This window comes from Peromyscus californicus, unplaced genomic scaffold, assembly GCF_007827085.1.
Source record: "Peromyscus californicus insignis strain IS unplaced genomic scaffold, ASM782708v3 Scaffold_8__1_contigs__length_139910024, whole genome shotgun sequence".
NCBI classification, from domain to species: domain Eukaryota; kingdom Metazoa; phylum Chordata; class Mammalia; order Rodentia; family Cricetidae; genus Peromyscus; species Peromyscus californicus.
The window spans coordinates 121,223,793-121,367,971 of NW_026294606.1; the positions used below are offsets into that span (position 1 = coordinate 121,223,793).

Here is a 144,179-nt window from a genome sequence, read left to right on the forward strand (position 1 = left end):
GCCCAACCTCTACTGGTTTGAGAATTTTGAGAAGTATCTTTAAAACTTAGTGTCATTGCTGTGGGACCTGCATGGGACCAGACTAGGCTCTGTGCATACAGGAGACAGTCGTGTAGCTTGGTCTGTTTGAGGGGCCCCTGGCAGTGGGATCAGGATCTATTCCTGGTGCACGAACTGGCTTTCTGGAGCCCATTCCCTATGGTGGGATGCCTTGCTCAGCCTTAATGCAGCAGGGAGGGGCTTGGACTTGCCTCAACTGAATATACCTGGCTTTGCTGACTCCCCATGGGAGACCTTACCCTTTTGGAGCAGGGAATGGGAGGGTGTCAGGGGGGAAGGCATGGGGGGGCGGAGCAGGAGGAGGGATGAGAAGAGGATCTGTGGTTGGTATGTAAAATGAATAAAAAAATGTCTTTAAAAAAAAAACAACTCATGTCATTGGCTGGATTATTGTATTGGGGGTCCCCTGAATAGGTCAGTCCTTCTGAAAAAGTTACACTTTCTACTTCACTGACATCAGATGTGGCTGTCGAACCTGCTTTCACCAACAAAAGGTGAGGACAGTGATATGTGCAGACACTTTGAGCACCACGGCATCCTTCTGTGACACCAATTTTTCTTTTACTCTAAGACCAACAGGACCCATTTAAACACCTCTGTTGTGTAGCAGTCCCTCCTAGTACCCTCTCCACAAGATTAAAATACTCCATCCTTTAGACAGAAAGTAAACAACTCAAAATGGCTTCCGGAAGTCCCTGAAACTGATCAGATTCACTAGGCCTCTTCCTCCCAAAAGTAACCAATAAAGACTACTAAAGTCACTTTCAGAAAACCCAAGCTACCAAGAAAACACTGAGACCACCCAAGCTGCCTGGAAAAAGTAGAAACCAGCAGAGGTGCCTAGGAGGAGGTCTGGATCAACTGAGCTAGCTGAAAAGGACACTTTCCAACCTATTAAGCTGTCGGTTGACTGTGCCGTGTGCTCTAGGTTCCCACCTTTGGTGAACTGGCACTACACAGGTATGGACTTTGGTGATGCAGCTGCCTTTAAGTCACTTCTGCTCCTGTAGGTAACTCCTCACCCATATTCCCGTAAGTGACCCCAATAAAACTCATTGTTTCACTGAGTTGGACTTTGGTGGCATCCATACTTTAATCTATTACTTTAACCTCTCTGAGCTGGGTAGTCACGTGCGTATCCTTAGGAAACATCTGTCCCACAACACCATCTCTTCTGTTTGGGTTCTGAAATGAAAGCATATAAAAGTAAGAGCTGAGGGTGGTAGATCAGTAGATAGGAATGTATATGAGACGCTGTCCTTTCTAGTTGTCACCCCTAGACTAAAGCATCATCTATCCAAGAGATGGCTAATGGAACCTCAGGTCCCCACCACACAAATGACTTCTTTGTAACTATTTAAAAACTTCCTAATTTAGGACTTCTTTCTTCTCTGTTGCCTCCTGGAAATGCTATCTTGTAATGTGTTCCTGACAGTCTTCCCTTTTTTGGTTCCAGGATCCTAGATGACCTCTCTTTTCTCTAATCAACCGCGACATGTTATCTGTAACTGTTTCTGCAAACATGTTTGTTGACTTCTTGGTGAAAGCATGTTTCTCCAGTGATGGTGATTGTATCATTTCACCATTATAATACTTCCTTGTGTCTTGTCATCTTTAGTATAGACAAGGGTTGTGTGTTTTCCTCTTATGGAGCCTTAGAACCACATACTTGGAAGAGCACAGTAAAGGTGTGTTCAAAAACTCATTGGCATGGGTTCCGGTTCTGGCAAGATGAAATGCTCACCTCTCTGTCCTGTTACTTACACTGAAACACAGCTATGGAAAGAACTTGGTACTTAGAGAACACAGTGAGACCCCATAGATGTTTTCAGGTTAAGAGAGGCTTAGCTGGGAGGTGAGGGAAGAAATATCGTCCTGGAGGAGTGTTAGTAGAACACAGGTGATATGAAGGAGGAAGGCGGGGTGGGGGTAAAGGGAAAGATGACTGAGCTACGTGAAAAGTCACATGGAAATCTACTGTTTTGTAAGTTTATTTGTACGCTCTCTCTGCTTCATTCACATACCTATGTGACTATATATATAGAGGGAGAGTAGAGATGGAATCACTCTACATGGAGGATAATATTCCTTCCAGAAAACATTGGTTGCCAAACAAAAATGCCCCAGTGTCTGGGGCAAGATACCTCCTTTTAGGTTGTTGATGATCAGGGGTGCCAGAGATTTGCCCCAAACAATACAAGCTATTGTCATTGCTCAATTTCCCACCAGTACTTGACATAAGACCCCATTGCTGCAGATATCATATACATTGGTCTTAACACTTGAAGAGTTCAAGCTAATACTGACCTGGAAGCATCCTCCCTGCTGACTAGTATTATAATCCTAGAAGGTATTACACAAGTTGCCGGGGGGGGGGGGGTTAAATGAGAATGCCCCTCCTTCACACACACACACACACACACACACACACACACACACACACACACACACACAGAGTCTCGGGCATTTGAACACTTGGTCCTCAGTTGATGGTGCTGTTTGGGCGAGGTTTAGGAGATATGGCCCTGCTGGGGGAAGGATGTCACTAGGGGTGGGCCTTGAGAGTTTAAATCCTCAAATCATTTCCAGTGTGTTCACTCTGTTTCATGCTTGTGGTTCAAGATGTGAGTTCTTAGTTTCCTGTTTCTGCCACCATCCCTGTAACCTGCTGCCCAGCTGTCTCCGCCATTATGACCTCCAGCCCTCTGGAACCATAAGTCCAAAGAAACATTCTTCTGTAAGTTGCCTTGATTATATTGTTTTACTAATATAGCTAATACAGGCAGAAAAGTCATCACCAGTCATAACCAACTGTGGACCTATGACCTACAATAACAACTGGTCTGGCTATGATAGTGACATGAATATTGTGGTGTTAACCACTGGCTTTCTGATTGGACTTGGGCTCGGTCCACAAGAGAGAACACATGCTATAAATATGACCAAGAACCGTTGGCTGGGGAGCTCACAGGACTTACAGGAGAACCTAAGACTATTATTTCACTAAAAGGACATAGTATCAAACTGCTTCTTAAGTGATTACGCCCATAGATTAGTGCAGCTCTCAGTACTCATCAGAGAAGCTTCATTTTTCAGTAGACAGTGATTAATACATGACTGGTCACAGTGCAGAGAACAAGTGTCTGGAATACTCAGCCGTAACTGGGACATTAGTGTTACACTACCTTCCCCCGTTGCTCAAAGAATGTGAACAAGGGACAGAAAGATTGTAAGAGCCAGAGTTCAGGGAAGGCAGGAATGAAACAGTGTCTTTTGGCCATGAAATGGCCATTGCACTCATTTGTATGGTGCATCATTGTATTTATATGTGTGCATTGTATGGCTGCCCATATATGACTTCAAACACACACATAGAATTCCAATATGGACTGGGGAGGAGCTCACTAGACCCCATTCCTAGCTGAGGAACTATTGGAAGTCGATGGCTTCTGGGGGACAGAGAGTTAATCTTCTTCAAGAGTATTGTCCCTGGTTGGTTGCCCAAGTGCCAGTGGTTGGTTCTACATCATTGTTCATATGGAGCAGCAGTAATCAGATTCAGTTGTTGAAAAGAAAAAAAGAAAAGAAAAAAGAAGAGGACATGAAGTTGGGAAGGGGTGTGTGTGTAGGGTGGACTAGATAGAATCCTGCAGTAGTTGGAATGGGAAAGAGGAGAAATGCAGTCCAATTACACAGTGTGTGTGTGTGTGTGTGTGTGTGTGTGTGTGTGTGTGTGTGTGTGTGTGCAAATGAAGTTATGAAAGAGTAAATAAAAATAAATCAGACTTTCTGACAAACTATAATTGATATGTCGTCTTAGTCTGCCCAATGGGTTTCTTTAGGTTGGTTAAATTCAAAAGCTTCCAGTACTTCTTTTCTTGGCACTTGAGAATTGGCTAGTCCCAAAGAGGTTCACCAGGAGGTTGAATCTTTCACCATATAATTTATCTTTTTTTTTCCTTGCTCTAGATGCTGATGTACAACCACAGCATCTGTGAAGGGCCATGCACCATGGCAACTTTTCCATGTTGTAACTCTTTTATACCCAAGACTTTTTTATTTGACCTGTGTATAGAGGTCTAGTAAATGGACATACAAATCAAATGTTTGTTGATAATAAATTATAAAAGAAAGGTATTTGCTGGTCACATAATTTTCTCATTTACTACAGATGAAAGCAAAACACAATAGTTGGGCTCATGTCATTATTTTTATGTAGAAAATTCAGTCTTGGCTGGATACTTGATACTGCAGTGCCAACACTTTTCGGTGTTAACCGGGGAAGGGCCCAAAAAGGAGGCAAAGAAGGCAGCAGGTAGGGACACAGGCAAGTCTGAGATTCCTCCCCTGAGGTGCAGCGTTGTCTCTTTTTCGGAACCACCACATATTGAGATCAGACGTCGGCACTGAAAGTCCTTTAGGTCCTTCCTTGTGTATGCCATTTTCTTCCTGTTGAGAGCTTGTAGGGTGTGTGGTTGGAATCGCCGTGGAGAAAACATGGCAGTGCTATTTCATCACACAACTCCAGGGGCAGCATCCACACTGTGTTTATCTAAAAGAAGGAAGCTGTGTCTTCCTTGCCCAGCAGTAGCCTCAACAGGAAGGAAACAGAGTGTTTTCCCGGGACCACAATGATCATTCTTCTGTTTGGTTTCTATTATATACTTAACTCTCTTCAATTCCCAGGGTCCTCATTTGAAATTTTTTAATATTTCCCTTTTCTTCAACATGTTGACACAGGACAGAGTAAGTAGATAAAGCTAAATGATTTTACTTGCTGTCTTTAAAGGGAAAAGCTCTTGGGCTAACTGGCCTCACTTCTTTAAACATGCTTTTTAAAATGAGTGCAAATCCTCTAATCTAACTTGTAAAACATTTAATATTTTGGATATACGGTTTTAATGACCATCCAAAAGTCACAGTGGCTGGACAATGGGAGCTGCCAGGCTATTGTGTGCTGGCCACAAAGCCATGAGGTGGCCCTTTCTCTCAGGTCATAAGGTCAAGCTCTGCAGCATTAATTTTGCTGAGTTTCTTTGTTATAAATAACAAACAAGGTCATTTATTTTCATTCTCTTGTTTCTAATTGCATGCATGGACTCCACAGTATGAACTCCACAAACAGGTGGCTGGAATGCTGGGGAAAAAAACTTGAAACTGTTCCAGGAAAGAGGGCATGTCCCACTCTGGTGAAACAGTTTGATGAGGTAGAGATTTAGACCCTGCAGGAGACGCACCTGCACTATTACTGGAAAAGCAAACACTAGTCTGTTTGGCATGCACAGATCTATGTAAATTAAGGGAGATGATTTTGTAGTTAGGCCTCGGCTGTTCTCTGATCAAATGCAATTGTTTCTCCTTTCTCAAGAAACACACTCGTTATTAGATTCAAGTCCTTCTCGGTTATTTGTTTATTATTATTTTACAAGTTTATTGTTCTCTGGTTCTTAAAGAGAATGTTCCATATAAATGGAGACTAGGAATGTGGGTGCTTTTCCAAGAAAGGATGTCATGGAGATGCATTTACACGCAGTGCTATTCAGATCTGCCATGAGAAGGTTTAATGTACATCTGTCTAAGGATTTTCTTTCCTTCATGCCCCTATAGCTATCCCTTAGTGAAAAACAAAATCTGGACTGACCCCCACCCATTTGCAGAGAAAGTCCTGGGTCTTCGGCCCTCATTGTTCAGCTGGGCTTTGTGGGCAGCCCTGTCGGGGCCTCCTGCTGTAAACTGGCTGGGCTTCCTCATTTCCACCCCTGTGGAAGCCTCCTCGCCAGCCTGCACTACCTTTGTCTCTTTGAGGGGGAAAAAAAAAAACACCAGCCTTTTTCACTTGAGCAAAATAAAAACTACCTAGGATTTGTTTCTGGAGTGTAATTATAAACTTCATTGTGCATTCTTCCTGCCTTTGATGCTTATCTCGAAGAGTTCAGTGAAAATAAATTGTTTTTATGAAAACAGAGAAACCATTTGATAAACATGCTGTCTCTGGAAATTGTTCCCGCAAAAGAGGTCACTCTTTCACTTTAGAAGAAATAGAATATGTTTCAGAAAACAGGCAGGACGGCGTGATTTTTTTTTTTTTTTAAGGTAGAGACACTGGAATGCTGATTGCACAGAGTCTATTGGCTTGTAAAATAACTTCATTCATTGAAGACGTACTTAGGCTACAACCAAATACTTGATGCAGTTCCTGTTTCTAGGAATTAATTCTCTGCTTAGTGCTTTTCCCTGCTAGGTTTTTGGGGTTACTACACTCTGTCAGAACCTACCAGTGATGCTATTTTTAGGAAAAGTGATGGTCAGTGGGAAAAGGGGTTAATTTCGGTGGGCTCTTCCTGTATCTCCTGGTACAGAGACCAATATGAACAAAATTTGTCTTAGTAATGCAAGTAGTAACCTCGTGTACACAACTGAATATATATATTCATTATGAAGGAAAGATTTACTTTTTTTCCATCTCCCATGTTTCTGTATTTTTAAATGAAGTAAAGATACAAAAATAATTTATATTTCCAGACTAGAAGTTTGGAATTATTAAAAACTGAAACAAAAATGCCCTGGGCCTGGAGGTTTCTTTCAGGTTGTAATTCCTGGTGAAACCCTTGAGGGTCAACTACTTTCTCTTGGGTGTTGTGCAAATGTTGTGCAAACTCGGATCTTCCCGAACCCCTGTACATGTCAGCCATTGTGAGAATGTTGGCCAGTTGATTTTATTTGAATGTGATTCCAACTATGAATGTGAAATACCTATTCTCTGACAGGAAACCTAAATTTTGTGGCAATGGGTTTTACATACAGATTAAGAATCCAGTTTGGCTAGAGACCTTGTGCTTTATGACGCGAAGCCAAGTTCAGATACAAAACCAACCACCAGGCATTTACACTCATAATACATTAGCTGTTACTATGGGAATAGAGGAGGGACCAGAGAAACTCTGGCCTTGTTAATTTCCATTTGGAGCTGCTGTTAATTTGGCTACATTACATACTGCAAACGAGGATCATAATATTTGGATGGGACTTTTCACCACCCAAATGCAGGAGAACTAAGCCATATATAATGTCTAGTAGTATCTGTTTCATCTGGCTTACATGACTGTCAGAAATTCCTAAAAGTCAGATTTCTGGTTGCAAAATCCAGCAGGTCTGGGTTAATACAGTTCTCTCTGGTCCTTGCTTAATTTGAGGCCTCAGAAAGTAGGGGAAATTTTCAGAGTTCTGTTACGATTTAAGGTTGCTTTTACCCTTCGTAACATCTGCTTATTTTTTTTTTTTCATTAAAAAAATATATTCTTGCCGGGCGGTGGTGGTGCACGCCTTTAATCCCAGCACTCGGGAGGCAGGGCCAGGCGGATCTCTGTGAGTTCGAGGCCAGCCTGGGCTACCAAGTGAGTTCCAGGAAAGGCGCAAAGCTACACAGAGAAACCCTGTCTTGAAAAACCAAAATATATATATATATATATATATATATATATATATATATATATATATTCTTGGGTGAATAGAGACAGCAAGCTAATCAAACTAACAGTAATGACCCAAATCATAGACAACCCCTGAAGGAATTTCTTTATGTTCAGAAGTTATATTTTGGCTTCACAAGGACTCTTTTACTGTTGCTATTTTTTTCAAGGTGTGTGTATTTGCTCACATACGTGTATTTTCATGTGTGTTGGTGTGTTTGTGGGGGAGTACAAGAGCATCTTTGTGAAAATGAGACCTTGGGTGTCTCAGAACGGCCATCTACCTTTTTTTTCTGACAGTGTTTCACTGAACTGAGGCTCCCCAGTTAGGTTAGATTGGCTGCTTACCTCTACCTTTCCACCCCGGGATTACATGCTTTGCTACCACGCCCAACTTGCTCATGTGGGCTCTGGAGACTGAACTCAGGTCCTGCTTGCAAGGCAAGTATTTTGTCAACTGAACCATCTCCCACTGCAGCCCTCTGCTGCCCTTCTTAATAAATGTTAGCTCTATTCAACAGAAATTCAAATCACATTTAAGAGGCATTTTTTTTTTGTTTGTTTTGTTTTTCGAGACAGGGTTTATCTGTGTAGCTTTGAGCCTTTCCTGGATCTCGCTCTGTAGACCAGGCTGGCCTTGAACTCACAAAGATCTGCCTGCCTCTGCCTCTCGAGTGCTGGGATTAAAGGCGTGCACCACCACCGCCCGGTGTAAGAGGCATTTTTGAAGAAGCTTCTTCAGGTTCAAGGCTAACCTGGTAGTAGGAAGCCTTTGATATGGGATTCAGAAAAGGAAATTGCAGACAGACTGGTAAAAGGGACATCCTATAAAATAGATCACATCACAATTGCTGTTAATACTTTAGAGTCCATTCTAAAGTTTCCAGTGGACAGGCCTTATCCCCTGGAACTTCTAAAATGAGGTGTGCCTATCAATGCAATGAAGAGTTTAATCAAATCAGTTCTAAATGAAACAGTACAACTTTAGTGCTTATGTACACAAGAGCTCTAAGGAATCAGGGTGCCTTAGAGCCCCCTCAATGGAGATTACTCAAGTCAGGGGTCCTGTGCAGTCTTACATTCCACCCTAGCCAGACTGCCTGCAGAGACTGTTCCACCATTAAAGTGTTTATTCTGCTTTCCCTTCTCCCCTCCTTCTCCCTTCCCACTTTCCTCATAAACTTACTCTTATTCACAGCAAATTATGTACCAGGCATGGTCTGCTGCGCTCGAGATGCCGAGTGAGCATCTTGCAATGTGCACCACCTCATCCCTCGAGTCTCCTTTTAAAATACCCTAGAGACCTAGACCCTGGCACCCTCCTAGCTATTCGTGAATTTGTCAGATCACTTCACTCAATAGCCGCAGTAGCGGACATATGACAGGATCTCCAGGTGGTTGGATGATCCAAGACGTGTGTGTGTGTGTGTGTGTGTGTGTGTGTGTGTGTGTGCGCCTATCTGTGATACAACACATAGTCCCTTCTAAAAGCTTTCTCTTATGAGTCTTGTCTGAATTTGTTCTTATTCACAAGTGTGTCAACAGTGACTGGCATGTACTAGGTGCCCAAAGACAGTTGCTGAATGAGTGGAGACAGACTGGAAAGATCAAATACACAGACTTCCCAAATGACCAGTGACTCCTATTCTGATGTTTCAAGCACATCCCAGGCCTCATCGTCCCATTTGCCGCCCCCCCCCCCCCATTTTTGTTTACTTCTCACCCTAAACTATCAAAAAATATGCAGACTTGTGAGTCTTGCCTCCTCTCAAGGGCTTCTACATGACAGGGAGAGGCTTCATAGGAAAAATTTCTAAAATAGTGGCCAAGAGTGGTATGGGCTGTAAGCAGGCATTCCTAATTCCTAGAGCCTCGGGGGCAAGGTTCTCACAGTTTCTAGGAGATCAACACACTAGCACGTGTAATTCCAGCTCCTGCAGCTAGTGGGATTTCTACTGCAGAGTATTTGTGTGCCTGATCCTGGAGGGCTGATTACAACTTCAGGTTTCCTGTCTCTCTGCAACTTTGATTATACTTTCCTTCATCCTCCATAATCAAGCTCAGATTGCTCCCAACGCATGGCAGTAAGGTGAGGGATGTGAGTGTGCAGAGGAAAGCTCATCTTCCCGCCCTTCCAGGCTTGCTCCCTTTAAGGCTTATGTGGTGGGAAAATTCTTTTCTGGTTCTCTGGATCAGCAGTCTGCTTTTCTCCCTTGGTCAGATCCTGCACTAGCCGCCATTGTTAAATGCTCATCGTGAAACTTAAAAGATGTTCTCTTTCGGGACAACAGGTGGCCACTGCAACCTCCAGCTCTGATTGGTGGAAAGGCCACAGGCGCCCAGTGGCCCAGAGAAAGGGCCTCTACTTCTGAGTTTCAAGAACTTACTCAATGGGGTGTTGTCCTGATAATATCTCAGCACACTGCCAATTTGTGCAACCCGCTGGGCCATTAGGGAGCGCCGCTGGGTTGTCGACGTTAAATGGAGACTCAGGAGAGGAGACCAAAGCTTTTTCAGGAGGGGGGAAATCAGAGTCAACCCAGTGACAATGTGAGGAGTTGTTCCTTTCCTGAATACACATGGCTTTCTCAGTCCCGACAGGTTTCTGCTAAGAGCACGAGCGCGCGCGCGCGCGCGCGCGCGCACACACACACACACACACACACACACACACACACACACTTTCACCTAATTGAAGTTTATTTTTCCCTGCTTGATTCCTGAAGTATTGAGTGAAGGTACACACACAGGTGTCACAAGCTGGAGTGTCTACTTTGGAGAACATACAGAAACCCATGTATGTTTGGAAAAGTTCAGGCCCGGGCCAGCGAAGCGATCAGGGACTACACCGTTAGAGACTGTCAGTCGAAATATTTCAACATCTTTCCCTTCGAGTTCAATGTAGTTCGCTGATAACTGAGCCGGGAAAGGGAGAAGATCTCACAGCTCCGCCAGCGTTTTCTACCGCCAAGGCTGAAGGCCAAACTTTCAAATTAACTCAGAGCAATAAAGCCGAGGGTGGTGGTGGTGGTGGTGGGGTGGGGTGGGGGTTGGGGGTGGGAGTGAGGGGAGGAAGAAAGAGAAAGAAATAAAGAGGGGTAGGTGGGTGGGTGCAGCGTGGGGAAGTTAATCACCCAGAACCTTTTAGGAAAAGAGGGACATTTTCTCTTGGAGAGCAGCGAGTGATCCGCCTAGATCCAGTTACTCAAATGCCTTTCAAAAACAAACAAGAGTAAAGAAAATACAAAGAGACCCGACACGAGGCTTTACCGGGGGAAGCTTCAAGTCTGCCTACCTGTGAAAGGTCAGGCCCTAACATCCCTTTTGGAAAATACCACAGGTGTACATGGGGTTCCCGGTCCTGGCTACCAGGAGCTACTTGAGCAGGTTAGTTTCTGGGCTGAGTCTACACCGGGAACACCCGGGCATAAGGGCAGGGTAGAGGGGCTGGGAGACAGGTCCCCACCAGCAAGGATTGGGACAGGAAGGTAGAGACGGAAGAGAGGGCCGGGTCGGGAGTGGAGGTTTGGGGATACTAGGGCAGGGGAAAGCGAGGGTCGCACAGGAGGAGAGCGGGACCCGAGGAGGGACAGTGCTGGAAGCGGCGGGGCGGCCGAGGGAGGCCGGGGAGCGAGGAGAGCGGTGAGGCCGTGGGGACAAAGAGGACCGGGGAGGGAAGGGGTGGGACGGAGAGAGGCCGGGAGAGGGGCGCGCGGTGGCCGGGGCTGCACGGGGCGCGGGGCGGGGCGCGAGCCCGGAGGCGGTCGGCGGCCGAGCGCACCGGCGGGGCGGGCGGCGCGCCAGCTGCCCGGGGTGGGAGGGGCGGAGCGGCGGCGGCGCGGGGAGGGGACCGGCGGCGGCAGGAGGGGGAGCGGCAGGGGAGGGGCCGGGCCCCTTGTCTCCGCGGCTCCTCGGCTCAGTCCGCCCGGGGAGGAGGAGCGGGGCCAGCCGCCGCCGCCGCCGCCGCCGCCGCCGTCCCAGCCTCGCCGCGCACCTGAGCTCGCCGGCCGCCCCGGGTCTCCGCGCTGCGCCCCGCGCCCCGGGCGCCCGGCCCGTGCGCAGCCAGCCTCGGTGTCCCGGTGGGGCGCGTCCCCCGGGCCGCCTCCCGCTCTCCCGCGGCTCGCGTGGCCGCGCCTTTGTGTACCGCGGCCGCAGCTCCCGGGCTCGTCGGCGGCCCCCGCGCGACGCCCCTCTAGCCCCACGGCCCGTGCGCTGTCCCCGGGCGCCCTCGGCCGGGCGTCCCCGACGGTGGATCGCGCGGCCGCAAGGAGGCGGGTAGCGGCCCCGGCGAGCTCCAGCCCCGGCCCCCGGCCCCCGGCCCCCGGCCCCGGCCCGGCATGGATGTGAGGTTCTACCCCGCGGCGGCCGGGGACCCCGCCGGCCTGGACTTCGCGCAGTGCCTGGGGTACTACGGCTACAGCAAGGTGACCGGGCCGGGGGCGGGGGCCACCTCTCCATCCTGGGCGCGTCCCGCGTCCCGCCTTGCCCGCTGCACTTTCTTTTCTATCTTTCTTCTCTACACGCTGGTTTCTCGGTGCGCCTTCGTCTCTGACCAACTCTCCTCGTCTTCTCTTTCTGTCCCCTTCCCACCCACCTTTTTGTCCCTCTGCTGGCGCTCCCTCTGCCCTCCTGGTCCCCTCCCCCGCTCCCCCAAAGCTGTGAGAAGCGCGCCCGGGACTGAGCTGAGACTCGCGCGTGATTCTTTGTAGATGTTATTAGTAAACACGATTGCAGCACCCCTACTATGTGTGTGTGTGTGTGTATAGGGGGCACGTAGGGATCCCGGATCTCGTGGTTCAGAGATCTCCTCCTTCTCCCCGCAGCTCATCTCAATTCACCCATTCGGTCAGGAGCTTGTCCCGGGCTCTCAGGAAGTGAGGAACAAACTTCAGAAGAGTGCCCGGGTCCGGGTCTGGGAAGCCTGAAGTTGTAGGACCCTAGCAGGTGCCCTTTACTTCCTTCTCTCTAGGGTGCTCTGGACTACCAAACGAAGGTGCTCACCTCTCCCGAGTTAGCTCAAGGGGCTTCTCGTATATTATTTTTTTGCGAGGGCGGGTTAAGTTTTTTCTTTGGGGGACATCAGAGTTGCAGCTTCACACCACGCCCCGGGGGGGGGGGGTCACCCTATCTTTCGCACCTCTCCTCGCGTTAACTTCAGGAGCAAGCGACTCAGATGGCCATAGGTGGACCTTGGACCTGGTCAGGGGGCTTCGAGGACCGGGCTTGTCCACCTTCCCTAAAAAGCTCCCACCACAGAGCTTTGAGACATAACCCCGAGGGCGAGATTCAGAGAAAGAGCCCTGCGCCTTTTGAATGTGTTTTTCTTTTCCCTTCCCCCCTGCTCCTCCCTCCCCTCCGACTTTTCTTTCAGATCCTAGTTTGTTTATGATTGCTTGGATAACGGAGGAGGAAATACGGAGGCAGCTGAAAGAAAGGTGCAATACAAAACTAATGAATAGATAGCAGGAAGAGGAGGGATTGTATCTAGACTCCGGACAGTTGGCTGAGCCCCTGGCTGATGAAAATCCTGTTCCTTATTGTTTATATTCCCTTCCCAGCTCCAGGGCTAAACTTTGCAAAAGACCATCGGAGTCTCACTGGCTTGCTTCCGTGGCCTGGTGGGTACCCCTGAGCCAGGCACTCAGGGCCCTTCCAGTAACTATAGGGTAGAGGGACTTTATTCAGTGTTTTTAGTCCAGTGATGGTGGTGCCCATTCATACGCTTCCAAAATCTGAGAAGAATGCCTTAAGCATCGAAAGCAAGGCAAGAAAAGGCCGAAGGCTGTAGCCAGAGTAAAGGATCGGTTTCTGTCGTCTGATTTTGGATTTACTCAGGTTATTAAATGCTTTAAAAAGTCCCCCATGTATGCTCAGTCAGGGACTTAGGCAGCCTAATTAAGTATGTAGTGTTTCTGAGAATCCGCCTAATTGTTCCAGTGGGGTATTACTTATCTCCTCAGAGCTCAGCCTGTGTATGCAATCCTCCTGTGAACTGGGCATGCTCTTATTTTTGGAAGCCATTACCTTGTCTAATGTAACTACTTTCTCTGATTTAAGATCAGCAACACTCGAATGACATCCAAATAGAAACCTATTGTATTAAGCCTGTCACTGCCATGCATGGCAAATCTCTGTTCACTGGGATCCCAAGGGTTTCAGGGGACTGAGGAAATTGTGGGTGTTTTGTGTGTATCTCCTTTTATTTTCTGAGAAGGGTTATTTTGAGTCAATTTAAGCCGAGAAGCTTATTTCAGGGCGGGTATATAAAGCTTGAAATCAGACAGTATTTGTCTAGCTGCCGGGTCAACTTTAGCAGTGGGGAAGCAAGCTCATTGGTGCCCTTTTCTGAATCTCTTAGTAATTCAGCAATCTGATGGTAGGAAGGACTGTGGGGACCCAACTTATAAAAGTTGGAATCAGCTTTGGGAGGGGTCCAATTGAACTTATTTCTAAACGGTGTTTGTCTTTACACCGTTACTTGTTTACAGGTAAAAATGTCAGTACCTTTAGGCTGAGCCACAGGTCAAATAGAGTATTCCTCTAGTCTTAATTTCTGGAGGGGAGAAAGAACAATTTTATTCCTCATAATTTATCTTTGTACAGAGAACGTAACAGAAGAGGAAGTATTAACTTTATGAGTACAGAACAGCAAGAGCTAATTAAAGGTTTACAGCATTTGCTTCACAGCTAACTTGCATCTCAAGTGGTGTTTGCCGTTCAGAGTAGATTTATTGAAGAGGTGAAACAGCATACAAAGACATGCGTTTATTCCATCTGAAAGTACCTGGAATTATTAATCTTTCTTAAGGCTTGACTTTCGAAGACTTGTATTATCTTCTGAATGAGAAATGATGGATTACAAAAAAGTATGTTTCTGCCTTTTCTTGTTTTAATGACCATCTGGGAAACTTCAGAAGGAACCGACTGTCGGTGCCAGGGCTTCCCAAGTGAAATGCGAGCGCTTATCTTTACATTTATTTACAAACCGTGAATAATAGGGTTCCATTCATTTCTGCTTTTAACAAATGACCAGAGTCCTTTGTATAAATTATATGTGAGTGTATTATCTTTTCACCCTGTCAGTATATGGGTCCCTTTTAAATGTCAGCACTCAGGAAAGTATACTGCCTATGGAAAATGGATGGAAGGGTTTGGAGGGTTCAAAAGTCATTGCAAACAGGAGAATAACTTCAAATAAAATATAGCCAGGATCATTAAAATCAGTTAATAATTCATGAATCAGCCACTAATGTATAAACTTAAAGCCATGTCTGTTTTCTAAGGACTAATTGCCATTTTAATTTCAATCCACTGTTTGAACATTTACTTACTTTTTTATGATACGACTAGCAAATTGAACTAAAATCTATATTTTAAGAAGGAAGAAAGTCAGTATGTTATTCAAGTGAGTTGGTGACCCACTGACTAATCTGGAGTTTTCCCTTGGGTTCAGTTAATTTTATTTTACCAGCAAGACAATAATACATAAAATACCAATTAAAATGAAGCTGTTGTAAGCCTGCCATCCCTAAATAAGACCGTGTACCTAACGTGGGTGTGAGGTGAAATAGTACAGCAGGTTAAGGGTGAACTCCCACTGACCTTTCCTTGATTTGCTTAATACTTCTGCTTCTTGTTTTCTTTTCAAAATATGACTTCTTGCACTTATGCAGATGAAGGCCTCAGCCCTAAGTCTTACTCTCTCCTTTTTATGTGGGTTTTTATTGATCACCCTTACTTAAGACACACTCTCGCTTCTCCTTTGATTCCATCTCATTGGGTCTCTACTCTGGCTCGCTTGAAGGGTAAGAGAGACTGAAGGCTAATTTGTTCCTTGCCCCTCTTCTTGGGGACCATGTTTTCGGAACTGAAAATGTGTTGAGGAGGGATTTTGATGGATATTTCCTAGATCAATATCTTACCCTGTCATGAGGTTAGTTACTTCATTTCTAGGATCTGGAGTATGAGGCTGTTGAATTTTGAAAACGCATTGAGATATCCTTATCCATATCCTTCCATGACAGGTCTTAAAATGAGATATTGAAGCCACATTATAGAAGAGAAATAGCTTTTTTAAAGAGTTCCTAGCAGGGGTCATACACTCGGATATCCATAGAGACAGACAGTGAACCTGCGTGAGGACAGGGTTTGTGGCCAAGCTGAAAACACCACCCATTTAAAGTCATAGACTTGCTCAGTATTAGCTAGACTATCACCATGACAACATTTGGGACCTGTGCATCCATATTTTACAGTTCTCTTTTGAAGAGAATGATATTCTGGATTTTTATGTAAAATAACCATAGTTATTAAACTATATCCACAGTTTTGAAAGCTGACAGGAAATTGAGTAATTAAAATAATGGTGCCAGACCATCACAATCTACTTTTGTGTTGCTTTACAACTTTGGTCTTAGACTGGTTTGTAAGTGGAATAGAACTTAGAGATTTTTTTTTTTTGGTAAGTCATTTGTAGTTTATGTTTAATTATATGGGACATTTTATTCCCTTGTCCAACAGTGTGGTCAGTGTGGTGCTGGAGTGGACATGGGCAAAGACCTGGGTATTGTGGTAGTTGTAAAGTTGACTAGACTTTGGGCAGAATGCAAGTTAGTACATGCACAAATGGTCTGGGCAGCCCTCTACGTCATATCAGACATTAACATGAACCATGCCCCAATTCCATGTTATATGATATGATAGTGCAGCTGGGTTGATGTTGATCAGTTGTAGTACGTATGCATTTTGTAGACATTTAATTATGTACTTTTAAAGTTTTATTGCTTGCTTAATTCCACCCCCTCTCCTCAGCTTTAACTATTTTCACAGGCCATTGGAAAACTTAAAGTCCAAGCTGGTTTAGAGTGACTAAGGGGTAAAGTAGCCCAGTGGTCACAAAGTAGATGCCTACACGCTCTCCATTTGGTCAGCCCAAACAGTGGAGTGCTAAACTGAACCCTGTGCTCAGTAGGGACAAGCATAGAGTTAAGCAAAGAAAATTAATCTTAGGGATTTTAGATTAAGCCGATGCATGCATGTGGTCACAGTGTTCAAAGAGTGTCGCTATTTCTGTGCCATCCTCCTCCAGGGCACAAACTCAGCTGGAAGCCGAAGCCACTTGAGGAGTTACTTTATTTAATCACCACGGTATTTAAAAGAAATAAAACACCCTCAATTAGTTGTCTGTTTCTAAATAATCGTTGCATATAAATGTAGCTTTCAGTTGTGTGTGTGTGTGTGTGTGTGTGTGTGTGTGTGTGTGTGTGTGTGAGAAATAGTCACAAATTTGGTAGCACTCAGTCTGTGACCAGGCATCTTCTGGAAGCACTTCTGAGGGGCACAAAACACAGTTTGGTTGGCCCTCCATATTCCTCTCAGGTGCTGCGAGGCTTGGCGTTTGAAGGCTTTCATTATGAGGAGATTCCCATTAAATGAGAGAGACAAGATGCAGAAACCGAGTGAAGGAAGGTTACTTGCTATCACTGGAGAAATCATAGAGCAAGTGTGTCTCTTGGTTAGTCATGTGGTGGAGGAGATTGTAGAAGGGGTTGTGTGACCATTCTGTGGAGCCGTAGTCCTCTCTCTTCCCCCACACAAGTCATCCGGGGAACTTGTTAGGATGCAGGCCTTTGGACTTCACTCCTGGAGACTGACCACAGGCTAGCTGACATGGGATATTACGGTGCAATACTCCCACCAACATAGAGTTCAGAGTGAGGAAACAAAGCGGGAGTCTTCCTCTTTATGCAAAAAGTGAAGGAAATGGATTCGATTTATTTGAAATCGAGGAGGTAGGAGATGGGATGTACTTTAAACTTGAGGGCTGGTAAGCTGCTTTAACACAGCCCTTCACTTAGCAAGGCTGTCCTTGAGGAAGTACTGTGTGAAGTATGCTCATTTGAAAGCCCTGCCAAACTCATGATTTAAAAAAAGGTACTGTTTTTTGTGTATGTGTGTGTGTCCATGCTGGACACGTGGACGTTCTGAGGACAACTTGTGGGAGTTGATTCTCGCCCTCAACCATGTGAGTCCTGAGTAATGAACTTAGGTCTTCAAGCTTGTGTGACAGGTACCTTTGCCCAATGAGGGGGAAACCAGAGTACTTAGAGCTTTGTGTCAGCTTGATGACACATCCTTATACTTTTGATAGTTATTTGGTAGGAAACACCTTTAAATAGTTATTATTAATTAGAGGTGATGTAAAGTTTGCAATAATTTAAAATACTATCAGCCATATATGAAGGAAAACATTTCATTTTCTTATGAGTGTACTTTTACAGTGGATTTCTGTGAGATACAAATGGTGTTTTTAGTTGTCTTAGAGAATCCCTTTCAAATGGTTGCTAAAGAGATCGTATTTTTTTTTTTTTTGCTAAGTGTGCTTATAAATTCAAATATATTTGGAGGTATATTATGGTCACTTAGAAAAGGAACAAAAATTATGTTTAAAAATAAGTCATGGAGGCTTTTATTCAAGGTGTCCCTGAGCTTCTGGTATTTTTTTTTTTATCTTCTCCTGGGGTGGTAGATCATTTCGTAGCCTGTGTTTCTTCGGTTTGTGTCTTTAATATCTTCCTCAGGGAGGCCATAGTCTCCTAAAGTATATTCCATGATTATGCAAGACATACAAGCTTCTGGAAAATGCTCCTTAATCTTAATTTAATTTTACTTTCCTTATTAAAGAATAATTTGAATGTTCTGATAATCCAGAAATTAAACCAATAGGCCAATACCAAGACACATTGGGGTTCCACATACTTAAGTAATGTGAGACTTCTGCTTCTAGAGGTGCCAGATCTTAAACCCGGCCATTGTAGTCCAAATATGGTCATTTTAATGTGGCCTCATCTTCATGAACTCAGTTGTTTGTGGAGAATCATTGGACTAAAGATGATGATGGGGTGATTTTTCAAACTGATTCAAAACTGACGTAAGATAAATAACTGCATTAGAATGTGAGATTTCCCTCCTGATTCCTGCAGCTAATTTGTAAATGGGAAAAGGATTTACTCTAGAGTGATGAAGCTCCTATAGTTTCTCTAAAACTGTTGTAGGAAATAATAACGGAAGTCCAAAATGCTGAGCTGACTTGCAGACCTTTACAATACTTGCCTGCTTTGTTAGAAGTTGGTTTCCTTGTAGAAAGGGTTGGGAGTAAATCTGGAAATATTGACCCATTAAAAAAATCTGCCCAGCAGATCTCTCTGCTACTGCCCCTTCACGCCTGATTTCTTAATGAAGCACTTGCAGTTTTTGCTTGGCTTATTAAAAAAACTTCTAGTAAGAGTGTTTAATAGAGACATGGTTAAAAGGATTATATTATTTAAAAATGCTTTGGGTTGCAAGTGAGAAAGTCACCCAGCTGAGTAAAGGCAGCTGGGATTGTCAGTTATGTTTCAGGTATAGCTAGATCCGGAGTCTCAAAGGACACCAGAGGATTTTCTTATCATTTCTGCTTTCATGTGTTTGCCTTTTCAAATCAGCTATTCTGATTGCAGGGAATGTGATGATGTCCATCAGTGGGTCCTGGATCAAGTCTCATTGAATAGACTCTGGCCCCAGGCCCAGAGTCAGGTGGCATCTCAGGAGGGGATTCACGTATCATTTCCCTTGAGAGCATGTGGTAACCTACATGGTTGAAGAGTGGGGAGCCTTCTTGATTTCTGTGCGAAAAAGCAAAGTGCTGCTATCACAAGACTGGAATCGGATATAGGGTGGAAATAAATGTTTGTTGTAGATGCCAACTCAGGTGGCGCTTGATGAAGTTGAAGATTTGCATTCCCCTGTTGATGATTATTCTTTCTGGAAATCAGAGTGAGCCTGTGCTTAATAATGCACTGTGTGTGTGTGTGTGTGTGTGTGTGTGTGTGTGTGTGTGTGTGTGTGTGTGTGTGTGTATGCACACATATACACATATATGTCTTGGCTATTTGTATATATATATTATATATATTTGTGTATATACGTCTATACTATTTGTATTAGGTATAAACTTCTTGTTATGGACTGAGAATAGATGTGGCTTGCCTTCAAGAGGTCTCTAGCTTGGCTGGGGGCAGATGTTTGTGAAGTGTGTGTGTGTGAGTGTGTGTGTGTGTGTGTGTGTGTGTGTGTGTGTGTGTGTGTGTGAATATGTATTTGTAAGACAGAGGTTCTCTAGGCTGATGGTGTGAGTAAAAGTGCCCCGTGAGCACATTAAGGAAGAAGGTTCTAGAGGCATGGTGCAGCCAGGTGGAAGGGCTCATGGGGGCTCTCAGGCTCACAGTGGACAAGTGAGTAAAATGTGATTTGAGGAAGAAGAGGGAATGAGAGAATTCCAGGTAGAATTTGCTGCATGAACGTAAACACAGGCAAAGGTCCATTTAGAGGCTTGCATAGGTTGGCCCCACAATATAAGTATGGAGATGAATTCTCATCTTCCTGATGAGGGAGGTGTGTTTCATTAAGACCAGGTTATGTCTGGTGAAATGTCCATGCTTTCATTTAGTAGGTACTAACTGAAGTATGTATGCAAGCATGCATGTATTTATGTATGCATGTGTTTGAGAACATTCACATGTGTATATGCATAAATGTTTATAGACATGCATGTAGGCAGAGAATGAGTCTTGAAGGGGGCCCTACTGAGAAGATATTTTCAAGGCAGCATCTGAGAATGTCTGAGGAAAGGTGAAGGAGAATGTGAGCCTGAAAGAGTGCTGTTGAGTGAAGGGCAGTGGGTTAGTGTGGAGGGTCAAAGGTGAGCTTTGCTAACCATTTGGAAGAAAAGGAAGACAGCAGGATGTAAGCAGCATATTTGCACATATAGTTGAGAAGAAAAGATGACAGGGAAGGAGGAAGAGATACCCAAAGACAGACAGAATGGATATTGATGTTTTTGAGCGCTGATTGACAAACCCAGGATCTGTCTTTGCCTAATTCTGTTTTTTTTCTTCCTCTAACTCTCCACCTTGCTTTGTGTGTCCTGGACCACACCAGCCTTCATCTCATCTTGCTGTGTCTAGAACCATCTCTCCACAGACCTTCACCTCCTCGACCCCTTGGTGTCTGAGTGTTATCTTTCAGTATGGTCTAACCATCTGCAATGCCCTAGTATCTAAATACACTATCCCCTCCCCTCCAGTTAGGACCTTAGTGATTCTATATCATTTATTCCTAATGTATAACATAATTGCTTGCATTATTGTTTATTCTGGTTTTTTTATTCACATTGGAATTTGAACTTCTTAAGGTTTGGGGGGAGGTGGTGTCTGTGACCAGTACTTGGCATGCTAAGGAAAATGTGATAAGGCATGAAAAAGATATAAAAATACTGTTGAACAGAACTGGTTGTAGTTTAGTCTGTGAATTTACATGTATTGGACCTACCACATGCTAGAAACATCTAGGCAATGGAACTGTAGATGAGAACACCCACTTGTCCCGTTTTAAGGAGATGGCCTGCGATTGTCATGATTCACTTCAAAGCTTTTAAATTCAAGTCTTATTTATAATTTTCTACATCAGTACGTTATGTGTTCGTGGCAAGAATAGAGCAATGGACATGAAGATGGCTTTGATGGTGGATTTTGCTGAAGTGGCAACAATAGAAGAACAGGAATGGAAGGAACTGACCTTAAACGAAGTTGACTGAGAAATGACCAAGCAAAAAAGTAGCCTCAGTGCATGCCCAGGGGAGTGTAGTCAGGTTTCAGCTTACATGTTACAGAAAAACCAATGAACAGAGGTGAAATTTGTATAGCAGTGGATTAAAAGAGCTGAACATTTACTTCCCTTCACCTTAGTAGTCTAGAAGTAAGTAGTTCACGGATGCTATAAGGGCTTCATAGATGCCTAGGAACAAGGGTGCTCTAGCTCACATGAGTCTTGTCTTCCTAGTTTAGGGTTGAGTTACCAGTAAGTAGTTAGGCCAGCAGGAAGGAGGAGGCCAAAGTTAAAGGAAGATTCCAGAAGCTGCTGTACAAATATTTTGCTTATAGTTCACTGGCCAGATTGAGTCAGTTGTCCATCTGTGATGACTAGATTCCCGGGAAATGCAGTCTGTACTGCTGCTGGCCATGTGATCAAGCTAAAGTTTACCCCATTGCTGTGGAAGAAGTAAGTAGATGAGAAAACATGGAGATTAGCAGGTATGTGGGAATGAGTTCCAGCTGAGATCCTAGGCCCACTCTTTGGGTGTTTCCAAATTGAGATTGTGTGCAGTGGTCCAGTCTTCTACACGTTTTTGTTGCCATTTGCTTCTTGGACAGCCCTTGGTGAGAGGTGCATTGTGCCACGATGGATGGCTCTTCAGTCCTTTCTTCAGTTTGGGCATTTTATTTTGGGCCTGCTTAAAATACCCAGTAATTTATGTTTTTCTTTGCAGAAACTGCAAATCATCATGTCCTAATTTTAATTGATTACCTATATTTCAGGCCCACATTTCTCTTCTTTTCAAAATATATCTTCAAGTTTTATAGTGCTATTTCTCAAGTCCCAGTATAGGCGACCAAGCTTTGAGCGGTAATCCTTCTCCACTCAACGTTTTTGAAGCCTGAGTTTCTGGAACATTTTGATCAAACCCAGTTTGCTGCTGACTCCTGTACCCACATATCTACCAAAATCCCCTGTCTGGAGAAACCCACAGACCTGAATGTCCCTTCACCTCACTGAACCCACTGGTCTTTTCCTTCCATCTTGACCCTGTGACCTTGACTGCCAGACTTGTTGGCTCTCCTGGCTTCTGGCCAGCCACCTCTGTGACTCCCTCCTGAATATCTTTTCTCTGAATAATTGCTCAAACAAGTAATCTTTACCTAGGGTCCCACCCAGACCCCCTTATCCCATCCCCTTCCCCCCACCCCCGACCGCTTCTCTCTTGAGCTTCCTGGGACTAGCACTCTCTCCTTCAGTGAGCTCTCATTGCCAAGTCAAACTTCCTTATCCTTTGTAAGAGCATGGACTGTCACCTTCAGGGAACATACTATTCTAAGCCCCAGAGTTCTACGTTATAACTTAGACCCTCCTGTGTCCACTCTAGTCCGTCTGTGTCCCCTTTTCCCTATGTTCCTAGATCCTGATGTTGGACATCTGGATGTATCCAATGGCTGCTTCTCTGTCACTTGTCTACTGTGTTTCCTGGTCTTCCCAGAGACTGGGACTTTTCTCAAGCTTGGCTTTGTTTTCATTTGCCTCTGTAGTACAAAACGAAACAAACAAACAACAGCAACAAGCCTTTGTAGGGATCTCTGTGCCTTTCTTTGGCTCCTTTGTAGTATTTGTGTCGGTTATCTGTGGCTGTGTAACAAACCATTTCTAAGCATACCCTGGCTTATGATTCTGTAGGTCAACCATCTAGGCTGAGCTCAGCAGGATAGGCGTTCTTTTCCTCTGAGCTTTCTCGTGTAGTCACTGTAGGATTGCCAGGATACTTCGTTTTTTGGAGGGCAGCTGGCTATCAACTGGGGACCATGTTTTTCTGGAATGCCATCCCCTGCCACAGTGTGAGGCTTGTTCTCATGGTGGCTTCCTGAGAGAGCATGGAGTGCATAAGAGGGCTGGGCCCTGGCTGAGAACTATCATACACCACCACCTCTCATATTCCGTGGGCCAGAGTGAGTCACTGGGCTAGCCCAGATTCCAGGGAGAGGAAATAGAGTCCATTTATGATTGACAAAGAAACAAAGTACCTTACGCAAGAACCTGTCTACAAAAGTGTACAGAACTATGACCCTTCTATAATCTACCTCAGGCCTCAAGCCTGTATCTCCAATTTAGCCTCAGATTTCTTTCTGCTTCTTTCCACTGAATTCCTCCCTCCCTCCCTCCCTCCCTCCCTCCCTCCCTCCCTCCCTCCCTCCCTCCCTCCCTTCCTCCCTCCCTCCCTTCCTCCCACCCTTACCTTTCTTTCCCTCCAACTAAACCTGTGTCCTACTTGTCATCTAGCCTCTCAAGGATAGTCTAGGCTGTCATTGTTCTAGAAACACTTGAAGTGCCACATTTGTTCATAGCAATGCTTCCTCTAATTCGCAACCTCTAGTGTCTCCTGTCAGTGGTATTTATTCAGCATTGTTCCACATTGATTTCCGTTATACCATGTTGCATATGGCAACTGGACATTGCTGTGATGTGTAACAGTTTTGTAGTACATTTATAACTACCACATTTTAAAGCATTTATTTATGTATTGCTTTTGTTAATCCAGTGTGCACAGTACCTACAGGGAGCATTGGTTAACACAGTAACCTGTTGTGTCTTCCACTCGTCATTGGAGGGGTTTCATGTTTAATATCAAACATATCACAGTAAGCCAGTCTCAACTTCCTTAGCAGGTAGCTGGTGAATTTTCTTACCTGTCTGATCCCTTCTAGTCACCACAAGCCGGGATTACCTGCTTTTATAATTTTCCACCTTGCTCAGATGACATGCTAATTGTTTTTGAAAACATTAATTTGAAATAGCTTTTGTCTTTCTGCCTACGAGCCCAACTGTTTACAGAAAGTAATTTTCTTGGTGGCAAAATATACTTGCTCCGTCTGTGTCAGTGATTTTCAAATATCTTCTCCATTCTTGGCTTTGTCTTAAGTTTCTGATTGTGAGTGGGGACAAATCATGTACCAGAAGCTGCTGACTTCTATGACTTATCAATCACAGATTTGTAGACAACACTGTGGTCATGACAGCCCTGCTTTGGACACCTGGCTTCTCTTCTTCAGGGACTGTGACAATGCTAGAGCTTCTAGGACATGTGAAGCGGCAGGTGACAGTCAGCCTTCCCTGTGCTACATGTGATCAAGCCTGCATGCCTGTGAGGGTGGAGCTTGAGGAAGTTCAGGGTTCCTCAAGTCAAGAAGAAGAACATCTGTTGGGTTAATGAGAAGGCTGAAAGAAAGTGATGGATGATAAAGATCTAGGAAAGGACAAAGAGTGACATCTAGTTGTTGAGAGGAAATTTGGAAGGCTTTGTCTGTTAAAATGAGTTTAGTTCAACAGTGTTAAATACATTAGATGACAAGTGAGATTTCATTGGTGGATTACAGCCGCCAACCAGAATTTCCAATCCACTAGAATTCATTGTTCTGAGAACTTTTTTCTGATGATGAATTTTGCCATCATGTAATTATTGCAACAGAATTTTTATTCTTCAGTTTCTTATCAGAAATGATTATCTTGACATCTCTACTGCCCAGACCATATTTTTAAAAAGTCTGCTTTAAGAAATAGCAGTGGTGTGAAGAAGGTACATTGTATCCACTTATCCAGATAACAAAATTCAACGAGGGGCCTCCCCAGGCTCCAGAACTGACCCTGCCAATGGTGGACCGTGCACTGGGCTCCTTTATTATAGTGCGCTGGTTAGGGTTCACTTCGCTTTAAGGGAACACATGGGTAGCAGGCTCTTGAACATCCTTCATTGTTTGGTTTAGACTATGTCTCATTGTATCTCATTGAGTCTCGAGAATGACTCAACAGACTCAGAGAACTTGAATGGGAGGATCTGAAGAAAAGTCACTTCCTTTTGTCTTAGGGATGTATTGACCTTGTCATTTTCACTTCTGTCTTTACATTGGCTGCCAAACAGTTGGAGTCAAACAGAAGACCCACGTAGTAGCTGTTCAGGATGCTGGGAGACACTTTCCTATGGGCTGGCAGTCTAGATTTTATTAGTTTCTTTTTTAAAAATTTAACTTACATTTTATGTATATAAGTGTTCTGCCTGAATGTCATATATGTGTACTATGTGTGTATCTGGTGCCCACAGAGGTCAGAAGATGGATTCAGACCCCCTGGAACTGGAGCTAGGGATGGTTGTAAGCCACTATGTGTGTGCTGGGAACCAAACTCAGATCCTCTGCAAGAACAAGAGCTCTTACCAGTGAGCCATCTCTCCATCACGTTTTATTAGAGTCCTACTTTACTTTACTTTACCTTGATTCTTAAAAGTACCACCCCTCTTTCAAAAATCAAACATGCAGGTAAATAGTTGAGGCACCTACAAGTACAGCAGGTACATGTTTGTTTAATGTCAAGGATACTTACATCTTTCTAAAATCAAATTTCCCCATCAGAGAAGGAACTAAAGCCTCCCATTCTGATGTTGTAAAACAAAGAAGCACAATCTATTCATTCCTCTTTTGGTGTCTTTATTACTATAATATAATGCTCTGTGTGACATTTGTCAGAAGTTTGTTATTGGCCATTTCCTTCAGAATTCTAGCCTCCACTGGCACCATCAAATGTACAAATTGGTGTCTCTTCACTGAGTTTTCAATGTTTGAACCTTCACATCACCCAGGAGGTATTAATCCCTGAGAGTAGACCTCACTGCATAATTGCTACCTGTCTGAATTCAACCTAGACAGTGCTGAGATGGGCCTGGCATTGAGGTTCTATTATCAAGTGTGGACAGATCCACACATGCATCCCATGATCTAAGAATTGGCTCCTGAGGGTCCAGAGTCTCCCTTGGAGAAAGGGCTGCCCTGGCCTTCAGGTCCGTTGCCTGGTGCCAGGTGTTAGTGGAAGAGAAAGAGTTGACCTGTCCTGCAGCCGGCCACCCTCTTAGATAGCTTTCAAGTGACTCATGGTAATGCAAATGTACTTGACCATTACTGGGAGGCAGGGGGTCACTGTTTTGTTTAATCAGCTTTCTGAAAATTGGGAAACTTAACTTCAGTAACATTGGAGAGCAGCCTTGGGTTATTCTTGGTTCTCCTTATCAGAGGTGAGACCTGAGTTCTCTAATGGGTTTCAGTGGCTTCAGATAGATAGCATGGGATGATGTCAGGGTGTGAGCCTGGCTGGAGAACTAGATAGGCTGCCAGCTGGATCCAGAATTCAACTATCTACTGGTGATTCTAGCATGTTCCCGAGCCTTTCAGAGATTTTACTTTGTGGGTCTGGACAAACAGTGGTGAGCAAAATAGATTGTATCCTGACCCACAACACTGAACTTCCTAGGAACAACTGCTTTGTGGAGTACCCTGTGATCAGCCCCCTCACATCTGGAGGCAACCACTAGTATTTACAACATAGGATCATTGGAATATTGATTGTAACTCTTATGAAGCACTCCATTGATGATAATACTACAATTATTACTCCAAGACATCCAAGATGATGTTAACTACTGTCATCATTATTTCATGTCGTGCTGACATCAGCTTAGTGTCTTCACATGTAGATCAAAGCTAACACAGACTATTGGAGATAGATTGCCTCACGATATCCCAAGGTTTGGGGGAACTATTTGGAGGATTTTCACCTTGAGTACTGACGGATGAACCCTGTGGTCTTGTTTAATGTTTCATTTGGGCAAGGTTTCTCAACCTGAACAGTTTTGATATTTAGAGCAGACAGTTCTTTGAGGATATAGTAGGGTGTTTGATCACATTCCTGGCCTCTACCCACTGGAGGCCAATCCTCTCTTCCTCCATTGTGACAACCAAGAACGTCTCTAGACTCTGCCAAACGTCTGCTGGTTGGGAAACACTGTTTTGTTTTTAAGATTTTTTTTTTTTGGGGGGGGGGAAACTTTCCAGTAGTGTCATTTAGGAAACACTAGCTGGGATGTATTATTGTTACAAAGGGAATTTATCAAAATATGGGGCAGATACCTTTTTAGGGTCTAAAGGAGAAAAAAGAGGCTCCATCACTGTGTGTTCCCCAGAATAGCCAAGAAAGCCACTGCTCATTCTGATGAGATGGTCACCAGGGAAGGAGGCTACTGGATCGGCTTAAATAATCTACATTTGTCTTGACATTTGCCAAATGTTACCCTTTTTCTTCTTCTTTCTCTCTGGGTTAATAAAAATATCTCTTGGGTTTACAAAGCTGTGCAAATAGAGTGGACCAAGATAGAGAAAGTCTGTGTTCACCTAAAGGAAATGTAATATGCCTATCCACAGGGAGTTGGCTCAGTTAGGGTCCACCTATTTTGGGGTGCTTAAACTAAGTCACAAAGCTATTTTGGATGAATAATCTATGCACAGATTATAGTTGACTACTAAGTCGGAGTGCCGTAGCACAGATTGTAATTTCTTGTCCATTTCTTTTAACATCAGCACACAAGTTGATTATTTGCATGCTTGGTTTCCAATATGTCTATTAATTATTGTTACTAACTTTCTTATTTTAAGAACCACACACACCTGGAAGATCAGGAATCTTGGTTTACTTGATTCATTCTTCTTTTATTCTTCAGAAATTCATGGAATGGCCACTGTGTTTGGCATGGAAAGCACTGAAATTTGGGAGGCAATGTATAGCCCCTTTCATCTGTGAATTTCCAGGACCATTGACCACATGGACTTTGTTTTCCACCTGGTGCACTGTGTCCAGCATGCAGGAGAATCTTAGCATATAGCTAGGTGTAAAATTTTACACTAACATTTAGGGTTCTTTACTTACTGAGTTTACTTGGACATTTTTGGCAACAGTTGACATGGTGTCATAAGCCCGAAGCAATGCATCTAAAAGAACAAATTCCAAGAAGCAGTGGTCCAGAGTCTCCCAAGAAGAGAGTTGCCTAAGCGTCGTACCTGCTAGATCCTTCTCCAGCCCTTGTCACTGTGACACTGTGACCCTCCCCTCTCTACTATGCCTGGAATTCGCAGAGGAAAGGGGAGTGTTGGAGACAACAATGTCCCCTCTCTGGCTCTGATCAGGGTTTTATTGTCAGGAAATCCCCTCTTTCAGGGACTTCTTTGTCAGCATCCTCTAACCAGCCCTCAGCCCCACACCCCGGCCCCCCGCCAGAGGACGATTTCAAGGCTTTATGGAAATGAAAAGTTGCTCTTCTTCACAAAAAAAAGATTGGGGGAGATAAAGTGATTAACACTTATTTTGTTCAGGAATCCATCTGAGCTAGCATCCTTGAGCACTCATTTGCCTTGTTGGGAGGGTAATCTCTTTCAGAAACATTGGGCAGAATTGACCAATTCATTATGTATGTAAGTCTGCTTAAGAATGTTTAATTCAGTGTGCCCTCATCTCCTGGCTTCCTAATCTGCCTTGGCTATTCCATTCTCTTTGAGTTTCTGCAGCTCATTTTCCCCCTGATTATTGAAGCTTTCCCTAGACATTCCAGGCTTGGTGGAATCTTGATGAATAGATTTATGGGGAGGGGGTACCCTCCTCTTTTACTTGGTTGTTGAGACCAGATTGTTCTGGGGTAATTAAACTTGGGAAACTACAGGCTTAGGTATAAAAATATGAGACCACTTAAGCCAGTGAGAATGTTGGAGAATGACTTACAAGCAGTGGGAAATTTCTATAAACAGTAACTACTTTAGGACAACATGAATAGTCCCACAGAATTATGAGATATGTAGATTAAAGCAAGAACATAAAAATATTGGAAACTACTGAAAGAACATGAACATTTACATATGATCCATAGGGCATGTGTGGATTTCCAAGTGCTACAGAGCAGCAGATCCATGGGAAAAGCTTTCCCCTTAGTTATTACCTTCATATCACATGTCCCTAACATCTCTGATAGCAAAGATTTGCTGAGATCAACTCATAAATGCTTGATAGCAGTCATTGCTAGAAATTAGTATTTCCCTTTGTGTGTCGTCAGTGAAGTTCCTGATGTCTAAATACACTCTTTCAGCAAGTGTTCTGGGGCCTAGAGTGGAATTTGATTATATCGTTTTGTTGGTGCTCTTTGACCTCAATAATTTTGGTAGGTATTCTGGACTCCAGATAAGTTCTCTATTTCCTTGACAGATTTCAGAGAAAAGGATAAAAGAGAAAGAAGAAAATTCGTCCCCTCCATCCCCCTCCCCCCAAATTAAGCATGTCTTTACTTCAAGAGTGTATGTGGACAGTTGCCCCAAAACAGTCACCAGTTTTTACACCCGTGAAAACGTAGTGTGGTAGGGTACCACAGTGTGGGACCGTCAGGATTCGTGCGTTTATCTTGCCTTGTTTTTTAAGATTTTGAAATAAGAATAAAACAAGTAGGATTTTTTTCTTTTGTGATTATTAATCCAGCTCTGGAGACTTCCTAGGAGGTTTTTACCATAGCATGAGAATAAAATTGGGGTGAATATGCTAAAACAATATCATGCTAAGGTCAAAAGGTTGATAGTGGGGCTCAGAGAGTAGAACTAAAGAAGGGGGCTGAGGTTTTGGAAGGTCATGCCTTAGGATAAAGATCAGCCCCACCCCTTCTCTTCCTTCTTTCTTTCAGGTTCCTTTTGTGTTTGTTTGTTTGTTTGACAGTCATGCTGTGTAGCCCAGGCTGATCTGGAAAACCAACTTTCCTGCCTCAGCCTCTCAAGTACTTAAGATTATATGTGCATGTGGCCAGGGTAAGGCTTTACCTTCTAAAACAAGAGAAAACACCCTGTGACTCAAGTGTTCCGCTCAGATGTCTGTTTGGAAAGGTAGCTGAGAGAGGGGCTGTTTAAGGAAGAGAAGGAGTGACCATGCTTTTATAAGAACTGTCCTGTTTTACTTTCTGTGGGGAAGAGAGGGCATGCAAGTGTGCGTTTCCCTTAGTCCTGTTCAGGGAGTGCCAGGATCTGCTCAGGCCTCATTAAGAGACTCTGTCACCATGCACACGTACAGTGGTGATTGGAAGTCATTTGCATTTACTGCTTCACCCATGTAAATCATAGTAATTTTAGGAAGAAAGAATTGCAAACATCTAAAAAATTCATTTGAATGCATTCCTCAAATTCCATTTTAATATATCCATTTCTTTCAGGCAGTCGAATGTCTTATCAGAATTATTTTTTAAAACTGAAATAGACCATTTTTAGGCCCTATTGGATTCTGCGAGTTATTAAATTTCATATCTTGCAGGGCTTATTTTTTTCTGATGCCCATAGTTCAAGATAATGTTTTTTTAATACTACATGCAGAATTCCAGAGATTCATAATCGCTTATGACATCTTAATGTCCACAGTGACATTCCACTGGTCATATCCAACTGTGATAAACAGCTCTCTACTCTATAAAAGACGACAGTCACTAAGTAAATGCAGGAAAATGCAAACAGTCCCTCAGTCTTATGAATAATGTCACAGATCCTGAATGTTAATTTTAAAGAAAACACATGCTTAAATTTAAAGTTTATGCCTTCAGCGCATAGTCCTTTTATTCTTCCAGGGGAAAAAAAAATTCAAACAGCTATACTTTAAATGAATTTAATGAACTGCAAAGACTGACATTTTCACTATAAAAGTCACACTTCATTTAATGAGTAGTTAAATATTGATGCTATATTAAAATACAGGCAGAATAAAAATGGCACAATGGATTTCAAAATAGGAATGCAGAGTTCTTTTATGTTGAAAATTTCATGAACTAAAAAAGGAAGTATCATTCATTACAATGTCTTCATAAATACAAATATTCTAGTGAAATAGAATATTAGCCTGCAGTCCATAAATTCCTTTAGATAAACTGAGGTAAGTCAGTCTTTTTGCTGTTTGATTTAGTGTCTGTCTCAGCTGGCCAAGGCCTCTAGCGACAGGGTTGACATTATGGAGGGAGAAGTCTCTAGTTGCCTTGTGTTCACGGACTTGAAAACAACTAAGGGTGGGTATCTAGTCTCCAGAACACAAGAGTCTGGCACACTCCCTCCTGCTCGGGCTCCTCTGTGGCCCCCTCAAAGCCCAGGACATGCCCTTAATTTGATGTCTGCCACCTGGGCCTTTTCTGGCTTCGGACACGTACTCACTTTGTCACCATCACTTGGCAATGTTCCACTCACCTCCAGGCTTTGGCTTATTGCCCTCTCTCCCTAACCCTATTTTTCAAGATGTTCTTCAGATCTTTGCTTCAGTGGTGTCCTTTTCTCAGGGACCAGCCGGTCAAAGATAGAATCCTTCCCCATTGCTTGGTACATTTCAGCCATCTCCCTGCTTCACTCTGCTCTGTGGTAACGTAGTGTTTTATTTATTTGTTTGTTGGACTCCTCAAGGCTTCGGGTAATATCAACCAGAGAGTCTTGCCTCCTTTGGTCCTTAGTTAATTCCCAGAACCAAGGACTGTCTTCTCTAATGGAGGCATTCCAGATGTACCTTCGGTGCATAAATGAATGACAGAAACTTATGCTTTGAAGCACACTTGGGATTTGTAAGACGGTATTCTCTGTGGTAGTTAGAAACAGAGGCCAGACTTCGTTACTGTTCTTGGGGAGACATGGACAAATGTCTACTCACTCCAGATAGGCAAGCAACAACAGACCCAGGGACAGATACCACCAAAGTCAAACTTTGTGAACCGATGAGTTTTATATGGTTTCTTATAGGAATATGGGCAAGGGGTTATTTACAGGAGAATAGTGACTCAAAGACAGTTGCATCACCAGAAGCCTACCTCAGCATGTGTGAGAGCTCATGAATGTTGGAAACCTTAAGTGAACTGTACAACTTGCAGGCAGCTCAACAGGCTGGAGATGATCCTTTCTCTACCTCTCTACATTTCTCTACCTCAGCCTCTTCCAGGTAGCTCAGATCTTTGTTTCTTGAAGATGATATTGCCTGGTCTGAGCCTCTTCTAGGCGGCTCAGCTTGCCCGAGAGTGTCTTTCAGCAGTTCTTACGGCTTATGTATACTTGGAGAGGGAGAGGGAGAGCCTAGTGAATCTGGTCAGTTTCAGGGACTTCCTGAAGCCTTTGTAGTTGTTCACTTCCTGAGGTATTGAGCTTCTCTGCGGGATGGGAACCAGACATTTTGATTTCTATTGTATTTTTCATATTTAATTTCTGTTTCTATTTTTGAGACAGGATCTCCTGTAGCCCAGTCTGGCTTTGAACTCAATGTGTAGTGGATTCTGGGTCTAACTCCTGATCCTCTTGCCTCCATATCACTATATGCTTGGATTACAGGTATACACTACCATGCCCAGATAATTTTTTAAAAATCATTGCCTCTAACTGGAAACTGTAAGGATTGCATATAACTTGTGGCCCATTTGCGCTTACACTGACTGAAGTCAATCCAAGATTCTAACTCATTAGGAGATAAAGCCTATGGGGCTCATGTTAAGCACTAAATAAGGAAGGTAAAGGCTTTAGTTACGTTACATGAAATGCTATTAATATTTGTAGGATGTCTCTAGGAACTCCTGTAAGTACTTTGTGTGTAGTAATAAATTTAATCCTCAACAACTATGAATGTCCCAATTAAAAAATGACAGAATAGAGGCATGACTGTGTTTATCTGAGGACCTCCAAATCATTGAGTAGGTCGGGACTTTAAAGCCAGCAGGCTGGTTCCACAGGGTGTGCCCCTGGTGTGCCTCTTACCCAGGCTTTTCTTTAGAGCCTTCCGGAGGCTCAGAGTGGTTGCTAAACCTAGTTGCCAGAAGCTGGGGCACATAGAGTTTCTGATTCTGTAGGTCTGGGTGGAGGTCAACAGTTGACATTTCTAAGTTCCCAGGTGATGCTGGTGCTGCCATCCTGTATCACAGTTTGAGTCTTAGTGTCCTGAACCATCCCAAGACATCTGAAGGGACCAGGGTTCCTTGGAGCCTGTTGTATCCACTGGAACTTCTGTAGGCAGCAGACCTCTACATTCTCGCACTCCAGCAATAATGGTGATGTCAGCACGCAAAGCCGTAGACGAGACAATGAGTTCGTGGGCCTTGCCTTAGCTGATTTTCTGTTCTTACTATAGACCATCCAAGACTAATGTAGAAGCATGCTTTGTCTTGGATCATGGTCTCAGTAGCTAGACTGAGCAAAGATACAGCAGTTGCTCCCAGGGAAGACTGTGTGCTGCTTCAGCTCCTATCAGAGAATGGAAGGGAAGTGAGTGTGTGAAAAAAATGAGCATTTGTGGCAAGGAGGACTTGCTGAGAATGAATGCTGTCTTGCAGGAACTAATGACTTCTGTAGGAAGGAATCCAATCTGTAGAGAACTAACCTAGTTTCACAAGAAAGATATTAACCTACTCAAGGGCTTAGAGCCCCTATGACCTAATCACCTTTCAATGGCCTTTCCTACCAACACTTTACTCTGACAGTCATACTTTAACTTATGTTAAAGGACTAACTACATCCATGCCATAAATAGACTACATATACAATGAAGCATGTCCTGGAGCCTCGTGGTCTTACACCATTGTTACTTCTTCCTCCAGCTGAACATGAATGGTGTCTGTGTGCTTCCAAATATTTAGCAGAGAAGCTGGGGCTCTGATATGCAGTGTAGAACTGGAAGACGCTAGGTTTCTACTGTCAGGAGGGCCTGGCTTGGATTTTTAATGCAGTGTGTTTTTCAATCACACTGAGCCACACAGAAAACTTTTCATTTCCCTTTTCAGCCTCTTATTGCACCAGTGAGAAGATCTGTTTGGTGCTAACATGTCTTTAACACCTACCAACTCGCTAATCTCCCTTTTTAACAGAGTGGTTTTGCTACAGGGTGAGGGGGTGGGGAGCACACGCAGGTCTCAGCTACAGTCACCCCTGCCGCTGGTGCTTTGCTAGAATTAAATATACGACTTTGCCTTGACCATGTTGGTTTTCCACTTCACATTATGAACTCTCCTTTTCTGAATAAAAATACACATTTATTTTTATTCATGTGGCTGAGTTAAAGAGAAGTGAACGTCCTCACAAAAATTATCTATAATCTTAACATTATAAATGCTTTGAAGAAAAAAGTTCATAACATCATGTTTGCGGCAAAAAAATAATTTAAAAAATACCAATCATTTGTCTATTAGTATTGTATATATACATATATATATATATATATATATATATGTATATGTACAATGCACGTGTGGGTGGAGTGCACATGCCATGTTGTGCATGTAGAGGTCAGAAGACAACTTTGTGCAGACTTTTTTCTCCATCTGCCTCTGTGTGCACCCACGGAATCGAACTCAAGTCATCGGGCTTGTGTGGCAGATTTTTTTACTCACTGAGCCATCTCCGCCAGCCTGTGAGACTATTTTTGTTTTTGCGTGTGAGTGTTTAGACATTTTGCTGCAAAAGCATCAACTAGAGAGATTATATAAGGTTGTCTCATACTCCATTATCACTTCTTTGAATCGTAAAGTCTCTCGAGGGCCAAACATATCGGCTCCAAGTTTTTGTAGAAAGAGGAGTGTGGACCTGCTTTCAGTGACCAGATCCATGCAGTGGTCTATCAATCACTGAAACTGACAAGCACTGATGTTGAAGGAAGAGCTACATATAACAGGAACAGAGCAAACATGACTCGGAACAGTGCTTCTCCCCTCTTGCGCACAGTGAACAGCCTGTAGTGGTTACAACGCTGTTTGAGAGGCAACATTCTTTGTCCTGCATAAGATAAGGAGCAACCCTGCTGCCGAGCATCTCTTTAAAATAGTTTCTCAGAACAATGACAACACAATAAAGCCCACGATTTCATTGTAAAATCAAAGCAATTCAATCAAGAGCTAGTTGGCTAAAAGTATGTTTAGAAATTACATCAGGAACTTTCATTGAACTAATTGCTCTCGTGGGTCTGCAGTCAAATGTTCGTGTTTTGTTTACCAGGGTTTTGCTTTTCAGTCCTTCATAGAATTGGGCACCCTGAACATACTATGTCTTCATCTGTGTTGCAGATACAGATTCCTTTCATTATTGGTACACTGCTTCTGTCCACCACTGTACCACTTCTTCCCTGTAAGAACCATTGTCTGTTTATTCTTAAGCCTGTCTTCTCGGCGTGAGAGATGGATGATTTCCCCACCATCTCATCTCCCTCATCTTTTGTGCCGCTAGAATTTACTTTCACTTGTCCCCATCCAGCAGAGGGAGGGAAGACAGGAAAGACTCAGACATACATAGAAGATCCAGTGAGTTGTGGTTGGGCCTGCCTAAGCTCAGGGAGCCAAGCACACTGGTGAGAGTCCTCATTACCAGATAGCCACCTATCTGATAGTAGGGCCTAATCCTTTGGTAAGCTGGTTAATGCATCCCGGTGGGCCACCTGACAGTGTCTTTTATCAGTTTGTTTGATGAATGGACTAGCCATTATGCCTCTAGTTTAAAGAAGATGAAAGTGGTTGGGAAAAACTAGTTGTAGATTTGAATGTGACATCACAGACTAATGTAGGTCTGACAGGCTTTAAATAACTTGTGGTCTCCAAATATTTGCAGATAAGAGAGGACAGTTTAGTCCCATCTGTCTGCCCAGTATAGCTAGGGCTTGAGGAGGTTGTTTTTATATGCTTTGGCTGAGACAAGCCTCTTTGATCTTCTTGGTGTAATAGCTGCCCCATAATTCATCCTCTCTATGAGGAAGGATTTCCTGGTGACTGACATCATGCCCTTCTGTACCTTCCCTCAGCTTCTAAATCCAGGCTAATTAGTCACTGTCCTTTGTGTTCACACTCAAGTGTAAATTTTGGGAGAGAAAAATAGAAAGAATTTGCCTAACCATAGGCCGTGAATTTAGATCATTGACGTTATATTCAAATCAGAAATGTCTTCTTGCCAGAGAAGAGAATGTTTGGAGGAAGCAGTTCATTGTTGTGGGAGAAATAAATCAAGAAAAGTATTTATTTAGTCTTAATATTTGTCTTGTTCAAGTGGACATTAACCCCCCACTCCAGACTAGCTCTGAGGTGATCTTCCTCCTCCACCTTCCATGTGGTACTGCATTTTGCCAAAGTTAATGTAGACATTTAAGATATGTTGCCGACAATTCTAGTAAATATTGGAATTCTGTATGAGAATAATACTGATATTGTGGCTTTGTTAGGACAGATGCCATTAGCAGCAATATAGAGAAAATGTTTTATTAAATACTAATTTCATATGTTATTTAACAAGTAGCTGGCTTTGAACACATTAATCTCTCTTTTTAATTCAAGGTTGATGGTCTGGGTCTTACATATTGTAACCCTGAATAGGCCATTCAATAACTATGCAAAATATCTATTTCTCCCATGGGTATTTGCGCTTTGATATATTCTGATCCTTATTAAATTTAAACAGGATCAAATTTATACAGCTCTGGCAGAGATTTATTAAAATACACTGAATGGACAGCTTGTGGGAGCGCAGCGTACTGTAATAACATATGCCTTTTACCAGAGAGCAGTAATTATTGAGAATCAAATAAATCTGTAGGAGGTTAAGTATATATGGAAAAGATATCAATTGCAGTTCTTCAAAACTAGCCTGGAATGTTTGAAGATGTGTTACTGTGCAAAATAATGAATGTCATCTTTTTAGACTCCAAATATTTAGCAGTGTTTGAAAATGCAGGTTTTAGGGAATGTTTGAAATTCCGAAAAAGGGGGTGGTTCAACATTATCAGAAGTGTTACATGTGTTTAGCACACTCCATCTGCGCAGGCACCTGCGTTTTTCTGCTTTGCCCTACTTTTTATTAAACCAAATTGAAAGCACGTGTATTAGTCTGTGTGCAAGGGTTTTTTTTTTTTCAAGCAGAAATCCATGTGTATTTTGGTTAGGGGTTTGGGAGAAAGGTTCTTGATGGCCTAAGTAAGATTGTTTTTGATACTCCTAAACACGTTTCTATTTTATTTTTTTATTTTTTTTTTTTTTGGTTTTTCAAGACAGGGTTTCTCTGTGTAGCTTTGCGCCTTTCCTGGATCTCGCTCTGTAGACCAGGCTGGCCTCGAACTCACAGAGATCCACCTGCCTCTGCCTCCCGAGTGCTGGGATTAAAGGCGTGCGCCACCACCGCCCGGCTTGTTTCTATTTTTAAACTATCATTTTGTTCTTACTCTTGTGTTTTGCTTAATCCTTTCACAGTGGCCTTGGTGTGTTGAGCGTGATCAGGTCACAGTGGTTTTAATTTATTATATGTCTTATAGGATGGTGCATCCGAGGACAGTTAGGATTTCATACTGAGCTTAAAGGTAAGAGACATCTAATTCCCAACACATGTGGTACACATAAACTCAGGGAGCCTCACGTATATACACAAATAAAAAGAATAAAAATATGAAAAAGGCACACAGTCTGTTTTTTGAAGTGTATAGCATTGATAGTTTCTTCTTCATAATTTAAACATTCTGTTAACAGTAGCCAATATGAGTCATTTTCCTTGCTGTCTTTAAAGGTTGGGGTAAGCTGGCCACCACCGAGGAGGGTGAAAGAGGAAAAATGTCCTGACATAACACATCCTGCACTTCCTCTGGACCTGGCCTCTTTGCCTGTTTCTGCTGTAGAGACAGAGGCATGGGTGGGGAAAGCCACCTTTCCTTTTTGGTTAAAGTAATATGAGGGCCAAGCTGGAAGGTGTCTGGGAACCAAGGGCATGTTTGGGTGGTGGTGTCTAGAGGTGATGAACTAAGTCCTGGAAGTCCACCCCCAGTGCCAGTCTGAGTCAGATGGAGAATTGGTAACTGATAAGTGCAGCGGGGTGGCAGATCTGTTTTCTGTTCTATATGATGGTGTCAGACTGAATTCTTTTTTAAATTATTATTATTATTATTTTTTGGTTTTTCGAGACAGGGTTTCTCTGTGTAGTTTTGCGCCTTTCCTGGGACTCACTTGGTAGCCCAGGCTGGCCTCGAACTCACAGAGATCCGCCTGGCTCTGCCTCCCGAGTGCTGGGATTAAAGGCGTGCGCCACCACCGCCCGGCCTAAATTATTATTTTATGTGTATGGATGTTGTGCCTGAATGTATGTATGTGAACCACATGATTCCTGGTGCCTGAGAAGGCCGGAAGAAGGCACTGGATTTCATGTAACTGGAGTTACATGTGGTTTTGAGCTGTCACGTGGGTGCTGGGAATAGAATCCAGGTCCCCTGAAAGAGCAATCAGTGCTCTTAACTGCTAAGCCATCTCTCCAGCCCCAGACTACAATTGTGTACTTACTTTCCCTAACACTTTTTGTATGTGTATTATTATTATTTTTTTTTGTTTGGTTTTTCAAGACAGGGTTTCTCTTTGTAGCTTTGCGCCTTTTCCTGGAACTCACTTGGTAGCCCAGGCTGGCCTTCAACTCACAGAGATCCCCCTGCCTCTGCCTCCCGGGTGCTGGGATTAAAGGCGTGCGCCACCACCACCCGGCTTATGTGTATTTTTTTAAGAGTTAGTATTTATTTTTATTTTCTGTGCATGAGTGTTTGGGTGCTTGTATGTATATATTTGTACCATGTATGTGCCCTTTGTCAGCTGAGAGCATCAGATCCCCTGGAACTGGAGTTACAGACAGTTGTGAGCTGCCATGTGGGTTCTGGGAACAGAGCCAGGTCCTCTGAAAGAGTAGCCAGTGTTCTTAACAACTGAGCCATCTCTCCACCCCCATGGTGTGTGGCTTTTAGGGGCATTGCTTTGGGAACACTTCATGGTATGCTGGATTTTGATGCTCTCTGAGAGGTCATGACCTCAGTAGGTGCTCCGTAGCAATTACTCTGAGGAGTCAGTGCATTAGAAGTCTGTGGTGGGAGGAGGAGCCTGATACATTGGTCATAATTGTCCTACATTGCAATTGGCTCAGTTTGGAGTGCACAGTTTGGGTAAGTCATTTCCATCATCATCATTTCCTTGTGTCCTTTTGCTGTTCGTTCCTGATAAGCTTTTCTCACAAGTCAACCAAACGAAATCCATTACTATGGAAGTGTGGTGTAGGCCATTAAGCCTTTAGTGGGTAGCATATGTGCTTTGCTTTCAAATACTTTATTATGTTTGGTACAGTTATTGGTAAGATGAGGAGGTGTTAGGGATTTGGGGTTGAATAAGACTTTGTATCATTTGTAGTGGAAAAGATTTGTTTGATTGTCCTTCATTGTTCTCATTGCATGAACTAGATCTTTCTAAGTACATCGGAGTCATCAATCCACTTCCTTTCACTTGTAGTTAATTAAAGGTTTACATTTGTGTCTGTTTGTGGTTGAAGGAAACACTGTGATTTCTCTTCCACAGCTAGCTGGAGTTGTACAGTGATGAGGGCCTGCTTCCATGTCCAGCTAGTTAAGCTACAGTAGTTAGTAGACAGACACAGCTCTTCAAACTGACAGTCGGTTAAAAATATTAAATAAGATGGTTTGAAATCTAAGTGTCTTAATGTTAATTTTTGTCTGGCTGACATTCATCCTTATGAAATTCGAATAATATGACCTTTGTATCAAGACTTCAGACCAGATGAACTCACCCTTTCAGATCCAAAATTTGTAATCAATTATTTGAGAGTTCTTTTATTCTAAATGTATGTGTTTGAATTATAAGTAAAGCAGGTGTGTGTGTTTAATCAATCATACAAGTTTTTAAATGCAAATTTTTAATGCAGATTTTAAATGGTAAAGAAAAGGGGAAATCCTGCTATTAGTGACCCTCTACTAGAAGTTAACTATTGGTTGAGAAGTTTGACTGTGGCTATAAGAAAGATATTCATAATTTATAAGACATATTACTGTCGCTCCATGCCAATGGAAACAGAGTAAAAGCTAGTATGCGCCGGGCGGTGGTGGCGCACGCCTTTAATCTCAGCACTCGGGAGGCAGAGGCAGGCGGATCTCTGTGAGTTCGAGGCCAGCCTGGACTACCAAGTGAGTTCCAGGAAAGGCGCAAAGCTACACAGAGAAACCCTGTCTCGAAAAACCAAAAAAAAAAAAAAAAAAAAGCTAGTGTGCGTTGCTATAGGTCCCCTCAGTACGAACAGAAAGGAAGTCAGAAGGGTGATGGAAACACCTTCAAGCTCTTCTCCTGGCTTGCCTTTTTCAGACAGAGGAGCAGGGTCACTTAGCTTCATAGATTCCTTAGGGTTGTCAGAAAATCCTCTCGAATCTGGTGCTGTATTTGACTGCTGATTAAATCAGTAGTAATGACTGTTACCTTCCAACTGAAATATATCATCAGGGAGGACAAGGAACACCAAAAGCCTTAATTCCTGGAGAGAGAGAAAGGGGAAAATATTTGTGTGAAGCATGATTTTAAAAAAAATCATTGAAACGTCCATGCAGTTAGCTATCTACACTCAGAAAATAACCTCACAGACTGCTCCTCCATTCCATGCTACCAAAAACACACCAGACACTCAAAGCAGTGCATGATGCTGGAAAATTCAAATCAAGAAAATCTCAGAGAATGTGGGCCTCACAAGCTATCTATCCAAATTCAATCTTCAGGACCAAGGACAAGGCACAGGCAGGCCTCTTCTCATTAAAACTTGACTTGCTGGCACCATCAGCCTGAGGTCCATGGTGAGCTTAATAGACGAAGAACACGTGAAAACACGTGTAAATTCTTGCTTTCTTTTTTCTGTAGAGGTGAATTATGTTTACTGAGGCAGATTTATTTTTTCCCCTTCAGATGTTTAGGTTGTCAGTTTCACATCTTCGTCAGTGGATTACTATTGAGAAACGTGTGGGCAAAGGCTCGAAAGTGGGCTTCCTGACGCGTTTTAAACTTCTTGCTGAGGAATGGCATTATGAATTATGAATCATGAATGTGTAGCTTTAAGAGTATCCACAATTGCTTACATTTTGTAAGGAGTCAAAGAAGCTGAGGAAGGAGCCTCCTCGTATTTTAAATTCTATATTTTAGATGCTCACACTGCAGATTGGACATTCCATCCTCTAACTGCAGCCAGTGGGCTGGAGTGAAATTGTAGTTTCAGAGCAGTCCCCGAATGTCATTCCACGTTTCCGGTTGGAACTAACCTTGATGCGGGGGCAGGCAGGTTCTGGGTTGTGAAACCTTCTCTGCATTATCCCACTGTGACTGTAGGAAGCTTTGGTTTCCCATGCACTTTCCAGCTTCCATTTCATCTGTATTTTTGTATCTTTTAACACCTGGCATTACTCTTGTAAAAACTGCAGTTATTTGAATGTTTGGGAAGTATGGGGAAGGCCGTAGGAATGTCTGTATATTGAATATACAAAAATAGTCACTCCACCACTGCAGCTGAACCGTGCAGCACCCGCTGTCCTAACAAAATATCCCCAGAACGTAGGGAATTATTGATCATTAGTTTATCATCCTTTGTTTCCTGGAGGACAGTGCTGCTCTTAGCTGTCCTGGCCAATGACAGGAACGAAAGGGGCTCACCTAGTTCACACCATGTTCTTCAGCCCCTTCCATCCTTCCCCAATCTTCTTAAACATTCTCTGGCATTCACCTTGGAGAAGCCATCTTAGCTTCTTGCATCTTTCTTCCATCCCCTCCCTCCACCTACCTCTCCATCCCCATACCTTCTTTTTCTTTTGTTTTTTTAAAGAAGACAGCATAGTCCTGCCTTAAACTTTACCACTTGTTCTTTCTTTCTTCTGGCAGTAATGTTCTTTGTGGTCTCTCCTTTGTAAGGCTAGCATTCTATTTTCTATGTCTCAGTTCAAAGGTACAACCTCCTCTGGGAAGTCTTGTCAAGAGTGACTGACCCACCAAGTCACCCTTATAGCCACACAATCTTAATTCCTTCCCCCGAACTCTCCTCTTCTACCTTCAACTGTCCTGACTCATCAAGGCATGGATTGGAGGTTTTTGGGTGCGTACCGGCACATACAGTAGTACCCGGGATGCGGTTATATAGTTGGTATTTGTGCTGTGAATGGATGTGTTGAGCAGTAATGATGTGTGTATAAGTTAGAGACAGAGGCTCGGGTTGGTGGGACAGCTTTGAAGTTCTGCATTTGGGTTGCAGTCCTTGTAAGCCTGGTGAATATTCAATCCAGCAGCTTCCTGCTTTTCTCTATAGAAACCTCCTGGCACTTTAGTAACTGTTTCTGGGGCAATTTTTTTTAATCATTTTTATTTGACTCAAACAAAATCACCTTGAGTCATTTATGTGTCTAGAATGTGCTCTGATCTCTGGAGTGTGGTTGTAGGAAGCATCTTGCTCTTTTTGTGGACAGATACACGTTTTGTGGTTAAAGATGAATTACGAAACACAGTCAAACAAATGCAAGCCACAGACCATTCATCACACTACCCCGGGAGGGAGAGAGAACCAGAGCTATCATTGTTTAAGATTAGGGACTAGGCAGAGTGATGCTGCAACCTGGAACATCTAATTGGGAGTTCACTTTTTCACTGTGGACCCACCTCTCAGGAGGTCCAAGTTCATCCTGTCACCTGTCAATCACCTGTCAGCTCTTTTGATGTGAATTCAGAATTCCCTGAAATTATTAGGACAGAAATGCTTTAACGCGAAAGTAGTTTGTTTTCAAACACACCAAACTTAAAATGATTAGAGTCGTCAAACTTCCTGGGGCCAGAGGGCCATGCTTCACATCTTCTTACTTCACTGGACCTGTTTGGGTTAGAATTCCCTGTGTTTATTCTTTCTACACACACAGTAACGACAGTGCAAACCTGTTCTTTGTAAGGAAGCGCAGGAGATCCAGAACGCCCAAATCTGAACACCTTCACTCTGCTAACGTGTGCCTTTGAGTGTCCTCTTTACACTCGCTCTTCTTTTGTGTCATGGAAACATACCGTACAGTTGCTCTCTTTGCATTGGGCCTCCAGCCTCTCATAGGTTGTGCTTGTTCATGTAGATTATAATTGGTGCTCTTCTGGGCACACTTAGTCCCAGTGCAGCCCATGTGTGAGGGTCTTGAGTCATTTTCGTTGCTGTTCTTAGGGTCACTCTCCAGCCATTCCTTACAGCATGTTTGTTTTCTGAGAATCACATACATTCCTTCAGATCTTGCTTTTTTTCTTCCCACCTCTACACACAGAGTCAGCAGTTGTCCCAGGAGTTCCAATTCCTTTTACTAGAATTAAATTTAAACAGAACAAAACAGTTGACTGCTAGGAGTCCTATTCAGAGACTCAGAGGTGAAAGAAATGACTTCCTGTCAAGCTATTTCTGGTAAGAATTAGAAAAGGGATATATGTATCATTAGACATATTTAGATACTAGGTCATGAATTCAAATAGCTATTTTACATTAAGTCTAGCAACCCCAAATCTGTGCTTATTTTGTTATAATACACATGTGTATTTCTTCATGAGCTCTGGCTCCCTAAGGCCATAAACATTACGTTGATTCCTCTTCATTGATCTTTACATGTTGTCCATTCCTTTACTGTAATCACTTCATTGATGTAAATATTTTGAGGTTGCCCATGCTTGTCATAGGAGGGAGAGGAAAAAACAACAAAACACTTAGACTTTTTATTATCTAAGTAGTATCATTTATGCAAAAGCTTTCATCTTTCCTTGGTAATGCAACCAGATTTTTTGAAGAACAAGGGGTAGTCATGTCCCCAGAAATTGAAAGAATATGGCGATCTTGTATTTAGAAAAACCACTCTTGCCATTACAAGTAGAAATATCTCTGTTTGTGGGAGGGTAGTCCCAAGGGCTTTTAGACTCTTCACTTGAATACCATGGTGCTGACCATTAATGTACTGGCTTGGGGACATTGCTGTGGATCTTAGACTCATAGTTAAAAGCATTAGTAGGTGTGTGAATATTGGTCATTAGGTTTAATATATTTAAGTTGGTGTACTGAAAGTTTGTTTCAACCAATGCCTTGCAGCTAATGTGATTATATGCATTTAAGCATTGTGTGTGCACACTCAACACACACACATGAATCCACATTAGGACACATCATCTGGAGGAACTGTGTGTGGGCGTGTGTGATTGGCAAGTGTGAAATTGAATTTAGTATGAGATTCTCTGTCTTAGGTAAAATATTTGAAAGAACGTTGATAGCAAAAAGCTGTCTAGCCTTGGAGAAACTGGAACAAGAGGTCTGAATGTTAAAATTTCATTTAAATGGCAAAACACTTAGAACTACGCTGGAAAATTTAGTTTTAGTGGGAAAACTTTAATTTGCCTATAACATGAGGTACAAGTTATTAATTGCACCAAAGATAACATGCTAATTAGAAGGTTCGTGTATAGTTGTCAGAGGTTAACAGTGCACACTGACAGACTTGGAATAGAAACTAATTATATTATGTTCTCTAGAAGGAGTATTTTTACCCACGAATGGAAGATACCTTATTATAGCCCTGTTTTTTCTTAGCTTGAAGAAAGTCTTTTAGCCGTCCTTTGTAATAAAGCTGCAGCAATGAGTCTTCACACCAGCAATGAAGGCATAGAAATAGCTTGGCTTGCAGCCTTCGCTTCGAGCATGCTCACAGAGGCCGTTCACAGAAACGCTATGCATATTTGACACTTAGATGAAAGACACACAGAGAGGAACCTTCAGAAGGTTTATCCTGGGTTAAGAGAACATCACAATGATCAAGATTTCTGGAAATGCTCCAGTACTCCATTTTGAAATACCTGATTGATAACAGTCTTCTTTTGCTGATGAGTTGGGCTTATGCATCCTCTTATAGTGTTTCATACCCCGCTCTGTGTGTATGTCTGTGTGTGTGTGTGAGTGTGTTGTGTGTGTGAGAGTGTGTGTGTATGTGTGTGTGTGTTGTGTGTGTGTGAGTGTGTGTGTGTTGTGTGTGTGTGTGTGTGTGTATGTGTGTGTGTGAGTGAGTGTGTGTGTGTGTTGTGTGTGTGTGTTGGCTCATGGTTTCAGACAGTTCAGTACACAGTTGATTTGCCCTGTTGCTTTGTTGAAGCACGTGAGAGAGGAAACCTGCCCTCTTCGTGGGAGCTGAGAGGAAGATAAGGGACTAAACTCTCAATATCCCCTCAAAGGCCTGATGCCTGTGACCTTACTTCTTCCCACTTGGCTCTACCTCCCCTTAAAGATTCCATCATTGCCCAGTAGTACCACAGATTGGGGACCACACCTTTAGCACATGAACTTTTTATTTCTATTTATTTTATTTTTCTTTATTAAGAAATTTTCTACTCATGCTATCCACAGACCCCCTCCTCCCTCCTCCCACCCCCCAGTCCTCTTTCCCAAGCCACCCCACATCCCCACATCCCCCAAATCGAGGTCTCTCATGGGGAGTCAGCAGAGCCCAGCACACTGAGCCTAGGCAGGTCCAAGCCGCTTCCCACTGCACCAAGGCTGTATGTAGCACATGAACTTTTGGGTGACATTGGGTATCCAAACTATGGTAGCGTGAATTTAAATTATACAGCTTTTAGGTACAGCAGTTTACCTAGTGAGGCTGTTTAAACAACAGTACAGTGACCACCCATTTCCCCACACTCAGCTTCAGTGAAAACTGTCAGTAATTGTGAGTCCCTGTCTGTGCCCTTTGACTTGTGACTTGAATCTTTCCACACCTTAGAAAGGGTCACTTTCTTGACTTTCAGATTTATTATTCTCTTATTTTCTTTATCATTTGACCTCATGTATTTGTTCCTCAACAATGTTCTTTGATTCTTTATGGATCAGATCTCTGTTGGGGTGGAGCCATCCTGTGTGTATGTTTTGGTTTTTTTCCTCCTTCACCATTATTTTTGCCTTATTCTTGTCTAAGCCTACCCTCACGCCTAAACCTCTTGTTTTTGTTACTTGGTAGTGTATTATCCCCTCTGCCTGCTTCCCTTGCTGGTTTTTTTTTTTTTGTGACAGTGTAGTCCTGGTTGGCCTGGAACTCACAGAGATCCTCCTGCCTCGGCCTCCTATTGGTGAAATTATTAAGGCCACTCCTCGTAGTTAAAAGGGGAGTTTATTTAGTGGCGTAACTTACAAATGAAAAGATAGGTCGGTTGCAGGGTCTGGGAAAGACATAGTGCAGTCCGGCGGTGTTCTCTGGAGAACTCTGCTCGGTCTACCTCCAGCGTCCAGGGTCCAGGAACCAAGAGAGCTGGCGCATCTGGATCTCGGGTCTTCAGGGTCCTCTCTTGGCCCCGCCTTGTAGGCGTGACAGTTACTGAAGCCTCAATGGGGGTTGGAACTTCCAGAACAAAGCTGGAATAGCTACCCACTACAGCCTCCCAAGTGCTGGGATTAAAGCCGTGCACCTCTATGCTCAGCTGGGTGGTGTTCTCTTGATCACTCTTGTCGGTGGACTTTTGCTTATCCTTGTTAGCATTCGTTCAGAAATTTCTATTTTCTCTTTATTTAGGAGTGAGCATGTGAGTGTTAGAGGAAGTACTTCACTCAGGAATACTGAATTGTTTTCTGGAGTGGTTATACTAATCTGGATTTCTGAATTGAATCTTTCTGTGTTACATATTTTCTTCAAGTTGGATTTCATGATATCTCCAAGTATTTGTATGATTAATCAACTAGAATTATATGCAATGGAAACTTACAGGAATTCTGTGATTACGTAGTCTTTGCTTCATCAAAATGCCCAGTCTCAGTAGTTTGAGCAAGTACTAAGCACAGTCATTAATAAACTTCAAGCTCATTCGCAATGTTACAGTTAGTGTCACAGCTTAATTGGAAGGTTGCTCAGCCAACAGATTCACTTTCCTCTCTTCCTGGACCTCCTTTTGCCATTGACCAAGATTTTAAGGCATTATTCACTTTCAAATAATCTAATCTGGAAGTAACAAAAATAAAAATAAAAAAGTATTAGCCTCAGTAAAATGTAGTTAAGATCATGGACATACGTAAAAATTTCTCAACACTTTATCTTCAGTGTATGGCTCTTGGACTGACTAGAAATTTCAGTAGTGATATTCCTTTGTTTCACTCATCTGCAAATAATAAGTATATTTAATTTTATTCAAATCAAAGTTTTGAAGTCATATCTCTTGACTGAATTATTTTGCTTACTAAAATGTGCAGTTAAGAGAATTATTGAATTGGAGATGTCTATGACTCTGTGTCTGCTGTGAAAGTTCTGGCACTTCTCTTGTTTTCTATGAGTAAAATTCATGAGCTAGAAAGCTATCAACTTCACGCCATAATTTTGGAAAGTTTTTTTTTTTTTCATATAGGACATGTATATGTGTAACCCCATTTCAAATAAGGAGGTGTCATGCATTTTAACATTAAATAATGTGAACTGGATTCTTTAGTCGGGGAGTCTGTTGGATTAGAACTCACATCTCTGAAAGACTCTAACCAAGGTTTCCAACTACGTAAACCCATTAGCCCGTGACTTCTGGAAAGTCAACACCAACAGAACTACCTTCTAAAAACTAGGACTTCTAGTTTTGGTGGCATGGGAGGCAGAGGCAGGCAGATTTCTGTAAGTTCAGGACAGCTAAGGCTACACAGAGAAACCCTGTTTCAAAAAACCAAACCAACCAACCAAACAAACAAACAAACAAAACCAAACCAAAACCAACCCAACAAACAAACAAAAAACTTTAGAACATCTTAGCTGAAGTGCATTTAGAAAAACATTCTAAGGAGAGTGAGATTTCCAAAGATCACTCGTGTGTTTAGTCGTTTTTCCTAATGTCTGGGATGCTGATAGGTAACTGGTTGTTATGGGAGTCCTCTTTGATAATCTCAATGTTGCCCCAGCCCAGAGTGAGAATCTTCTCACCTTTGCCTAACTTACAGCCTATGAGGAGTTTGGATTATGTACATGACCAATGTGCTTGTGATGATGAATCCTTTATGGTAAGGGCTAGCTCCTCTGGTTGTATGAATATGTCACTGTTCAGGAACTCTCTTTTATTAAAGGGATAGTTCTGCATCCTGAGGCCTTTGCTAGTTCTTTAAAATGCTTCCAGGCCGGCCATAGTCCGTCACAGCCTACCATGTGCAGGGTGTGGGTGGAGATGAAGACTCTGGTAGACTATATATCATCACACGTGTGTTTGCACTTGTGTTTTTACTTCTCATCTGTGAGTCTTCTGTTGACTTTTGTTTTTGAGACAGTGTCTCACATTGCATCCCACATTGGCGTCTGACTCGAGATAGTCCTTTGGCCTCAGCCTGTAGAGAGTGAGATTGTAGGTGCGAGCCACTACACCTTACCTTTTTGTTGTTTTCTCTTTACCACCTTGGACTTGATCCTACTAGTTGGGACAGTTCTTTTTATCTCCTTTATTTATTTTTGTCTTTTAGCCATCTATTAGTTAACTTTTCCCATTCCCATGATTGGCTAGCCAGTGTGTCAATTTAGGGGATAGAGACTTGATTCTCATTTACTATAAAACCTGAGAGTTCAGCCCTTGGCTCCTTGAGCAGGGCATCATGGTATAAGAATGTGTGGTGGAGGGAAAATTTTTGCCTGATGTTAGACAGGAGGTAGAGAGAAAGGCCATACATGAAAGAGAAAAAATGAGATCTAGCCCCAAGAATATGTCCCCACTCACCTGCTTCCCCTAGGCCCCGCCCTCCCGCCTTTCACCACCTCCCAATAACGTCATCATGTTATGAACCCATCAAGGGATTAATCTACTGACTACATTACAGCTTTCATGATCTAATTGTTCTGGAAACATCACAGATACACCCAGAGGTGTGCTCTACTAATCCCCTGCGTGTTTTTTAATCTAATCAAGTTGACAGTCAGAATTAACACTCACAGGTAGCTGGACCTTTATATGCCCAGGCAATGATGGATCAGAAACTTTGCTGGGTTTCAGACATCATACTGTGGAGAACTTGATACCAAGAGGAGCTTTGTGATTGAAAACAAATTTTAATTGCTGCTTCCAAAATTTTTGGTTGTATGTAAAGGAGCTTCAGAGTTTAACATGTAGGCTCTTCTCTGGTAGCGACTGGAATTCTGAAGCATCAATTAAAGGCTAAGTTAGAACTCATCACCCAGGATACAGATCGGCTGAAAGAAAGGTTGAGATTGTCCTAGGGGTTTTGAGTTTTTAACTGTATATCAAATTATTAGCTGGTTTGATACAGTTTTGATTGTTCCATACTCTCCAGAAAGAAGAGTTTATTGGATGGAAACTAAAGCAGTTAGTAGTGGTTTTTTGTTTGTTTGTTTGTTTTGTTTTTTGGTTTTGGTGGCAAAATCTAGCCATCAGCTCTATGAAATCCAATCTGGTCATGTGGTCTATCATAATCTGAATTACCCGTGGGCTTCGAGATTGCCAGTGACTGTATTTAACGCTTAGCTTGGAGCCTGGCATCCAGAAGTTGTAGCTCCAGAAAGAAGCACAGCAGTCAACCGGTCACCCCTCCCAGGACAGGGTCAGCCAGGGGATTCTCACTGCGTGTGCGGCTGGAACAAATCACCCAGGGCCTGGTCCCGTTTGATTGCTTTGCTTCCTAGCTGTATTGCCGCTGACAGGAGGACAGGGAAATGGGGAGTGCAGGGGTCCCCCTGTCACACCTGCCCTACCCAACCTGGTTCTCTTTTAATTAGCCTTCCTTCATTAAAAGCTGTTTGCCTTTGGATGCATTTTAGGCATGATTATGTAGGAATTACTTCGGGCCACTTCCCTGGGTCAATCCCTTTGCCTTACCCTTCCGTCCCTCACTAATCCTTGACCTGTCCGTCCCATCCGTCTCTGAGAACCTCCTGTATCCACAGTCTTCAGCGATGTGAAACAAAGCATTCTTTCAGCCTATAGACCTCATCTTGGCTTTGACCTGTCACATGAGCAGAAAAAGTGTAGAGATGACTTTGCTCCCAGCTGGCGGTGTGAAGATCCGTTTGTGTATGGCCATTTCCCATTTCTCCTTATTTTCAAGTGTGAGCTTCGAAGAGGAACAAACGGAGCATCCTCATCTTCTCCAAGCAACAGACACTTGCACAACCAGGCAGAGCTGGCAAATGCTGCCCTCATGTTCAGTTTTTCTAAAAGAAGCGTCTTAATCTTGGATGATCATGACCTATTATTTATTAACTACCTCATGCTCATGCGGTAATGAATGTGGAGGTGATGGTTCTGTGGGAGGACAGATGCCAGAATAGGACTCCTTGATTGGAAAAACAACACAAAAGCAGACCTCAGAGCGATGTCTGTGTTATGTGATGTGTTTATTAAATGTATTTATTTAAATTACCTGCCGTGATGAACTTATTTGAATTCTATGACACACTTGTTTTTTGAGTGTTGAATTACAGTATCAGAACTGACTAATTTATTTATAGTGTGTGTGCTGTTGCTGTAGTCTTTTTTGTTGGTTCAAATAATGTTAATACCTCTTTTAAAATTTTTTAAGTTTTTAAATTAAAATGCAATTACATCATTTTCCCTTCCCCTTCTGCCTTTCAATTCCTTCCATAACTCCCCTCCCTCACTTCCTCTCAAATTCATGGCCTCTTTTTCTTTAATTAGTATTGTTATATACACATACTAACACACACACACACACACACACACACACACACACACACACACACACACCACACACAGCACCTACTGGGTCCATTTAGTGTTGCATGTATGGCCATGATTTCAGGGATCATAACTTGGTATTGGATAACTATTAAAGGGCTCATCAGTGTGGGTGACAAATTTCCCCCCTCAGTTGTCTTTAGTTTCCTGTAGTTGTTTGTCTAGAGGTGGGGCCTCATGAGTTCCCCCTTCCACAATAGCATGTGTATTGGTGGTGTCTTTGTTCAGGTCTTCTTTAGGCAGCCATGTTGTTGAGGTATCATGTATAGCCTAGAAGACCCAATTTTATAGCAGACTTCTTGGTCCTCTAGCTCTTACAGTCTTTCTGCCCCCTTTACGGTGTTTCCTGAGCTATGATGTACGTGTATCCACTGGGATGGACACCCCATGATCGGTTGGTCTCTGCATTTTGACCAGTCATGGTTTCTGTAATGGTCTCTGCATTCTAAATAGTTATACTTAGACCCACAGAGAAGAGTCACTCTCAGCCCTCATCAAATAGCTCTTTTTATACACTTGTCATTTGTTATTCCTTGGGAGTTGTGGGGTGGAGATTATATAGACTTTTCTCTAGAGAACCCATGAATACAGTTCAAACACTGATTATTCCTCCCTGCTGTCCTTTAATTTTGTAAAGCATTATACTTGAATCTGGAAAGTAAGGCCACATTTTTGCCATCTCCCTCACTCCTTCACTAAGGTGAACACCTGCTCAGGCTGGCGTTGTGTTGGGTATTTGGTAAGATCCCTGGTTATCATGCTTGCCAGTTTTCTTTAATGAGCAAACAGAATTGTCATGATAGACCACAATTAATACCATCTTTAGAAATATAGATATTTTAAACCAACACCAGCCAACTTGCTCAGGGATGGTTGCCTGTTTTTATGAATACAGTTTTATTAGAACATAGCTGTACTCAGTTATATATTGTCTGTCTTCTTCGTTACTTTCTTAAAGGCTTGATGGTCCACAGAACATGGAGAAGTCATTGTCTCATCTTTAAGGCAAAGTTTATTAGCCTCTGGTTTAAAGTAGTACTTGAGAGCCAGGTGTGATGGGGCCCGACTGTGATCCCAACACTTGTGAATCTGATGCAGGAAGTTCAAGAGTTTGAGACCAGCTTGGGTTACCTGAAACCTTGTTATCAGTAAGCCAGAATTATATTTATTGCAAAAAGTGATATTATTTGACAGTGTGTTTAAAAGTTTCTCAGACACTGAGGATTTTTTCATTGTTATTTTGAGACAGGGCTTTACTCTGTAGCCCTGGTTAATCTGGTATTTACTGTATAGCCTAAAGTGTCCTCAAAGTCATGGTAATTCCCCTGCCTCAACTTCACGAGTGCTGAGATTACAGGCGTGAACCACCACATCTGGCTTCCAGATGTTGAGTTCTGAGGTTCAGTCCTTATCAGCATAATATCAAATTCATGTTTGTTGTAAAAGGAATTTATAACATTTATAAATACTCTGTCTTGTTTTGTTAGAAGTTGTATTTGAAACAAATTTCTAGAATTCTTCATTCTGACCAATTAATTCAGTTCAATTTCAATTTAAAGATTTTCTGAAAAAAACTTTTCTGCTTTGTATTAGATGTTGTAGCCAGGTCAACCAATGGTAATTTTCTGTAGCTCTTGAGGTATTTCTCAGTCTGTGCTTTTGGTGGAAATAGGCTTTGCTGTTTTGACAGGAATTTGTTTTCTCCTTGAGGACCCACTTTGGGAGGTGTGACCTGCATCATTCATGTTGCTGGTTGTCTTGCTGCAGCTGGATTTCCCGCCACATGAAAGGAAAAGACACTTAGAGACGGAGGTGAAACTTGACAATGGAAAGACAAGGGCTTTCCCACACAGCTTACGTTTTTCCTGCTTGTTCTAGTTAGGGTTCTGTTGCTGTGGTAACACCATGAACAAATACCATGAACAGGTTTATTTCAGCTTACAGTGTATAGTCCATCAATGAGGGGACTCATTGCAGGAACTTAGAGACAGGAGATGAAGCAGAATCCATGGAGGAGTGCTGCATACTGGCTTGCTCCCAATAGCTTGCTCTGCCTGCTTTGGTGTACAGTCTAGGACCACCTCCCCAGAGGCAGTACCATCCAATCTAATGGAGGCATTTTCTTAATTGATATTCTTTCTTCTCAGATGACCCGTTTCTGTCAAGTTGACCATCAACTAACCAGGACAGGGTTTTACATTGAAATGTAAATGTTCCTGGATGGCTGCAGTTGAGTGTGTGTGTGTGTGTGTGTGTGTGTGTGTGTGTGTGTGTGTGTGTGTGTGTGTGTGTGTGTGTGTGTGTTCCTGGTCAAAATTAGGTTCTCAGGACATGCTTATTTGTCTGGTGGGCTTAGTAAGGAACAGACATGCAGGATGTGAGAAGTTGTGTGTTGCCAAGCCGCTCGGCAACATGCAGGTTTTCTCCCATATTGATGTCAGTCCAGTTTGCTGGCTGTTTGGATGACAGGAAGCTTTCATGCCCTCCTATCCTCTTCTCTTGCCCCTTTACCTCAGGGAGTGGCCAGCAGCAAGTGTCACAAAGGCTTCCTTATGAAGGTGTTACAGAGAATCTTAGTTGCTTACCTAGTTGTCCTGCAGAGATCATCTTAGGTAGGAAGGTTTTTAAAAGGAGCCTGTTCAACTCAGTGGCTTGAGGCAATACTTTCCCCAGTTTGGTCCACACAGCTCTAGAAGTTTTCATTAGACAGGAGCAGAATATGTTAATGATTGGATGTTTCTATAATCCTTTTTCTGTTACCATCTTTTGGTATGTTTTGACCTATGCATAACAAATTGGAATGGTGTAGATTGTGTCTACCTTTTTATCAGTAGGCAAGCCCATGTGTGCTGGAGGTGGAGACTCCCAATTCTAGAAAGACAGTGTAGTAGCTCAGTGTGGTCCGAAGAGCCTGTTGTCTGCATCACCATATGGCCTTAGCCAAAGTCCCCTCTTCACTCCTCTATACAATGGGTATAGTGGGTGCCCTGGCTCTCTGGCTGTTGTGAGGCATTAGTGAATATGGAAAGTATGTTGACCTCTGCTGGCACATGTAAATATGCAGGCATTAATCACTTAGTTTAGATAATTTGGTTGTCTTAGTTAGGGTTTCTATTGCTGTGAAGAGACACCAGTACCACAGCAAGTCTTATAAAGGAAAACATTTAATTGGGACTGGCTTACAGTTCAGAGGTTTAGTCCATTATCATCAAGATGAGAAGAAAGGCAACGTGCAGGCTGATGTGGTGCTGGAGAAGGGGCTGAGAGTTCTACCAAGCATTCAAAATCATGAGTCTGCAGAGGTGATACTTTGTCAAACCACCACAGTAGTGAAAATTACTAAAGACTGCTTAGTTAAGTTTAAGAGTTCAGAATCGTTCTTAATTTGGGTGCAGACTCTCTCATTCATAACTGGACCAGTTAGTTACTTAAGCTGTCTGGCCTTTTATTCCATAGGTGCAGATGGGGCTGGTAAAAATAATACTGTATTTTATTTACTTGGGCATATAGTTTTTCGTAGTTTAACATATCTGAAGTTGAATTCTGTCTTATGATCTATGGGGTCATAGATTTTATGAAATATCATAGTTTCTACTTCATAAGGGTCTTCTCAAGGATAAAAAGGGGTGATTAATGGGAAATGATTAGTATAATACCTATCACCTAGAAGCTACTTAATAAATATTATGTTGTCATCATCATCATCATCATATTATGGGCTTTTGCATTATTCTGAAAGGACAGGGAGAAAGCAAAACATAGCAGTGGTTGGAGGGTTTTGTAGAAGAGCCCTGGCATAACTAGCATTACAGATGTTCAAGGCCTTTAGAAGAACCCCTGTGGTACCCAACTTGAGAAAGAGGGCAGAATTTTGAAACACTTCAGACATCTCTGGGAGGCATCACAGTGTGGTGCTATTGGTTTATATGAAGGAGTGTTGATGAAGTGGCACCAGTAATTGTCAATCAGAAGAGTAGTGGTTATTGTAAGTCTGTGCCAGGAGTCAACATCTGTGCTGAGGTGATATGGACAGGACCAAACTGCCTCATTCATATACTCTGCCATTTCTCTTTGGCATATAGTACCACCTCCTCCACTAATGAGAATGCATGCATACAAAAAAGAAATGTATATATGAAAGGTAAAGTGTGATGTTGTCTCACTTCTCTTGCCCAGGAAACACTAATAGGTTTGTTTTTGAACTCTGCAAAATTTGACATAACCTCTTTTGTTTGGAAAAGACAGCCTGATCAGCCATCCGTTTACCAGTACTAGAGGCTCTGTCTTTGCAGAGGTGGACAGCTTCGAGTCCACATGAGTGTCCTGCTTGCCTCATTGTGCAGGAAGCAGACCTTTACAGTTGTCACTTGGTGCCAGTGGCTCTTGTGTTCAGGGCTGGCGATGGTTGCTTGTCATGGTTTCTTCCTTATTTCAGATCGGTCACTCTCAGGACTTGATGGAGGACAGCCTTGGAAAGAGCCTTTGGAAAAGCCAGTGCATCTTTGCCAGTATCTGAGGTGGCAGTGCACTTACCAGCTTCTGCACTCACCCTCTACTTGTTGGGACAGGGATGTGTTGAAACCCCAGGGAAAGCATGCGTTCTTGTGGATATAAGCACAGAGTCCAGGTGTGCACTGTTCTGGCAGCTGAGAACACCCTGAGGTGGGTCATGGATCCTGCAGACACCTGGGGAGGAGATTAATCACATGGAGACTTAGCATCCTTGTTATTTGAGATGAGGGATGTGAGACTCTTTCCTCCCAAATCCTTAGGCATTTTATTTCTCATTTTGTTTGTTGATCTGTAGAATCCGTCTGGTCCCTAACAATTGGATTCTTCATACCCTCCCCACCATCAGCTCATTTATGGTTTTGTTTTGAAATCAGTAAATCTTACGCTAATGCTACACTTCAACAATGCTTTACTTAACATTGTAGGTACCTGGAAACATATCTTGAAGGGATGTCTCTCTAGTAATTCACAAGGTCTGGGTTTTGCAGGTCATTTTAAAGTAAATGCTGCCTGGCTTCGTGTGAGCAGCTGTCTGAATTGTCGGGACTCTGGTGTGGAACACCTAATTCCCTTCTGTTGTTTACTGGCTTTCCAATTTTACCCCTGTGATCATAGTTGTAAAACCTAATTTCCAAGGGGTCTTGTGAATCCTATTAGTAGCTTTGTGTTATAATAGCAATTTTATATTGCATGGGTATTCATTTTCACTATTATGGAATAATCAAATCAGCACCTCTCTTATTATGCCGTCGAAATAGAAAATAATGGGACTGTAATGTAAAACTGCTAATGTGATGAAACTCGCTCATTGTGTTGGGGGAAGAATGTCCTCCTTTCTTGTTCCAGCTCACTTGAAACTGTGATTGAGGAAGGAAATGGAAGGCATTTCTACATCTGTGATAAGGCCCCGCGAACATCCTTCGTTTGAATACGTAATTATCTTTTGATGGCTCTGGGTACTTGTGTGCACACCTGGAGGCTTTCTCCTGCCACAGTGGCCAATGCGCTGGCAACAGGGTTGCTCTGTGGACCCGTTTTGTGCTGTGGTTTCTCTTTTAATCATGAGGAACACGGATGTCTCTTTGCTTGCAGAGGAACTGTGCCTTCTCTGTTGCTCATCAAGGCCTTCATCTAATTTGTTTTGTTGGGTTGTTGGGTTTTTTTTTTTTAATCATGAAGAGCATATTTAGGCTACATCATTAGAGGCTACCACAACCCCCCGAAGGTTCTGATTTGACAGGGATGTTGGGAGGCAGGTCAAGTGACTGCCTAATGAAGATGAATGAAGAAAATTGCCGGGACCAGGATCATGCAGGGGCTCCCAGCCCAGGTTGTTGGAAGTGTGATGGAATCTTATCGCTTCATTTATCAGTGTCATATTTGGGCTAAAAGTGAGCAGTATTGTTCTCATTTTCCCAGATGGATAGGTCAACTTTAATATTTACTGCTTGTGTAGAACATTTGTTTGATGTATTTCCATTAGCTAGGCAATAATAGAAAAGCAGTGGAGAGAGACACGAAACAGCTCCCTTCCTACTTGGTTGAAATACAGCACACACCAGTGTGTAACTACTGCCCGAAGTGCCATTGCTTCCCCCCCTTTTGGCTGATGACGCGATTGTATATATTAAAGAGTCCCATGGAAATAATGGAAGCAGCATGAATATAATACATATTGAGAGCAGCTGACAGGGTATAAATTGTGTTGTCTTTTGAATTTCATGATTTGGTCATATAATTGGTGAGTTTCTCTTGGCTGTATATTCAATTCTTACTCTAATATCATATTTTAGAATGGGAGTAATGTACAGTGGATTGCTCCATCCTCTGGGATCTACGGTGAATCTCAAGAAAGCTAAAATTTGAGGAGAGCACAAATTGTTTTCAGTAGCTGAATAATGTTGATTATTTTCTATGTATCTTTGTGGGAATGAATACCTTGTTACAAAAAGTATTTTCCCATATGTTTAGAATATATGAAAGATAAGACCCTCAATATTGAAAAAGATAGCCTCAGTGAGAACAGCTAGCTCCCCATTTATCAGCCAATGTTCACATTTTGCAGTAATCTGGATGTTAGGGTATTATTTTATACACTGGAACAAACCTAGCTCTTTGTAAAGTAGGTGTTGTCTTAAGTGCAAAGCAAACATCTTAGCCATATGTTTCTATAATTTAAATTAATTTGGTACAGTCATACTGTTAATCTTCAGTGACTTGTTGATTGGCATTTTGCAGACATATTTCTGGAAGGCTCCCAATGCCGTTTTCTGCAGCCTTTCTGGCAGTAGCAAAGAGCAACATTTCCACAAATTGGAATCTTGTACAGCACTGGGAAGCGAGCCAAGATTTAAATTAGACAATAACCCCTGCTCTCTATATAGCTCCCATTCTTCAGCTGTAGGCAGAGTGATTTGTTTAATACAGTCAGTCCTGTACCATATAATAGACTGATGTATGAGTCACTCCTTGGCAATGTGTGTTTCTTAAATTTATATAGATTGAACAACTGGTTGGTAATGTACTTAGTTACAGTGCTACAAACAATAACTATTAGCAGGGCTGAAACAGCATGCAAGGGTCATGCTGGGGAGGTGTCTGTGAGGATCCTGAAGGATTGTGATTTTTAGAATGATTCTCCTTTTGAGGCTAAGAGACTCTATTTCATAAACACGAGTGTGCTTCCTTTATTATTTTTTTAAGTGAAGTAGCCATAAAAGTTTTATGTTATAGTTTTCTGTTTCTCATTTTCCATTTGTTTAAAATTGAATTGGGAAACCTAATTTGCTTCAAAAATTAAAGTAAACATCAGTCTGCATTTGGGGCAAGACCATTTGGTTGTGGTTTTGCATGTGTGCACGTACGTGTCTAAACATTAGCTGTTTCTTTAAAGGGACATCAGTGTAGATGTGTATTTCGCCGTGTTTTCCAGGTTGGACTGTGTCCCTGGCCCTAGCTGTTCACATGATGAAAGAGACCTTTCTGAACAAAGATCTTTTCTTGAGAGAAGAGCTTGTGGTCCAAGTTCAGTTCATGTTTATTTAAAAGATTAAAATCATTAGACCAGATCTCACTTTTTTTTTGTCCAAAAGAAAATTGATTTTGCGTTCCATGAAAGTGGGGACTGAAAGAGGGTATTCAGGGACACACAAACAGAGGCGATGCAGAAGTCTGTGTGTGCGGCTGAACAAAGCAATTCTGTTCTTACCACTGAGCATTCACTGAGTCTGGGTGTGAAATTTTCTGAACAGAATTGTCACCTGTCTTATGAAAGCACTTCTTTTTAAGGCAAAGGGATCATTTTAATCTGAAATACTTTAATGCTTTTTTTGTTTTGTTTTTGGTTTGGGGGGGCTTTTTTCTTTTTTTTACCTCTGCCAACTGGAGCATTTATAAAATAACATATTCTGTAAATATTGAACAATACAAAGACATCTTTCATAACAGTTTATAGTATGCTGCCTGTGCTCAGTGAGAGCCAAGCAGTAGTTAGTGGCAAATGATATGCCAATCAAAACTTATTATTGAGAGTGTAACCTGGTGTAATGCAGCATCTTATCTGGAAGTGTCAACTTGATAGAAGCCAACTCTTTGTCTTTTAGAGTTAAGCTCTTGTTTGCCCTCAGTTCATTCTGTCTCCCAAAGGCTCATTTGAATTGCATGAAGGATAATCTGCTTGACAGTTTTATACATTTAAACAATCTTGATTATATGGTATTTTACATGTTTTTTAAGCTCCCAGTTACTATTTTACGTAGGCTTTTAAAGAAGTCTTTAGTCAGAAAAGAATGAGCGAAATCGATAGGTAGAATCCGATACCCCATGAGCAGCATTCAGTGGAACTGGATAGGGGCTCTTCTCCAGGATGATCATGTTTGATCATTGATGGGGGGTGGCAATATGCTCAGAATTGCTTCTACTAAAACTCTAATGAATAAATGAAAGAAAACACAGTATCAGAGTTTCAGTGCACCGGATGGAGATTGGAGGCAATCTTCTGCCCCTCATGACTTAAATTGGAAAATTTCTAGATGAGTTTTGGTTCAGGATCAAGTACCCTGCTGCAAGAATTTGGAGAGTATCTGTCTGTTAGCTGTCCTCTGGAAGGGCATGGGTGTGCACTCATGCTGTGGGTCGTTAAGAGCTAACCATCTGGTACCAGGCACACTGGCTTCAAATCCTGGACCTACCACAGGTTCATGTGCTAGGTGAGTTTTGAACAAGATACTCCCCAGCCTCTCTGAGAATCTGCACCTGTACACAGGAGGGAAGGTAATACTTTTCCTCTAGGGTCACCATCAAGGTGAGATAAACTGCAAGGTTCGTATGTGCTGCTGTTGCTGGGGTGTGTCTTTCCAGCTCTTGTCTGAGCCTAGTGAGACCCAGAAAAGGGGCCCAGAGACACAACTTTGCTGCCTTCTTGTCTTTCATGGGCAAATTGCTAGGTGATCATTATTGGGAAATCACATGGCTGTTCTTAACCCTTGAAGGAAAGGAGTTTGAAGCAACGGCATCAAGGAATTGCACCTTGAGGGATTAAGGAGCTGGTAGGTGGGATCTGAACCCGTGTCCTTGAACTTGCAACCCAGAGGGCAGTAGGAACTTAGTAGGAGTCTATTTCTTGTTCACTTTCAAGAATGACATCTTCACAGAAGACCTGTTTGCTTCCACTCCAGTAGGGTGCTGAGGACAGTGTAATAAGTGAGTTAATTAATAGACAAAGCTGTTTGACTTCTCCCCACTAGTACAGGACTGAGGTGGATGGCTTGTCTCAAGATAATATGCAAAGTGAAAACCACTGTCCTCCAGGATCCCCCATTCAGGCTGCTGAAGTAACTGCCTGGTGCTAGAGTGCTGAATAAATATTGATTGGTGGAGACGGAGCAAGTGATGTAACCAAATGCAAGTGAGTGCAGCTTACCGTGGGCAGCATGTAAGTGCTGAGAGGAGACTTGGAGAGGGGGTTTTAATTAGAGAAATGGACTTGATGGGAAATGTGAAGGGCAAGGAAAACAAAGGATGACCTAAGATGTATAAAACTCTTGAGAGGACTACAGAAATAGAGGTAGGGAAGAGTAAAGAGAGGACAGTGGTTCAGATCCACCACTGGTAATGGATAGACAAACAGTGTATGGCCAGTGAATGTAACGGAAGTGTGCTTTTTGTCTGCTTACTCTGGGATCTTAATTTTTTTTTTTTAGATTATAATATAATCACGTTGTTTCTTCCCTTTCCTCCCTCAACCCCCCCTCCTTCTGTGTGCCTTCCATTTGTGCTCTTTCCAATTCATTGCTTTTTTTTTTCTTTAATTGGTGTGTGGGTGTGTGTACAACCTGCTCAGTCCATATAATGTTATTTGTATGTGTATGTTTTCATGGCTGACCACTGGATGGTAAATAACCCTCTATCCTGGGGAAGACTTTTTCTGAGGCCTCATGAGATTTCCGCCTTCCCTCCTAGCATGTCTGCTGGCCTCATTCTTGTCCAGGTCATATTTAAGCAGTCATGCTGATGAGACTTCGTGGGTATTACTTTTGAAATTTCTAGGAGACACAGTCGCACAGTAAACTCCCTGTTCTTCGTGCTCTTAAATCTTCCCTCCCCCTTTTCTGCAGTGATTCCTGAGCCTTATGTGCAGGAGCTCTCCTGCAGGTGTATGGGTTGAGTGGGGCCCTACAATTCTGCATTTTGATGGATTGTGGTTTTCTGTAATGGTCTTCATCTGTTGCAAAGAGAAGTTCCTTGATGAAAAGTGATGATTACAGCTAGAGACAGGTTCTCACTATGTAGCCCTGGAACTCACTATATATATGGGGCTGACCTCAAATTCATAGAGATCTGCCTGCCCCTGCCTCCCAAGTGCTGGCATTAAATCTGTGACCATTTGTTAAGTGTCCACACCCAGCTTGAGTGGAAGAAGGAATGGAAGTCAGAGAGGTCACACCTGCTTCTCAGCTTCTTAGGACCCAAAGTAAGATTCATCTTTCTCTCACTTTGCGTTCGGCAAGAACTAGTTTTGTGGCCTGGTCCAGATGCAAAGGGCCTGGAGACAGGACAGACCCTGCACCATAGAAAGAGGAGTGACCTTCCAGAAAAGAACAAGCCATACCTGCCACAAATAACAAGCGTGTTTGTCAGAATTAAAGAGTTCTTCAGGGAACAGGAAGAATCGAAGTCAAAATTGTTCTTAGAGTGTGGGTGAATGGATCTTAGTGGGGGTAGGATTATTAGTTAGAAAACTTCTGTTTTTCTAATATATGAAACTCAGGGCATTCAGTGTTGGTGAAGATGAATGTTTAACCAGCAGGTGTTCACAGGGAGAATTACAGTGAGGAAGTGTCTGCTGTATTAACATTGAACATCAAGGGTGGGGTGGGGACTGAGGAGCTGCCTGGCTAATTGTGTGCTGGCCAGGGTTTGAGAAGTAATTACCGTTTTTCTTCCAGAGAGATCGGCAAAGTTTGCAGGAAGAAAGGTTTGGTTTCCAGAGGTGGAGACAAAGGCTGCCTGGATAAGAAGGCTTTTTCTGTAAATATGGCAGATTTGGGGAAGATGAGACCTCCAGGACATTTTCTTAGGAGAAGGGGTTTTAGGGAGGACAGACGTGAGTGTTTAGGTTTGTCAAGTATTTATAGCCAGTTGTCTCTCTCTATTCTTGCCAGTAGGTAATGCTTCTCGACTGATACTTGGTATAAAATGGGCTCTGTTGCTTTTCATCAGCAGTGTGTTTACCCATTTATATTTTAAACTCTCCTGGGAATTCACCATGACTACTTTCATTTTATAGTTCAGTGTATGGATATGCTGAATTCGAGTAAAAATTGTAGCTCTTCCCCCAAAGAGCTAGATTTTGAAAAGGAAGTAGGTGTGTGTGTGTGTGTGTGTGTGTGTGTGTGTGTGTGTGTGTGTGTGTAAGGATGCCTGTGTCTCTGTGTGAGTATGGGGTGTGGTCCTGCATGCATATGCATGAGGGTCCAAAGTTACATTTCTAGACAGTCTCATATCTCTGACTTTATTCTGTTGCTTTGTTGCTCTGAGACAGGACCCCATTATGTGGCTCAGGCTGGCCTGGAACTCAGCAGTCCTCTAGCCACCATGATTGTGTACAAGTTGTTCCGCAATGTCTGCTCCCAGGTATCTTTGTCTTAGTTTGAAGTCATTGGTTTCAGATGCCTACTGGAGTGGGTCACATACCTGAGTGCTGAGTGGGCAAAGAGAAGCTGAGTTCAGTCTACTCGGTGTCCTGCTTGCTGTACTTGTGAATATAAAGGTGGGACCCCACCTGTGACTGCCAAGGAGAAGCCCCACCTGTTTTGCCTTCCGGAAAAGTTGTTTTGATCTGACTGTACACAGAAAATGAGCTGGGTGATCTTTTTTTGTTCTCCCCTCCCCCAAGTCTATCTCATGACTCATGAAAAGAAATTGGAAGTTGAGAGAGTCTTGTGTTGAGGGGCAAAAATAAGGATGCTTTCATCATCCTACAAATCAGAAATAGAGACAGGGCCTTGTGTTGTCTGCTAACGTGGAGCCCAGTCTGGCTGAATGGAAAGGGAAGAGAATGCCTTTTGATTGGCTGTTGGCCGTAGGCTCCAGAATTGGTAGGAAAATTTAGTTTCTACACGAAAAGTTAAGGGGTACATTTATTTTTATTTCCAAGGATCACAGTAACAGTACCATCGAGAATTTCCCCAAATGTTGCACAGTAATTTGATACTGAGATTCATTGTGCATATTTGTTTTGAGAGATTTGATTTAGTAGGCCAGGAACAACTTCAGAGTCAGGTTGCAAGGATCAGCCCTTCAGATTGGAGTCCTCATGGACCAGCTGCTTGCTTCTGCTCCTGGCTGCATGGTGCATCGCTCTGAACACTGCTTGGCGCGTGGTCATGGGTTCCTTCTTTCATGACAAGCTAGAAACCTTCAGAAAAATTATAGCGAGATATTGAAACCTATCATGTCCTGGTCTTTGATGTGAAACGCCAACCAAAGTATCTCTGTTCTGCTTGGCGTCCCCAGGGATGGGCATGCACTGTTACTGACTCACAGGGTCAGCTTTTCCTTGTGCAGGAAATACTTCTTTAGCACTTCTACACTTTTTACACAGTATGTCTAATACTGAAAATAAAAGACTAAACAAAAAGAGACACACTCCTTTGTGACGTTTATCATTTATAATCGACGGGTGAGGCAAACAGATCAGGCAACAATGCCCCAAATACATATACATCACACCCCTGGAAGAGAAAACAAGGCTGTGTCCGCTGACAATCAGCTTTTCATAATTGTGAGCTCTTGTTAGAAATAGCACACAGTAAGTCCTTTTCTGACTACATAGCTAAATTAAAAAAAAAATCGCATTCCTTGAGCACAAATTTGAGAGCATGTCACAAGTCTTTCGTTGTGCAGGGAGACACTCAGGCCACCTAGGGGGCATTTTTAAAAAAGCCAATTACCTTCCAGTGTGGAGAAGCCTGGGTGTGGGAAAGAGGCCTGGCTGTTTGATAGCCACATGGAAGGCACAGGACCAAGCAGTGAAGGGCCTTGGAAGCAGAGGTGATGAGGTCGACAATAAATGGGAGGACCTGGGGCTGGGAAGGAATGGTGGTGTCCTCGGCGAAGAGATGTTCGTCCCAGTGGGGAAGGGAGTTGGTGGTCAGTAGACTGCGTGTTACAGTTACAGGGATGGGCATGATCAGGTCTGCAGTTAGGAAGGCTACCTACAAAAGCAGACTAAGACAGTTGTTCTGTAGCCATGTCATGGCAACTGGATATCTAGAAGGCCCTGCTGAGGAGAACACTTGTGAAATACCTTAAAAATATACCCTGCTTACACTCTCCTCCCAGGTTTGCTCTAAGAGTATAAACATTTTAAGGTTTTGAGATTATAAACACCTTTAAGGTTATTTATATTGCAGAGAGGGGGCAAGGGAGAAGGCTGGGGGAGAGGATGAGGAGAAAGAGAGAGGGGGTGGGGAAGGCATACATATATGCGAGGTTAATTTCAAAATACTGAGTGGTCACATTTGGGATGAAAAGGATTTTATGTTCCACCTCTTCAGTACTACCCATTTCTTAGGGCGTAATGGAATGTTGTTTAGATGACAGCCGGAAAGACAGCTTCACTTGCAGTGGATCAGAAGAAGATAAAACAGATCCGAAGGTGAGTTAGGATTGTCAGGTCCATTACAGAGGAATGAAGGACCTAGGGCTGCGGCACACACTCATAATTTCAGTGCCCAGGCGGCGGAGGCAAGAGAGTTAGGAATTCAAGGCCAGTCTAGGTTACATAGTGAGACCCTATCTCAACGAACCAAACCAACCAACTAACCAACCGACACCTAGGACTAAAAAGTCCATTTGTATCATCGGCAAAATGGAATGACTTTATGTCCGGGAGTGAGAGGAGAAGGTTGCTTGCGGTTTGGATGAGATATTTGAAGGATAGTAATGGGTTGCTTGAGAGGAACATGCCCCAAACTGGAAAGAATCAGCTCTGTGTGGGCTGAGTGGGTGTGAGGTGTCGAAGGTTGCAACCTAGTGTATTGAAAGTTTTGTAGACTGGCCAAGTGTGGCTGGCAAATGAGGTACAGTGGGGTGAATTACCAGAGTGTGTTTAAGGGCAAAGGGGAGCCAGGTGGCGGCGGCAGCACGCGCCTTTAATCCCAGCACTCAGGAGGCAGAGGCAGGTGAGGTCAAGGCCAACCTGGGCTACAGAATGAGTTCCAGGAAAGGCGCAAAGCTACACAGAGAAAACCTGTTTCTAAAAACAAAAAACAAAAACAAAAAAAAAAAAGAGCAAAGGGGACTTTCCAAGAACACTGAGTGCCAAATGAAAACATTTCTTCTAAATAGAGATGATTGAAAGTGTGTCATTATTGAGATGGAGATGCAGGGGGAAGGTGTCTATGTGATTTTCCAAGGAGCAGTTAACAGTGAATTTAATGATAACCTATCATTACATAGAGGAACAGAGATAAGAGGAACATGAGGAGAGAGGAGAAGTCGGGTTGTAGAGATGGAGGGAAAGGAGTAGTCAGGCTGGGAGGAGGAACTTGAGAGAGTCTCTGCCATTTTTATTCCCCTACACCTTCCTGTAGTTTTGAGACAGCATCTTAACATTAGCCCAGGCTGATTTGAAACTTGGTGTAAAGCCTAAGTTGGCTTTGAACTCATGGGAACCTTCTTGCCTCAGCCTTCTGAGTGCTGGGATTGCAAGCCAAGCCACCATGCCACACACTTGCTCTAACTTAAGATGGAATGGAATTGGGATATTTTGGTACATCAGAGGGAATTAAATGAGAAGTTGAGAAGTGAGTTGGTGGAGCTGACTATAGACCCTGTGGGGTGATCGAGGCAGAAGGGGGCATTTCCCCTGGTGAAGGAAGAAGAGACAGTTGAAGACTTCATGTATGATGGCATGTGTGATCTGGGTAGGAGGAGCTGAGATTTTTGGTAACGAGGTGGGTAGGAATTGGAGCCAAGAACCTTTGTGAAGGACAGAGGCCATTGGAAACTGAAGAAATGGGACAGTTACAAGGGGTTGCTAGGTGTGGAGGAGGCTCTGCTGAAATCAGAAACCTCATGATGAGGAAACGGAGCCTTCAGGAGGCGGGATACAATTTTTAGATACTGATCTCTTGGGATCAGTAAGTATGTGTGTGTGTGTGTGTGTGTGTGTGTGTGTGTGTGTGTGTGTGTGTGTGTGTGGTGGTGGTGGTGGATATTTATTCACATGTATGCTATTTCATGAGAATCCATTTCCCATTTGCTTAATAAACAGTCAGATGTCGATTTTAAACCATTTGATTTTTTTGTTTCTGGAACCAAGTAATATCATGCCAGCTTGAGTGCCCTTTTTCTGTGTTTTGCTTTCCTGGGTGTGGTCTTTGTTTTTGTTTGTGTGTGTGCTTTGTTGTTTTTTTTCCTAAAGTTGGCATTTTCTCTCCCAGTAAATTTTTTTTTTCAAGTTCATGAAGGAATGAAACATGAAATCCAGATACTTATACTGTCTCCACAATTAAAGTCATTACATGCTGTCAGTTCTGAGGCGCATCCTTGGGGCCATGATGCTCCTTGCTCTTAGCTTCTAGTTAGGGGATGTAGTAATGGGGAAAGTTACCTATTAACATGGTCTGGCATGATGAAAGAGAGAGGAAGAAAGATTTGAAGATTCTAAAGAAAGGGGAATAACTGCCTATTTGAACTGATGGGAGAGTTGGCTAGTGCTGGACTAAGATGGTTGCTTGGCCCTCCAGAGGAGGCCACTGGTGGGAAAACAGATGTGTTGGATGTGGGAAGAGGAAGAGGGTCAGCAGAGGACGTGGCTGAAGTTGAGCTGTGAGATGTATTCAAGAGCTGAAATAAATGCAAGCATACGTAACCAAATAAGTTCATATGCAGAAAGGACCACAGTGAGTTCCATCTGGAACTTGTCTACTAGAAGCTTTACCTTTTGTTTATTTTTTTTCCAGGAATAGGAAAAGATTTGATGTGAGTGAATTTTGTTCTTTTCCAACTTTCAGAATGGAGAGACTTTCACTAATAGTCATTCATTATTTGCTTCCAAACATCATAGGCTTGTAGGAATTCTCATGGCTCCACAGATAAAACTGGTCATTTAAAAGTGACCAAGCATTGCTAATCAAAACCCATTGCTTTGTGAGAAATGCTTCCAAATTTTGTTTGAAGTCCCCTCAAATTTCTAGTTAACATTTTTATGTATTAACTTTCACTGTAAAATCCAGTCTGGGACCAGGGGTGTTTCTTGCTTGGTGCACATGCTTTTAATTTCAAACTATTCTTATGTGAGGTGGCATGGATCCACATTGCCTTGTGAAATGCTGTGTTTCCTAGCTGTGAAAGGCACCAGGAAGCTTGTGCTCACACATCATGATGGAGTAGACCTCCTTTCCTTCCTGTGTATGGATGCTGTTTGTTTTTTATCCTGTGACTCAGCTGCTCTGGTAGCCTCTGAGCTATTGTTGCGGGACAAGATGTGGAATAGAGGAGCAGACCTGGAGTCGCACTCTGCTTTTGACCCCCGAAACCAACATCGTAGGCTGTATAACCGTTATCATGTCTCATTGGTGGGCCAGCCCTCTCACTAATCCCAGATGATAGATCTCTGCTGAAATGTGAGAAAATCAATTTGCCCATTTGGTCTTGGGGATTTTCCTTTGTAAAATTTTGACTCGTGTTATCTACTGAGGCATAATTTATATGCTAAAGGCATAATGTTTATAATCTGTTTCCTTATCGGAATCAGGGCTCTGTGGTAGAAGTTCATATTTTCTTTATACCCAAACTTCTTTTGCCACAAGGGACCCTCTTGCTGTCCTAACAAAACTAGAACTGAGTATTTGCGTGTGTTCTTGTGGGTCTGGTTTTGTGTGGATATCTGTCTTGTTCTACAGTTCCCTGAAGGCAGTGGTCGCAGGTGCTTCCTTATGTTTCTGCTCCTTGCTTCTGAGATAGGACAGTGACCTCCGTGTCATGGTGTCTGGCAGGCATGTGTCGGTCTCCTTGTTCTTCGGACTTTGCAGCACTTAACATCGCTGCTCGTTCCTGGTGTCCCTCTTGGTGGCAGGGACACCACCTTCCTAGGCTTTCCTTCTACATGTCTAGTCACTCTTCCCCCAGCTTCTCAACACTGGGGCCATGAACTTTGGGAGGTCACAGAGGATCTGCTGGGGCTTCTGGGAAATCCCAGTTCTCAGCCCCACTTGCGTGTGAGGCTTCACGGAAGGCCCCGTTCCTGTGGGTCTTGTAAGAGTCTCATATGAAAAAGTGAATCTAGAACTTTCCTATGAACTGTAAACATCTCTCAGCGCCTCAGTTCTGATGAGTTTAAAATGCGCCTGTCTTTGAGACCACGCCCCAGCTTCCTGTTTTCTTGAGTGGCTTTGCCACACAGCAGCTTTTGGAGCCCTAAACCTAGAAGTCTGGCTGACAGTCCCTTCCCCACTCCCCTACCCCCTAACTGGGTCCCAGGCAACTGCCCGAGACAATCTCTGTGGTTCTTTTCCTTCTGTCTCCATTTCACCCATCCACCCCGTCGTCCTCTGAGCCCAGGCTCCATCATGGAACCTTCTGTTCCCTGCTCTCAGCCGGTTTACTTCACCCTCCATCCTGACGTCATGGCCCACTTTACAGGTGAAGTTACTCCTTCATTCCTGCCCGATTGCTCTGTCCTGACTGAGTTGGAACTCTTGCAAGGCAGCAGCCATCTTTTGGAGGCCTCTTTGTGCTGTCACTGGAGCGAGCTTCTTAGACTCTATGTGTTGTTGTAAGAAGGAGGAAATGAAGGGACAGTAAAATCTGGGTTGCTTTTGTCTTCAGGACTGGTGTTTACTTCCTTGCTTCCGGCCGGCCAGTGGAGATTAAGCATATCCTTTCTGGGAAGACCCACTGTAGACACATATTTTCCTGGTGATAGATAAGTGTTAATTTTAGAAAGCATAGAACAGAAAAGCAAAAGAGGGAAGAAATATATTATCACTTATGGCTTTGAAGCTGGCTCTCGATTACATCATGGCCGTTTTCTTCTGTCCTTCAGACCCTTTCGGAATGATTCAAAATAAAATCAACATACAGCAGACAGACGTTTTTAGAGTGCTTGCTTAACTTTAATGGGAGATAACTCTTGGGAAAGAACTGTTCTAAGAGAGACTTCTTATGGGATCAGAGTCTGCAAGGCTTGATGAACCTGAGGTTTTACTTAAAATATATTACATTTGGTTTAGTGTCAAAAGCCGTTTTCTGCTTCAATAACTGGCTGCTTTCTGAACCTCCATGTTATTATCTGGACCTCCCATCATCCTTCTTAAGGCTAGTTTGTGGATTTCATGCTCAGTTTTTGTCTTAAATGCCACACTGTATATAGTTCCACGTGACCACATAAAACACAGGCTTTAGGTTCCCTCACTGGGAACTAAATCTCATCTCTTTGATGAAAGATAACAATCTTGTATTTAAAAAATAGTTCATGGGCTGGAGACACAGCTCAGCAGTTAAGGGCCTTGCTGCTCTTCCAGGGGACCTAAGTTTGAGTCCCAGCACCCATTTTAGGCAGCTCACAGTCACCTGTAATTCTGTTTCCAGTGCATCTAATACCTTCCCTTGTCTTTGTACACACACACACACACACACACACACACACGTAAAAATAAATCTCCAGACAAAACAAAAACCAGCTCTGTCTGATTTTTAACATCATTTAGCATCTTGCCTAACAATGAGGACATTGGACCCTGAAAGTTTCATTATTACTCTTGTTCCCAAAAGCACCTGTAGGGAGGTGCCAGCTGAGCTGGAGGGAGGCAGCCTCAGCTCTCGGTACCTTCCTCAAGTCTGGTGAAGGCCTTTGACTTCTGTCTTTCCTCTTACTCGAAGAGGGGTCATCACCTGTGGAGAACCCCAACGTCTTCTGTGGAGAACTTCCCGGTCACGCACCTGTGTGATGTAGTTCTTCAGTTGTGTGTTTTGATAGCCTCAGCTCTTTGTAATCTCGATACAGTCATCAAAACGTACAAGTGAAATGCCGTGGGCAGTCAGCATTATCCCCAGGGCATGGTTGATCAGCAAGGGTGTATTTTTGGAGTGGCATGTGTGGTAGAGTAGAAGGGAACAGCTTGTGGCCAGTGCCAGATGGACATCCCTCATGGAATCTGTTACAAATCCCAGGGGCCCCATTAGACAGGGTTTACTTTCAATATTAATCTTGATACGAAAGCAGCTGCTGTTCTTAAAAATATCATACCTCTAACTTATTTTTATTATGGCCAAAGAATTTTATAGTTTGGCTTTATAGATGATTTCAACTTTTCCCTCAGTTATTAACCAGCATCATGGAATGTGCAATAACTTTTCTTATGTGCCATATGTGTGTGTGTGTGTGTGTGTGTGTGTGTGTGTGTGTGTGTGTGTGTGTATGTGTGTATTCCTCCACTAGTCACAACAAGAAGAAATAATTCCTTTTGTTAGGAATGAGTGGTCACTGCACACATTACAGAGGAGTCGTTCTAAACAAGGAACAAACCTTTTATTTAAGAGCCAAGGAACTTGCCTGTGTTTCCAGGCAGGAGTTTCCTCCCAAATATGTTTCTATATAGCTGTAATATAATAGAGATAGTATTACAGCATTTTAAAGGTGGTGTTCACAGTCTTGAGCTCAAATGCGGCATCACCCATAGCCTCCTGTGATTGTTTTATGCTTTTCCTGTGTTTTCTCCTTTGGACACTTCGGCACCGACAGCTTACTCCAGGTTATCCCGTCCAGTCCAGTCACTCTTCTGGAAGAGAACCGAGTTTTTGCTGAAGTGAGTAAATTTGGTAGGTGACTTGGGAAGAGCTGCTCACAAATTGCTGGGTAATCACATCCTTTGGATTTGTGGAAAGAAATGTGAAGGTAATCTTGAATGTATTAGTGTGCAGTGCCCGGGACCCCGAGAAGAAAAAGCCTTTTATTTAGGAATACTTAATTTCACGGTTGTTTATACAAAATGCCGAAATAAATTTGAACTGTGTACCAGATTAACACTGTACAACTTGGCCGAATTTCATTATTTGTCGTCAAGATGAAAGCAAGTGGCCCTGCTTTGAAGAGATTTTATTTTTACAGTTATGTTTAAGAAATGATTAGCCTCATACTCAAACTACTTTTCAAAAAGTTCGCCTTTAAAAATAAATACGAGATATAAAAATCTTAACGCATACATTTGGGAATGGTTGATTGAGGGGATTGTGATTGCCCCCATGTGCCCTAAGACCACATCAGAAGTGGATTATTGTCTCATGTGAGCCCGCCCTCCCTACTCAAAGGTTTTAGACAAACAAACATCCATGGTCAAGCAGAGAGTAGTGATAGTGAGAGGGCAGTATCATCAGCCATCAGGTAAAAAAAAAAACGTTGTTCTTCTAGGATTTGAGTCATCATAAAACTACAGGAAGACGTATAGAACCGAGGCATTCTTGTGGTGTGTGCGAAGGAAGGAGGTTTCTCAACTATGCAGTGAAACCCTGGCCTGATAGCTCTCTGACCAGAGTGGTACCTGCACTTGCCCAGATTCTGAAAATTTGTGAGCCAAGTATCCGAGCCTTGCTCTCAGAAGTCATGGCCTTGAATTATAGACATTCTTGGACCTGGTGTAGACCTGCTGGGCTTAAATGATTAGACATCGTTCTATATTATATATGCTCGTGAGCTTGTCATTGATGTTTTTTCAGTTAAGGAAGCCTTAGATCTTTGGTTTATCAGATGTGATTAAGTCTGGAGAATAAACACACTGAGTCACTTAAAATATTTCATGTAGGATTTATGGGCTTATTGATCTTCTGGGGGAAAATGTTAGTCTTAGAAGAAGATGTTAACTCTTTCTATTTCTGGACTGATTCTCATCAGGAAGAAAATAAAAGCCAGTGTCTACTTACACACATAAAGCTCACACCTGACAACCCACTGATCGCTACATATTTGAAACACATTCACCTTGATTGTAGTCAGTAATCTTATGAATGGAGATATTCAGGATCAGCCTGGTCCCCACCCCAGAAAGAACACTGGTGCTCTGATGGTATAGAAGCGATAGTTCTATAGTATTTATCTTTTTAATGCTTTAACTTTAGTCTTTTATTCATGCTTGCTGGGTGGAGGGGTCTGGGTCTGGGTTTTTCAGCCACTCTTTATCTGGACATGATGGTCCTTCTGAAGCTCTTCTGCAGCATCCCTGCTCCCCACCCTCTCATGTAAACAGGAGACACGATCACACTTTCTGGGGAACATAATTGCTCTTGGTTGAGAGTCACTAATCTATATATTTGTGTGCATAATTTTATCTGTATGTTATCTATACCTTTGTCTATAGTTTAGACGGCTGAACAGATGAGGGGCTACAGAACATCAACTCTTAGACTTTAGAAGTCAATGACTGGAGACCATGTAGGAAGCCATTGATGCTTTTCTGGCACTCACACTAAATCATAATTATATGCTTCCCATTGGTTAGCAGAGTTGAGTCACCGAACTGAAGATATTTGTAACTAGTCAAAGGTTCTTCATTTAAAAATACAGAGATTCATTTTACTGAGTTTGTTATTTCTTTTTATAATTTGAAATTTCGTATTCTACAGGAAATAATGACCAGGATACTTGCTAAGGGTCCTCGGTGTAAATATTCCTTTAGAGACCTTTGTTTCTTTTCAGAAAATGTCTCCGGTGTCCTTATTTATTTATTTATTTATTTTGGTTTTTGGTTTTTGGCTTTATGAGACAGGGTTTCTCTGTAACAGCTCTGCTCTGTAGACCAGGCTGGCCTTGAACTCACTGAGATCTGCCGGCCTCCCGACTGCTGGAGCTCCTTAATCATTTGATTGCAGGAGAAACTGCCAAGTCTGACAGTAGAAGGGAAATAACCTGGATTTTTATCTCCTTTGACTTTTCATTTCTACTTTGTTTTAAGGCTTTGTTAAATCACAATAGCAGTGGTTCATCTGACTTTGATGTGGACTGACCCATACTTGGCATTTGATGGAAAGGGAAAATAATAAGTGGCTTAGTAACATCCCTAACCACTCCTAGGTGGGGCATTATCATTTGAGGACTTCCTGTGGGCCTGGCTCTGGTGGGCTCAGCCCTGCCCTCAAGGAGTCCCACAGAGAGACAGGCACTGCAATAGACTGCTTTAACACAGTGTAGAGTGATGGTTGCCTTGGAGCTTAGAGAAGAGTCCAGTCCAGCCAGGGGTGGGAGGGTACCATTATAGATAGTGTTTCTAAGGAGGTGTTTTCTGGGTATCTTTAAAGATGATATGTGTGCACACAGTGGAACAGTTTATTGAAAACTAATTTACACTAAGTGCCCATGGTAGATGAGAACTAGTTTTTCCTAGCAGCGATGCCAGTATTTATCATAGGTCACAGCCCTTTCTTTCTCAGTCCAAGAATTCTGCTGCTTCTGCCATGTGTTCCCATCTCTTGACCTGCCCCGTCTACCACTGTGACACTGGGCTTCTCAGTATCTTTCTCTCCCAGTCTGCTCTTACTTCCCAGGCAAGTTCCTACAGGTCCCTCAAGACTTCACTCACATGATTCTTCACATAACCCCCCACCCCCAACCCCCAACTTTCCAGGGAGAGCTCTTTCATACATACCCAATGTTATTCCCCACATGGAGAAGTGTATCTTGTTTTCCCATTAGCAGAGTCTTGGGCAGAAATCAGAACTTATTTTTAGCATAGTATCTATTGCGCTCTCTTATATAATGGGCTGCTAATAAATATTACATAAAGTAGCTCAACGAGACCTCATTTTACTCAGGTTATTGAGTTCCTTCATCCCCACGCTTCTCCCCCTCGGCGGCTCTTTCTGCATGAGGTCCTTGGCTGGCGGTTTGGTATTGCCCTGATTCCCCTGGCACAGTCCGTTCCCACAAACTTCTGTCCTTTCCTCCTTACAAATGAGGAAATCATAAAGATAACAGGACAGGGTTCACCTGATGGCGCCCAGCTTGAAATGGCAGGGTTGGGATTTGAACTGAGGTCTCTCTAGTCCACCTGTTTGTTCATCTATTCAACACATACACTGAGCACCTGTTGTGGCCAGATGTTACCCCATGGTGAAAAGAAACATCACTGTCACCACAGACCTCCATCCGAGTAAACAGAAGTCAAGTGCAGAAGAATCAGTTTATAATGAGTGGCCCTTGACCCCAACCAGACAGAAGGTGGAGTCATGGGAAGGGTAGGAAGGTGGGTGTGCAGGACACAGGGGATTTCAGTAGAGAGAGGCCTCGCTGAGGAGTGAATATAGGGCAGAAGCTTACATAAAGGAAAAGGGGAGAGTGATCAAGGCCAGGAGCAGTGGGTACACTGGTTCAGGGAAGGGACCAGGGGACATCAGAGGCAATGTGCTTGGAGCCTGGTGGCAAGAGTAGCCGTCTAAGAAGGAGTTGAGGGAGGCTCCAGCAGTTAGAGTGTGTAGCAGCTTGTTACTCTGGAAAGGAATTTGCATTTTGATCTGGATATCACAGGGAAGTCATGTTCATTTTTTGCGTAAGTTATGTGTGTGGGTGGCATGTATGCACGTGGGTGCATGTGTGTGTGTGTGTGCTAGCGTATGTGTGGAGGCCTGAAGTTGATGTTGGATTTCTTCCCTGAGTTATTCTGGGACAGGGTCTCTTGTTGAAGCTGGAGCTTGCCATTCTGGCTAGCCTGGCTAGTTAGCTTGCTCCAGGGATCCCTTGTCTCAACTTCCTGCATGCTGGGATGACAGGTGGCCTTCTTTGCCTCTGCCACTACTATGATTACTCATATCAGGACTCAGATCCATGGTGCTTGAGCCCAGGTGGCAAGGACTTTCCTGGTGAGCCATCTCCCCAGCCTTGCCATTGGAGTTTTTAAGTAGTGAACTCTCTTAGGCTGTCACAGGGGCCACGGAGTCAGTCTTGATCGTTTTGGGCTTTTCCACTGACTACTAGCATGATTAAGAAAGATGGCATTTTATACATTAGCCCATTCAATTCTCAATGCCTCACAAGGTTGTTGACCTCTTATCTTGGTATTATAAGTTGAAAAACAGAAGTACATGGAGTTGCCCGTAGCTCAGCTAGGATCTTGAACTTATCCCTCAGCTAGTTTGGTGGGACTGGGATCCAGATATCATTCTCCCTGCCACCTGTCTGTGGGCACTGTTGGCACGTGCACCCTCATGCCAGCCTTGGAGATTTCCTGTGTTGTTTTTGTTTTAATTTGTCATACTAAGAATAGAATCTAGGCCTTTGTACATGAAGGACGATGCCTCCCATTGAGCCACATCCCCAGCCTCGTGGTCTCTTTCCATATGACTTTTGTGTGCCTCAGATTATTGATGTAAATGTGCAAGTGTGCATTTATAGAGAGATAGCTTCCCCTCCCAGCAGACTGGTTCACAGACCTCCCCTTTGGAAAACGTTTAAGAATACTAAAGTTGGCCTTCATTGCCCCTACCAACCTGCTCTCTCCCTGCTCACTGACTGCTTTGATTTTTAAACAAGCCCTGTGTGTGGTTAGGTCTGCAGCTTTGCCCACCTCACTCACCCCTGCGTGGGGCTCTTTGTCCTCCTGCCCACCTCCTGAGTTCAAGACTTGTCCTCTTAAGTGGCCATTTCCTTCTGACACTTTCTTCCCTGAGTTTGATGACTATTTGTTGCTGGTTTGGTCCTCACACTGATGCCTTATTTTCTTGCCCATCAACTCAGCCACACTGTCATCCCTCTACAAGCAACAGTTATATCTCTTTCTCATCCTCTACACAGAGAGAATACGTTCCCCACATGAGTCCTAGTAACTGGTGTCTCTTGAGTACTCAGATGTGGGGGAGGAAAGGGAGGCACATAGATGGACCATGCAAAAAACCTGCTCACAGTGTTGTGTTACTGTTGGCACTTTCTCTGTAGGGTGTTTAAGGGCACTAATCTCCCAGTTTTCTATCCTGGAAATATGGGTGAGGGTGTGTTGGCCAGCCCAATGATTACTCCACTTTGGCTGAAAACTCCCTTGATTCTGAATCCTTCATCTCTTTGCTCACATATGTGTGTATATGTATGTATATATTTTATATTCAACAAGTGTCCCCCCCCCCCCCCCGTCACTGTTAACTTGTCCAGATGGTTGTGCGATCCACAAACCCAAATGCGTCCAGATCCTGGGAATCCCAAGGGCTCTGTTTGAGTTGCGTCCCTATGTTTGGGTTTTGTTGTCACTCGTGTGGCCACACCACTTGCTGAAACTCCGACAAGCAGAACAACTTGCTTTGCCTTCTTGATACAGCTACGGATGTTTCTGGCTGTCCTAGTGGGGAGGGTAAGAGAGTGAGGTGGGTGTCCACCTCACAAACGGTGACCTTTTCCTGTAAGTGGGAAAGGTGAGAGATGACAAACTCCTGTGTCGCTGTAAATAACAACAAAACAACATGCCACCAGCGTCTCCCTTAGCTCATTCTAGAGGCTGAGAAAATCTTCTTTAAAGTCAGCATGGTGAGACACACCTGGTAGCCCAGTATTCAGGAGTCTAAGGCAGGAGAATGGCCAACTTGGGGCCAGCCTATACTACACATTGGCGTCCCATCTCAAAACAAACAAAGGAACAAAAAAAATGTAGGGAGGGAGAGAAAAAAAGGAGGTTTCGTTCTTTTTTTTTTTTTTAATTCAAAATGTTAGTCTAAAATGAACTAGGCAAATACTGACATGCTGTACAGTTCTTGAGGGAAAAAAACCATAAAACATTAAATGAGAGCCCCATGGCCTTAAGATCTGATACAGTCAGTCCATGGTGGGGTCAGGTAATTTGCATGTTTGAGCAGGCATTAGATTAGTCTCTGGTCCTTGGCCACACCTTTTGAATCACACTGATTTAGACCAAGAACACTTCTTCAGAAGAAAGTATTTCAAATTAGAAAAAAAAAAATCAGCCATTAAATTGAATACTTGATGCCCTTACTCTTTGGCATCGGATGGTTGGCCCTTCTCTCGGCATTCTGCCTGCCTTAGAGCATCGGTCATGGTCGTCTGCATTTTGCCACCATCCCCAACAGCCCTCCCTCCCCTCCTAAACTTCTGAGTCTTTCCTTTCTTTAAATATACAGATCTTTTCTTTGGAGTGGACATGGTAATTGTCCGTACTCACAGGCACAGTGACATTTCAGTCCACCCTGTAACGGTCAGGTCCAGGATGCGTCTGACTGTACTTCTGTCCCATCAGGCATGCATCATTTCTTTGCATTTTGAGCATTCTAAATACTCCCTGCTGCTGCTTGGAAATGCACCGAATTGTTGCTAAGCGTGGCTACAGATCAGCCCCATAGTGCCTTTCCAGGACCAGTGTTTCTCCAGATGGGTGTCTCTAGAGTTTGGAGCACTACTTCTTAGAATGTATGGTTCCCTCTTTCTGCTTTTTTGTTCATAGATATTGTGTGGGGACAGCAATGGTGGTGGGTCTTCCTTGTCATTTTAATTTCAGGCCCAAGGGGCTTGGAGAATACTGTGGCTTTTCTCACCCAGGAGTTCATTGCCTCATTCAGAACAGATCTGTTGAGCATCTACTGTTCACCATTCTTCTTGGCAATAGGACTGTTGTGTAACAAAGAGACACCATGTTCCCCTCACTGGACTTATATTCTAGTAGCAGGAGGGAAACGATGACTGTATTGTGTGATGTTGGAAGTGTTCATGGAAAAGGTGGAGTAGGGAAAGAAGGACCAAAAGTGTTGGAGATGGAGGCTGTACAGAAGACTCAGAAGGAGGGAATGAATAAGTTGTGGGGACATTTGGAGGGACAATGATCTGGATGAAAGGACCAGCCAGTGCAAAGGCCCTGAGGTAGGCATCTGTCTGGGGTGTTGCTGGGACATCAAGGAGGCCATCATGAGCAATGCAAATGTTGCCATGGTGCTAGAAAAGAAGCAAAGGCCATTGCAAACATATGTCCTCTTCCCTGAGCCAATGGGAAGGCACTGGGAAGTTTTGAACAGGGGTGACAAAGGTCTCTGTGGCAGTGTTATGTGTAGTCTGTTGAAAGTTTGGTGGAATAGGGATAACCTGCTAGGAGGCTCCTGCAGCCACAAGACAATGGGCTTAAGCAGGGCTGGATCTCACAGAGGTGGACACAGGTGGTCTGCCATGGAGGTGGACATAGGAAGCGGACACAGGTGGTCTGTCATGGAGGTGGACATAGGAGGCGGACACAGGTGGTCTGCCCTGGAGGTGGACATAGGAAGTGGACACAGGTGGTCTGCCATGGAGGTGGACATAGGAGGCGGACACAGGTGGTCTGCCCTGGAGGTGGACATAGGAAGTGGACACAGGTGGTCTGCCATGGAGGTGGTCATAGGAAGTGGACACAGGTGGTCTGCTTGAGTTTAACCAGAAAGATGTGTCAACAGGATCTTCTGATAATTTGGATGGAGAAAGGAGAAAAAGCATAGATTCAAGAATGACTTGGCCTGAGGCAGGTCCCTATTGAAGGAAATGGAAAAGACTGCAAAAGTCAGGCTTAGGGAAGCAAATGGGTTCAGCATTGGATATATTCCTGAAATGCCTGCTGACATCCAAATCGAAGCGTTAAATATATGAGTCCTTACACTTTCTGGTGTTCAGCAGAAGATATCTGGGCAATTTTAGCTTGTCAAAAGGCACATGTGTATGTGTGTATGTAGAATTATGCATATATGCACATATACTTGTATATACTTAGCAGCATTGTGTGTGTATATATGTATAGGTAGTTATATGCACATTGCTGATAAACCTTACATTGAAAAATATCATAGGTCAAAAACATCACAATTTGGATATTCTAAATTGAAAATGTCCTCAGATGAAAATGCAATTAAGACACCAAGCCTACCAAACATCCCAGCTTAGTCAGGATACTGCAGATGTTTTTATGTTTGAATAGGAAGTATTGCCCACGGGCTCATGTTTTACATGTTTGGTACCCCATTGTGTGCTGTGTACTAGGAATTCTAGGAGATGGGGTCTAGAAGGAGGAAGTAGGACACAGGGGGCAGGCCCTTGTTAGTAGCCACTTCCTCTATCTCCTATATCTCAGTGTTTCTGGACCATGATGATGTGTTCTGCTCTGCTTCTCCACATCTTCCCCTCACAGTCTGAAACCAGGAGCCAAAACCAGTTTCTCCTCCCTCAAGCTATTCTGTCAGGTAACTTAGTCACAGTGACAGGAATGCTTACAAACCTAGCCTGGAACCAGAATTCAAAAGCTAAGGGGGGATGCGCAAGTGTCTATGCCATTCACATCGCTTCTGCATTGTGGCTAAGTCTTTTTCCACATTCCTGTTGGGCCCCCAACCTTTGGGGACACTGTAGATGGTCTTTGTGCTCTCGTTGTTCTTGGTTTCTTGGTAGGGTCCTCTGGATCCGCCCATGGTGGTCATCCGCACTGCCACTGCTTCTCATGTCTGCCTTGTTTCCCTGTGAGCTTCTGACCCTCAGTGGGATTGCAGCTTGACATCGTCAGACCTTTCCCAGAGTATAGTTATCAGAACCACCAGAGGGAGTGGACTTCACCTCCTGCCCCATCCATCAGGTGGCCAGGCCTGACACACGGGGTCCATAACTACAGTTTGTTTGTGTAAGTAACTCAGCGATGTCTGGGTGAGGCATCAAATCGGATGGTGTTGCCTGCTAACAAGTTTAATGAGGAAAGAGGAGAATTTGAAGGATTATCTTTTTTTTTTTTAGCTATTAAAATATTTTTAAACTATTTATCTATTGGTGCCATTTAGCTGTTTGAGATCCCATTGTTAATGCTGCTTTATTAGAAGTCTATACAATTCTTCACAAGGGTGTCAACATAATTTCAGTGGAGATGATGCTGTGGACTGGCCAAGCCCAAGGATCTGCCTTGTGCTTACAGATGGGGTTTTGTCGCTGCTCTTCTATTTCATCCCAAGCTTGTGGCTAGCTGAGCCAGACTTTGCAATCTGCATTAATTTACTGTGGCACTTCACACAGTCACATGGGCCACGGGCATTTCTACAGAATCCCACACCGCTCCTTTTTAATTGATGTTCTTCATAAATTGTGTTTGCCGAAGCTGTAATTCCTCATCATGCAGCAAAAGTAAACCCACCTCTGAGTACAGTGGGGATGCTCTTTTCTGAACCTGTTAAGAGTCAGGATCTCCACATGCAGAGTCATTTAGTTCTCCTTTATAATGACATTTTTGGAGATGATGTCTTTGGGATAGCATCTGTTGGAGTTTGTCAATGTCGTTAAGGAACTGTTACTCCTTGTACTTCTTGTGAAGGTTAAAAGTCCCACACGTGTACTCTTGTTACGACATCAGGAATGAGATGTTTTCTTGGGTGATGTTTTCATGTGTCCGTCACAGTAATTAAGTGCCTCCCCTCATTCATCTTATTTGTTCAGAATATTTTGCTTTAGTCTTGAGAAGGCATCAAGACCTTTATATGACTGAGTAGGGGGCCTTTGGAGGAATGTCAGTGGAGGCTATAAGCTCAAACATTTGGAGCTAGACCAAGTTAAGGTGACCTAGGATGGGAAAGTTAGAAACTTGTAGTTGATTTTTAAATGTGTAGATTTTGCTACAGTGTAAATTTAGGATTAGCTTTCGTATGAGTGATGGGGGGTGTAGAATAGCATTGTCAATGTCTTTGCAGTAAGGCTTCCTGAAGAGCTTGGTTATTGTGAGGTAAATAAAAGGAGAGAGCGACGGGTTAGTGGTCTTCTTTTTGATGATGTGGGCTGGAGGGTAGGGAAGGTATCTGTGGCCTCTATTAAAAAAAAATAGTAGTCCATGGGAACCTCATTTGTGTCGCCATTGTGTCCCCGGGCCTAACACAGTGCCTTAAACAGGTGGCAGATAGTTATTTGTAGATTGAACAAACCAAGAGTTCACAGAGCCCTTAGATTCATAGAAGGCATCGAGGCACATCAAAACAAAACAAAACAACAACAACAAAAAAAAACAAAACCAACTTTCTCAAATACATTGGACCGTGGGACCCTTTCCTTGAGGAACATCATAATAGACTTGGGAACACTAGAATACCCTCTGGGAAATTCCAGCTTGGAATAATAGATTTAATAAAGTTTAAAATTTGAATTGATCACCAAGTGAAAGAGTAAAGTGTATATGGGTTCTGGCGTGGGAGGGATGCAGAGAGTGAGGCTGGGGGATGCCAACTATGCATGCTCAAATCCTCTGGGGCAGGTAACTTGACCCCTGGAATCCTTGGTTGGCTGACCTAGAACAAATAAGTATGATGATAACTCTTGTCTTGCTGGCTGTTAGGGAAAATGGATTGCATTTAGTCCCACTTTGGAAAATGAAATGAAAAAATAGGTACAAAAGGCTTCCATGGGTATCACTCATTATTAATTACCATTAAAATATTTGACAGATGACCTTGGGTAGCAGGGGTGATTATGGGTCACCTAGGTTTGATGGGATCAGCTTTTTATCCTTTCAACAAATACTGGACTGCTTCTAATATGCCAGGCCTGGTTAGTCCTGTGTGTGGCAGTGGGGAGCCCAGGTAAGGCCCCTTTCTCCTGGACCTGGAGGGTGTGTGTAGTACAATGGTTTTCCCATTGTCACTGCCTTCTAGAACATAAACTAAATTTAATTGTACACAACTCCAAGTTAATTGTTCTTAGGTCAGTCTGTTAGTGCTCTACCCCAAAGGAGCACTTTCCCTCTCAGAATCCGATCTGTTCTCAAACACCAAAAAGAGAAGCAGGACTCATAGACCACACTTTAACATGAATAAATAAACAGAAGGACATGGGGGCACACTCCTGGAGGTTGAGCACTCAAGAGGCGGAGACAGGATGATTAGAAACTGTCTGAGGGCAGCCTGGACTCCACAGCAGGCCTGTGTCTCAAGCAAACAAAAACAGAAGTGGTTCCTAAGAACCACTCCTTTCCTTCTGGCTACTAGAATGGCTGGATGTAGCCGGTAAAGAACACACCGCACTCCGTGAAATGGGGATTTCAGATAAAGAATGGGTTTGTAGTTGTTGGTGGTGGTGTAACTACATCCCCACAACTCTATGTGCAGAAGAAAAACCATCTCCTGCCACCAGCCACCATCTGAAGGCACCCTTTAAACAGGACATATTCTACCCCAGGTAGAAGAGAAACCCTTGCTTCTACTTGAAATGATTTATAACTGTTCCCTCCCAGTCACCAAGTGCTTCCAAATTAAAAGCCATTAATTAAGGCCTTATGCAGATACCAGAGATAGGCAAGGAGCGTTCTGTCCGCTCCCACTCCCCCCTCCAGGTGAGAGCTTTTCAAATTATGTGGACCGCTGGAGCCACCTGCTTGAGTAAACGCAGCAGCTCGGCCGCGTGCAGCTCATCAGCACTGCGGTGGTACCAGTGTTGTTACTGATTTTTCTCATTTCTCCAGGGCAAATACTAATTAATGGATACAATTCACAGCTGATTAGCTGTAGTTTCTTCAGTAATTACATTCGCATACTAACTGTTCTGAAGAGGATTTCTAACCCAGTTCTTATTTCACTCTGAGCTTAATTTGTTTTTCGTTTGTTTTTTTTTTTGAATTGTTTAGGCCTTTAGTTTAATGGCCATTTTATTTTCCTTTGTTGTTCTAGGTGCTATTAGATAATAAGTGAGTTTAATCTTAAAAAAAATACTCTCTGATAATGAGCTCTTTGCCTTAAATGGATTTCTAATTCCCCAACAAAGCCAACATTTAAATAATGTTAAAGTTGTGGTACTGGCTGTCAGGCAGTTGGGGGAGGGGCAGAATTGGAACATGGACCATATAGATTCAGATATGGGTCATATTTGATTATAGGCCTGAGCATTTCATGAAAAAAAATGTACAACAGAAGCCTATGGGGTTTTGTTCTGACATATTTTTCACACTGTAGAAAAATGGAGAAATGTGTGCGTTCATCTGTGCACCCATGCGTATGTTTTTGAAACCACATGCCTTCAGACAAGCCAGATCAAGGTCTTCTTTAAGGCCTAATGAGTACACCTTTCAGAAATTCTTAAAGACATTCACCCAAATGAGTCAGAGTGCTGGAGGAGAGCCTGTCTGATAGCTCATTGTGTGTGTGTTCAGGTGTTGTGTGGTGGTTGATGTTGCCTCCGTAGACCTTCACAGCACTATGGAGCCCTTAGACTTTTCCCTGGAAATCTTGCTTAGTTCCTGGTTCCCTGATGTGATAAAATGTTGCAGGTCAATTCTGCTCCCTGCAGGTTCAGAACTGGACTGAGAGCCTCTCTGGAATGAGTGGGATTGAGAAGAGGATTACATGTGTTTTCCATATCTGCGTATCTCTTTTCTACTTGTTCCTTCTATCAGTCTACATATGTATCTGAGTATCTATGTATCTATTTCTAACACTGTCCATCTGTTCACCCATCCAACCACCCATTCATCCAACCATCCCTTGATCTACCCATTTATCTCCTGGGAAAATTATACTTTTTACTTTAATGTAATTGCTAGCTTTAATATATATTAGAAAATAACTATATACACATCACCCCTTGGAGACCACACCTGTGTTTCTTTTGATGCATTAAATGAAATGGATAGAATACTTTATACAAGGATGTTCCCTTACCATTTAAACATCATGAAAATAACACAGCTCCAGATAATTATGCCCACAGAGCCTTCCCATATTGCCAGACTGATAGCAGAATGTTGAAAACAACGAAATACGCCTACCTAGACCATTTGAACCTAAAAATACATTTCTGCCCCAATCCAAGTTTTACATTTTGATAACAGGTCCCTGGAAGTAGAGAGCTTAGGTCTGAAATGCTGATACAGTCTTGTTTGTGATGATATGAACAGGCCATTGTGTTAGGGAATGAAGTCAAAATTGCTGTGTTCATAGGATCCTGCTTATTTTCTAAACCTCTTTGCACTTAATGTTACATGGAGAGATTAAATAACACAGCTTTCAGTAGCTCTGATAGAGCTAGATATGGGCAGTTAAGCCCCACTTGGAGATTTTAGAAATATTCCTTAGTCTTATTTATTTACATTCCTACCACACCCCATTCACATAGAATTTGAGTCTCGGAAATTGAATTGTATCCCTTTAATTCACATTTTTAATCTGCCCACACTTGTGACCCCTGTTCTGGGAGAGTGACGTATGAAACCCCAGCATGCTTTAAGATGTGTCCAAGTGGTTTTCTTGGGAACTAGTTTACTTCCTATCTCTGACCAATGCCAGTTTAATAAACAGCACACTAGTGACCAGACAGCCAAATGGTTGTAATTGTCTCCTTTCACTATCAGTCTTGGGGAAAAACACAACTATTTTCTAGAATTATCGACAGCATAACGCCGTACTCTAGTGGCAATAGGAACTGATTGACAGTAGGTATAGTTTCACATTTCTAGTTTGGCCCATGAACCCCATTACACTGGCCTTCTTTCCAAATCACTTCTAAGTATTAAATAAACAAGGACGGGTTTTACTTTGCTTCCATTAACATAAACTAATGTTTTTTTTTTTTTTCAGTTTGGAAATAATAACTACATGAACATGGCTGAGGCAAACAACGCCTTCTTCGCTGCCAGTGAGGTGGGTGTCTGTTCATGTTTTATGTGTTGTATAGATAATTTAATAGGCTTGAAGGGAAAAGCAAGGTATCGAATTTCTCTCTTTCTCTCCTGTGGCGCAAGGTAACAACTTTGGAGGAAAATGAGAAAAGCCTATTGGAAAAGAAAATAACTCGACAAGGCTTTATCACTGTCCACAGACTGTTGTTAACATTTGGAACTTAAGTGAGTCTCTTGATGGAAAAAAGACATGCACAAACAGTGATAAATATGTAATAGAAAGCACGTGCATGCACACACACACACCTGAATGTCTAAGCAGGTAACTAATTAGTTTGGAAACTTGAATAGAAAGTATTTTGCTTCATAGCCTTCTAAGGATAACTTCCTTGATTGTCATGGCTCAGGAAACTATGACAGACAGGGTTATGGTTTCTAGAGTGTTGTGCAATGAGTATTTTGTTGTTAGAACCCCACCTCCTAGCACAGTGCCCACAATAGTGGGTATTCAATGAGCAATTATTGAGTGTCTGAGTTAATGAATAGACATGGTCCAATATGTGATTGTCGCTGGGTGTAGCTGGAATTCTGGGTGATGGGCTCTCCATGCAGCGCCATATTAACTCCTGCTTTGTGCTAGTTCGTGGTTATACATGGGATAGCATTATCTTCTTGCTATTTTTACTAGGTTTCCACCTTTTGTCTGGCCTCATTGGCATGCCTTCCAAACAAACAAACAAACAAACAAAAAACACCTCAAGGTACTTGATTTAAAAAAAAAAAAAAGAAAACCTTTTCCTACAAGGGTAGATTGTGTGAGATTTAACATTTCAAGCAAGAACAAACAGAGGTATGAAATCGATCCAAATGGAACAGTTCCTCTGTGGCTCGGGCAATAAAAAGTCTTCATTTTCCAAATACATTCAAATATAGGAGTATGAACTAGCTTGACCCCAGAGGACTGAAAATAATAATGGCTTTGCAAATGATCCTGGTACAGGGGAGCAAGTGATACGAAAGAAATTAATGTCTAAAAATTATTAGCGTAAGTGGAGACTCGAGAAGTAAGGGTCTTTGTAGATTAATCATTTTCCAGTGACCATCATCTTTCCAACCAGAAGACAGCTTAGAGACAGGAATACTGTTTGCTTGGCACGGGCTGCTGTGCTGTTTGGGATAATGAACACAAACCCCATCTGTAAGGACAACATGATGTTTCATTCTGTGGGATTTTTTTTCCTCTACATTTGAATCAAACATTGATGAAAGCTGTGCTGCCAGCAGCTGTTCAGAAACAATTTAATTCCAGCTGTGATAATTCACCGTGTCAGACGTCGGCTGTTATATGTTGATACAACACTTCTCCAGATTTGCATTCTTATCAAAAGGAACAAATGTTTTGAACATTTCAGTACAGATGGTATTTAACCATGCACATACTACTTTAACATGTTCAAGGTAAACACTGGAAAGTCAATATCTGTAAAAATTGATCACATAAACGCTAAATGATTAATTTGATCAAAAGTCCATGTCCTTCATTGTTGATGGGATTTGTGGTGACTTGTATTCTTTCAGAAAACAATGTTTGGGATTTGCAATACTTAATATTAAATATAAACGCAGCCATAGGGTTATGTTCATTAGCCAACCGCGTTTGTGGCCAATTCATCCCTTTGTTGCTAAGAACTCAGGGTACCACAGTAAGAAGCTGACATGGGGGGGGGTATCATTGCAAGAATGCCCATGTCGGAATATCAATGCTGCATTCTGGCTCTCAAATGCTCCTTGAGCTTGCGGTGTTTTCACATTATTGTGTCAGCCAATCTCTCTTTTCTCTGTGGAAGACTTCATATGTAATATTTTACCTCTCTTTACAGGTAGTTAAGATTTTAGCATCTCCTTGGTTACATATTACAATAATATTTCATTGCATTGTTTTATTAGGTCAATGTAGACATATATAGCTTCTAACTTAAAATTAATGTGTCTTTAAAAAATTTTGCATGAGGACATATTATATATAACATGTCTATATATTCCTTAACAAAAATAAAAATTGAAAAGCTCTTTAATTTTAACTGCCTGGCCTGAGGTATGCTTTATACTGGAGTTTAAGATCTTATGCAATGGCTTTACTGCATCTTTCCATGATCAAAAAATAAAGCGGAGTTAATGCTAATGTGCCACATTATAGCTCTCATCTAATTTCCCAATCACTGCATTAAAAGTAAATTTATCTGTATTTTTTTTTAACATTTTAATGAGTGCAAACTAATTCTGGAAGACTTTAGGTTGGCATGCTGTAAAGCCTAAATCGTGCCTGAAACCAGTTTGCTTCACATGGACAATGTCCTGCAAATAACACTATGGGGACCAAGGTGCTCTAAGTGTGAAATTCACACATTAGCTTCATGTTTTCTCTCTGTGTCATGATTACTCTGACCATTTTTAAAGTACTTTAAATATTTATTGAAATAATATTTCAAGTGTTAATTACAGTGGTAATGAAAACAGCCAAATGCCACATATCAAGAATGAGTGTTTATCCGTATTGTTAATGTGATATGTTAGATTTCATTAAGCAGTAATGGGGTAGCAAATGAGTCACAAATTACAGTTGCATCTGTTACTAGACCACATTAGTGCCAAAATAACAGCGAACGCAGCCATAGGGTTATGTTCATTAGCCAACCGCGTTTGTGGCCAATTCATCCCTTTGTTGCTAAGAACTCAGGGTACCACAGTAAGAAGCTGACATGGGGGGGGGGGGGGTATCATTGCAAGAATGCCCATGTCGGAATATCAATGCTGCATTCTGGCTCTCAAATGCTCCTTGAGCTTGCGGTGTTTTCACATTATTGTGTCAGCCAAGGTCCTCAAGGTGGCCACTTGCCATGCTATCGACTCCCTCAGCTCACGAGCTCTTTCCTTCTGGTGAGTTGCAAATAATGCTTGTAAGGTTCTGTGTGCAAAAAATGCTTTTCTTTGAACCCCACCCCTACACTGAGTTTGTTTCTCTTTCCTTTCAGGTAGTTATTATATAGCATAGTCATTAAGAGTTTGAAGAATGATGATTTTTCAGCTCTTAATTAGGTCTCTTTATCAATAATAGCAGACTCCAATTACCCCATGCCAGTTCAGTCTTTCAAACACTATTAATAATAAATGAACTACATCTGTGACCCTCTTAGCTAGGAATAAAAAAGATATCTGAGTGGCCCCCAAACCCTGTGCCTCACCAAAATGTATGTATGTATGTATATATATATATATATATATATATATATATATATATATATATATGTGTGTGTGTGTGTGTGTGTGTGTGTATAGATAATAATAATAATAACAATAATAGTCTTGGATATTGGTTCTCTTCTCTCCCACATAACCCATTGTGGTATAGGAAAGATGGTTACTGTAGTTCAAATGCAAAGCGACCCTGATATTCTCCCAAGACCTCACTTTAAAACACAGCCTGTAAGAACATCAGCACCATTCATGAAAAACAATGCACTACGATTTACATAGGTCGTAAGACATAACCTTGGCTTCGTCGTAAGACAGCACCCATGCCATAGACTTAGTGCAGCCACATCAGTATGGTTTGCGCTCTCTAGGTAGTCTTTAGAAGTTGAAGCCTGGTAGACAGGGTTCTGATAAATGCAAATGGAAATGTTCATGTAGAAGAAAACAATTCTCCTTATAGTCTCAATAAAAGCACTGGCATCTTTTAATATGAGCCACAATAGTCCTTACAGAAAACGTTGCATGACATAGTAACAATCTCCATATAAGCATTTATTACACTTGGGAATATGCCAATAAAGAAAAATTTAAAAACCAAACCACAAATTTAATATTACTTGTTTTATAGGTTGTGGCAGAAAGTAAACACGTGTAATGTTCACTCCTGGGTTAATGTTGTGTGTGTGTGCATGCCACAAAATTGTCAGCTTTTTATGAAGCATGTGGATTGCGTAAGCGATTTGAGCTCTTTCGCTAACATATCAATAAAGTGGCAATTTGTTATATAGCCAAATCTAATGTCGCTGATGCTCCAACTAACAACAAAGACAGATGTTGCTAATTAAGTACGCATTAAAAAACTGTTAATACTGATACTCCATTAAAACCATATGATAATGAGACTTAAATCTTTAATCAGAATGATCAGCAAAACTTTATATATGGAAATCTGTGTTTAAAATGTTTTCATCTGAGAAATAAATATTTGGCCTAGATATGTAATGTTTTCATGGGAAGTCTCTCTTCTTCCCTCTAAGGAGGGATAAAATACAGGAACTGAATGTGAGGGTGTCTGCATTTTGTTTCCTTTTAGCAGACATTCCACACACCAAGCCTTGGGGATGAAGAGTTTGAAATTCCACCAATCACGCCTCCTCCAGAGTCGGACCCCACCCTGGGCATGCCCGATGTACTGCTACCCTTTCAGGCTCTCAGCGATCCGTTGCCTTCCCAGGGAAATGAGTTCACACCCCAGTTTCCCCCTCAAAGCCTGGATCTTCCTTCCATTACAATCTCAAGAAACCTGGTGGAGCAAGATGGCGTACTTCATAGCAATGGGCTGCATATGGTAAGCAACCCACTCGTTACGTTACCTGTGACTACTCTTGGTCCTTTGTCCTCCATGGTATGGAGCTGAGGGGCTGTTTCACAAATATACCTGTCTGCTGATGGGCACTTATATACTCTGATTGCCCTTTAAACATAGGTAATACTAGATTGCTATCTGGTATTGGGTGATGGACAGCCATAGAAGGATGGCCCCCAAGAGTCTTCTCTTTAAAACTTTAGGGAGACTGCTCACTGCTCTGGAGGTAGCTGGTCTTCCCTTGCCTTTGTTTCAATGTAGAGGTATGCTTGCAGTGAGAGCTTACTCAGACAAGCCTTTAAATACGGAAGCCCGTCTTAGGTGCCCAGGTTTTTTGAACTTGTTTAATTAGAGCATAATGTGTATGATACATGGTTTGTTCTGTTGAATCAAATGCCAAACTGTGATACAGAGGAAAGGGGAAAATCTGCTTGTAACCAGCAGAGGAAAATACGGCCTGAGTTACTGTGTGAAATACACCTAATTGTGTTATTTATTGTCACAAACATCGAGTAAGGCACTCTAGAGAGCAAAGATTACTAACGGGATAATTTTATTTCTATTTTTCTTAGTGTGCAATTATAGTCAGCAATCGCCGGAGTAAATCTGCTTAAGTATTTTAAACTCTTCTGCTGGGATTGTGTCTTTTTATTTCAGCACAGTATATAATGCATTTGTGTCTGCGGAGGTAAGGTACTAACCAGTTGTCTTAAAACAAGATTAACAGTTTATCGGGCTCTTTTTTTTTTTTTCCAAACCCTGATAAAATGAGACAGATGTGTTGGTATAACAAAAACAAATCCTATTGCTTGTTTACATATTTCTCTGTGCATTAGGACCATGCCACTGATGTTTATCAGCTTCATTTTTAATTCCCCAGATAACAGCGTATGATTGCAAAATATGTAGTGGATTAACGGTGCAAAGATTCAATGTGCTTTCTGAAATGCGAGATTACTTTCCCAAATAGGATTTCAGCAACATAATTTTCTTTGCCTGTGATCTTTTGTGTTTGAGCTGAACACGAAGGTTTTCATTTTTACTTTTTTTTTTTTTTTTTTTTTTTTTTTGGTCAGAGAAGAATGCAGTGAGCAGGCAGGAAATAGTCATTAAGTATTCATTAATGTTCCCTGACATCACAAATAATTGTTTCCTGTGGACCTTCTTACATTTTTGTTCCTTTGATACTGGAATGGAGGAGTCTATCTTCCTCTACAGTCTAGCTTGTAATGTACTTGAAAAATAATAAAGATAAAAAGGGTGTTTAGTCACTAAGGGAGTTTACTATGGCTGGCCATATTTATAGATGCTCAGCTAGGCTCATTCAAGTTGTAGAAATACTTAAAAGGCCATATAATATATGCTAAAATGTGTACTTTATTAAATTGGTAAATATTTATTAGTAATATAAGAATCTGCCTTTAAATTAAACATCTGATGAATTACCTTGCCTCAAAGCTATAAAACTGTTATTGCTGCTATAAAAAAGTGTAAAGGAGGCATTTTGACTATGAAATTTCATTTCATGGTCAATTGAATTTACTATATTGGAAAGAACTAAAGATGGAATCATAAAATAATTATGATATTCACATACACTTAAAGACAATGCTTTCCCGGCCTGGCATTGGAATCGAGGACTCAATTTTTAATGCTTTCTTTGTAATGTATGGCTAATCACTAAAGCAGTTCAATTATTCCATCGATTCTTTTTTTTTAAGTATAAGTACTTTAAGTGCAGGCTCTTGTCTTTACATGGACCTCATCACGGCTATGGTTACTGGTTTGAAGTTCCGCTCAACCCGAATGATATTTATTTTGGCTTGAAGCAAACTAATCTTGTTGGAAATTCTAGTAGAATTTCACCTTGAAAAATGTCATGGGATTTTAAATCACAAATGTTGGGAAAAATAAAATGTACCAGGACAGAATTATGATGAATACAATGTGTCGTTGGCTTTGTTCTGTGGACTCCTGACATGTTCACCTGTAAACTTGAATTCAGAATCGCCAGAGGCATGGTTAAAAATAGGTTATGCCAAGGTTCCTCTCTATCTCCCTCCGGGTACTGAGTTGCTGGCTACATCATAATACTCTACAGAAGCCTCCTCTGAGATTTTCTGTAGGAAGGTCAATACAGAAATAATAAATAATACTGTATACATCATACATTCAGTGTCCAAGTGCACGTGGGATATTTCATACCTTGTGCAAGTAACAAGTTTTATTATCCAAATGAATATGGCTGTCTGTGAAGGATTGCTATGGTGAATTAAGCCTATCATATAAGAAGAAAAGCCAGTTTGTTTATGTCATATCGGACCAGCTTTTCCTCAGAGCTCCGCCGGCTTTGCGGTAGAGAGACTGACAGTTTGTCACAGTGCTGATTAGCTGCATTATTGCTGGCAACAAGCACAACATGTTTATCTTCCTTAAATTTATGCCTTTATATTTAAAAACAGAAAGCAGACTCGAAAAGGAGGAAAGTCAAAAGAGTCCGATGATTAGCATGCACATTTCAGAATATGCAAATACCCCTCTGGTATTCAAAAGAGAACTGCTGAAAAATCGAATGTCCGTGCATTTGGAGCTTCAAAGAACAACCTTGATTTGCTTGTGGTGGGCACGGAGATTTTAAAACAGGATGTGGTTGGGCAGGTCGGAAGCAACAGTAGATTTTACTTAAAAATTTGTTACCTTTAAGCATTATTGTCCGTTTAGCTGATCATCTGGAAGTTATTTTAATCTACAAAAGATTGCAGTTCTGAAAACCAACAATGAAGCTCCAAAGGTTATTTTTTTTTAACACCTCTCCATAATCTGCCCAGCCTGCTGAGTAGCACCGACATCAGTAGTACATCAATTTCAGAAAGTGGATTATTTTTACTAGACAGCTATTGTGACATATTGGGTCAGTCATAAATGAAAGATATTCATGCAAGCATGCAATACTTGTAATGAAGTCTCACTCTGACCTTCTGTATGATTGATTCTGTAATTTAGTTTTCTCAGGCAGTGCCTGAAATGAAATGAAATCATGTTGAACAAGTTTTGAATACCCACAGTGCACCAGGAGAAGAAAAATCTGCAGCCCCAGAGGCTTGGGAGAGAGAGCAGATGAACGATTTATCTCTATGCTATTATAGCCTTTGCCAGCATTCAACATTTCTTTTTCTTTTTTTTTTCTTTCTATTTTTTTTCTTATTTGGCTTAAGTACTTAATTCTGCAGGTAGCTGTAAATGGGAAAATAAAATGCTGTTCAGATTTAAAATGACAGGACAGGAGTATGTGCAGGGGGCTGATAAAATATCTTGAATAGAACTGACCTTTCATGTAGCTGAAAGTTACTGGGGGATTCATTCTCATAATTACCATATAGATTATTTTTATTTCTTTCCTGCAATGAAACATTTCGGAGAGCAGTACTGCTGATTGAATGAAAATTGAACTTGTTAACATTCCTTTCAGCTCAGCCTGTTGTACATAACAGAAGGTTAGCTTTGATGAATTTCAAAATTCCCTTTGATATCTGAGAAACAGACAGTGAAGTAATTGTCTCTAGTTTGATATTTTGTATGCCCCCCCAAAGAGAATTTATAAAACACACTGATAATTCACACACATTTTCTGCCTGCATTATAGTTCCTGTGTAGAGGGCCTGTGTGTTGTTGTGTTTGATGTTGCTTTGGATTTATTTGTGATAGTGAGCGTGTGTGTGTGTGTGTGTGTGTGTGTGTGTGTGTGTGTGTGTGTGTGTAGAATATGCTGTGTTGGTACTGTAGGGCATCAAAGATAGTGGTCGAAAATTGAAATGGGGGAGGTGAAGGAAACACGTTTGAGTGTGAAGTGTCTAGATCTGTTCAGGTGAGAGAAAGGCTGTGGAAAGACTCAGGCCGGGAAGTCTGAGCACTTCACATGCTAATAACATGCTGAACTCGAAACCCAAGTAGATAGCATTTATGATCGGAAAAGTGGGGGTGTATTGCAATGACATGTCTAAAATTACTGAGCTTATTTTACAAGTTTTTCTTTCTTCACACAGTCGGAATGGTTCTAATTTTGATTAAGTTATTTTTGTCTTTATGAAATGATTTCCCTGCTATCTTATACTTTCAAAGAAAAAAAACCTTACATTCAAAGAAATAGCCCACTACCAATTAATACATTGTTTTTAGTAATGTCGCTTAATGTGTTACAGATAAAACAGTTATTTCATGGGTCATTAATGTGTTTAATGTGTGGAACGTTCTATTAAAACAAGCCCTTATTATTATTATGAACATGTTCATTGCCATTGTCAACAGAGGCTGAGCTGCTGAATTCCATAGGATGGTTACCGCTCAGCCATCGGGGACTGGCGAGTTCTCATACAGATTGAATGATTGCTGTGCCTGTGTATTTTAAGTGGAACTGCTGTCAAAACCATTTTCCTTGTTAGTTAACAATGAAAAAGAAGCAAATCCCTCTCTTTTAGTGGACAAGGCCTCAACTATACAAAGTCTGAATTATGAAATCAAAGCATATTAACCAGTAACAAAAACTTATGGAGCACCTACTAAGCTCTGTGGATTATTAATAACCAGAAATTGATAATACTGCTTATAACATTGTTTTTTGTTTTGTTTTTTAATAATCAGTGCCTCCTCCCTGTAATATCAAAACTCACAGTCTGAATGCTTAAAGATGGCTATCACGAAAGACACCTTTTAGCATGTAGCTGTTACTCCATGTTGGACCAGCTGCCAAATATACCCAACACACATACATTACTGTTGCCCCTCCCAGTGAAGCAGACAGCCCCGAACCATTCAGTGCTTAAAACATTCTTTCTGTTTGGCCTGTAAATACCACTGACCCTCATCGTATGGGTGCTAATGCTGCCTTTAAGGTCAGAGCTAGGGTTATCTGTAAAAGTAGACATTTGCTTAGAACTAATCATTGCAGTTGGCTGTTGTGCAGTGTCGAGCATGGCAGTTGATTGGTAAGTTTTAAGAGGGAGCTGTTCTTTGACAGTGACAATGGTCAACTTTTTCCCACGTCTCTTCTTTGTAGCTTGTATCATCTACCATTGAGTGTTGCTAGACTTTATCAGTGCTTGGGGACTGCAGAAGCACCATTTTATAAAGTTCAGATTCCGGAATCAGCCTGAATAATGGCGCAGTATGTGTCAGAGGAAAAATCACTCTGTGGCTATCTCAGATCCTCATTGTCACAGCACTTGCCATCTTGTGGTAGGTGGCCTTTGCCGGATTTCCACCACCCCACCCCTCCAGGCAGGCAGGAACCTGCTGTGTCTGTGGGCTGGCCTTGAGTCTGGAGCTATTCCATCTCTTCGGTATCTGAAGAAATGAAGAGACAGTGAAAGCGTATTTATTCATTATAAGGCTTGACTTATAATATTCATTATATTACTTGACTGCTGCACTAAATTGAAGGGAAGGAAACTTAGAGTGTAAACAGTTGGAAAGATGGGATTCCTCCTTAAAAAATGTAATATAGGATTAAAGGAAATAAACCCGGCACTCACTCAGCTAACACAAAGAAGCATCACGGTGACCAGAGTGACGTGCCATCCAGTGCTTGATAACAAACTGGAAATTTTTATTTTTGCAAAGTAACAGTTAATTAAAATGAGACTGTTTTGCATAGAACTCATTGTAGGTAAATTGTAAACCTCAGATCATGTATGAGATCATAAACCTGAGAGTAGTGATTAAGTAAAATTGAACAGTGTAGATATGGAAAGTTGGTGGAATGGGGGCTGGAAAGATGACTCAGCCCTTAAGAGCTCATAGTGCGCTTGCAGAAGATCCAAGTTTGCCCCTGCTATCCCTGCATCCACATTGGATGGCTCACAACCACCTCTAATTCCAGTTCCAGGGGATTGGCAGCCTCTGGCCTCCACAGGCACTTGCCCTCATGTGCCTATACCCCCCGCCCCCCACATAACTGAACATAGAAAAAATAAATCTTAAAAATAAAGTTAGTCAAGTAGGAGTCTGTGATTCTCACTGGCTTGCTTAGTGGCATTTGCTGCTGGTCTGTGGGTTTAGAAATATTACTGGCTGAGCATAACTGTTTGCTTGATTGTTGTCAATTTATAAATAAAATTTTAACATTGCTATAGGACATGACTAAATAATTGAGCATAAAATTGCTGGCCTATATTTCATATTTGTAGTTACTCTGGTATTTTTAATACAATGTAATATTTATTACAGATAATTGTTTAATTATTCCAGTTCTCAGGAAATATTGATTAAAAACTGGCTCAGTGGAAATCTATTTAGTCACACTCTCTCATATTTAGGTTATTTGCTTCTTAATTGGATGCTGTCCTCCAGTGTGAAAACCCGATGTTGAGTTGTTACAGAGAATATTTACTCGCCATTGCAGATAGAGGACACATAAATACATTTGCATATGAAATTTAAAATGCCTTCTATGATGAAATGGGAGGAACCACTATTTAATGAGTATAAGTAGGTAAGATAGAAAAATAATATATAATATTTAAAGGAAAAAATAAATGTAAAAGTCTATAGGTCGCATTTGGGAAAAATAAATACTAGGGGAATTATTTCTTTTTGTACCAAGATAAATTGCTGCTCAATACTGAAGTGTGAAAAAGATTTAAATATGAATGGGATTTGAGTATGAATGGGATTTAAATATGAATGGGCTCAGGAAGTGAGAGCACACTGTATCCACCTGGCCCCTCCCCTTGACCCACCCTGGTATTGTGTGTGATTTGCAATCACGGTTGTGTAGTGAGGACTTACATAGTCAGGAAGGTTCTCTCGCTTGCCTTTTGGTGTTGGTTAGTCAAGGAGAAAACTTAGTGGGAGATAATGCTTCTTTCACACCTTTCTTTTGTCTGTACATAGGGAAAACAGACCTTGGGTCATAAACTTAGGCAGGTCCCAGGGTTTACAGACCCTACATTATGACTTCTTCCTCTTGGTAGTTATCTGGTGTTTGGCTCAGCACCTGTGGGCTGAGTCTTCTATTATTTTAGTGATGAGACACCTCTTTACTAACACAAAATTATCTACATTTGAACAGTTTGGTTTGGTGTCAGGAGAGATGGCTCAGTAGTTAAGATTGTCTTGAATTTCAGCTCCCACACTGGGTGGCTCACAAAAGCCTGTAACTCTGGCTCCAGGGGATCCAATGCCCTCTTCTGGCCTGCCCAGGTATCTGCACTCATGTCTGTATACCTAAACACACACACACACACACACACACACACACACACACACACACACACACACACACACACACACACACACAAACACACACGCACACATGCACAGTTTAAATAATAAAAATAAAATCTTAAAAAACAATTAACTTAAAAGTTTAATATTTAATAAAGGCAGGGTTTCGGACAGACTGAGAAAACATGAGACTGCTGACAAAATGGCCGTTGGTTAGCTTCTTGGTTACAAAATGAAGAGACCCTTTGACCAGGTACAGGCAGGAGCACCTCTCAGAGCAGCGACCCTTTTGTTGGGAGCCATATAGATGTGTGGTACTTCAGGCCCGTAGATGGCCAGCAGTGCTTTCCTATGAGAAATCACAAGGACCCAAGTATCCCCAGTGACCTTCTACAGTTGGATATTAATCTTTGAGTTCTCTTCAGAACACAGATTGAGGTGGTTACCTGAACATTTATACAGAACGCCTCAAGTTAATGGAGTTGGACTGCCCATGAGGAGCGGTCAGTTCACATTTATTGGAATGAATAATTCCACGAGGTAGGAGACACACTATTGAAGTCCAGTACCATCCTTGTACACTGCCATCCAGATGTCCTGAACCGGTCTGTCAGATCTGTCATTTTTCTAGCCAATATCCAGCCCGCAGCCTAAGGGCCCTGCTGTTTCTGGCTCTGTGTTGGCAGCCTCTGCTGGGCTGTGCACCGCTGCATCCTGCTCTGAGCCCTGCACCTCCACACATCACCTCTGTTGGGGGTGCTCTGCTCCTCTCCCTCGCTGTTGATTTCTTCCTCCTTTTGTACCTTAGCTCTTGGGGCTCTTCGTCAAGGAGGAATTCTGCCATCCTCCTGCCTTGTCTGGCCCGTTGCCACCTGTCCGTTCCTGGCCCGTGTCTCCTCTCCTGGCTAATTCTGTCTCCAGCATTCGTGAGCACACTCAGTGCTGTCGCCCTCAGTGTGCACAGGAAGTTCCCTCGACTTTTCTCAAGGGCTGCGTGAACACATGGCCTGGTGCTAGGGCCCTTGCCCTAAATTGAGTGAGATCCTAGGTTTGAACCCGGAACCACAACATAAAACTAAATGAACAGACAAATAAATAAATAGATAGATAGATGTTGTGAAGGTTGTTGACATTCAAATCATGTTACTGACAGAGGTCTCTTACAATCCAGTACTTATTTTGCTCATATAAGTTGACCATATTTAAGTCTTTCAAGGCCTAGGTTTATAGGGAGGAAATGATTTATAAAACCGTGTTACGCTTCTTTGGACTTTGTTTTTGGTTATGCGTTCCTTGTTATGTTATTCCTCCTGGGAAAAGCTATGAGTTCTTTTGGAGAAGTACACACCAATTCTTCTGTCCAGAACTTGGTGACAGTAAGTAGGATGCACCATCCCCATTTCTGTTGAACGTTTACAAGAATCACATTTGATTTTTTGGTTTTTAGTTTTAACGGGCACCAGAATGGTGCCAGAATGAACTTTTAAAAGGAACTGACTTTTTTTTTAAAAATCAAGAGTCCTAAGAACTCTTTTGTTTCTTTGTTTTGTGGTAGATAAGTACTCTAGTACTGAGCTACATCCCCAGCCTAGATATCTTTAAAAGATTACTTTTTAATAGAAAATGATGGGGGTTGATGAGGCTCAAAGTCTTCTGAGCAGTTGTTACTATTAGCAGCCCTACAGAAGCTCGACTCTCTACACTGTAGAGTCAAATGTATAGTCTATAGGCACTAGGACCACTAATCATATATGATAATCCTCCAACATAGGAAGCTGTGATAGGGTGGTTGTGAGCCATGAGGAGTACTGGCACATTCTGATGAGTAGATTATGTGAATTGGAGTTTCCTTGATTACATTCCAGAGGGTTCTTGGTATCTTGTCCTGTGGGAGATATGAAGGATGGGTCAACAACTTCTTGGGTTTCAAGACTTATGTTTTGGCAAAGCCTTGGCCTTGCCACAAATATTCTTCACAATAATTCTCCAACTGCAGAAGAACACTGTCTTTTTAAATGAAATATAATTAGAGAACTCAGTTTAGAAAACAAATGGATGGTGGTGGTGGTGGAGAGCCCAGGGCCCATTCTCTTTTCTTTTTGCTGGCACCATCCAACCTTAGGGCAGCATAGCTAGCTCATTAGAGCACCATTTTTCTATTAAACAAGAGTCACTAGCCGGTGACCATTGGCCCAGGGACTCACCCATGTCTGTCTAAGGATTGGTACAGTAATAACACCCAGTCCCGGGGTTAAATTAGGAAACAACACATGCTGAGTTTAGCCCAGATTCTATCATCCAGGAAACACCCATGGAGGGCTCCTTACCAGTCCCCCCAGCAGGAGAGTCCCAGCAGCCAGCTCCACAGTAAAGGTATGAGTGGCAGGGAACCTCTGTCAGGAGTGCTTGGTTCTTGGCTGCCATTTTGCTGATGAGAATCCATCCAAATGCTGGTTTTGGTGGCCAGTTAGTAAGCATCTGTCTGGGCTGATTTTCACAGGCATTGGAACAGTGAGAGGCAGGTGACTCCTCTTTGGAGGATGAAGCTTCATAATCAGACTTAGTTAATGTGGCCATGCCAGTTAACTGAGGTATTATTACTCAGTCAAAATTAAATGTATTTAAGTATACTACAGAAGTTGCTTGAAAACAACTTTAAAACTTCCAGGCATAAGTTTGCTGAAAAGATTAAGAAAGCATCCCAGAAGACATGTGGGCAGGGCAGTTAAAATAGCATGAGTCAATTACCTATTACTTAGACTAGAAGTAAGGGAACAATGGTGGTGCCTCAAAAGAACATGAATGACGGGGTTTCTGAAGGGAAAAATGTCCAGTAATCCCAACATTTTGAAGACTGAGTCAAGAATTAGACATTCAGGGCTAGCCTTGGCTACATAGTGATTTTTGAGATCAGCCTGGACTTCATGAGACTCTGTTTCAAACAAAATGAAACAAAATCAGGAGTTCAGAGCCAGCCTTGGCTACATTTAAAGACAGCCTTTATGTCTTTAAATGTAGCCCCTCATGGGCTACATGAGATCTTGTTTCAAACAAAACAAAACAAAAACTATTAAACTCCAGCGTTACTGTGATTTAACCATCTTGTGTTCTGTTTGGTTTTGCCTGAGTCGTGTTCTAGTTTTCACTTGTTTTATTTGTTGTGTTTTATATTTATATATTTATTTTATATTTATGTGAAGAAGTTAAGACCCCTTCTTGTTGCTCTAATCCAATCTCCTATAATGTGACCATTATTAACAGTAAAGGTCACTTTTTAAGAAATAAAAAGGGACTTTTTCCCACAGTTATCCCCCAGTTTATCTTTTCCCATCCTGGATGTCACTCTAGCTTAGTAGTCACCACAGGGAAGTGATGTTGTACTCCAAAAGCATTAAGGGAGGCTGCTTAGTTCTAGTGGGTGGAGGCTGAGGGTGCTGCAGAGGTACCACAGAACCCAGAGGGCACAGTCCACGCCTCCAGTTATCTGGTCCAACGTGTCAGTAGAGCCACGATTGAGAAACCCAGCCTTAGGTCAGCACACACCAATCTAACTTGCTGCTTTAAAAGCTTCCTAACGCTTTGTAGCGTGGTGAGGTCATCGTTTATACAGCCAGTTTTCTATGCCATGGCTGCTTGCTTAGTGGCAGGAAGACTATGTAACTGAGAAAGCTCAACGTAGCTATTGACAGTTCTGCTTATTTTAAAAGAAAAAAAAAAAGGCCTTATCAGAAAGACTCCAAAGAGGGACAGTGAGGAATCCTTAACTTCGTCTACAAAATGAGATTCCAGGTCGCCTGGAATCAAGAGAATTAGGTTTTAGTCGAATCACAGACTCCCTGCAAATGACAAGTCTAAAAGAAGTGGCTGGGAAGGCTTGTCTTTATTTCGCCTTCTTTGGTATTAAAAAGGAAGGAAAGAGAAGGAGGCAGTAATAGCCTTAATGGCTTTATATAACTCCCCAAACAAGGCAGGCTACTTCTGAAGTCGGGGAAATCATTTTCACAGAAAACTAATGCTGATGGGGAAGTCCCCACCTGCTATTATTGAATATTTTTAGAAGTATTATGACATTAAATCATGGTGGGTTCAGCAAAAGAAAACAAAAACAAAGTGGGTTTAAATGAAAGCACCGGTGTGGGAGCCAAGACACTGAGTGACTTCCAGATGCCCTTGGCCGTGTCCTTCAGAATCGCGATGACCCTGGTTAGCACATGGCTGCATGGAAAGGATTCTTTACCGCCGACAGATTCTGCTCTGTAAAGCCATAGTTCCCTGTCTCTCTGGCCGTTCTCCGCTGGGAATTTACATTTCCACAAGGGTACAGCAGAGGATGGGTCCTCCTTGCACACAGTGGGCTAGAGGGTCATGGAACCAGTGCTGAGTATGAGCAGGACACAGACTCATTGGTGAACCCCTAAAGGGTTGGTCTTCTTTGGAAGATCGTGTTTTAAGAAAAGTGATCCAAGGACCATCCTACAGCAAGACAGCTGGGTTGCGTCTTTGCATTTTGTGTTTCTGGCCTTTCATCTTGGTGGTGTGCGTCTGAGTGTCTTGTCAGAGCTGCAAAGGCTCTGACCCACCCGCCGAGTCCCCCACCCTGCAAGTTCATTGCTGTTTGGGGAAACTCAACTTCTTTCCCCCTCCACTCTTCTCTTTGTAGGATCAGAGCCACACTCAAGTGTCACAGTACCGCCAGGATCCCTCCTTGATCATGAGGTCAATTGTCCATATGACCGATGCAGCTCGCTCTGGGATCATGCCTCCTACCCAGCTGACCACCATCAACCAGTCTCAGCTCAGTGCGCAGTTGGGCTTGAATCTGGGAGGGGCCAGTGTGCCCCACACATCCCCTTCACCTCCAGCAAGCAAGTCAGCCACTCCCTCCCCTTCCAGCTCCATCAATGAAGAGGATGCTGATGAAGCAAACAGGGTAAGTTGGAGGTGGCCGAGTGTGGAGCTTAGCAGAGAGCTGGGCCCGTACCTGCTCATGTTATGGATCACATTCATGGCATCGCCTCCTTTTTCTTCATGGATTTGGAGAAACCTTCCAGTTGATGGTGGTTTAATTTTTTTTTTTTTCTTCACACACAATTTTTGGTGAAAGGGTGCTGAAGTGGAAGCTGGGAGATTAGGTTTCCAAGAGCTGTAAGACATTAGGCAAATCCCTTAAGTCTTTTGAGGTTTAACTGTCCTGGTCTGCAAATGGAAGGGCCTATACTAGGTTTCCAAATATTCTAGACACTTCAGAAATTCGAAAGCTCGGTTTCTGTTGCAGATATGAGCAAGTTTCCTCCCTTTGTTGGCTGGCCGCATTTCAGAAGTGCTGTTTCTCAGTGATGGGCACTTGGTGGGTTTGAATTATTCTATGCCTTTGCTTTTGTCCTGGAGAATGCACTTCTGAATACACATAGATTGCAGATGTGGCTTTTCTGAATGCCCAAGTGGGTAACTTTAATGAAAATGAACACTGTGATGGTACACATTATGTGTGATTATCCATTATGCTTTTACTGGTGGTGTGTTCTGGACCTATTCTGTGCTTGTCAGTTTTCTTGGGTTTAGTGGGGCAAAGGTTTCTAAGAAGCCGGGGTGGTGAATACCAATGTTAAGACTAGTTCCAGGTGTGATCAGTGACATAATTGATGTCACTAGTATGCAGAGATTACAATCCCTTCTGCTTGGGAGAGTGGATTAAGGAAGACATTATTGAGAAGGTTGTATTTGAATTAGGTCTGAGAGGATGCATAAAAGTTTGTGAGGCAGAAGAGAGGGGCCAGCATTCTAGTTCAGGGAAGAATGAGGAGCAGTGGGAAGTGTGTCTCCATTTATGAGTGCCATGAAGTTTGATTGGGGGAGGTGGACAGAAGTAGAAGAAATGGCTTGGGTGTGTGGTGTGGTCTTCCGTTGGTAACTGAGGACTGATCATTTATATGCAGGGATGACGTAATCAGACTGATGCTTTAGAAGAAGCCCTTTGGCCTTCTGTAGAAAACAGTACACAGGGAGGGTCAAGAGAGAAGGAGATGGATTAGAAGAGACTGCCATGATGGCTTGTTTATTTTCATCCGAGGAAAGAAGGGCATGGAATACCAGGTTAATTAGGGGTGCTGAAGAGGGTGTGTCACTAAGATATGGTGGTACAGTGGAAAGGATAAAGTGGATTTTGGCTTGAGAGCCAGCATGGATGGGTTTGGCCTGCATTGGGGGGAGTTTGAGGTGCTGGCATTTGAGACTGAACCTCAAGCCCTTTGGAGCTGGAACTTTGGAGTCTGGGACCATGTGTAAGACAATGTAAGGAATGAGTCATGGTCATGGTCAGAACTCTGCACATCATTATCTTAGCTAGCAAGGGGAAGAAGTGACGAGAGATGAGGAAAAGAGAAAGGCTGGAATGGTGTTGCAGAAGGCAAGGGGATTTAAAGCGGAGTGTTTGGTTGTACGGTGTCCAGTCAGCATCCAGCTGGGCACAGAGCTGACCAATGCGGAGTTAGCGATAGCCTTTTTCATGGAGACTTGCCTGTGGTGAAGGAAGGGAGGCCCAGGCTGTGGCTGCTTAGCTAGCTCTGACTTTTCAGATCCGGCTGGAATCCTTCCCTCCACTTGATTGCACTCAGGTCCTGTGTCAAACACAGATTGTCCATAAGACCCCTCCCTGCCTTACTCCACTTTAAGTGAGGCTCTAGGTTTATGTGAAGACCTAGAATCCAGTTTGTTACATTTTAAGTCAGTTATCTGAGAAAGGAAGATTAAAATGATCATTATATAACTCTTTTTGTCAACGATATTTTTCTAGCATTCTCAGCCTTTTGAAGTCAGCTACTAAAAGTGTTAATGTTTTTTTTTGTTGTTGTTGTTTTTTGTTTTTTTTGTAAGAGCCTGTGTCCTGATCTGTTGTTTAAACTGTGGAATTCTTCGTTTCTAGTTTAGTCTTAAAAAGTAATGGTGGTTAGGACAAATTGTACTTTGCCAAGAACAGCCTCAGAACTTGCTGACTTTTGAATATGGCTTTACAGAAGACATGATCCAGCTCTCCTTACTGAAAAGAGCTGCATGGGAAATAAGAATACTGTTAGCACCAGCACTGCCAGACTTGGACTCCACTTGAAACTGTATTGCTTTATCCTTGTTGCATTGAGAGAAAACCTGGCTTCCATAAAATGTCTAACTGAAAGATGTCTGGTTCCCCATCAAGCCTTCGGTCATTGGGTAGAATTAAACAAGTCTTGCTTGTTCTGAAAAACTTAGAAAAAAGACTGTGGCATCTACAGAATTATCAAATTAACTGTGGAGTTACGAAGACTGGTCTTTTAGCAGGAAAGGAAGTAAGTCCATTTGTATGCTTTGTAGATGTGGCTGTCACTTAAAAACAGTACGATCTGGAAGGCAGCCAGTGGCTCCCAAAGGTTCAAATATTTAGTGTTCTCAAGAAAAGTTACTGCTTATTATGTTCCTCCCTAAGAATTTTTAATAATTGCATTAAATTCCAAATGACCCCCATTTAGAAAGTTTTAAAACTCTAGCAATATTTGAATTAAGATTCAAGATCATTAAAATCTAATCTGTTAGCAACTTGGGTCAATTATTGTTCATTGGGCGTAAGTCTGGCTTTTAAACAGATTTTGCCAAACACTTGAGGATTCTTGATGAAAATAATCACAGACAAATATCTTCAATGTGCTTGTACTGTAATCTAGGCCAGAGAAAGCTGAGGTTGGTAAGTCATTTACCTTCCTTCTCTGATGGGTATCCCTGTGATGATAATGTGGTCAATAAAAAGGTTATAGAGCCAGCAGAAAAGGCTTGGTGGTCAAGAGCACTTGCTGCTCTTGTAGAGGACCCAGGTTTGGTTCTCAGCACCCACATGACTGCTCGCAACCTTCTGTAACTCCAGTTCCAGGGATCTGGTGCCCTCTTCTGGCTACCATGTGCAGTGCGTGCATGTGGTGTATAAGCATACACGCCTGCAAAACACCCATACACATAAAATAAAAACAAACAAACTAGTAAATAAGCATCAAGTGACAGCAGCAAATGAATAGTGAGTGTGGCTGTGTGTAAATTTGGCTGTCTGCATGGATCATATGTAGGGAAGTTCTGACTTAGAGTCTGTACTGGGACCATGTCTCTGCAGAGCTGCTGCATTCAGAGTTACTTACCCTGTGTAATATGAATAGCTTTCTTGTAGCTTTCCCCTTAGTCTTGGCGACTTTAAGTATCAGCTGGTGTTCTTTTACAGGCTGTTAATGTTACGATGAGTATTTATTTCTTTTCTGTCTCCAGTTAAAGTGGTTTTGACATTTTTATATTTCTCGGTATCTTGTCCTTTAGAAAGTTATTATTTTAGGAAATAAAGGTGACCTTTCCTTTCTTGTGCAAGTGTAGTGATTACAGCTAATTTCTGTTTGCCTTCCTGAGGCTCATTAGCACAGCAACCTTCTTGTAAAAAAAAAAAAATCAGCCATACAAAAATCAATTCTGACCACTCATACAGATGGCATGTAACTGCGGCGGGGGACCTTGTTTAAAATATCGAAATATGATCCACATCCAAAATGTTATTAGGTTTTCCTTCTAAACCCTCTGCCTCTGAACTGCTGGGCTTATGTGTGCGTGCGCAGCATTGTATATAGATAGCGTAGCCTGGTGCAGCGTTCTGGCTTTCATTACTCATAATTGCCATGGAAAGCATATGTTGCGAATATACCAAAGCTACTTCCGGGTCTCATTAATCAGTGTTCTAAATGCTAATCTCTGCTGTCCAGTTAACTCTAAGCAAGTTTGCCCCTCCCCCGCTTTTGGTGGTGATTCATCTGTTGATGATCCTTAACAAAACCTTCAAAGAGCGACTGTGGCTTGGAGGAAGCCTTGCTGCAGTCTCTGCAAGTTCATTCTAGGCGGTGAATTTTCTTCCTGCTTTGCAGGCCATTGGAGAGAAAAGAACGGCCCCAGATTCTGGCAAGAAGCCCAAGACTCCAAAGAAAAAGAAAAAGAAAGATCCCAATGAGCCTCAGAAGCCAGTGTCAGCATATGCCCTGTTTTTCAGAGACACACAGGCTGCAATTAAAGGTCAAAACCCCAATGCAACCTTTGGAGAGGTCTCCAAAATTGTAGCATCTATGTGGGACAGCCTTGGAGAGGAGCAAAAGCAGGTAAGACAAGCATCTATCATGGACAAGTAAAGCTACCAGAATATTCTTACATCTAATATGCTTGCTTCTTAAGAAAGCCCATTCGTCTAAGCTATGGAATTAAAACATACGTAAATAAACCCGAACAACTCGTATTGATTTCTAGTCCACTTATGGGTACATGTTCAAAATTGGTTCACAGGAGACTTGGAAGGAATCTGGGCAGTAGCCTGCAAGCATAAACTTTTGATGATAATCTTTTCATTTTAAATAATGTGGAATTTTCCCCTTTGTTCAGAAAGGGCCCTACAAAGGGAGTAGATCCATTCTGCGTGCTTTTCCATTGATCATCTTTCTGAACCCTTGTGCTATCCTGGTGCGTTTCCAAACTTTGAAGCTGCCTCTGCATGTCTCATTATTGTCACTGGGCATTTGAAATTTTATTCCAAGTTCATTTTAAAACTAGGTGGTGTGAGCGGTATTCAGAGATTAGCCATGCTGGTTGGAGGTACTTCCTCGGGCGCCTGCTCTCAAGTCCTCAGCGCAAATGGAGGGAAGGACGGGCTCCTTTGGAGTTGGTCCTCCCCTGCTTGCATAAAACTCCAATTACCTTTAATGCTTTTATATATCTATGGAAGAACAGACCCTATCAGTGCTAAAACATAGTGGTTGCTTCAGAAGGGAGGGGTGGAGAGGCGCACATCAGGAACCCATTCCGGTAGCTTGTTCACTGGGGTGGTGCAACCATTGAATGCGCCTGTTGGCTTGCCGTGAGTGTATTACCATACACAGCACACCGATTTCTATTCCCAAAATGCTGTTCTACGGAACGAGGAAACTGTACCCCAAACTTAACATATTCTGGAAAGAGGGTTTTACTTTGTTCTAACAGCTAGCCATCAGACCATTTAAGAAAAATGAAGCCCAAATCTTGTGCAACGCACCAGTACTTAGGTTCCTCCCTTATCTCCGTATGCCAATCTCCCATCTCTTATTATTTATGACTTCCACTTCTCCTTTTTTTCTCCAAAAGAAGCCTAGGATTGAGATGGCTACATCTTTTCTCTTTTGTCTAATTGTGTGTGTGTGTGTGTGTGTGTGTGTGTGTGTGTGTGTGTGTGTGTGTGTGCGCGCGCGCGCGCTTTGTACCAGGGACCACAGCGTGTGTGTAGGTCAGAGGCCAGCTTTCAGCTTTCAGGAAGTCAGTTCTCTCCTTCCACTGAGTGGGTTCCAAGCATTGGGCTCTGTTGGTCAGGCTTAGCAGCAGACACCTTTACCTGCTGAGCCATCTCATCAGCCCCTATAGTTTGTCATTAAAGCTCTGATTTGGTGAAGTTTAGGGGGGCGTGTGAGGGGACATTGACACTGATGGAGAAACCTAGTCCTTGCTAGAATTTAAGCCATTTGCAGAAAACTGGTCCTTGGTGCTTGTTCACGGTCTAGTATGAGGCCTTCAGTGGCAACCTGAGATCATTCTCCCCTTTAACTGTAAACATCAAACCTGGGCATGGGTGTAGGTGGCAGGGCTTTTTACTTCAAGGTGTGTGTGTGTGTGTGTGTGTGTGTGTGTGTGTAACATTTAAAAAACCAAAGCCAGGGAGACCAGTTTTTAGGTGAGTTCTGTTTATGTGACCTAATTTGTGTAGCAGTTTTATAGCGAAGAATTTATAGCCTGAGGGTGGTGCTAATTGTGGTCTCGTTTTAATAGGTATATAAAAGGAAAACAGAAGCTGCCAAGAAAGAATACTTGAAGGCCCTGGCTGCCTACCGGGCCAGCCTCGTTTCCAAGGTAAGCCTGCTGCATCGTGTGAGCCATCTCCTCAGGTGCTGGGAACTTCGTGTCGCTCCCTGAGAGCGCTCCATCAGACACTCACTACTCACCTGATAGTGTGGACGGTAGGGGCTTCTGTAAGTTGCCGAGGCTGAATTACTGCTAATGGATTTGCTGTTCTTTCTATTTGCGTTTGTAGCCATATAGATATATTTTAAATAGCCCCTTGTTCTTTCCACGTGTCAGGAGTTGGATCTGGGTTAATGTCCTCAGTGTGAGGCTAGAGGTGTGCTTGTCAGGCATTTCTCCGATGCTTACATTATCGTAATCAGCAGTGGTGCATTTTTGACCAGTTGTTTCACATCATATAAATAAATAAGTCTCATGATTATTTAAAATAAATTCTGTTCCAAGTACTAAGACACAAAGTATATGCATTATGCATAGAATATACAGTGATGTATTTTAAAAGGCATTGATATTCCAGAGCAGCTCTTCTCTAGGTCATTATTCCCTTGATCCAAAAGGAATGTGTACTCTATCCATCCATCTATATGGCGGTCCTAGTGACTGAACCCGGAGCCTCACACACACCGAGCAAGCACTCTACTGCTGAGTCCCACCACCAGAGCTAAGCTCCTATATTACTTTACCAATTAGTTACTGAGGTGTTTTGCCTTTCTAGAATTTAGATGGGCTCTGGGGTGAATAATTCGGACTAGTAGGTTTTAGCAGCAGACTCCTCCCTTCTGAGAAGCCAATTCCATTTCGTCAGTATTGTTATCTCGAGTCCATAAGGCCTCAAAGCCACGTTGAAAGGGCTTCGTCCCTTTCTTCTCTTGTTCACCTGAGCTGTTTTCTTCTTTGTATGACGATCCACCACTGGCAGCTCTGCTGAATCCGATCAACAGAGGGCCTCCTGCCTTTGTTGACAGCTCTCGGGGACACTTCCCACTTCATTAGAGAGAAAACATTTATCAGGGCAAGAGCAGAACACAGTTTCCGATATTCTGGAAGATGCACACTGGCAGATACACTGAGTCTGAACTCAGATGTGCCGTGGATGGAAAGTAGGTTCTGTGGGCTGTGGGCGTTGTGTACACAACCACATAGAGGTGTAGTTGATGACTAGGTGGGAGCATTGGGGAGAGCAGCAGTGTGTGCTTCTCAAGTGAAGCAGTCTGCTTTTGGGGTACCCAGAGGCAAGGATAGGTGACCCTGGGGAGTGAGAGTGTCAGCAAGTGACCATGTATGAATTTAAACCGAGAACCACTATCTGAAAGAAACATAGCAACACAGCTAGGATCCTGCGACCGACCTAGAAGGGGTAACTTACACCATTGGGACTAGAGTCAGGATTCCCAACTATTTCCAAATGTGCTTTAATGACCCTTCACCAAAAAGACAGAATTTCAAAAGGACCCATTTAAAACACTCTTTACTGTCTTAAATTTGGTAAATGATGTTCACAGGGTCCTAGGATTTATATTTAGGTAGTCGGAAAAGAACTAAAGTAATAGTTGAGGTATGAGTTTAGAAGAATTTCAACCTGGACCCGGAGTAGTCAGTGATACAGTGACCTCCCGGGAGGCAGCATCCAGTGGTACAGGGTGCCTGCTGTACCACGCTTCTGAAGAATTGGATCTGTTAAAAAGTTAAGAAGATGATCAGTTGAAGACTCCCAGACTTCCCTTCATGGTGAGGATGGATATAAACCAAATCCTGTTAGAGTAATTAAGAGAATCTGGTTCATGAGAATTTGGAGGTATGAGATCTTCGTCTTCGAATATAAGGGCCACAATGAAAGAGACTGGCAATAGGTTTGCATCATATTCCCATACAATGTGCGCCTCTCTGTGCAGAGCCCAGGACTTCCACCCCAGTCTGTGACTCCACTGTCTACTGAATTTAAATCTTCAGAGAAGTTGATAGAAGCATGCCATTAGGTTTTCAGCACGTCAATCTGGCAGGCACCTCCACAGCCACTAGTCCAGCTTCATTTACCACTGAAGTGCCACCTTAGGACTCTCTGATGCCACTGACCAGGGTCAGCAGACAGTTGCCATCTAGTTTCCTCCTTAAAACTAGCCTGGTGATTTTTAAATATTAGAGTACATGAGGGTTATATTACGGAACTGTGTGTATTCTGTTTTGTGAGTCCTCTAATAAATTCTGAAGATACTTTTGCATATCTATAGCACTGTCTCCCCTAAGCCTTTAGACTAGGACCCTCCAGTGACAGTTACATTGGGTTTTTATACAAGAGTGTGTTGCTTCACAGTGGGGTGTTGAACCAGAGCCATCAGATACACTGGGGGCTCTGTATGAAGCCTTTTTCAGGTTTCTTCAGTAGCAGAATTTTGTAATTCTGAGTCGCAAAAATGCAGAAGTAAATATTTAAAATCATTAAAGACGTCTCATGATACTTGATCACACCGTAGTAGCCTCTGCTACCCACCCCACCCCCACCTCAAAGAACCAACCCAAAGCATGGAGAGAGAGAGCTCAGTGGTGGTCTACTTGCCCAGCACGTAGGAGGCGCTTGGTTCCACTAGCACCACCAAAACCAGTCAAGTAAACAAAGCAGAAAAATAGCGATTTTTATGAAAAGTGAAGGGTGAAACTGTCTCTAATGTGAAACATTCCAACCGCTTTTGCATGTGTAAAAGAAATTTTTGCAGAATTGTGTGTTTTGGTCACAAAATGGAATTGCTCTACCAACATTGTTTAATGGGTTATTGCATGATATGATGTTTTAATGCTCTCTCTTCATCTGTGGCTTCATCAGTGAATTCTGGGGGTCTTTGAAAATAGTTGTTAAACCCGAAACACTTCTAAAGTCATGAGGGGCTTCCATTCGGTGTCTTTGAAGAATGTTATGTTTTCCTTATGTTTGAGTGGCTACTGTGGTAAATAGTTATGCAAATGGGGTTTTGACATTTTCCAGCAGTTCGGTGTCTGGTGGTATTTGTTGTTACTCGATACAGTTCTGAATGCATGGTGCATGAGTTAACTCTCATATCAGAGCGTCTATACAAGTTCAGTGGCACGTGATGCCATGTCGTAGAAGCGGAACTGGAAACTGCCTGAGTGACTGCACATGCTCGGAGGTCTGGAGATGTGCATTGGCAGAGCTGTAATCCACTGTCTTTCCACAATGTTGCTTCAGAAGGGAGGCTAGCATGTTTAGAATGATGAAGTACTGTTGCTTTTAAAATGCGTGTCAGTTATCTTTTACCCCAGTTAATGCTGTGTAACAACCAGTCACAAACCCCGGTGACATACAAAGATAAGCTTTATCAGAGAAAGCCAGGTAGCTGACTGGTCCTTCCGATAGAGTCCTGCTCTTCCGTCTGATTGAAGGAGTAGCATACCTGCAGTTGGTATGCAGCTGGCTCCTGAGTGAGGCAGGGCCACAGATCTGTCTTTCTGGGATGGCTCTAGGTGTGGAGAGTGAGTGGGAGGGTGGGCCATCCCTTAAGGCACCACACCAGCCCAGACTCACTGTGGAGCGGAGCAGATTTGACTCTGCCTTCAGGAAGTGCTTAAACAGTCGCATGACGAAGGCCGTGGAGACGGGGCAGCATGAATGGTGGTGGCTGTTTTCTGAGTCAGTGTATATAGTATATATTTGTAGATTATAACATTCCGGAACTTTATTCCTCTCTGTGCAGGCTGCTGCTGAATCAGCAGAAGCCCAGACCATCCGTTCTGTCCAGCAGACTCTGGCATCAACCAATCTGACATCGTCCCTCCTTCTAAACACACCACTGTCTCAACATGGGACAGTCCCAGCTTCACCTCAGACTCTCCCACAGTCGCTCCCTAGGTCCATCGCTCCCAAGCCCTTAACCATGAGACTACCCATGAGCCAGATTGTCACATCAGTCACCATCGCAGCCAACATGCCCTCGAACATTGGGGCTCCACTGATAAGCTCCATGGGGACGGCCATGGTTGGCTCAGCAGCCTCTACCCAGGTGAGCCCTTCGGTGCAAACCCAGCAGCATCAGCTGCAGCTGCAGCAACAGCAACAGCAGCAGCAGCAACAACAGCAGATGCAGCAGATGCAGCAGCAGCAGTTGCAGCAGCACCAAATGCATCAGCAAATTCAGCAGCAGATGCAACAGCAGCATTTCCAGCACCACATGCAGCAGCACCTGCAGCAGCAGCAACAGCAGCATCTCCAGCAACAGATCAACCAACAGCAGCTGCAGCAGCAGCTGCAGCAGCATCTTCAGCTGCAGCAACTGCAGCACATGCAGCACCAGTCTCAGCCTTCTCCCCGGCAGCACTCCCCAGTCACCTCCCAGATCACATCCCCCATTCCTGCCATCGGCAGCCCTCAGCCAGCCTCTCAGCAGCACCAGCCTCAAATCCAGTCCCAGACACAGACTCAAGTATTACCGCAGGTCAGTATTTTCTAAGGTGCATGAGGCACTCGGATTGGAGTGCACCAAGGAGAGAGGCGTAGGAGGGAAGGTGTGCAAACTGGAACTTGTAAGTTGGCTCTCGTTATGCAGCAGTGTGTAACAGATCAAAACGGTCCTCTCAAGTGTCTATTAGATAGGCAATAAGAACTGCAGTGTAGCTGGGAAGCGTCTCTTAGCTGACTATACATCACTTTGTTTTTAAACAAGGAAGCTGCGCTCTGTCATGTGCTGCCTTTTTTATTTATTCAGGCTATACCTACAATATGTGAATCAAACCGTTTAATGAATCCTGGGACATATGGATGACTGTAAACTGGCCTTTCCGAGTCATAGAAAACAAAAATGGCCTTATTTCTCCAGAAGTGAGTGAACCACACTCCCAGGCTGTTTGAACTTCTGAAGCCCTAAAATAAACACTAAGTACAAAGCACAGTTGTAACTACCTGAAATATGAAGATCCAGTTTCATACAAACATTTGTATGATGTGAATAGTTGATGGCATTTTTTGTCATGAAAAAAATTAATGTAAATCACAGACTTTTGCCAAAGCTCTTATTTTTTTTCTAAATCTCTCCAGAAAAAAGAAAGAAAAAGCAAGTGATTAGATTCAATTATTGACTTATTTACTTACTTCTACTTTGTATCCATGACTTCTCTGAATCAAACCACAGTATATGTTGTGACAATATCTATGGCCACTGTTAGCCCATTATGTTCATTCCAATTAGAAGAGTTGTGAATACTATATTACGTGTTTTGAGTGACAAGTTTCGAAAAATAAAAACACTGTATTTTTAAAAGGGAAATGCACTTAAATGAAACAGTTATTACGAAAGTTAAGATTTAAAAAGAAAAAGCAAGAGTTTTTATTATGATGTAATACCGGTAGAATATTGAATATTTAAAAGGCACACTACATCTGAAATAATCAATGTAAATATTTTCTTTCCCAGTTGTAAGTTTCATATCATGTGTTGTAAAGTTTTCCTAAACCAGGCTTTAACGTAAACACTGGTGACATAAACTATCCATTGCTACATTGCTTATTGTGTTTTTATGCTGTTTTATACTTTTTTATGAGTTATGATAGCAGCAATTAAGTTGTTTGTATTTTGCTTAACTAAAACAAAAAATGCTTTTATCTTGCTATAGAATAAACACATTTCAGTAAAATCTGTGGACTGTATTTTGATGCAAGGGCAAGGACACTGTTCACTTTTCAAATAAAATGGAATGTCAAATTTTACCTTTGGTCCCTTGACTACGTTGAGATGGGGAACATGGCCCCAGCCAGGCCTGCTTGAGCTGAGCATCGTCCTCCTTTTCAACCGGGAACACAATATTCATGACCCAGAACTTGGATTTTATAGCCAGATACCGGGGCCCTGAAAAGAGATGGGGAGTGTTTTGGTTTTGTTTTGTTTTGTTTTGTTTTTTTGTAATTATCTATTTGTTAAGATACAAATGTGATACAAGTTATTTACAAATAAAATACAGGTAAGATACAAATATATTTATGTAAGGCAAAAAGCTATTGTCTTCTGCTCAGGTCTAGTCTGGCTGCCATTGGGTTATTATTTCGATTAAAATAAATGGCGGGTCCTAATTTTGAGGCCAAAATAAGAATTTCAGTGCCCACTTCCCCCCCATTTTCTCTGCTCTGTAGTGGCTTCCCTTTGAGAGCTGTGTGACCATGATCCCCGGTTGTCTTGCATGATTAATTACAGCATCTGTCCTGTCAGGAGCTGTAATGAAGAGGTCTTGATAAAAATTGCAAATTACCACTGGCAACAGTCTTAAACTGCTTATGATAAAATGAAAATTAAAAACAGCAAGTGTCAACCCTGACTAGAATCCTAATCTGAAAGGAGTGAGGGTGTGCATGGCAGCATTCCTCACTGCTGCGTGCAAGACACTCAAAAAAAAAAAAAATAGAATATGGATTCCTTAAAGTTGTTGTACTTCAAAGAATATTTACTGTATGTTGTGGGTTATGAATAATGAATTTTGCTTTCAATATTTCATAATCCTCTCATACTCTGTATTATGTACAAATATTGAACAGCGAGAGATTCTGATTATAAATTTATAGGCTTCTTGCTGTAGAAAAATTTATGTCTAAATTGGAGCTTTTCATAAGATGTATTAGTTGACAGGTATCAGTGTTCAAACAGTCTTAGAAAGATGCCTAACCACATCTACAAGGGGCCAGCTGTGCTCGGCAAAGCAGGGAGCTGCCTGCCGCAGACCCATCAGGAGCAAGCCAGTGCTCGCTCAGAGGGCCTCTGTGAATGGCAACGAACGTTACATGGCAATAAGAACCATTTGATACTCTGTGGTGGGACCTTTGGACAAATGTCTTCAAAATTAATTGCTAAACTCCATGTGACAGTAATTGTGTCTTAGTTCTATAATTGTCATTTTGAAAACCCATGAAGTATTGCTGGGGAAAAAATGTCACTAGTGATGAGGCTTAATTGCAAGTGAAGTCTGTTTGCAACTGTTTGCCGTTAGAGGCAGGTGTTGTCGCAGCTATTCCATGACTTGGTTTTTAATATGTAAATCTTAGCGTTTTATCACATTCATCAAATTATGTAAAGCTACTGATGGTCAGTTCCAGGGGAAGAAAAAGATGATTTAATTACAATTAAAAAATTAATCACGAGGCAAAACTATATATTCAAAACATCAAAAGACCTGAATTATGTGACAAGTCCCCCCTACTCTTGTTACCAACTTGTTTTAATCAGGGTTCACTGCTTTACACTTCATTTGACTGAGTGACTGGTTTCTGTCTCTGCCTCTAAATAAGGTTTTGGTACTCTTTCTTTAGTAGGTGAGAAATAAATCCGGGTGATGAAAATCAGTAGGAGAAGCATGGTACCCTATTGAGTAGATCCTTAAGTGTTCTAGGGATGTCAAGAGTCTCCCCCTCCCCAAACCCTATTCCATCATGCACACCTCATCCCTCCCCTGTTGTGGGGGATATTATTTTATTACTGTAGCTAACTGTGTTCCCTTTCTGTGTTCACCTGTATGGCCGTCTGATGAAAGAGCATAAGGACTTTTCATTTTCAGCTGACACGGGGTCGTTAGTTCCTGACTCAAAGAATAGAAACTTAAATGCCTTCGTGCAGCATAATTTCTGCAATATATTACCACCTGACGGCGGTCTGAAGGCTTTCGAGACAGATGGATTAATATCTCAAGTTGAAGTAGGAGTCCTCTGCTGTCCACTCAGCGGGCTCCAGACATCTGAACGGTCTCTTCTCCGCTCTCACTTCACAGAGCGTTTTCAGCACTGGACTTCAATCTAACCTTTCCTCCCCCTCACCCACCCCCTTTGTTTGGCTTTTGTTTTGCAACAGCTGTTATTATCGTTTTTGGTCAGCTGTGATTGCTGGAGGCAAAATAGGACCAGATGGTGTTTTGCTATGCATGAATGGAGCCTTAGAGGAGTCGGGACTGAATAGGCCAACTTTGAATGGTGTCTATGCACCACCTGCCTGCCTTAGCTGCGGTGTACACATCACAGTAGCATGATCCGTCTCAGACCTACTAGAATCGGATGGGAAAGTGGAGGGCTGGGGTGGGTTTCCCTCTTACTTATTGATCTTCTGTGCACTAACAGAATAATGTACTGTACAGTCCGTTTGAGTTAATTGCATATGACACGGCATGGAGATGTAATCCATCACTCTAGAAGTCTGGTTCACTTTAAGGATTTTATTGCTCCTTAGCACACAAACATGTATGTACGTACACACGCGCACACACACACATGAGTGGGAAGAGAAAGTATGAAAACTAATGGGTAGGTAGGCACAAGTTTAAAAGAATATTCTAAAATAACAGACTTAAGAATCTGAAGCTGGAGGGGGGCAGATACTGGAAGACAGTTGAAAATTGATTTTTGTCAGCAGTAAACAGGTAGTGAAAAAAACCCTACACTTTTGATCCAGCAGAAGTTCTCAGAAGTGTAGGTTGTCCCTCAAAGGCAGCATGGGTGTTACTCAACCAGACTTGGATTTTCTTAAAAAATATTCTTAACCATGTGAGTTTTGCTCTATATCCTTCAAACTAACCTCAAAGATGCACGTGTTCCCCGAATCCTAAAGCTGGTAGATGGGTTTCATCTGTGTAGACTGCAAGCCTACAGGTGTGTGGTGGTGTGTGTTACTGAGGAAACACTAAGTCACCTGGGAGATGTGGAATCAGATATGCAGGCAGACAGCTCCATTTGCCTTGGGCCCTAATTACTTAAATTTACTTCTACAGCATGCAGAACCCTGTGATGGGTCCCAGCGGAAAGGCAGAGATAAATAGCACCTTCTGTTTACTTGGTATATGTTTGAAATTTTCCCTAATAAAGATTTAAAAAAATCATAACAGGCCATCCTTCAGTGGAGTTTTCATTTTTCCCCCTTGGGGCAGAGAAGGTACCACCACACAGAATGATTAGGTGTGCCAATGAGAGACATCAAACAAATGTGTGTGGTTTTCTCTTTAATCTGAGAAAATGAAAATTCTCATTAGGAAAGGGAGACATTGTGATCGGCTAGGATATTGGAGAAAGCTGCATGAAATTTGTGATGTTTAGGAGGTGCCTTGGGGCTTATGGAGGCTGTCAGAAGCCAAGATGGAAGTCTTGACCTAGAAGAGGGGCCATCTCCAATCTGGGGGTCGGGGAGAAGACTCAGGTTGGAAGTCCAGGCAATACAAAGCAGGTGATGTGGATGTGCATTGTTCTTGGGAAGGTGAGCCAGGAGAAAGTACTGGGGAGGGAGTTTGAGGTGACATTTGTTGATGATCTGCTGAGGAATTGTGTTGAACTTGGGCTCTGAAGGTGTTCAAGTGAGAAAGGCGGGATTGAATACTAAAAGGGTGTGACTCACTTGGCATTAAAACCTGAAAGAACAATTGATCAGGATCCCCATTTGGAAATGTTCCTCAGTGCCTGGTTCTTGGCATTGCTCTGTGCTCCCTCCCGTCCTCTTCTCTGAGGTGTGCCACCACCACCGCCACCACGAAAGTTAAATCAAGGCATTTTTTTTTTTTGGTGGCCACAGGAGAATAGGCCTTATCCTTATGTTAGCATCAAGAGAGATCATTTTTTGAGTGTGCTGTGAAAAGAAAGCTATTTTCACTACTACTGGTAAAAGTCCCTATCGCTTGAACTCCAACATGACGAAGGATGAAAAGAAAACCTGGCTTTGTTGCTAAGTCAAACCTCAGGCAGCACTAGGGGTTTGTGGAGGGTGCTGGTTATGGTCTCAATTTAATTTCAAAGAAGAACCTTCGCAGATAGAGGATGGCGTGTGGATGCACACACCTCTTAGCAAACGAATAATGCTCTTTTGTAAAATGCCTCATTATCCCCAGCACTTGTATAGCAGGCTGTTCTTTCCAAAGCAATTTACCATGGATGACTCCTTCCATCTCTCAGCCAGGTGAGGTGGGAGTTAACACATAACAAATTAGGAAACCAAGGCACAGAGAGGAACTGTGGCTTGTTCCCATGTCTGTTGACAAAAGTCATAGTCAGAACTAGAATGGAAATTCACCCTAGTGTCCTGTTAATTTCATCTGCTGTCAAATGCTTGACTATCCATGGCATCTGTATGTGTGTTTATGTATTAGGGTGTAGGATGTGTAACGTATGCTTGTGGATGTAGATGGGTGACAGAAATCCATCACAACACTAAACAGAGTAATTAATCCATGTTTTCCCCATGGCTAGGCAAGCAGCAAGCCAGAGCAAGCGCCACCTAACCCATGTTCTCAATGGGGCACTGTGCCACATGGCACTTTATTTTGGTGTGAATACATTCCAGTCTGATTGTTTTCGCTACCACAGTGTCTTTCTGTCGTTGGCTTGTATTCTGGCAAACGGCTTCGCCTTGTATTCAAGTATTAGGACACTAGGTGCTGTGCCAATGCCAAGGCAGAGTATGTATTGCTTCCCAGGTATAAGATGGCAAAGGGTGAGAGTCAAGTGGGTATGCATTGTTATGCGTGATGTAAGGAGCCCAGGCAATCGATCCGCTTAATGTGGGAGAGTAGGGGGAGTAGGTGTCCCTGGGAACGGTGAACATCCGCCCCTGGGAACGGTGAACATCTGCCCTGTACCACCCTTCATGAGGTTCCTCTCCATCTCTGAGAAACCCATGCCCTTGCTGGGTATGGTGGATTTGACCCAGCTACTTGTCAAAAGCAATATGTCTCTTGTCAACAGATTTTATTATTGTCTTGATTTTAAATAAAGCACTAAAACTACCTTGCAACTGGTTACTTGCCAAGATCGAGTAGACTTGAATTCTAAACATACCTCCATGCAATGCCAGTCCTGAGCATTCTGTGAGCAAATATTCGCGGCATTCACTTACACAGTCTTTGAGTGACTTTCTAGACTCAACACCGTAATGGTTATTTTGAAATCTGGGTCTTGGGTTTATTTTCAGATTTCTGCCCTACATTTTCTTTCCAGTCAGTTTGCCTTGCATCCAAGGATCTATTGTTCCCAAGAAGGATGCTTTTTGATAGCCTTCCTTGTTATGTGTCACTTCTGTCTTCCCTCTGACATGCAGAGAGCCTTCATTTGCAGTTTGTCACAATGAGCGAAAACGACGCCATGTCCTAAACCTGCCTTAATTGGTAATTTGCAAATTTGACACAAGATCTTAGTCCAAATTACTCAGGCCTGCTGTGCTACGCCTCACCCTCTCTCCCCCGTTCTTAATCCTCTCCTCTGTAATTGGTATTGAGCACGTGGAGCCCCCAGGGACAAATAACAGCATCTGAGGAAATTACCTACCTACAGTCTGACCTCTTGTGTGCTTTTGGATGCCAAATTAAGACATCCATCTTTGAATGTTGGGACAGTTACCTGGAAGAAACGGCACCATTTTGTCCATAATAACATTTTCATAAACCATGCCCAAGCGCTGGCATACCTACCTGGCAACTTCTTAATGATGTTCAGAATATTCTGGCCAATAAACATGAGTCCAACCACAGCTCTTTCCAAAGCAGAACCTAATTCCATGCTTAGGTACAGTATCCTCACACAGCAAATAAAACCAGCTTTGCCTTAGCTCTACCATCTCTCTACACTGCCCCCAACCCCCTGCAAAAGAAACAAAGAGCTACTTAGCTTAACTCCTAAGAATAGTGATTGGCAGGAAGATCAGGACTTCTGTCAACAAAACGTTACAGAATTTAAATATGCTAAATCTTGATGATCCCTATTTGCTTCTAGATCATTAAAAAAGCCCAGAAATAATAGCCTGGGTTCCACAAGCTGTGAGACACAAGCAGCCAATCCAAACACAATGCCTTTTGAGAATGGGCACAAATGATCTTTGGTGGATTCAGCTGACTTACTTCCTGCTAAGATGTTTCTGTTTATTTGTAGATTGTGCCTACATCTGTATTCTGTACGCTGCTGGGAAACGATGCTCAGTTCTTCTCTGGATCAGCCTCTTGAATGAAGTTCCTAGTTATCTTGGACAAGAACTTTTCAGAATTTTGTTTTAGATGCTACCCTCTTCTTAAAAAATAAAATTACGTGGTGAGGAGCAAACCGCATCTGAGGACTTCTAGAGGTACAGCCTTGCCAGCACTCTGAAAAGGACACTGAGGATGCACCACTGTTGGGTAGCTTTAGGCCCTTATCTCCCCTGCTCCTCCCTCACTCCCAAACACAGGGTATTAGCAAACTCTGCAGAACAAAATTCATTCAATGCAAAAAAAAAACCCAAAAAAACAAAAACAAAAACAAAACTCTGCAAATGTGGGCGAGTGTTCTGGGCACCTAGGTCATGGTGCCTGCAATGAGTCTTGCTACCCCGGCACCCAAGCGTAAGCCAAAGACAGAATGCACACAGCATGGAAGATCATCTGGGTGAGGTGGTTGGTAGAGACTCAAACATCAGCCATGAAAATGGCCACAGAATTAATAAGCTACATTTGGTATGCCTGTGTTCTTAGAACAGCTAAGGATTTTATGTTTCATACAGATGGTGTTTATGTAGTTTGTGAGCTCAGTGTGAGAAGCAGTTGTAAAACAGACTGGGGTTTGGTACAGTTAGGCACAATTACTATTGTATAATTGAATGCCATAGCTATTATATAAAAATATTTTAAGAAGTAGGCTCTGCTCATACTTCCACAGTAGTCCTTAATAATAAGCGATGTGATGTAAACATGGTAACATATTTTATGATGATGTTTACAAACTCATTCAAGGTTTGGCAGAATTACAAACCTTGTCTGGGTTCTATTTCTTGCATTCTTGGTGAAACCAGTTCCCCTTAGGTTCGGTAGCAAGCTCTGTAGTCACCCCAGAGTCCTCAGAAGCCAATCTCATTAGGCCACCCACACGAATGGTGAGACATGGTTAGCAATATTTATCATTTACAAAAGACAGAAAGCACAGGCCACTCTGGGTAGTGATTAGTTTCTCCAAACCAGGAAAGGACACATACTGGCCCAAATTGTGACAGATGTCACATCAGCACATGTTCACTGTCATCTTTCTGGGTAGAACTGATGAATTTAGAAGATGTGACCATTAGATACTGTTCTTCCTAGTGGGAAAAAGGGGTGAGTGTATGTCCCTCATGGTCTACCAAGCTACAAAACAGCCCCCAAGAAAACTCACCTTTTAAGTTTTGAAAAGTTTCTTTTAATTGTATTCACAAAACAGCTCTTTGTTCTTGAACACAGCAGGGGACAGTAGAGCATTGGAACAAATGGCTTCAGTGGTGGCCTTTTCAATTTGTATGTGGTGCGTGCGTGCGTGCGTGTGTGTGTGTGTGTGTGTGTGTGTGTGTGTGTGTGTGTGTGTGTGTGTATTTAGGTCAGAGGTCCAAGTCATGTCTTCTTCAATCACTTCTTCAATTATTTCTTTTTCTTTTTGAGATAAGGACTCTGGAACTTACAAACTGGGCAGGATTAGTTGTCCAGAAAGCCACAATGCTCCTGCTACCTCTAGAGCCCAGCAGGAGTCTACAGGCATAGGCACTGTGCTTGGTCTTCTGGATGGGTGCTGGGCATCCAGACTCAGCTTACTTTACCCCTGAGCCATCTCCCCAGTGCCTGGTCTTTTTCTCTAAAATCACGTGGATGGGCACAGGAATCCTTGTTGCCACTTGGTCCCTCTTCCTGAGCTGAACCCTTTGCTTGAGACATAGGACAATTGGTAGGCTTTGACAACTAGAACCTTTATCCAGTCATGGCTTCCATTCTGATTTTCACTATCAGGACTATGAGGTGCAAAGTGTATTTACTGTCGGAACATTGCTCCTGTTCCTGTGATTTCTGATGCAGAGGAATGCATGACCACCTGGGGAACATTACTAGTCCAAGTCCATCTCTCAGTATCCTAGTGACAATGCCCTTGGCCAGGCCACAACAGGCAGGACATCTTGTGCCTTAGATGTGAGGGAGTGACAATAAGCTCCCTCTTTATGAGACTGGTGCTTAGTGTTACAAGCTCTGATGGAAATAACCTGTTTTAGATAGGCGTCCGGGAGGGAATGCTTCCATGTGGCCTTCTGGCTCTGGAGGAGGAAAGTAGTGAAGTGTGGCTTTAGTACCTTTATGCCTGACTGTAGATCTGGCCTTTCAGAGATTCTCAGCTGTCTCACTGTTTTCTGGGCTTGGAAAATGGCCAACAATGCTCCTGATTTGACGAGAATAGCAACGCATACAATGAACTCCAGAATCAGCGCCCCCTGAGGAGGAGAATGGGATGGCTTAGTGAGCAAGGATGCTTAGGGTTTTGCTCATTTAGGCTTCACTTCGAGGCTCTGACTTTTTTTTTCCTTGCTAGCACACAAACATATGCATATGTATTTAGGAACTGCTGTGTTTGGCCTATGCACTGCAACTGTTTGATTATAACTGTGCGTCCTACCAACCTGACTTCATTCCATGCTACAAGCAGCCCAAGGGACTGCTAATAAAAGGCAACAGTTGTCCTCTCTGATGTAAGCGCAGTATTTAGGGATTTCTTTCAAGCACTACAGCTTCCACCATGAGTTCACTGTGAATGTCTTACCTATTAATATTCTCATCTTTTCATGCTTCTTAATATTGTGGCTTCTGTGTAGGCTCTATGAAATAGATTATTTATCTGACTTCTTCCCCTTTATCTCCATCATTTCATTGGCTTCTATATCACCCAATTGAGTCATTCACTCCTACATCCACTCAGCAAATATTTACATGGCTCCCTTTCTTACAGTGTTATATTCTGATAGGGCATGCAGTTTCATTAATTCTGTATTTGAGGACGCAGTGAAATGTTATAAATAGAAATAAGCAGGGATCTAGGGAGGGTAGAGGAGTGCATGCAGAGTGGAGAGCAAGTTTGATAGTGTCCTCAGTGAAGGGCTCCCTGAAACAGTGGCATGGAAGAGGGAGCATGTCCCTCGTCTGCGGGGAATAGAACACCCCGGGCAACAAGAACTGACTCGAGGGTTTCCTGGTGTCCAGTTCGAGACCCTGCAAGGCAGCCCGGGTGGCTGGAGAAAAAAGGTGGGAACAAAAGTAGATGAGATCCAAGTGGGAGGCTGAAAGGAGTCCTGTGGAGGGTGGGGCTGCATGGCGGCTCGCGGCAGCTGCTCACTCTTCTTTAGGGGCACTCTCATTATAATGTGCTAAAAAGGGAGCCATCGATTTTTTGTTTGTTTGTTTATTTCTCTCTCTCTCTCTCTCTCTCTCTCTCTCTCTCTCTCTCTCTCTCTCTCTCTCTCGTTCTCTCTCTCTCTTCCCCCCAGCCCGTGTGTGTGTGTTTGTGTCTGTGTGTGTTTGTGTGTGTGGTGTGTGTGTGTGTGGTGTGTGTGGTGTGTGTGGTGTGTGTGTGTGTGGTGTGTGTGGTGTGTGTGGTGTGTGTGTGTGTGTGTGTGTGTGTGTGGTGTGTGTGTGTGTGTGTGGTGTGTGTGGTGTGTGTGTGTGTGGTGTGTGTGTGTGTGTGGTGTGTGTGTGTGTGGTGTGTGTGTGTGGTGTGTGTGTGTGGTGTGTGTGTGGTGTGTGTGTGTGTGTGGTGTGTGTGTGTGTGTGGTGTGTGGTGTGTGTGGTGTGTGTGTGTGTGTGGTGTGTGTGTGTGGTGTGTGTGTGTGTATGTGTGTGTGGTGTGTGTGTGTGGTGTGTGTGTGTGGTGTGTGTGTGGTGTGTGTGTGTGGTGTGTGGTGTATGTGTGTGTGTGGTGTGTGTGTGTGTGTGGTGTGTGTGTGTGGTGTGTGTGTGTGGTGTGTGTGTGCTGTGTGTGTGGTGTGTGGTGTATGTGTGTGTGGTGTATGTGTGTGTGGTGTATGTGTGTGTGGTGTGTGTGTGTGGTGTGTGTGTGTGGTGTGTGTGTGTGGTGTGTGTGTGTGGTGTGTGTGTGTGTGTGGTGTGTGGTGTGTGTGTGGTGTGTGTGTGGTGTGTGTGTGTGGTGTGTGATGTGTGTGGTGTGTGGTGTGTGTGGTGTGTGTGTGTGTGTGTGTGTGTGGTGTGTGTGTGTGTACTCCCATGTGTTGCGTAGTTCTCTCAGGTTCATTTTATTATTTTAAATTTATGTTTACATTTTCCATCCTAAACCTTTATGGATGAAATGAGGTGAGATCTGGAACTTGATCCCTAATGACACAACACAGCACACGTGGGTGGACTGGAGGAGAAGAGGATGGGCTATGGCTGAGAGATGTGGGTTTGTGTGTCCACAGAGCTCAACACGCCATTTTTTTCTGTTTTTTGTATCTTCAAATTTCTCCATGGTAATGCCATACAAAGGAATCATTTGGAAATCTTAAAAAAAGAAAAAAGACAGCTCCCAGCACAGATGCAATTGGTTTTTGGTGCCGCTTAGACATGGTATGTTTTAAGCCTCTATACATTCTGTTCATGTCCTGCTCGTGTGTGAACCTTTGGTATAGACTCTGCTAGTCCACTGTCAGGATATAGGATTTACTCTGAGAGAGAAATGGTAACACTGGAAAATGGTGACTGCCAGGGTCTGATCTGTGCTTGAAGGAGATCATTCTGAATGCTGAATGTGCAGCAGACTGTATGCAGCAAACCCCAAAGCAGGTGACTCGGCAAATCGCAGGTAAAAGTGATTACCAAACAGCCTGATGAAGATTAGAGAAGGGGCTGAGCACCCAGAAAGGGCAGCTGAATATGCACCGGACCACTGACTGGGTAAAGAAGGACATTCCAACATATGCTCTGATGATGCAGTGTGTAAAGGTCAGGTCTTTGAGAGAATATAGGGACAGCATGATATGCTCTGGAAACCTCCTACAGCATGAGAAAAATCACATGGAAATCTTTTATCTCCATCACCTAACACAATGAATGGTGCAACTAGTTACTCAGTCTTTGCTTTAATTTCTGATTTTTCAGATGACCAATCTGGTTTTTTTGTTTTTAGTGTGTGATGGGTATCGATGGGTGTGCACATGTGCATACGAACAGGTGGCAGTTGGGGGACAGCTTCCAGGGGTGGGTTCTCTCTAGTGTGAGTTCTGGAAATCAAACTCAGGTCATTAGGTTTGCTTGGTGTGGTGGTTTGAAGGAGAATGGCCTCGGCTGGTGGACAAATTATTTTTGGAAGAATTAGGAGGTGTGGCCTTATTGAAAGAGGCATGTCACTGGAGGCAGGTTTTGAGGTTTCAAAAGACTCATGCAATTCCCCGTATTCACTTTCTCTCTGCCTCATGCTTGTAGATCAAGATGTGAGCTGTTCCTTTGCTCTGCCATCATGGACTCTACCCCTCTGAAATCGTAAGCCCAATCAAACACTTCTTTTAGAAGTTGCCTTGGTTGTGGTGTTTTATCACAGCAGTATAAAAGTCATGAAGACACGTGGCAAATGCTTTTACCTGCTGAGTCATCTTGCTGTCCCAGCTTCTGAACAGGGAAGCCAAAGAAAGTTAACAAAAATTGCTTTTAGTTCAATATACAGAACCTTAGCATCTCATCTTTCAATGCCTTGCGAACATCTGGAAAGTTATGGAAATCTAGCTCACCCAGTCACCTCACAGCTTCCAAAGGTAGACCTAGCAGTTCCCTCAGATGACCAAATCTTCCAAGTGTAAGAAGTGGAGCCTTCCCCGTCCTCCTGGGCTGCATCTCCCAATATAATTGCTAGGTGCCTTCTTTAGTAAATTCTCTTTAATCTATAACTCTATATCAGGTGGACATTCCATCTGGCCTCATGCTGGTGTAATGAGGAATAGTTTGTTCAGGATGCAAACACTTTTAGGGTTCATACCCTCTGATCTCCTTTCTTTTTGAGCCAGCCCTTGTATGTCAATGAATTCACAAATAAGCACTTGATGGCCATCTAATTTGTTATGCTAGTCTGTGCCGACTTCAAATCCATGGAATACAATGTCCAGTTCTCATATTTGTGTCCCTTCAATGCACAAGGTGGGTCACAACAGATGCTCTTACGATTTATGGGTTCTTTTTATGTGACATCAGTAATACAACATGTAGCTTCAGAGTCAGGCATTTCTTACCAGCTTCTGTAGAGGCTAAGAACAGTGACTGCAGCTGGTCTGACCTAGCCTCAGAAGCAGCCAGTTAGTCCCCCAAACCCAACCAGATGCAAAGAAAAAGAGAAAGGGGAGCTGAATTGTTTATGTTTCCCATTTCCCAATGGCCCCCTGAATGGTCACAATATTGGCCAAGACTTTTGAGGATGTCTCGAACTTAAACATTTAGGCCCAGATCCATCTCACTCAGTGAGAAGAAATGCCAAACCTATTAGCCCTGACCCAGCTTACCTTACCCTCAAGAAAACCCAGCCCCAACCCCCACAATTATCTTTCTCTGTACATCATTTCAGCCCCTTTGGAATATCATATGAGAATCAAATGTCTCTTTTTGCTCTAAGTCGAAGTGGTTCTGAACCTTGTTGCTCATAAGTCTTCAGTGATTTGGAAGGACAATGCTTTCTAATTCTTTAGAAGCCCACAGCAGGTGCTCAATAGATGGTTTTTAAAGAAAACAAAATTAACAAAACACATTATTCTGTCCATTCCTGTTTTAATTAGACTCTCAATTGCCAGAGATAAAAAAACTCCCATCAAATTGGCTTAGGGAAAATAAGGGAATTTATTTGCTTGTGTAACTGAAGAGTCCAGGGACAAGACTAGCTTCAGGCACAGCTGTGCCAACATCACAAACAAGTGATCAGGACTCATTTTCTGTCCCTGTCTTTGCTCTGACTTCTCCACTGTTATTTTCATCCTTGGATCCCATTCAATGCCTCCCACAATACCCTTATTGCTAGCATTCCCAGCCTAAAAGAGAATAAAAGAGAACGGTCTTTTATTTTACCATCTTAGTGATAACCCCACGACTTTGCATTGATTCTGATGAGGTCTTAATGTAATGTACTGAGGTGATTGTGTAGACTCAAGTCACCTGTTCATCCCTAGAACTGGTGATTTACTCAAGGCCACCACAAGTGCATGGACTGAGTTTGAGGAGAGCTTGTTCTCTGTGGAAAAGCAAAACATTGTTGCCGGAAGAAGTAGTAGATGCCAGTGGTGGGAACCATACATGTGACCCATTTTCTGTAGAAATCCTTTACAGGTTAATGACTGATATAAAGCAACTAGTAGGAACCTGGGAAAGGGGGAAATTTGTTTTAGGTGTGTGCCAAAATAGTCCGTTTTATGGCTTTGGCAATGCGTTCTCCCCTATTCTCAGCCTGCCTTTCGTGGTGCCTGCAGGCATCTCCCGTAGCTGGTCTGCAAAGCGAGGCTGTATGACCAGCCTGTTGTTCAGATTCCTGTCTTTGGTTTTCTGCATAAAATAAGAACGCAAATTCTTCTCTACAAAATGCACCAAACACTGCTGCTGCACTTGCCTCCTCTCGTTAGCTTCCCTGTGTGGCTGTTGAATAAATGATTGAACATGGGACAGTGTTTAATCTTCCTAACAATAGCGCTCCAAACATCCAACACTGTCAGATGCTTTCCTGGCATTTGAAAATATGCCTGCAGCAAAACCATCTATTGAATTTTTACTGTGACTAAGACCTTGTGGACAAAGAAGACTATCTGTTAAGCTGCCATCATTTGGCAAAAATCAATCCTCCTGGGGCCTCCTGGGGGGATAGCAGAGCACATAGAAGGTAACCCCCAAAGGCCAGCCTGGAGTGGGTGGATGCTAGGGCTTCCCCAGGCTTGTGGCTTAATGCTTTTCAAAGAGCACAGGGAGTGGGGAGGGGGAAACTGCAAGTCTGGGACATTTCAGGGTACAATCTGTGACTGGGAGAAAGAGTAACCCTTGGCAGCTGAGGAGTGCATGCGGCATTTGTCTCCTGGAGGCAGTTGGCTGCTTTACACTTGTTCTATGCAAGCACCAGATCCAGGTTGGATCTGTTGCTGGGGAACTTCCTCCAATTTTGCAGAAAAGCCATGTTTCCTAATTTTTAAAAAATGATTGATGCAGTACTTCTGAACTTCAAATGAGTTTTAAGGACTGGACAATGAAATCTCTATCGTTTTGGCTTGTTTTATTACTAATAGACAGCAGTACACAGCAGTGGACTTGGGCTCTGGCTGCTTTTTCTCTCCCTAGTACTGGTCCTGATGCATGAACAGTATTCTTCAATGTAACTCTGCCAACTAAAACTGACGGTCTCAGAACAGACACCTGTCCCCGAGTGAGCCAATCAGTTTAGCCCACCCCAGGCTTTGCCAGTTGAGGCAGAGACTAACTGCCAGCAGAATAAAATTAATGCCATTACTGTCTTTAGTGGTTCTGATTTTTCCAATTAAGTATACAAATTCCAGGTTTCTCCTCCCAAAACTCAGGTTCAGTGGGTATGGTTTGGACCCAGGAATCAATGTTTTAACAAGCATCCCTAGATGACTTCTGCCACCATGTTGATTGATTCTGAAAACACTCATTAGAGATGGCCTGGGCATTTCAACCATGGCATCTTTGTAACAGACATAGTTCTCCCTTCTCAAGTCCATTTTGGTAGACAATTCTTCCTTCCATATAGTCCTACTGAATTCCCTTCAACTTTCCTAGAGTTGGCAGGGAAGTGGTAGAGCATTTACCTAGCATCTTCCAGGCCCTGAGTTCAGTTCCCAGAACTGAAAAACAAAAGCTTTCATAAACTTTCTAGAGTCAGTTTCTGTCACTTACAATAAAAGACTAACTTTAAAAACATTATTGAGTCTCTAGCCAAAGTATTACGTATTGAAATCAGAGACTAGAAGAACCTATGTAGAAACACGGCAAAGCATAGAAGAGGTAACTGAATGGAGCCACTGGCTGGCTGGGACAAAGCCAGCTATCTTGAGTCTTATATTCATTTGCATGGGGGAGGAGAAGCCTGGCATCAGTGTGGGGCCCTGACCCTTAGCAAAAGTTAACCAATGGGAGCCATTACTTTTGCAGACTTCTGTGACCTGTTATATGTCTGGTGTCCCTTGTTTTCTATCAGTCTATTTTCTGGGATTAGCTGATGCCCTGGGCTGTTTTGCTTAATACTCCCTTTGTGCATAAATGTCAACCTTGGGATGTAAGGCTGGTTTGTAAGGGCAACATGTGTATAAACTGGAAAAGCACTGTGGTTCCCTGTTTGACAAGTGGGTCAAGAAAGTCTAGCAGGTCACATCACACATTTTTTTCCTTGAACACAAGCTTGGCCTGTTTTTATTCATAGTCTCTTAATGCCTAGGCCCTAGCTGATGGCTTCTGCCCCCTGCAGTGAGGCAAGTTTTCTGAACATGCACAGATGCTCCAGTGAAGGGTGAAGCAGTCCTGTCTCTTGGATGGTCCTTTATCACCTCAGTGTCTAGCATTTGAAACTTTGCAACTCACTGGTCTCCAAATTGATGAGAAATGTGGCAAGCAGAGGATTCCAAACAAACATTTTGTGCTCATGCAGCTTTTAGAGCCCCAGAGTAGAGGCTATGGGCAAACTGTTGTCTCATTCTTAGATTTCTGCAGCTCTGATATGCCTTCTCTTTGCTCTTTCCCAAGTTCCCAACTTTGGGGATGTAATGGCATTCTGAGTCACTCCAGATTTCCTTAAAAATAGCCATTTGGACTTGGCTGACAGTGACTCCAGGCAGCCCAAGATAATCTGATTCAGAGTACCAGTGTCCACTGGAAGGTATCAGACCTTTGTAATCCTTCATCCAGGAACTGCCTTTTGTCCCATCTTATATTGACATCCTGCTATCCAGCAGGGGGAACACAGTCAGGTAATTAGCTAGTTATAAATCAGTAAGAGCGGATCTTTTTATTAGGCATGCTCACCTCTCAATAGCAGCCCCTCGCCAGAGCTTACCAGCATTGTGACAGCTGTAGTTTATTAACCTCATGCTAATCCTTCCAAGTAATGAGGAATTGAGGGAGACCTGAAAGAGGGCCCAGTAATGTATCAGTTTTCCATTGGATCTCGGTATCAGTTCTAGCCGTATGAAGCTACCATCAGGGCATGCTACCTCTTGTCCTGTTTTTAGTGCCTATTCTTTTCCTCATGAAAGTGTCATCAAATTTGCCCACTGTAGTAGGACAGGCCCATAGGTTCGAGGAAATTGGCTCAAACCAGTTGCCAAGGCATGCATATAATATACTTCTTTATGAACCAACCTGGAGTCTGCCTAAGGGCCTAGCAACAGGCGCTGTCAGAGTTCCTGACTGCTGTAGTTGGATGAAATGTTTATTTTTATTTAAAGAGGGTTGATTTTAAATACAGTCTCTTTCTAAAAAAGAAAAGGGGATAGTATAGATATGATAGGATAAGAGGGTAGATTATTGAATCTTCTTATACTGGTTTAATGCAATGCTGATTGGCGAGTAGCCAGGAAGGAAGTATAGGTGGGTACAGCAGACTAGAAGAATGCTGGGAAGAGGAAGGGCAGAGTCAGGAGTCACCACCTAGACACAGAGGAAGCAAGATGACAAGGCAGAACTGAGAAAAGGTACCAAGCCACATGGCTAAACATAGATAAGAATTATGGGTTGATTTAAATGTAAGAACTAGTCAGTAAAAAGCTTGAGCTAATGACTGAGCAGTTATAATTACTATAAGCCTCTGAATGATCATTTTTGAGTGGTTGTGGTACCATGGGCCTGGGTAGGACCCAAGGAAACCTTCTGATTACAGACTGCTGTCAGAGTTCGTGATCATGCCCAGCCAATGAGGGATGACCATGTAATGCCACCCGATTGGGACACAGCCTGGGTGCTGGGAGGAGGGTATATAAGGCCTTCCCCATTAATTGAATAAATGAGTCTGTTGTTTATTTTCAACTGGCTCCCAGCGTCTGTGTCATTGACCCTGCGCCTTTTCATCCCCTGCCCTGGGGGAGCCATTAGGATCAAGCAACATCCCACAAAACACCAGTGAGGATTTCAGCCTTTGAATTGGTTTTGAACACTGAGGATTAACTCCTGAGCCTCTGCATGCCAGGCAAGTTTATCTATCCCTGAGCTATATCCTCAGCCCTCCGTTAACCTGAAATATGGTCTCACCAAGTTGCCTAAGCTGCCCTTGAGCTTGTGATCCTTGTGATTCAGCCTCTGAGTGGCAGACATCACAAGACCATGCTGCTAGGTCCATCTACTCCTGAGACTTGTGAAAACATCAAACCTTCCTGATGTTCCTACCACTGTGGTGAAATTACCCTTAAATCTGCATCCAATCAGAGATGGTTGATGTACACCTTAGTGCTAACAAAGCAAAGCATTTCTATGTTTTGTGTGCTATGTAACGGCTTCCCCTTTGAACTAAGCTAACCTGAATGTTGAGGTCATCAGCCTCAGTCTCAGGCTTAGTTTTGTAAAAATTAAACCTTCAAATTTGATATCCATAGTGAAGTAGACTCTTTAGGTTTTTTTTTGTTAGTTTGTTTGTTTTGCCTTTTTCTTTTATCAGCTTTCCCTCACAATAAAAAAAATATATCTGGAAATTAATGTCTAGAAGAGTAAAAGCTTATTTTGACTCATGGTTCTGGAAGGTCCAGTCCAACCTTTCAAGGCCACATTGCTTTGGGCTTCTGATAAGAGTACCAGATAACAGTGGCACTGTAGAGACCACTTACATAATGAGCCAGGAAGCAGAGTGAGAGACTAGAGTCTTGTTCCCAAAGACCTAAGGACCTTCCCCTATGTCCCACTCTGAGAAGTTTTGCCACTTCCTGCTAGAGGCACCAAGCCTTTAATATGTAGGCTTAGGGGAACACTCAGCCATCTGTAGCCCTTATCTAGTAGCCATGCTTTTTGAAACTGCATCCTGGTGTTTCCTTACCTTGGTGGTAAGGGAGATTGCTGACTATACTTTTGGCCCATGAATAGACAGATGAGCAAGAACATCAGTATATCTTACAGAACACAGGAAAAGACTCAGAAAAAGGACGCATGACTCAGTCAGTCTAGGGGACTGAATTCTTAAGGTTCAGCTCCTCTCCTTGAAAAAAGAAAATTTACCCCCTCCTCCCATTTTTTTTCTTTACAAATTGAAAGTTGAAATAACATCCAGTTGAGGAAACTTTAGTCAAGAGGTGGAGAGGGAGCCTGAGTGTGGTGACAGATGTAGGTCCTTGAAGAATAAATTATATTTCTCAGTTATTCAAGTCAACAAATCCCATTTCACGTATGCCATTTGGTTGGATTTTTGCTACTTGTAGACAGTAGCTGTGACTGGCACCCATCCACCCTCCCTCCCTCCCTCCCTCCCTCCCTCCCTCTCTCCCTCCCTCCCTCCCTCCCTTCCTCCCTTCTTCAGTCTGATTTCTTTTCTGTCCCACTCCATTTTGCTCATTTCTATTAAGTGTCCTCATCATCTAAGATTAAATGCATGTGCCTCTGTTCCCAGAAGTATCTCTCCCAACTGCCTCTAGTAGCATGGAACGTTGTTCTTCCTAAAATTCTTTATTGTGGTTTTTCACACCCATAGTTCCATTTGTAAACTTTCTGGTGGATCTCTGACTTGGGAACTATGCACAATTTTAAAATTTCCTAAATCAAAATGGATGCTTTTGGAGATAATGAGCACTTCCAACTTCTTAGGAAATAATGAAGTTATCCATGTGTCTCCAAAGCAGCATTTCCTAAGTGGGGCAGTAGGATATTGTTGTACTTTTGTAATGGGCATTCGACTGTGAAAAATGGCTTGTGGTCAAAGAAACCTTTGTGAGCTCTTAATTAAAATTGAATTTCTGATTCTTAGAGCCTTGCTTCAGAAGAAACAGCATGATGCTCCAGGTAGAACAGGGGCATGGGAATGTAAAATGATATGAGCACCAGTCATATCAAGTTGGGCATGGCAGCACATCTCTGTAATCCCAGCACTTGGGAAGCTGAGGCAGGAGGACCAGGAGTTCAAGGTCATCCTTGGCTGCCTAGTAAGTTCATGGCCAACCAAGACTACAGGAGACCCTGTCTCAAAAACAAACCTATAACCAAAAAGACTACAAGTACCTTAAAATGCTTTCAGTCATCGATTTGCTTACTTTGGAGCTGCCTGTCTTCCTCTAGCAGACATCAATTTCCAATAGTTCCTCAGCTAAAGCTGGTGCCTCAGAAGCTCCTCCCTGCATCCATGCTGGAATATTGACGGAACTGATCTTCTGTCGGTCATCTGCAGCCAAACCCAGCTGCTGTGAGTTCCTGAGTATGAGACCCTGTCATGTCCAGAAGACACTATTTTGAATCAGTCTTCCCAACCTCTCTGGCTCTTACAATAATTCAGATACTATTTCCATGTTGTTCTCTAAGCTTTGGGGAGAGAAGGTGTGATATAAAGTATCTTGGTTGGGGTTTCTATTGTCGTGAATAGACACCATGACAGTAGCAACTCTTATAAAGGAAAACATTTAATTGGGGTGGCTCACTTACAGTTCAGAGATTTAGTCCGTTATCATCATGATGGGAAGCAAGGCAGCATGCAGGCAGACATGGTGCTAGAGAAAGAGCTGAGAGTTATTACATCTTGACTCACAGGCATCATGAAGTGGTCTGAGACACTGAGTGTGTCTTGAACATATATGAGAACTCAAAGCCCACCTCCACAGTGACACACTTCCTCCAACAAGGCCATACCTACTCCAATAAAGCCATATCTCCTAATAGTGCCACTACCTTTGGGGGTCATTTTCTTTCAAACCACCACATAAAGTATCAGGGTTTGAAATAAAATGGTCCCCATGGGCTCTTGTATTTGAATTCTTGATCCCCAGTGGTAGAACTGTTTGGGAAGGATTAGGAAGTATGGCCCTGTTGGAGGAGGTGTGTCACTGGAAGTGGACTTTGAGGCTTCAAATGCCTTGCCATTTCCCAGATAGCTCCCTCTTCCTATTACTTGTGGATGGGGATGTAAGCTCTCAGCTACTGCTCCAGTACCATGCCTATCTGCCTGTCACCCTGCTCCCCAACATGATGATCATGGACTCATTCTCTGAAAGTGTAAGTTCCAATAAACTCTTCCTTTTATAAATTGCCTTGGTCATGGCATCTTCACAGAAATTTAAAAGTCATTGTGACAAAAATCTTTACATTTGTGTTTAACTTGAAATACTAGTAGAAGCAAGAAAACTGAAAGGGGGCATTGGTTGAGGTAGAGATTATGAGAATGGGGTGGTAGAACACAGGTTGATATAAGAGGAGAGAAAAGAATGATGGGAGGAGGTTTAAAATAGGAGGGATGTGGTGGTAGGGCAGAGGAGTGATGTAGCGATCTACAGAGGTTTCCTAGTGAGAACTTACTCAGGGTCTGAGAATCTGAATTTGCTTTACGCATCAGAGCTGCAGAAGGGGATGATTTGACCATGGGCATGGTTACCAGATGTTTGGAAGGGTCTACACTTGGCTGTGTGGTATGCTTTGATCTAGCAAGGGGGAGGTTTTTTGCCCCACCCCTTGGCATTGTTATAAAAAGCCATTTTGAAGAGGCAGAAGGGGCCCTTGGATTTTGATCCAGGTCCTCCCAAAGCTATTCTGTCTTTCTCCTCTTTGCTATCTTTCTATCTGAAAGTTTCTTATGCCTCTCTCCTCCTCATAGGAACCCTTTTAAAAGGTGGGAGCTGGCCTCCCACAGAACGGTGATTAACTCTATATTTTAAAAATTCATATGGAAACCTACTATTTTAGGAGCTTTCTAAAAATGTGTATTCATATAGGGAATTTAAATAGAGTTACTCTAACTAGGGGATAATGATCTTCCCAAAAGCCATAGTTTGTCAAACAACAACAACAATATCAAAAAACAAAACAAAACAAAACAAAAAAACAGTGCCAGGTATGAGATATCTCCCTTTGTTTGTCAGAGGAGTCTCAAAAAACCCAAGAACAAATCAGGGTATTGTCATTGCTTTTGGTTGCCCACAAAAATTTTTTGTTAAGACCCTGTCTATGAAGACACCATATACTCTGGTCAGAGAACATCGATAAATCAAGCTGATACTTATTTGAAAAATTCCCATCTACTCATTAGCTCTTATAATGTTAGAAAGTGCTAAGGAGGTTACTAGGGAAGAAAAGTCATCAGTAGTCTTACCCAGCTATGAATTCTGTGAGTTACAATTATGTCCAGCCTGGCAAGATATGCCTATGGGTATAATAATGGCATGAAAGTTAAGAATGTAGCCAATCTCTTTCTAAAATTGAATTTAAGGCCTGCTCCCCTGAAGAAGCTCATGCCTAGTACTATAAATCTGGTCAAGACCCAATGGCCGGAGAGCTCATAGTCTCTAGGAGAGAGCTTGCTATTACTATTTTGCTAAATGGACATAGTATCAAAATGCCTTCTAAGTATGTAGCTCTAGGACTCATAAATTAGTGCAGTTCTCAGTCCTCATCAGAGAACCTTCTTTTTACAGTAGATAGCAGTTGTTTTAGAGACTCACAACTGGTTAAAGTATAGAGATTAAATCTCTGCAGAGTGCTCACCATAAATGAGACATTTATATCACATTTCTTCCTATCTCTAAAAGAATTCATCTATTATCTATCTACCTATCTATCAGTCTATCTATCTATCTATCTATCTATCTATCTATCTATCTATCTATCTATATGGAGGGATGGGCACATCAGGCAACATGCATGTGTGGAGGCCAGAGGACAACTTGCAGCAACTGCTTCTCTTCTTCCATTATGTGAGTCCCAGGGCTTGAACTAAGGTCATCCAGGTTGGCAGACAGCTCTTCTTCCTGCTGTTTTGAACAAACATGACTAAAGATATCTCAGTTTTTCACTAAAATGTTAGTTATAATATGCAGAGTTTGGAGATGACTAATAGATAAAACAGAGAATCCACGAGTCAGAGATATGAAGACAAAAATGCATCAAAGAAGAAAGTCTTCTAACTTCCTCCCCGAAACTGTGCAACTGATTTCCAGTGTTTACCTCAGGCTCCCTTTTCAGCATTCTTATTTTTTACTCTATCATCAATCACTGTCAATTTGAAAAAGTACAATACTTAGGGTCATTTATCTAGACCTATTGGAGTCTAAAATTATGCAGCTCAGTCAAATATATGTGAATAAAGACTGTCATTTCTGATTAATGACATGTGACTTGAATGTCTTAAAAAATCATTTGTGTCATCCAAGCTTTACAGAAAGGTTATTATGTAAGGTCTCCCCTAATGCTTCTGCTTTTGCCTCTAAGAACCCTAGAGGATCCAATTTCTCCATAGGAGAAAATGTGGGTGTTTAATGATTTCAGTTGTAATTGTTACTCGGGTCCTTGGTTTGCTGAACCAAGAGTGTTTTTCAAGTTGAAAATTCTCTTCCACTGGATGGTTAGGTAAGCTTATGATGTTGCTGTTTTGCAATTTTTGTTGCCAACACAGCCTTCCCTTTTATTGAAAAAATAATCCATGTAAGACACTAATCTTATTCAGTTGATGCAGAAAAAAGAAAAGTGAAAAAACATGCCGATTCTCTGTCAATTACGCTTTCCATGATTCATCAACTCTCTTCTTGAAGCATAAAATTCCACTTCAGCATAGTCCCCAAAATATAAAAATGAAAGATTTGGAAAGAAAACTTTGGAGGAGAAAAGGCTAAGACTTGAAATAATGGCAGAAATGTGTCCTATGGAATAGCAGCATGTTTGTTTCTCTTGAATAATATCGCCCGGCCTCTTAGACCAGCTCCATGCAATTTCTGGGCATCTTTTCTGTTGAAGGACTCTAAAAAGTAACAGGCTTCCAAAACAAAGCTCAATTGAGTGGCTGGGAATGTGTGTTGAGGCTTCTTCCAAAGGCCTTGGTGTTTCTGTTGAGGCAGAGGGAACACTTCAGGTGTGCTGCTTAAGATCTCCCCCTTTCTGTCTGTTGACTGGGGAAGTAGAATAACGTTTGACTAAATATGAAGGAAACTTACTCAATGTAGTTCTATCTACATTCCTCTTGGGAATGAGATATTTATAAGAAGCATAATTCCTGTGCCTGTTGCCTTTTACTCCACAAGGGAAGCTTCTCTGGTCCAGCATAGCCAAGACTAGACAATTAAGTCTTCCAGGTCTGGGGTTGTGTTTGTGGGTTCACATGAGTATAATTCCAATGGATATTCCACCCTGACTTCCATTAATTCAATGAGTAATATTTTGACCCTCATCTTGTTTCTTGAATATGTATGTGTAGAGATTGGATGAGATTTAGGGTATCTAATTTTGGGAATCCACTTCAGAGACCTAAACAGGTAGATAATAGCAGATAGGTGAGAAAAAATTCACTTTAGGTTTTGAAAACCAAAGCATTGCCTCCATCCCTTGGACCTTATGCATAATAAGCAACTCTAGTTCATTTCCTAAGGAATTGTATACAACAAATCAAGAAGTTCTTGGCTTTGAAATGAATAGAAGACACCCATGAAACATAACCTCTAACAGAAAAACTGTTCTTAGGGTTGAAAACTTAAAAAAAATTAAATAGTTCACAAACTGATAAAATTGTACACAAGAGATGGGTTATGGCAAGGAGGGAAGAACAGAGAAAGGGGAAGAGGGAGGGAGGACTTAGGGTGGTGATGCAAAAGACTTCTTGAAGAACACGTGACCTGAACTGGGCTATTGAGTACGCATAAATTTAGAATCATGAAGGAGCCAGGCCAATCATGGTTGTCTTAGTTGTAAGTGATAGAATATACTTCAAGCTGGCTTAAGTGAGAAAGGAAACACCTGGGCTCACAGCTAAGATGTCCAGAAGTAGCACTAGGTTTGTGCATAATGGGATCTGGGATATCAGAGTTTTCCTCAGAGCTGCGTCTCACTTTCTCCCCATCTCAGTTTATATTTGATTGCCAATGCTTTCTTCCCAGGCTGGCTATCTCTTTGGTGGTCAAATGGCTGCTGGGATTTTCAGATTTGAATCTCACAACCAACATGTACAGAAGTGAAATTCTCCTTCCCTGATAATTCTGAAAGCCCTAGCATTCAGCCTCATGGACTGTGATTGGGTTATTTGTCCATCTCAGAAGCAGCCACCATTGCTGTTTGGTCCCAATGCTCTGCTGACATTACAGATGCATGGAATGACCGCATCCATGTTCATTTATGGAAATTTGGGTTGCAGCTGCAAGATCCATGGGTAATAAAAGTTGGGTAGGCAAATGTAAAGCATGTACAAGTTTAACATGCAAGTATAGAGGGGAATGATGTGTACAGAGCACGTAAATATAGGGAATCCAGGGGTTGGATATGGGACAAGTTGGAGTAAATGCCGGGTTCATGGGACAGGAGAACACAGAACAGTTAGGATACAAAATTATCTTGAAAATGGTGAATAATTAAGACTAGAAGAGTAAAGTAGATCAAAACACCAAGGAGCTAGGAGTTAAGCTGATGCTAGATAGATTGTTGGGGATATTAAATAAGCTGTGTTACTTTTGTTTCTCTTGTATTTGTTTAATTCTATGAAGCTGTGTTCCTTTGCCTGTCTAAACCACCTGATGGTCTAATAAAGAACTGAATAGACAATATCAAGGCAGGAGAAAGGATAGGCGAGGCTGGCAGGCACAGAGAATATATAGTAGGAGAAATCTGGGAGGAAGGAAGAAGAAGGAACAAGAGAAGAAGGAGGAGGACTCCAGGGGCCAGCCACTCAGCTACACAGCAAGTCATGGAGTAAGAAACAAAGAAAGGTATACAGGAATAGAAAATGAAAAGCTCAGAGGCAAAAAGTAGACAGGATAATTTGAAGTTAAGAAAAGCCGGCAAGAAACAAGTCAAGCTAAGGCCGGGCATTTATAATTAAGAATAAGCCTGTGTGTATGATTTATTTGGGAGCTGGGAGTGGGCCCCCAAAAGAGCAAAAACAACCAACAACAATAGATTATGTGCATATACAAAAGCCATTAGCCATGGAGAGAGAGACTAGCTGCCTTGCCAATATACTAATATGACCTCCGTTATAGTTTTAGTTTCTAGAGGAAAAGTCAGTTGAGTGGCCAGTACACTTTCCTCTCAGGAGCTTATCAGGGTCAGCCCTGTCCCCCTGACCTGTGATGGGTCAGAGAAGACATCACTTAATCCAGCTCATGAAAGGCATGAGAAAATCTGTGGGAGAATTCCTTCAAGTTTCTGTTTTCCAAGAGTTTAGATGAGGGGACTGTTCTATGGGAAGCTGGCCTTGATACCTAGAGCTGTTGGGTTTTTTAACTTGGCAATCTGAGGTGGTAGCTCATGCCAGGAAGATGTAAGAAACTGATGTACCCTGGTGGATCCTGAGGTCTGCTCTGCTTTGGACGGCTTTCTATTGTGTAAAATTACAAATATCTCCTTTAGATCTGAATTTTCTGTTATTTGGTTATTTGCAGCCAAAACTAACTTGAGAGACATACTTCTATACTGATAGCACAGACATAGAAACTCCTTATTAAGTAATTCTTTTATTTTTCTGTTATCTGCACACTAAGAATCTTTTTTGAAGGGTGGGGATTTGGGTTTTTTGGGGTTTTTTTTGACAGTTTCTCTGTATAGTCCTGGCTGTCCTGGAACTTGCTCTGTAGACCAAGCTGGCTCGAACTCAGAGATCCACCTGCCTCTGCCTTTTGAGTGCTGGAATTAAAGGTGTGTGCCACCACTGCCTGACTAAAAATCTTAACTGAAATATAACTAAAGAAAAATACTCTCATTCTAAAAAGTAAAGCACAGAAGCAACTAAATTCACATGTATGTGTGTGTTATGTTTATGTATGCATATGTGTGCACTTGTGTGTGTGTAAGTGTATATGGATATATGTGCATATGCCTGTGTGTGCACATGTGCATGTGTGTACATGTACATGTGTGTATATGTGTATATGTTGTATATATGTGTATGCATGTATGTATATATGTGTGTGATAATTACATGAAGAAAAACTGGAAAGCTATAGACTGAATCGTGACAGTCTAAACAGTTCTTTTAAAGGACAGAACTATGGATGATGTGATATTTTTCTTCTTTCTACTTTTTTTTCCTTTCAAAGGTTTTATTGGAAAATCTGATTGCTTTCCTAAAAGTTAGAAAACCTAAGTTCTCTTTTCAAAAACCAACCCAAATTCAATTACCCTGAATTTTGAAGAATGGGCTATTTTTGACATTTTAATTATCTGGGTAATTCAGAACCCTTTCTCATTTCAAATGTTGTGATGAAAAATTGTTCCAAAATGCATGACTCACTCTTCTATGTTAGTAAATTGTGTGGTAACCATAATGGAATTTTTCTTTACTGATGGCAAATGTCTCAGGCTGTAGGTCATCTTTCTGAAGGTCAAGGCATGGAGAAGAAGGCTGAGCCAGGGCTGGAAATCAGGCTTGATGCACACTGACGGAGTCCTGGCCTTGACTGAGTTCCCAAGAGCCGTCTGTAATCTGTTATTTGAGTGATTTATTAAATATTTCTTTTTAAATTGGCTTACTCTTCTCTGAGAAAAAAATTAATTAAAAGAAAAATTTATATCACCATCATATAATGAAAACTGGTGCCACTTGACATAAATAAAAGCACCCTATAAGCATAACCCAAATACAAGTTTAATTATATGAATCATATTCTGCCTTGATATTGTTGAATGCTATAGATTGTGAGCCTGGTACTGCTTGCTGTGTCTTTTGAAGAGGGAGATTAATGAACGCTGGAAAGATGTTAGAGAAACTGTTAGCACTGAACTCAGACTACTTGAACAGCAAGGAGAGAAAGGAGCCCTTTTCTTGCTAATAGAGTCAATATTATTTAACGTGACATTTTAGGGCCATTTAAACTCATTTTGAAGACCATGCAAAGTGACCCATCTACCACTTAACATACGTGCGTCACTCGGGGTACCTACTGCAGTCACATCTTAGGAAATGAAGAACTAGCCAACTGCATCAGTAGCTGTCAACTCTGTCTCAACAGTGAAAGCATCTGTATCTGGAGGGTGCACACAGACACACACAGACACACACACACACACACACACACACACACACACACACACACACACACCCCTCAAATGGGATCATGTGCCAAAAAAGCTTCTTGAAGCATATTTCCTGACTAGTTTGGCAAAGCACCTCACATTTGCATTTCTTACAAGATCTCATACTGACACTGTGGCTCAAACCCACACTTTAAGATCAAACCTACTAGACAATCCAGAAGCCTGTGGGTAACTTGCTTGTAAAAGATGCCGCCTTCTTATTTTGTTGCTGACAATACATGTTGTAGTTTACATACTGTGAGCAGAAGATCAGAGCCGAGCTGCAGTCCAGATGAATTAAGATGCACATGCTTCTTAACCTTTACTCCTGCTCTGAGTACATCAGCTCCTACGAGTTGAACTACATTAGAAAGTAAATAGATGCGCTCTGGGAAAGGTCAGTACACATGTTCTGCTACAATCTAATTTCAGTCTATTGCCCTGTGTCCTACTGCTCACTCTGCGGCAAGAGATACAATGGTGAAAAGCTTGAATTTAATTGTCTCTGCTATACTAAAAGCTTCTCAGCATATAGAATATTCATGAGAGCTAAAGAGAACTGCTAAGGAAGGCAGGCTCAGCCAGACATGTTATCCCATACATCCTTTCACCTCCATGTCAAAATGATGTGTTTGGGAAAGGCCTCCTTCTGCACCCAGACTGGGTTTCCTGCCTTTTCGCTTGGTGTGTGTCGTTACCAAGGCAGACACCAGGAATTACTCAGAAAGCAGCCTTGAGTATTCTCCGTCTGTGGTGTGCTAGCAAGTGTGCCAGCCCTTCGGCCTATCGTGGAATTGCATTTAGTCTCTATGACTTAATAATTACTTTAATTTCACTCCGTACTGTGCTGAAGAACTCCTTCTGAATGAAGGGCACTTACCGCATTCCTAGTGCTTTCCTGGAACAGACACAGCTAATCAGAATGTGTAGAATTAAATAAAAGAGTAATTATGGGAGGCTGTGATGTGTTATAACAGATGAACCAAACAAGGCTTCCTCAAGAAGTCGCTGGCTGCTCAGAGAGAAATAATTTAGTAAGACTGTTTCAGCAAAGGTCTTACAAGTGCAAGCAGAGGCATTTGACAGGGGAGAAGAGGGGGATCTAAAGCTTTAGAAGCATGGAATTAAAAAAGAAAGGCCCTGATTAGTTATTCTGTGTGCTAGGTCTCATTCTGGTACACCTTCCCCCACCCCCAAGTGCTTAATATTAGTTTTAAATTTCTGTCCACAGGTAATGGGCCCTTTTTGAGTTTCAAGTGTACAAGACTCAGACCACTAGGATGAAGAAGTCACTGAGTGCTGTTAAAAAGAACCTGAACCCTGAGGACTGAGGACACTTGCTGTTCAGCTAGGCTGCTCATTGGTCCTTTGCTTCTAAATTGGCCCGTGGTGTGCTGGGCAGAAAGCAAAAGGAAGAGTGAATGAAAATCTGCTCCTGATGGGAGGCTGATCTGATGGGGTCCTGATTCCCACGCAGTCCGAGTCCTCTGTCCAGTTCCACTAATGCTATGATCTTAGGGAAGGGAACATTTCCCCCAAACAGTGTGTGGTTAAAGCATCTGTGTATGTAGGGTTCATTAGCTAACAGATTGGTTTTAATACCAGTCTTGTATTCAGATTTTGCTGAGGATACAAACTTTTGATGGGCAAGAAATGGGTGGGGACAAAAAGGGGGAGAACAAAGTTTCTGCCCTGGTGAGCAAATTATGGCAGAGGAAACCTGTGCAGTTATGAATTTGAGAAGGTTTCAGAACATCCTGAATTAACTGCTTAAAAATGACATCTAACTGTCCACAAATGGCTTAAAGGGTAGGGTTTGCAATGGCCCGGGAGGATGCCTGTCTTGACCCCTCTTAGAGAAAACCCTGAATTGGAAGACACAGGCAAGGAAGGCTGTTAAGGAATGTTCTCTTAGATGCCATTTTCCCACTGATTCCCATAACTGCACAAGTTATGGAAAATGCTAGAACAGGCAGTATAGGGCCACTTTTTTCTTTATTTTAACTTAAGCAAGCTCTTTCATCTGTCTATCTGTCTGTCTGTCTCCCTCTCTCTATCTTCTATGTATGTATGTATGTATGTATGTATGTATGTATGTATGTATGTATGCATGTGTCTGTGTGTGCATGTGTGTGTGTGTCTGTCTATCCATTCATCTAGCTAAATTTTAATAAACGTCCTTTCTGACATTTTCTTGTGTTCATAACTAGACATCTAGATTTTGAGGATAAAGGAACATTCCTTATTCATTTATGTGTATTCCTGGAGTTTCTAAGGCAGTTTGGGTTTTTTTTAATTTGTTTTCTTTTCCAATAGATCCAGGAAGTGTATAAGTTGAATAGAATTGATCCTGATTTAGTCAGTCATAAATAGTACAAATCACAGGCAGGGAAATGAGTTAAATAATTCTTTCATTTATTTCATTTTTTAATAATAGAGTGGTGAAAGATTAGGTGAGAGGGTATGTGATCCATGTGTTTTAAGTGTAAGTTGAGTCAAGGCTCAAACAAAACTACCAGGATAAACACATTCTTCAACTAGAATGGCCGGGCTCACAACCCCACGTGTGACAATAGCACTGCTGGTGGCTCTGAGGCATTCAGGTTACCAGGGACCCCACCAGCAAACTGGGAGCACTCACAGTAGGAGGACTATGTGATCAATATAAAGTGAAGGTCTTCTAGTCCTGTGTAAATAAATAGAAATGGTTGTTTATAGTAATGAAACAGAGAGAAGAAAGCACACATTGGGACCAACATAAACCAGTTTGATCAAGTCCAGACAGTTTGGCAGTTTCAATAAATCTTGTGGCTTTATGAAGTTTCTACTGTTTACTTGAAAAATCATAATATTTTCTAAAAACAAAACAAAACAAATACAGACCTCTCTAATTTGGGCTGCCTTGTAGAATGAGGGATACAGATGGCTACCAAATGGGCTGGGGGATGACTGAGAGGCAGGCAGATTAATCACCCTTCTCTTCAGCTTGGCTATCTTGGTTTCAAGAAAGCAAGGCTGTCCTGTGCTCACCCAGTACATGTGTGTGCCTGCCGAACCCCACCGGTATGCAAGGTCTGGGACCTGATCTCAGATCTCTTCCCTGATCCTATCCCATCCCCGATGAGAACTTGGAAAACAGTAGACCTAGCTGCTGCTGCTTACAGACCCATCTGTTGAGTTTGGCCTTTGCACCATCCCTTTCTAGTAAGGATACCTTATTTTCCTCTTTCTTACCTGCCATTTTAGTCCATGTGAATCTGGAGGTACTGACCCTATTCAAGCTCCACAAAAAGTCATATGACCCAAATCTGGCCAATCAGAGAGCAGACATCCCTTTATACTTGTGGGACACGGGTTTCTGAACCCCCAATAGATACCCTGACATCCACAGATGCTCAACTCTCTTATGTCACATGGGCATAGTATTTGCATAAGACCTATGCTAATTCTCTCATATACTTTAAATAATCTCTAGGTTTCTTAGAATACCTAATATACTGCAAATGCTTCATTATTTAAGTAACAGTGACAAGAAAAACAACAACAAATCTTTCTCCTCATTGTTGGTTGAGTTCACAGAGGTAGAACCCATAGACAGAAAGGGCCAATTGTATATTATTGTCCTGAGTAAGCAACTGACTTGGGTGGACACATGACCCAAGTCAAATCACCTGGGGCTATCTTAGTTATTTTTCTGTTGCTGTGAAGAGACACCATGACCCAGGCAACTTATAGAAGAAACAATTGACTGTTTTAGAGGGTGAGTTTATGACTATCATGTTAGGAAGCATGATAGCAAGCAGGCAGGCAGCACGGCATTAGAGCAGTAGCTGAGAGCTTACATCTGATCTACAAATAAGAAGGAGAGAAAGAGAGAGAGAGAGAGAGAGAGAGAGAGAGAGAGAGAGAGAGAGAGAGAGAGAGAGAGAGAAAGAGAAGAGAAGAGATCACTAACTGGAAATGGTGTGGGCTTTTGAAATCTCAAAAGTTAGATACCTCCTCCAGCAAAGCAATACCTTTCAATCCTTCCTAAACAGTTCCACCAGCTGGGGACCAAGCATTCAAATATATGAGCTGATTGGGGCCATTCTCATTTAAATCACCACAAAGGTCAAGGGAATCAGTTCTAGGACTTGTATGTAAATTGTGAGAAGATTCTTTCTTTGGATCATAGATGGACACTAGAGTGGAGTTCTTCTTAACCATCCTCCTTACTCATGGGAGAAGGAAAGTAAGAATACTGACCATGCTGAGAAAAGCAGAGAGGAAAATGAGACCTCCCTGGCTGTATCTTTTCAACATCCAGATCTAATGACCCATCAAGAAGTCCTTCTTTGGAGAGCATGATGGGAGTGGAAGAAACATGGATTTCACAGAGGCACTTTGAGCAAAATAAAATAGAGGGCATTGTTATGAAGAATTGGCACATTCATATCAGTCTGTGCCTTTCCCTTTTAAAAGCCAAAGGT

At 42.5% G+C, this 144,179-nt stretch overlaps 1 protein-coding gene across 2 annotated transcripts; it reads left to right on the forward strand.

The window, feature by feature from the left end:
• Window positions 1-11,629: 11,629 nt before the first annotated feature.
• Tox3 (TOX high mobility group box family member 3) lies at window positions 11,630-112,534 on the forward strand. 2 transcript variants are annotated; one of them, XM_052728566.1, is made up of 7 exons: window positions 11,630-11,953; window positions 84,076-84,138; window positions 88,462-88,716; window positions 100,616-100,885; window positions 104,877-105,104; window positions 106,792-106,872; window positions 110,529-112,534. In XM_052728566.1, exons 1-7 carry the CDS (start codon window positions 11,867-11,869, stop codon window positions 111,279-111,281), a joined length of 1,737 nt encoding a protein of 578 aa, XP_052584526.1. In that variant the 5' UTR covers window positions 11,630-11,866; the 3' UTR covers window positions 111,282-112,534. The 2 variants fall into 2 exon arrangements, with proteins under 2 accessions (XP_052584526.1, XP_052584527.1); XM_052728567.1 differs by having other exon boundaries at window positions 88,465-88,716.
• The last annotated feature ends 31,645 nt before the right edge of the window (window positions 112,535-144,179 follow it).

Excerpts from the sequence above, each read along its gene's own strand:
- Tox3 (XM_052728566.1), top strand. The coding sequence starts at position 11,867 with ATGGATGTGAGGTTCTACCCCGCGGCGGCCGGGGACCCCGCCGGCCTG. Across the intron at positions 11,954-84,075 it reads GGTACTACGGCTACAGCAAG|TTTGGAAATAATAACTACAT; the intron begins GTGACCGGGCCG and ends TTTTTTTTTCAG. Across the intron at positions 105,105-106,791 it reads TTGGAGAGGAGCAAAAGCAG|GTATATAAAAGGAAAACAGA; the intron begins GTAAGACAAGCA and ends TCGTTTTAATAG.